Source organism: Staurois parvus, unplaced genomic scaffold (genome assembly GCF_062004578.1).
Source record: "Staurois parvus isolate SC_StPar_1 unplaced genomic scaffold, SC_StPar_1.0 ptg000387l, whole genome shotgun sequence".
NCBI lineage: Eukaryota > Metazoa > Chordata > Amphibia > Anura > Ranidae > Staurois > Staurois parvus.
Genome location: NW_028318183.1, coordinates 6315556 through 6459734, shown reverse-complemented (window position 1 = coordinate 6459734; position 144179 = coordinate 6315556). Strand labels below are relative to the sequence as shown.

The 144179-nt window shown below is 42.9% G+C and overlaps 1 protein-coding gene across 1 annotated transcript; it reads right to left on the bottom strand.

Moving 5' to 3' along the window:
* Nucleotides 1-33927: 33927 nt before the first annotated feature.
* Nucleotides 33928-125026, bottom strand: WASF3 (WASP family member 3). The gene is made up of 10 exons (XM_089685823.1): nucleotides 124896-125026; nucleotides 84376-84465; nucleotides 73387-73528; nucleotides 65422-65556; nucleotides 59895-60048; nucleotides 53909-54026; nucleotides 53213-53388; nucleotides 50621-50884; nucleotides 47206-47567; nucleotides 33928-41608 (listed from the first exon to the last, which is right to left on the bottom strand). Exons 3-10 carry the CDS (start codon nucleotides 73517-73519, stop codon nucleotides 41451-41453), a joined length of 1500 nt encoding a protein of 499 aa, XP_089541949.1. The 5' UTR covers nucleotides 73520-73528; nucleotides 84376-84465; nucleotides 124896-125026; the 3' UTR covers nucleotides 33928-41450.
* Nucleotides 125027-144179: the final 19153 nt, after the last annotated feature.

Here is a 144179-nt window from a genome sequence, read left to right as displayed (position 1 = left end):
CCCTCTGCACTAGAACTTTTGGGAACATTCTAGAAGCAGTGGGTGGAGGTAAGAAGTGGCTAGTCTGCACTCCCAAGGGATCCTGGCCAATCCCAAACAGGAGGTTTGGCAAGGGGCCAGGACAGCCCTTAAGCGTGACTGAACAGAGAATCCCTATGTCCTCCTTGGGAAAGGGAATATTGCTAAGTTGCTCAATTTCTCTAGACTTCAGAGGATTGTTCAAAGATGGGTAGCCATAAATTATGGGTATGACTACTCCTATGTTCCATACATCAACAAGAACTGTTCTTGTTGATGTATGGTTCATTTGTGGTTTTTCACTTATATTCACTATTTTATTCACATATGGGACATTGAGTGTCCTTTTTTTCTGGATTTACCAGGTGGCACCTATATATCAGTGGATATATTTTCACATCACCTGTCCATTTGTGTTATTGTCAGGGATCTCGGCAGCACACGGGTATGCGCATGCGCAAAATGCCGATGCGCATTAGCTGGCGAGCACTGGGGCTTGGGCAATCGCGGTGGCCGCGTATGCGCACTCGCGATCGCAGACACATGCCTGGCACCAATGAGAGCACAGGGCACACTATTTAAACCAGCCCTGTGCCTCTCCAAATTGCTGTATGGTCTCGTTCCTGTGTTCCTGATTGCTCCTGTATATTTGATTGCTTTGTTGCCCACCCAGTCTGATCCTGTTGTCCTCTCCTGCTCTGACCTTTGGCTTGTCCTGACTAATCTCTGCCTGATCCTGATTGTCTGACCTCCTGTTGCTGAACCCGGCCCATGAGCTGTTTATTCTTTTGCCTGCCGCTCTGTACTGTCTGCTCCGCTGTTACCAACCCGGCCTGTCTGACTACGTTAATACCTCTTCACATCTGGCTCTCACCTGCTACCCGCCATTGGCAGCTACCTCTACCACAGTTGGTTGTACTCGGGGGGTCGTGACCTGGTCTCAGGCTGCTTCAAGTCCATCCCCACCATCAGGGGCTCTGGTGAACCATCAGACTGAGGCTTAGACTCTGCGCCCTGAGGAATTCCAGCCTGTGGGTCGCTAGAGGCTACCGCCAGTCGGCTCCTGACAGTTATTTAGCACAACAGCGGGGAGATTTATTTAAGTGTCACTGTTCTATATGGTTCTATTAACGTTCTTTTCTGCTATATGAATTTATTAGTTCGGCACATAGCATTTGTCACTATTTTCTTTGTGTATATATAGCACAGTAAGGGGGAGGTGATTCCCATTTCCACCCTTGCATTTATTGTTTCACGGTTTCACATATGTTGTAAATGTAGTCACATATAAGTACACTTAGCTATTGTTTTTTTGGGGGGTTCATTATTTATTACTTGGGTAACCCTTTCTTTTATGTTGTATGCTTAAGAGCAGCACCACATTATTTACTTATTATTGTCCATTTTGGTATGTGGTAAGGTGTTAGCAGCTTCATTCATAGGTTCACCTGAGCGCAAGAGGATCATATAGTTTCCTATGTTCCAGCTGATCTGTTGGTGGTGAATGAGGAAAAGCATCAAAGTTGGTGTGACTGGGAACTCTGGAATTTTTTGAGTGTTTCAAAGCCCCATATTAATCCCAGCTCCTCCAAATTCAGGCAGAGGTTTTTGGATATCAGGAATGGGTGGAGTTTACGAAGATTTATTCACAAAGACATGTTGGTCATTCAGAAAGCTGGTAGCAGACCCCAGGTGAGAGCAATCAACTGTATGGGCTTGGCAGGAAAATGCTCATTGATGACTACCTTCACAACCTGCTGGCCATCTTTATCAAAAGAAAAAAAAAAGCTGAACTGTTGCCCAAAGTAGGGAGTGACTTGGCTGTCAATAAAAAGGTTGGGCCATATTATTTGGGCACTGTGACCTTTTCAGGGGGAGAAGTAACCAGTTGCAACTTGATGGATAAATGGTGTGAGAAATTTTCTGTTACAAGTTTCTTTCTACTTTTGGGCCTATTGAACTTTGGGGTTTGCAAAGCCCGGTCCCGTAGGTGCACTTGAGACTCTATGAAAATTCCAATGCATGACATACTAAGTCTCTAATTAGGGAATCAATACTGCTATGCAGAATGTAAATATGTTAGTAGATAGGATGTGTCTATGTTTCATTCCAGGGCTCTGGAAGAGAACAGCGAGTCAAGTCTGTTGCACCCAATGCTGACTATTTTGAAATAGGTCCTGTGTTTGCACTTAGGCCCAATAGTGGTACTTCTGTATTTTGGCCACTAGGTGGCAATACAAGATGAAGTTTGGCTATTGATCCTGCTGGAGGATTATGTCTGAGGAGATAATGCTCCAATCTTGTATTTTGTATAAATTGTGGATTAACTCTTTTTTGGACAGCAGCAAGCAAGACCTGTACTGAGTTAAAATCCCTATGCAATAACCATTTTTGTTTAGTCAGCAGTAGGGCTCTACCCAGTTAGGCTACATATAGCTTCGCTCTGTTAAGTGCTGTTTTTTCGCATTATGGTCCATGAGGACAAGGACAATTTCTTTTTTAGAGGGGGTGGATGTAATGCCCTCCCAGCTAGGCTGCTTTGATTTTTGGGCTTCTGATGTAAACAAGGGACTGTGTACTTTGGTCTGTTCAGGGCCTCGCAGGCTGGAGTTTAATTGCTTCCCCCTGCCTCTAGAAGAAGCTTCTAGAGTTTAGGGAGGGAGAATTCAAATACTCAGCCTGAATATTTAGTGGGGCCTGGCCAATCCCTGGGGAGATGTGCCCAGGTGGTGCCTGTTCCTGTTAAATAGTCTGGAGCTCTGGGTAAATGGTCTCTCTCTCCCCTGTGGGGATGGATCTGCATGCTGAAAGGCAGGGGGACTGCTTATACATAGACCCCCGTTTGAACTAGACTACTTTAATGCAGGCAGCACCTGGAGTGAGTATTGCTAGGATTTCATGAGTAGAGCCTCTCTATCTGCACTATAGCTGATTCATAGTCATCAGCAGTGAACTGTGGACTATTAAAGTCTGCCTATACTATTGTTACGGCTGCTTAGTGACAGTTGTCCTCTACTAGCAATCTATCTAATTTGCAGTATCCTACAACATTGTCACGTACCTGGACAGTGAGCCTGACATGAAGAGGCAGGCCTCCCGTACAACTCCAGCTCAAGGACTGCTGATGGTGAGACAGTGGTCCCAGGGGCTTTGTGGGGTATGAGTGCCTGTGATCAGTCCAGTAATAGCTGAAGAGCTGATGAGTTGTAGGCAGGGAGCAAGGTTCTGATGTAGCCATGCTGGATGGAAGGATACTCGAGAGCTGCGTGCTGAGGATGCAGGGTCAGAGGAGCTGGGTTCGGTATCAGTCAGGCAGATCAGGCTTAAGCGGCAGGAGGAAGAGTAGTTGGGTCACAGGCCAGGTCAGCAATGGAAGATCAATCAGACAGGAGCAGAGACAGAAGAATAATCCAAGACAAGCCAGAGGTCAGGGCAGGAAGCAATCAAGCGGCGATCAGGAACAGGCTGGTTCGGTATCAGGATAGAGAGAAAACAGGTGGCGCACACACCTAGTGCATTATCCAAGGTTTATTGTAGGAATGAAATAATAAAAACATACTCACAGACAAAGCATGTATCTAAAAAGCATAAAAAAATGACAATGGCCACAACGGCGGGCAAGGTGTTCTCACTGTCAGTGCGGTCAAATGGCTGACGCGTTTCAGGGAAGAATCCCTTTCCTCAGAGCTGATGACCAACCTCTGATGCTGATGTATGGACAGAAAGAGCCTCACTGTTGATGCGACACCTGTTTTCTCTCTATCCAGTGGCTGATTTCCCCATCTGAGGAGGGCTGCACCCCTGGAACATTTCCTTTGGTTGTCGCTGTCCTGGTACCCTTGGCTTCCCTTTTGGCTGTGCATATCCTGAGGCGCTGGAGAGTACATACGATATCTGGTTTGGTATCAGGAGCCAATCACAGGAATCAGGGAACACAAGCAAGGAAAAGACCATACGGCAATGAGACAACTACTGCAGCCAGTTTAAATAGCCCTTTCGGCGCCAGCATTAGTGATAGGCACACGCCCGTATGTGCGAGTGCGCATGCACGCCTATGTACAAGTGCCTGCACATCTGTTCGGCTCGCAAGGACTCTGCGCATGCGCATATTTGTGCGCTGTGGAACTTCACCTGCACTATGGGCAGGCCTTTCCTGGCAAACATACTAGATCCCCATCCTAAGTTCTGCTAGCAAATAAACTCCAAAGAAAGACACCCCCTGGACTCTCCATTGAGTCAGAGTAGATGGACTGTTTCTGTTTGCTTGGTTGCCTTGCACTGATTTGAAAACAACCTGTGAAATTCCACTGCGGCCCCTCCAGGGGTAGCACCAGAGGCATCCCTAGGGTTGGTGTCACATGGTGCAGTAACACTTGGTGACACCCCCTCTGACAATCCCCGCAGAATGGATTGGATCTGCGGATTTAGTATAATGGATCGGACTCTGATCCATTATTCTCAAGCTGCAGATTCAATCCATCCTGCGGGGATCGTCGGCTTTCTTTACAATTTACCTTTTTTTTTGGAGCGGGTCCGCTGTCACCCCATATAGGTTGCATGCAGACAATCCCCGCAGGATCGTCGGCATGCAACCTATACGGGGTGACACCGGACCCTCTTCAAGAAAATGTAAGTTGTAAAGAAAGCCAACGATCCCCGCAGGATGGATCCAATCCATCCTGCGGGGATTGTCAGCTTGCTTTACAACTTACCTTTTTGTAGAGTGGGTTTCGTGTGGCACCCCGTGCGATCGGTGTCACCCGGTGCGGACCGCACCTGCCTCGGAACGCCACTGGGTAGCACTACAAGTGATAGCTACTCACGTTTTTATGGTTGCAGATTTATTGATATACTAATGAATTGTTATGAATTTACTAATGAATTACTATGAATTTATCTCCATAACTTACTAAAGGCCCTTCTCCATATGGATAGTACAAGGTTATTCCCAGAGGTCAAGATAGTGAAAGGAAAAATTGTTTCCCAGATTATGGGCCATTACCTTAGGGCAGTGGTGGGCAACCTTTTTTTCAACTGAGCCAAATCTCGCCAAAACCACGATTGAAATTTATTTTGAGAGCCACATTTTTAAAACTGAAAATACATCCCCCATATAGTAATTCATCCCCCATAGTAATTCATCCCCGATATAGTAATTCATCCCCCATATAGTAATTCATTCCCCCATAGTAATTCATCCCCCATATAGTAATTCATCCCCCATAGTAATTCATCCCCCATATAGTAATTCATCCCCCATAGTAATTCATCCCCCATATAGTAATTCATCCCCCATAGTAATTCATCCCCCATATAGTAATTCATCCCCCATAGTAATTCATCCCCCATTTAGTAATTTATCCCCCATAGTAATTCATCCCCCATAGTAATTCATCCCCCATATAGTAATTCATCCCCCATAGTAATTCATCCCCCATATAGTAATTCATCCCCCATATAGTAATTCATCCCCCATAGTAATACATCCCCCATATAGTAATTCATCCCCCATAGTAATTCATCCCCCATATAGTAATTCATCCCCCATAGTAATTCATCCCCCATATAGTAATTCATCTCCCATAGTAATTCATCCCCCATATAGTAATTCATCCCAAATAGTAATTCATCCCCCATATAGTAATTCATCCCCCATAGTAATTCATCCCCCATATAGTAATTCATCCCCCATAGTAATTCATCCCCCATATAGTAATTCATCCCCCATATAGTAATTCATCCCCCATAGTAATTCATCCCCCATATAGTAATTCATCCCCCATATAGTAATTCATCCCCCATAGTAATACAACCCCCATATAGTAATTCATCCCCCATAGTAATTCATCCCCCATATAGTAATTCATCCCCCATAGTAATTCATCCCCCATATAGTAATTCATCCCCCATAGTAATTCATCCCCCATAGTAATTCATCCCCCATATAGTAATTCATCCCCCATAGTAATTAATCCCCCATATAGTAATTCATCCCCCATATAGTAATTCATCCCCCATAGTAATTAATCCCCCATATAGTAATTCATCCCCCATAGTAATTCATCCCCCCTATAGTAATTCATCCCCCCTATAGTAATTCATCCCCCCTATAGTAATTCATTCCCCATATTGTGTCAATTCACTTACCTTTGCTCCGCGCGTTCCTCTCGCCGTGTTCCCGCGCCGTTCTGGTCTTCAGGGCGGACTGTGAGAGGAGTTCGTCACGCTGCCCCGCCTACATCCTGGCTGCCCCGCCTACATCCTGACAGCCAATGTTTGCCACGCCCTGCGGGCCGGATTAAAAGGTCCGCCGAGCCGTAGTTTGCCCATTGCTGGGCTAGCTGCAGAGTCCTGACTTTTGGGGCGGCCGCCCGAGAGGAGGGAGGGGAGCGGGCGCCCGGCACACAGAAGAGCCGCATTGAAGTATGTAAAGAGCCGCATGTGGCTCGCGAGCCGCGGCTTGCCGACCACTGCCTTAGGGTAATGCTGCTGTCTCAACTTCATCTTAGGCTAGGTTCACACTTATGCAGTTTGCGTTTCTGCAGTGCATCAAAAATGCATCAAACGTGTCAAAAATGTACTACATGCATTTCTGCGGCATCTGCATTGAAGTCTATTGAACCAAAAATGCAACGTTTCTGCAAAACACAACAGAAAACGCATAGGTGTGAACAGGGGCGGACTGACCATTTGGAAACTCGGGGGCCCCATGAGATGCCCCTGGTACCTTTTTCATAGGCTTTTTTGAGTTTGGGCAAGGACACAGGGGCCCCATGATCCCCTATTGCCCGGGGGCCCCATGAGTTGTCAGTCCGCCCCTGGGTGTAAACCTAGACTTAAACTGTCTCACTGCTATGCATTGGCTATCTGCAAACCCTATGATAGTTAAGTCTATGTGATCAGAGAATCAATCATCTTTTATGACTTTGGCCTGTGTCTGCGGCTGGTCTGGCTTTGACCAATCCCCCCCCCCCCCCCCCAAATTCATGTGTTCCTTATCAGTTCCTTATTGGGGTGGGGAAGGATTCCTCATTTTATGATCTCCTTATAAATTTACACCAGGTTATGGGGGAACTCACAGACAGGGGGTACAGTGACAGGGCATTTTCCTGCGGGAAGTCCCAGACAGGGGGCACAGTCACAGGACATTTTCCTATATGGGTGCATTTTCTGCTGGAGTGCACAACAGCAGTTGAACACAGCAGTTTAACTAAAGCAGAAAGAGGATACAACAAAGACCTCTACTGCACTCTGGATGGACTGCAAGCAAAACACCCTGGGAAACATTTCCTACAAGTCTGATTCCCACTCCATCTACCTTTTTAATATGCCCCTCTACTCCTCCTTTTCATATTAGTATCCTCTGTTCTCAAAATCTCATTTCTTTACCCCTCTGCTAAACCCCAAAGCTTATACATCTCACCCTCACTTCTACCATCTCCCTACTACTGCTCTCATCACCTCCTGCTAATACATAACCCACCTGCTGACCCAAACACCAGGACAGGAAGATGTGCACTTTTATACATCCCACTTCTTTTTTATTATTATTATTATTATTATTATACAGGATTTATATAGCGCCAACAGTTTGCTCAGCGCTTTACAATATAATGGGAGACAATACAGCAACAATACAGTTCAATACAAGAGGGTTAGGAGGGCCCTGCTCCTTGGAGCTTACACTCCTATCTTACTTTCCTCACCCTCCTTCTTCTCCTCACCTCTGGGGATATCTCCCTGAACCCTGGTGCTCCAGTATTTCACCCCCACACCAGGCACCCTCCTTCCTCCAAGAATAGCCACAATCCACTCAATTTAATCTCAATCCCCCTGCTCCTAAAAACCACACTCCCTTTTTCATGTGCACTCTGGAATACCCACTCTGCCTGTAACAAGCTCCCCTCTGTCCATGACCTTTTTGTCTCCCACTCCCTTAACCTACTAATAATTACAGAAACCTGGCTTCAAGCACCAGATTCTGCTTCTCCTGCAGCTCTTTCCCATGAAGGCCTCCACTGGACTCACTCACCCAGACCTAGTGGTCGAAAAGGAGGTAGAGTTGGTTTGCTTCTATCCCCACTGTGCACCTTTCAAGTCCTCCCTACCCTTCCCTCGCTATGATTCTCTTCTTTCGAGACACTGTGTTCGACTGTTTTCTCCCATTTCTCTGAGGATTACAGTGATCTATCGGCCTCCTGGACTGGTGCTGTGCTTTCTTGATGACTTGTCTGCCTGGCTACCCTACTTTATCTCCTTCGAAATACCCACTATCATTCTTGGTGATTTTAACATCCCCATTAATGCTAACAACCCAGCTATATCCCAACTCTTCAACCTCACCTCATCTTTTGCCTTAACCCAATGGACACAGTCCTCCACTCACCCTGATGGGAATACATTAGACCTTATTTTCTCCCATCTTTGTACTCCCTACAACCTCGCAAACACCCCCTTTCCTCTGTCTGATCATTATCTCATAACCTTTACAGTGTCCTTGTCTTCAAACACCTATCCCTCAAAGCAGCAAACAATTACCCACAAAAAATCAAATGAAGCAAGGTATGATAAATGTCCCCAATATCAAAAACCATAAATAAGTGACAGTTTATATGATGAAAATATCGTGAAATATGACTTCAATCCAGTGGTGGTGCTCCCAGTGGTAAGGTAAGAATTACGCACTCACCAGAAGCATAATTAAATTACGCAGTGTGTATATCAACAGGAATCCCCTTCACAGGTATAGGTTCGGGCTGGAACGCAAGGATTCTCCCTCCAGGTAATAATGATATGAGCCCTCTAAGAATGTGAGTAGATCCAGCTGGCCAGAGGTCCCTTTAAGGGATAGGTGGGTAGAGATGCCTGCTTACAGGTGCTTCCCTCTCTGGATACGGTGGACCGGAAACTGGATTGCAGCAGGGCTCTATAAATAATACAGCTCCTCAAGGGAGATCAAGGAGAGTGCCCATAGTGTAGTAATTTATGCCAGAATTTATTAAATCACAAAGATTCAGTACAAAACAAGTAAGCAATTACAGCAGCGTCAGGTATGCAAACAGACTGGCTCCACGTGGCACCAGTGGTGTGACGTCACGACGTCCTAAGCTCCTGCTAATGCTTTTCGTGCGCACGCACTTCTTCAGAGGCGGAGACTAAGTGCACACAAAACGCATTAGGAGGAGCCTAGGATGTTGTGACGTCATGCTGCCCGTGACACGTGGAGGCCCGGTTGCCATCTTAGTTCCTATACAGGTCTCACTCTCTCTCTCTCTGTGGGACCGTACAAGAGTGAAAGAGGAAGGGAGAGGCTATCTGCTAGCCACCCCTGGATTTCATTGCCATGTCCTTCCTTTCTTTTGGGAAAGTTTGGGTTCCTGGAGAGATATAGGTGAAACTCGAAAAATTAGAATATCGTGCAAAAGTTCATTTATTTCAGTAATGCAACTTAAAAGGTGAAACTAATATATGAGATAGACTCATTACATGCAAAGCAAGATAGTTCAAGCCGTGATTTGTCATAATTGTGATGATTATGGCTTACAGCTCATGAAAACCCCAAATCCACAATCTCAGAAAATTAGAATATTGTGAAAAGGTGCAATATTCTAGGCTCAAAGTGTCCCACTCTAATCAGCTAATTAAGCCATAACACCTGCAAAGGGTTCCTGAGCCTTTAAATGGTCTCTCAGTCTGGTTCAGTAGGAATCACAATCATGGGAAAGACTGCTGACCTGACAATTGAGCAGAAAACCATCATTGACACCCTCCATAAGGAGGGAAAGCCTCAAAAGGTAATTGCAAAAGAAGTTGGATGTTCCCAAAGTGCTGTATCAAAGCACATTAATAGAAAATTATGTGGAAGGGAAAAGTGTGGAAGAAAAAGGTGCACAAGCAGCAGTGATGACCGCAGCCTGGAGAGGATTGTCAGGAAAAGGCCATTCAAAAGTGTTGGGGACTTTCACAAGGAGTGGACTGAGGCTGGAGTCAGTGCATCAAGAGCCACCACACACAGACTATCCTGGACATGGGCTTCAAATGTCGTATTCCTCTTGGCAAGCCGCTCCTGAAAAACAAACAACGTCAGAAGTGTCTTACCTGGGCTAAAGAAAAACAGACCTGGTCTGTTGCTCAGTGGTCCAAAGTCCTCTTTTCTGATGAGAGCAACTTTTGCATCTCATTTAGGAACCAAGGACCCAGAGTATGAAGGAAGAATGGAGAGGCACACACTGCAAGATGCTTGAAGTCCAGTGTGAAGTTTCCACAGTCTGTGTTGATTTGGGGAGCCATGTCATCTGTTGGTGTTGGTCCACTGTGCTTCATTAAATCCAGGGTCAACGCAGCCGTCTACCAGGAGATTTTGGAGCACTTCATGCTTCCTTCTGCAGACCAGCTTTATGGGATGCTGACTTCATTTTCCAGCAGGACTTGGCACCTGCCCACACTGCCAAAAGCACCAAAACCTGGTTCAATGACCATGGGATTACTGTGCTTGATTGACCAGCAAACTCACCTGACCTGAACCCCATAGAGAATATATGGGGCATTGCCAAGAGAAAGATGAGAGACATGAGACCGAACAATGCAGAAAAGCTGAAGGCCGCTATTGAAGCATCCTGGTCTTCCATAACACCTCAGCAGTGCCACAGGCTGATAGCTTCCATGCCACGCACATTGAAGCAGTAATTGCTGCAAAAGGGGCCCAAACCAGATACTGAGTACATATGCATGCTTAAACTTTCAGAGGTCCGATATTGTACCATCCTTTTTTTATTGATTGCATGTAACATTCTAATTTTCTGAGATTGTGGATTTGGGGTTTTCATGAGCTGTAAGCCATAATCATCACAATTATGACAAATCACGGCTTGAAGTATCTTGCTTTGCATGTAATGAGTCTATCTCATATAGTTTCATTAGTTTCACCTTTTTAGTTGCATTACTGAAATAAATGAACTTTTGCACGATATTCTAATTTTTCGAGTTTCACCTGTAATTCACCTGGATGTACAAAGTAGTTGTGATGGTATTTACCATTTTACACATCACATGTCAACGTTGCAAAATTGCGCTTAGGCATTTAGATTTGTTTTACCGTTAGGCGTGATTGGGATAAAGAATTGAGCTCTGTCATTTCAAAGCCATTGTTTCTAATTTTTAGGGACTCTTTAATGACTGGCATAGTTCCACTGGACTGGTGTAAGGCCAATGTGGTGCCAATATTTAAAAAGGGGTCAAAATCTTTACCAAGTAATTATAGATCTGTTAGTTTAACTTCTATAGTTGGGAAGATACTGGAGAGTTTAATAAAAGACCACATAGATGAGTTCTTGCTGGAAAAAATATTTTAAGCAATAGACAGCATGGATTCATGAAAGACAGAAGTTGTCAAACAAATCTGATTTCTTTTTATGAGGGGGTGAGCAAAACCTTGGACAGAGGGGTGGCGGTAGACGTGGTATACTTGGATTTTGCAAAATCAGAGAGTATTGGTTAATGATTCATACTCTGCATGGTCTAGGGTTGTTAGTGGTGTACCCCAAGGTTCAGTGTTGGGACCCTTACTTTTTAATATATTTATAAACAATATAGGGTCTGGGATTAAAAATCCCATTTCAGTCTTTGCAGACGACACCAAGCTGTGCAGTAGAATAACGTCCTTACAGGATGTCTCCAATTTACAAGCCAACCTCAATGCACTGTTTAATTGGGCAACTATGTGGTAAATGAGGTTTAATGTTGATAAATGTAAGGTTATGCACTTGGGGGCTAAAAATATGCATGCATCATACATACTAGGGCAGGGGTCTGCAACCTTTAAGACATAAAGAGCCACTTGGACCCGTTTCCGAGAGGGAAAAAAAGACTGGGAGCCGCAAAACCATTGCAACATTTAAAACAAATCCGACACTGCATATATTGCGAAAAGCGCTCTGGTCATGAAGGGGGTTTAAGGGCCCAGTAAGCAAAGGGTTAACCAGGGCCACAGTGTATCGTCATAATCACAATCATAGCCTTAGGTCAGTGGTGGGCAACCTTTTTTTTCAACTGAGCCAAATCTCGCCAAAACCACGATTGAAATTTATTTTGAGAGAAACATTTTTAAAACTGAAAATACATCCCCCATATAGTAATTCATCCCCCATAGTAATTCATCCCCGATATAGTAATTCATCCCCCATATAGTAATTCATTCCCCCATAGTAATTCATCCCCCATATAGTAATTCATCCCCCATATAGTAATTCATCCCCCCATAGTAATTCATCCCTCATATAGCAATTCATCCCCCCTATAGTAATTCATCCCCCATATAGTAATTCATCCCCCCTATAGTAATTCATCCCCCCTATAGTAATTCATCCCCCATATAGTAATTCATCCCCCATATAGTAATTCATCCCCCATATAGTAATTCATCCATCCCCCATAGTAATTCATCCCCCATATAGTAATACATCCCCCATAGTAATTCATCCCCCATATAGTAATTCATCCCCCATATAGTAATTCATCCCCCATATAGTAATTCATCCCCCCTATAGTAATTCATCCCCCATATAGTAATTCATCCCCCATATAGTAATACATCCCCCATATAGTAATTCATCCCCCATAGTAATTCATCCCCCCTATAGTAATTCATCCCCCCTGTGTCAATTCACTTACCTTTGCTCCGCGCGTTCCTCTAGCTGTGTTCCCGCGCCGTTCTGGTCTTCAGGGCGGACTGTGAGAGGAGAGGAGTTCGTCACGCTGCCCCGCCTACATCCTGACAGCCAATGTTTGGAGGAGGGAGGGGAGCGGGCGCCCGGCATATAGAAGAGCTGCACTAAAAGAGCCGCGGCTTGCCGACCCTATTGCCTGTCACCTGGTGGGCAGTGTGCTCCGGAGCCGCAGGAAAGGTGAAAAAGAGCCGCATGCGGCTCCGGAGCCGCGGGTTGCCGACACCCGTACTAGGGGGAGTACAACTGGGGGGATCAATGGTGGAGAAGGATCCGGGGGTTCTGGTAGAGCACAAGCTTAATAATGGCATGCAATGCCAAGCTGCAGTTTCTAAAGCGAGCAAAATCTTCTCTTGTATTAAAAGAGGTATAGACTCTAGAGAGAGAGATATCATATTACCCCGGTACAAATCATTAGTAATACCTCATCTGGAATATGTAGTTCAGTTTTGGGCACCAATTCACAAAAAGAACATTGGGGAACTGGAGAAAGTACAGAGAAGGGCAACCAAACTGATTTGAGGCATGGAGGAGCTCAGCTATGAGGAAAGATTAGAGGAACTGAATTTATTCTCTCTTGAGAAGAGGAGATTAAAGGGGATATGTTCAACATGTATAAATACATCAGTGGCTCATATGCTGAACTCAGTGTAGAGTTATTCATCCTGAGGTCATCACAGAGGACAAGGGGGCACTCTTTACTCTGGAGGAAAAGAAATTTAATCTCCAAACATGGAAAGTTTTCTTCACAGTGAGAGCTGTGAAAATGTGGAATAGACTCCCTCAAGAGTTGGTTCTGGCCAGCTCAGTGGATTGCTTTAAAAAAAGGCCTGGATTGTTTCTTAGATATACAGAATATAACTGGATACTAACATTTATAGGTAAAGTTGATCCAGAGAATATTCGATTTCCTCTCGGGGGATCAGGAAGGAATTTTTTTCCCTGCAGGAGCAAATTGGATCATGCTTTGCTGGGTTTTTTTGCCTTCCTCTGGATCAACTGTGGGTATAGGATTATAACTTTTTTTTTTTAATGATTGAACTGGATGGACTTTTGTCTTTTTCAGCCAGATTATCTATGTAACTATGTAAACCTGACATGAACCTGTGAACATCTACTGTATCAATTACCTGTGAAACTTGAGCTTCAATCTGCACCGCACATGTGTGAATCAGCCTTATGGTTGTTGGTGTCCATGCTGGACATATTGGTTATATTGCCTTTCCTTGTTACACATCAAAAATGCACAACATTGAAGGTGTGTCCTTTCTGTCTATATTGGTTGTTTTCCCTTAGCTGGTGGCACATCATTGACACACAACAGGTGTCTTCTCTGTCTGATATTTGATTAATTTATCTAGCTGCACTTCAGAAATACACAACACCGAGGCTTATAGTTGTGTTTTTTTTGTTTTTTCTATTTATAGCCATTTTGGTATTTTAAGGCACAGCAGAAATGCTGTTTCACACTAATTAGATTGCCCAACTAGCTGCACATCAGAAGCACACAACATGGAATTTAGAGTTGTCCTTTCTCTTTGTTGGCTTATCTTGCAGCACATGTGAAATGTACCACATGGGAGTTTGTGGGTTCTTTCTGTTCATGTAAGTATTTTTTCATGCGGCACACACCAGAAATACACAACATTGGAGTTGCTGTTTGTGTCCTTTCAGTGTAATTCTATTGTCTTTTGCTGTGCATCAAAAACGCACAATCTATGACCTATATTTATGTGATACTAATTATACATATTTTTTTCCTGTGCAGGGGCCAAGGAAGTCTGGCTGTGGAGACTTCAGATGCCAGTTCCTTACATTTAAGCATACCAGAGTCACTCTCTGGGCCTTAAAACTGATAGGGTTATAGAACATAATTTAAGTCATGATGTAGCAAGTTAATATGAATGTCCGGTTGCTGCTATGGACTTAATCTCCAGAAGCAGGGATCTGCTTAATTTAACATTCACTGGTACCAATAGGCACCCAATGGTGTTGGAATGGAATCAGGCTTCAGACATTAGGCAGGACACCTGGTATTTGTGGAATAGTTCCAATCATTATATACCAAGCTCCCTTCTGCCTAATTTATTGGCATTCTACTGCAGGTGTATAGGTAGTCGCTTAGTCCTTTAAGGGGTCCTAATAAGTGATTACAGTCAGGAAAGACCATGATTGCTATATGGTTTAGAAAGTGGACCTCTCTAACCTACAAAATTCACTTTCTTCTGATTCCATGAGCTTTAAGAGTAAGAGCACACTACTAGATCCAGCATCTGGGCAGAGAAGGCAAGACATCAGTGGAGCTGATTGGAAGATCAGCCATGTGATCCAGCCAAGATACCTTCATCAAATGTTTATATAGTGAAGGTACACTCAAAGCAGGACCTGGGGGAAGGTCCTGCAGGCAGTGGGTATACCTTAAGTTAGGCCTGTGGATTCTTGATTATACTCTCAGGTGTGCCATCCTGGAAGGTGAGAGGAGAAATACAACCGTTATTTACTGATAACAGTATTTCTATGAACCTTCCAAGACAGCAGGCCTACTTCCCACCCTTTTAAGGGGGAAAAAAAACTCCTAAAAGTAGTAAGTGGGGAGTACCTAGGTAGAATTATTCCCCTTGTGGACCGATTTCGGGAGTTGCTTTATTACAAACTGAGGATTACGGGGAAGGATGGGGGCTTTTAACAGCTATCAAATGATTGTGTTTCCTGTAGGGAGGAGCCTCTCATCTTTCAGGTGTGCTGTCCTTGAAGGTTCATAGAAATACTGTTATTGGTAAGTAATGGTTGTATTTCTCCTATCAGTTCATCCCCCACAGTACCTCTTATACCACCAACCCCTCCCTCTTAGATTGTAAGCTCCGAGGAGCAGGGCCCACCTAACCCTGTTGAACTGTATCGTTGCTGTATTGTCTCTGTTTATATTGTAAAGCGCCAAGCAAACTGTTGGTGCTAAATCCTGTATTATAATAATAATAACAATAATAATAATAAAAAAATAAAGTAGTGAGTTTAGGCAGGATCACCAATACCAGACTTTTCAGACTTTTTTTGCATGGACAGATGAGGAGTGCTCTGTGTTTTACTGCAACAGCATCCCCAGCCACTAGCCATGGGTTGAGTCCAATTCTCATTCTTGCTTTGTTTCCATGCATTTTTAAGTGTACTACTGCTTTTTTGGATTTGATAAATCTGTATTTATTTATGATACTATAGTTGGGTGTAAGGATGTGCCGATACTGTTTTTTTTACCAGTGAGTGCGAGTACAATTACTGATACCTTTGCAGTGTGATATGAGCCCATACAAAAAATGAAGTCATTATGACATGCCTGGGTTCACACAGGAGTGGTGCAGGAAACCATATGAGATTCAGACAGGAATCTCATGGCATTCCTGTTCAAATCGCACTGCAAAGGTATTGGTTTTAGGTAATGGGGGAATGGGCATGAGTACTTGTGCAAATGCTTGGTATTGGCACCGCTACTGATACTGGTTTTGGTATTGGTGCAACCCTAGTTGGCTGTGCTGCTCTCCAACCTTTGTTCTAACAGTTTGCTTGGAAACTATTGTGGCAGCCTGATCTTTATTACCTGTCCATGGACACAGCAGTACTCAGTTCAATCAGCCTTTACTAATCAAACTACTGACGGGTTTCTAGTGCCCGTGGTGACTAGCCGGTTCAGTCAATCCCTGGTATTGGGAGAACACATGGTGGTTGTTGGTCTGGCATCACATCATACACAGAGTTGGTTTTATGCAGTTCAGAGCACTGTCCCTAGAATGGTTGCTGCAGTAGCAGAGTTGGAAGCTGAACCATAGCAGTGAAATACCAAATTTGTGCTGATCCAGAGAAACAGTGAGAAAATCGGTTGCTAGAGAGACTACCCATTATCTGAGAATGCTTGATAAAAGAATCTTCCAATACTAAATCTAGATCCAAGAGAGCTGGACAGCCTGTCATCTCTGGACACTAAACTAAACTAAGTTCTTGATGCAAAGAGGGATAGTCACTAGAGGCCGCTGGCCCCTTTTTGTTTTGTATAGTGTCCCAACCTCCTCTAGGGAGTAGTATACCCACTTGTTGAAGAGACCCTTGAGTTGGTGTCAGTGAGAGTCAAAGTGTTACTGTTGGGTCCATTCCCATCAGTCAGGTCCATTGCAGTACATTATATCACCCCATAATGTGTCAAAGCAGTCCATTTGTTTGACCACACCAAACCAAAGCAAAATTAGACCAGCTGCATTTTTGTTAGTGCAGCCCACTGCTCTGCAACAAAGGTGCACCTGGGTGCAATTCACACTGAATAGCACTGCAAAGCATCAATTCAACTAACTTCTCTTATGGTAGTGGTGTAAATGGGCCCTTAAACTGGACTGAAGATCCCTCTGCATAACATTGCCACCTTAGTTTTACTGCAGGACGCTGGAACCCATTGTAGATAGGTGCCCCTAAGAGGGTGGGGGACCAGGACAATTGTCCAGTTTGAGCTCCTTAGTAATGCCAAGCTTGGCCCAAACAAGAAGTGAAGAAAAATCTCTGACTGATGAGGTTAGGAAACCTGTTATGGTAGTTACAGTGAAGGAAATAAGTATTTGATCCCATGCTAATTTACCCACTCACAAAGTTTGCCCACTCACAAAGAAATGATCAGTCTAAAAATTGAATGGTAGGTATATTGTACACTGAGAGACAGAATAGCAACCAAAAATTCAAAAGAAATGCATGTCTATCAAATTATGCGCTGATTTGCATGTTCATGAGGGAAATAAGTATTTGATCCCCTATCATTCAGCAGGATTTCTGGCTACAAGGTGTCTTTCATACAGGTAACAAGTGGAGATTAGAAGCAGTCTCTTAAAGGGAGTGCTGCTAATCTCATTTTGTTACCTGTATAAAAGACACCTGTCCACAGGAGCAATCAAACAATCAGATTCCAAACTCTCCACCATGACAAAGACCAAAGAGCTGTCCAAGTATGTCAGGGACAAGATTGTAGACCTACACAAGGTTGGACTGGGCTACCAAACTATCGCCAAGCAGCTTGGTGAGAAGGTGACAACGGTTGGTGCAATCATGCGCAAATGGAAAAAATCAAACATGTTGGTGGAAACATTCTGCTTTGGGGGTGTTTTTCTGCTAAGGGGACAGGACAACTGCACCGCATCAAAGGGACGATAGACGGTGCAATGCACAGTCAAATCTTGGGTGAGAACCTTCTTCCCTCAGCCAGGGCATTCAAAATGGGTCATGGATGGGTGTTCCAGCATGACAATGACCCAAAACACACGACCAAGGCAACAAAGGAGTGGCTTAAGAAGAAGCACATTAAGGTCCTGGAGTGGCCTAGCCAGTCTCCAGACCTTAATCCAATTGAAAATCTGTGGACAGAGCTGAAAGTTTGAGTTGCCAAATGTCAGCCAGCAAACCTTAATGACTTGGAGAGGATCTGCCAAGAGGAGTGGGCCAAAACCCTCCTAACATGTGTGCAAACCTGGTGGCCAACTACAGGAAACATTTGACTTCTGTGATTGCCAACAAGGGATTTGCCACCAAGTACTAAGTCATGCTTTGTGAAGGGGGATCAAATACCTATTTCCCTCATGAACATGCAAATCAGTGCATAACTTGTTATGCACTTGCCATTACAAAAAGGGTTCTGTTCAAGTTTGTAGTGATGCGTTCCAGACTCGCATGCATAGTTACATAGTTAGCCTGGCTGAAAAAAGACAAAAGTCCATCCAGTTCAACCATTAAAAAAAAAAAAAAGTTATAATCCTACACCCAGAGTTGATCCAGAGGAAGGCAAAAAAAAACAGCAAAGCCTGAACCAATTTACTCCTGCAGGGGAAAAAAATTCCTTCCTGATCCCCGAGAGGCAATCGGATTTTCCCTAGATCAACTTTACCTATAAATGTTAGTATCCAGTTATATTCTGTGTATCCAAGAAAGAATCCAGGCCTTTTTTAAAGCAATTCACTGAGCTGGCCAGAACCAGCTCTTGAGGGAGTCTATTCCACATTTTCACAGCTCTTACTGTGAAGAAACCTTCACATGTTTGGAGATTACATTTCTGTGGTTGGGACACTCAGGGTGAATAGCTCTACACTGAGTTCACTATATGAACCACTGATATATTTATACGTGTTGATCATATCCCCCCTTAATCTCCTCTTCTCAAGAGAGAATAAATTCAGTTCCTCTAATCTTTCCTCATAGCTGATCTCCTCCATGCCTCGTATCAGTTTGGTTGCCCTTCTCTGTACTTTCTCCAGTTCCCCAATGTTCTTTTTGTGAATTGATGCCAAAAACTGAACTGCATATTCCAGATGACGTCTTACTACAGGGGCGTACAGGGGTAAAAATGATCTCTCTCTCTGGAGTCTATACCTCTTTTAATACAAGAGAGGATTTTGCTCGCTTTAGAAACCACAGCTTGGCATTGCATGCCATTATTAAGTTTGTGATCTACTAGAACTCCCAGATCCTTCTCCACCATTGATTCCCCCAGTTGTACTCCCCCTAGTATGTATGATGCATGCATATTCTTAGTCCCCAAGTGCATCACCTTACATTTATCAACATTAAACCTTATTTGCCACATAGTTGCCCAATTAAACAGTGCATTGAGGTCGGCTTGTAAATTGGAGACATCCTGTAAGGACATTATTCCACTGCACAGCTTGGTGTCATCTGCAAAGACTGAAATGGGATTTTTAATCCCAGACCCTATATCGTTTATAAATATATTAAAAAGTAAGGGTCCCAACACTGAACCTTGGGGTACACCACTGACAACCCTAGACCATTCAGAGTATGAATCATTAACCACTACTCTCTGCATACGATCTTTTAGCCAGTTTTCTACCCATTTACATACAGATTTTTCCAAGCCTGTAGACTTTACCTTGCACATTAGCCGTGTGTGGGGAACTGTGTCAAACGCTTTTGCACAATCCAAGTATACCACGTCCACCGCCACCCCTCTGTCCAAGGTTTTGTTCACCCCCTCATAAAAAGAAATCAGATTTTTTTGACAACTTCTGTCTTTCATGAATCCATGCTGTCTGTTGCTTAAAATATTTTTTTCCAGCAAGAACTCATCTATGTGGTCTTTTATTAAACTCTCCAGTATCTTCCCAACTATAGAAGTTAAACTAACAGGTCTATAATTACTTGGTAAAGATTTTGACCCCTTTTTAAATATAGGCACCACATTGACCTTACGCCAATCTAGTGGTACTATGCCAGTCATTAAAGAGTCCCTAAAAATTAGAAACAATGGCTTTGAAATGACAGAGCTCAATCCTTTATCCCAATCCCAACTTTAAGGGCAGGATCCACCTGGATGCAGTTAGCATGTGGCTGAGAGCCTGAGACAGTAGCTTCTGCCACTTCCACAACCCAGAACTCCAGTGAGTGCTGGAGTGGCAGTGCAGAAAGTGGTGACTACTACTCTCTGAATACGATCTTTTAGCCAGTTTGAAATGACAGAAATGACAGAGCTCAATTCTTTAAGGACCCGTGGATGTATGACTTCCAGTCCAGGTGCTTTATTCACCTTTATTCTATCTAAATATTTTTGGATCATATCAATTGTGAGCCAATGTGAATCATCTGGAGCTGTGTCAATACCATGCCATTATGGACAAGAGCTCCCCCATGCTCCTTTGTATACACAGAGCTGAAGAGGGTATTTAATAAATTTGCCTTCTCTCTATCCCCAGTCACCCACTCTAGATTATTTTGTAAAGGGTCTACATGCTCGGATCGGACCTTTTTACCATTAATATATTTGAAGAATTTTTGGGGGTTGGTCCTGCTATCTTTTGCAATCTGTCGTTCATTTTCAATTTTTGCAGCCTTTATTTCCTTCTTGCCTATTCTGTTATATTCTTCGTATCGTTTCTAGGATGATATCGTTCCTTCATTTTTATATTTAATAAAAGCTCTTTTCTTATTATCTATAGCTTTTTAAACTTTGGCCGTAAGCCACATAGGTTTGATTTTTAGCCTTTTAAACTTGTTGCCCATGGGAAAATATATTTGCAGTGTGTTCACATACAGTCTTTTTGAAGAACTCCCATTTCTGTGTTGTGTTCATCGATGCCAATATTCCCTCCCAATCTAAGTCTTGGAGAATAGCTCTCAGCCTTGGAAAATTAGCTCTCTTGAAATTGAGCGTTTTTATTTTTTCCGTATGTGATCATTGTTTACAGCTAACAATACATGAAATCATGTTATGGTCACTGCTACCCAGATGTTCTTTTATATGGACATTCGTAATAAGCTCTGCATGGTTTGAGATTACCAGGTCCAGCAGAGCATCATTCCTAGTTAGGGCCTCTATGAACTGTACCATAAAATTGTCTTGTAGTAGGTATAAGTGTTCACATAGGATCGCTATTGACAGGAGTTTTTGCATTGAAGTCAATGGGAGGCAGTTGTGGAGAGGGAAAGCTGGCAAAATCACACTTGTACTGAAATTGCACAGAAATTGGAATGACATTGCGATTTCAGTACACTGTGTGAACCCAGGCTAAAGAAGCTACTTGCCTGCAGGGCTAAACACCTCCTGAGCACCTGGAACTGCATGTCCTGGGACTGGGACAATATATCCGACATATTGTGCATCCTTCCTCAGGTTCCATTGAAGACAATTAGCCTTACAGATCATGCCTAGATATCTGACCACCATCTAAAATCTATGGCTAGAGTTACATGTTGTGTGAAAAACAGATCTTTTGTTTTTATGTCTATGTATGTATATTGAACAAATGACATGCTATGCAGCTATCTATGCATTTCCACTCCACTGGAAAACCTTTTTTTTTTTTGTTACATTGTATTCCTGTGTATCTAAATTGACTGCTTTATCTATAACAATGCCCATTTTTTTTTCTACCACAATGTCTCTGCAGCTATTAATCCATATTTGTATCACTGCTAGTAAACAGTTCAGCAAGGTTTGGAGATGGATTAATATTATGAGCCACTAGATGTCACTGTAGACTAGCTCACTTGCTTAAAAAAAACACAAACCAAAAAACAAAAGATGCCAAAACAATATTCTTACCTGTACCCACATGTGGGGTACTGGGGGCCTTCAGGTTCTATTTATACACAAGGGGAGCCATTCAATAAAGCATTTGTAACACCTGGCTGCTGTTATGGCTGTATTAGAAAATCCTTTAACAGTTTTCTTGCTGATGTATGCAACAAATTCTGGCATTTCTTACATTCTTCCGCTATGGCTGTGACACATTCATAAAAGTAATACTGCCATATCAGAGATTAGAAAAGTGGAGGTAAATAAGACCTCTTCCATGTTGGTGTAATTATTATGTGGCAGACAACATTATGTCTCAGGAAATTCTGCAACAGATTCATATATCATACTTACTGGCTGAAAAAGTCCATCCAGTTCAACCATAGAAAAAAAAAAACTTCTAAATCCTATACCCACATATATACCTTACTGACAGTTGTAAGAATCTGTCCCAAGTTGCGCCGTTTGAACAGAAGACAGATTTCAAATGAGCGTCTCTAATACCTTGTGAATTCCAGGGTAGATGTCAGTATGGGCAACTGGTAAGGTTCCTACCTTTTACTGGGAAAAATCAACCAGTCTTTCATGTTAACATTGGTACTACAGTCAGGGCTTTTTTTTCAGCTGGTGTGCGAGGGAACGCAGTTCTGGCACCTCTAGCACTAAATGTATGTAATGGCAAGTGGTGCTGGAGGGTCTATTGATGCTAGCTGCTGGGGCATCTATTGTCACTGGAGGGGATCTATTTTTTGAGTGGGGTCTATTGTTGCTGCTGGGGAATCTATTTCTGCTGGAAGGGATTTACTCTTAAGGGACAGGTCTATTGATGATGGTTTCTGGGAGATCTGTTGTTGCTGCTGGGGGTCTAGTATTGCTGGGGCAGTATTTTGTTTTGGGGGGTCCATTGTTGCTGGGGGGGAGCTATTGTTGTAGAGTGGCTCCATTGTTGCTGGCTGAAGGGGTTCTACTTTTCTTGTTATTAACAAATTCCATACAAAGTGCTTGGCACCACAAAATGATACTAGGTTCTGTATTCTCCAAAAAGGGTGCTACAGGCAGGGTAGGGGGTGGATCCAAGGGACGGTGTTCAGAGGTGGGTAGAGGGCAGAGAGAAGTGGTGATTCAGAAATGGGGAGTTATTTCACCTATTCTCTGAGGAAAAAAAGCCCTGGGTACAGTGTTAATTTTCATGTCAAATTTTGATTTTTTTTGTCATAGTCTTGACTAAAATGCCATTTTAGTTTTAGTTGACAAAAATGTCCAGTACATTTTAGACAAATAAAATCTAATAGGTTTACATAAATTCTAATGCATAATTTAAGCTATTTTCTAGAATTTCCAAACTAATTATTACTCCTGGAATATAAATATAATAATAATGTTAACATCTATGGTATTAAGATTTGAACATGCACTACAGCAGCGGTTCTCAACCTGGGGGTCGCGACCCCTTTGGGAGTCGAACGACACTTTCCCAGGGGTCGCCTAAGACCATCGGAAAACACATATTTCCGATGGCCTTAGGAACCGAGACACCGCTCCTCTATCTGTCTCCAGGTGTGGGCGGGATGACATGCCGTCCCTGTCATCTGGGCACACCCCCGGGATCAATCTTACGAAGGTGATTGGCCACCGGAACTGTAGCTCAGGAGAGGCACACAGCGGCCAATCACCGGTGAGGAGGTGGAGCTTGGAGAGGAGGAGCCGAGCGGCACCGCGAAGATCGAGCGAGTGAAGAGGAGGAGAGCGGCCGGAGAAGGAAGACATCTGACCGGTAAGTATCTGTACCATGGGAGAGGGAGGGAGCAAGCGAGCCCAGGCTGGAGCAGGGGTCAGCAAGGTAAGTATCATTGGTGTCAGTGGAAGGAATAGTGCCCCATCATTGGTGTCACTAATACCAATGATGGGGCACTATTCCTCCCCCCACTGACACCAACGATGGGGCACTATTCCTCCCCCCACTGACACCAACGATGGGGCACTATTCCTCCCCCCACTGACACCAACGATGGGGCACTATTCCTCCCCCCACTGACACCAACGATGGGGCACTATTCCTCCCACTGACACCAATGATGGGGCACTATTCCTCCCACTGACACCAGTGATGGGGCACTATTCCTCCCACTGACACCAATGATGGGGCACTATTCCTCCCACTGACACCTATGATGGGGCACTATTCCTCCCACTGACACCAGTGATGGGGCACTATTCCTCCCACTGACACCAATGATGGGGCACTATTCCTCCCACTGACACCTATGATGGGGCACTATTCCTCCCACTGACACCAGTGATGGGGCACTATTCCTCCCACTGACACCAATGATGGGGCACTATTCCCCCCACTGACACCAATGATGGGGCACTATTCCTCCCACTGACACCAATGATGGGGCACTATTCCCCCCACTGACACCTATGATGGGGCACTATTCCTCCCACTGACACCAATGATGGGGCACTATTCCCCCCACTGACACCAATGATGGGGCACTATTCCTCCCACTGACACCAATGATGGGGCACTATTCCCCCCACTGACACCAATGATGGGGCACTATTCCTCCCACTGACACCAATGATGGGGCACTATTCCTCCCACTGACACCTATGATGGGGCACTATTCCTCCCACTGACACCAATGATGGGGCACTATTCCTCCCACTGATACCACTGATGGGGCACTATTCCTCCCACTGACACCAATGATGGGGCACTATTCCTACCACTGACACCAATGATGGGGTACTATTCCTCCCATTGACATCAGTGATGGGACACTATTCCTCCCACTGACACCAATGACGTGGCACTACTCCTCCCACTGCAAAATTACAGTTATGAAGTAGCAACGAAAATAATTTTATGGTTGGGGGTCACCACAACATGAGGAACTGTATTAAGGGGTCACGGCATTAGAAAGGTTGAGAACCACTGCACTACAGACACAGATTTAGGTTGCAAGTGGGGATGGGGAAGTAAATGGGGGTGAGGGAGTACACAGGGCAGGGTGCTTGATACTTTGTGGATGGGGAGGTGATCTGTAAGTGGTGATGGGGAAGTACATGGGAGTGAGGAGTGCACAGGGCAGAGAACAGGACAGTCTGGGGAGGCTGTTATTTTACACAGTGCTAAACACTGCTACCTTGCTGGGAGGGGAAACACTCACCACGTCACATCCAGACAGATATGAATCTGGTGGAGTAGTTCCTCTTTAGTGGTTTGCAGGGCATTGTTCCAGATCTCCCAGGCAGCAGGCAGACAGAGGAAGCCTGCATCTCTCAGCCAATACAGCTTGCTGATAAGAGTCAGGGGGCTGGGGCTTTAATAGACAGGCGAAGCTCCGAGCAAAGTGAAAGTTCAGGTGGGTGAAGGTCCCTCCCTCACATTTTCGTTCCATTTGTTGATGAAAACGGGAATTGATTTCCCTCATAGTTTTCATCAATTGATGAAAATTGAAATTGATTTTCATTTAAGTTTTGGCAATAAAAACATGCAGCTGATGAAAATAGATTTGTCAACGAAATTAACACATTGGTTACAGGTTCCCTTTTTAACATTCATGCAGATAAAATACTGGTCATATGGCAGCAGTGCTATGAATTGACTGTTATCACCATTAATATCACTTATGCTCCTTAGGGAGATACCTGGCTGGTTAATACAGTATGTTGAGCTGGGAATCTTTCTCTGTTGTTTGCAGCAAAGAGCATATGGAAGGGCAACACATGTCAAAGGCCAGTTATAGATTGGGGAAGTTGCCATTTGTTTGTACTGCTGATATACTGGTGAGGGGACACACTAGACACCTTGGCTGCCATTGTGCTATATACTGGATGTCCAGTGTGCCTCTGAGCCTTTTTCTGGAGGGATGGGCTCCCTCTAGGCTTACCTGCCCTCAGTCTATTATACATGTGCTTCTACCATGGAGCCTCTTAATATTTATAGAGTTATGAACTGCAGAATACGAGGGTGTTGTGAAGAGACTCTGCAGCTTACACATGTATTTGCAAATGTGTGTAAACTAAACCCCTGTTTTTAATGTAAACTGTTAGGACAATTCGATTGGTTGCAGGCTGGCTGGCAAGTCGAGCTGGGAATTTTTCTCTGTTGTTGTTTGACATGCGTCGCCCTACCATGTGCTCCCTGCTGCAAAGGCCAGATATAGACTGTGACAGTTGCCATTTGTTTGTACTTAGGGAGCTACCTGTTCTTCAACAAACTGCTTGAGCACCAAGACCTGCTGCTATTTTCAGCCAATGGTAACAGCATTGCAAAAGCAGGACGTTGATACTTTCCTCTTCAGATAATAGGATAGGGTACTTTTCCCAAGGAGGCTGTTCAACTAGATGTAAGATCTTCCTGTGTGACAATGGAATGGCCCAGCCACTAGGACAGAAACATCCCTCATTATGAGATTTGCTTGCAATTATTGGGTTATCACTTGTAAATGTCAGAACTACACGTGCTGTGTTACCTGATTTAGTCAGCAATCATGTGGTTCAGGTACTGCTTATGAATGCTGCCTGCGCCTGGTTTAAAAAAGATCCTAAAAGTGACAGTGAGGCAACCGATGCCTCTCCTGCTCCTTCTTTCAGGTATCAGAGGTTCATTGGTCATCACAAGTAATCCTGGCCAATGACAACTGTGCCAGAGGTTCTTATGCAACACCTCCTGAAACGATCACATTGTGGGCTTCCTCTGGGATGCTGGCAAGATCTCCCATTTTACACTTTATGGGCAATCTAATAGTGTGGCTATCCAATAAGGTTGCTTCACTTTGATGAACCAAATCCTGGGGTCCTTGTGCAGGCACTTTATTCTAATTAATTCACCACAAACTGCCTGCAAGAGAGGACCCTCAGACCTTGGTGTGACTGAGGACAATATTGTCCTCAACAATCTTGCCCCACCTGTGAACAACTCCCAGAATTTGGGAAGGGTGAAATATTCCCTTTGAAGCTTTCCCATTTCCTCCTCCTACTTACTGCCAGTACTCCAAACAACCTGCTCATATTCTTCCTCTGCCTCACAGGGATAAAGTCAGAAGGCAAATAATGCCGCTGGCCCTAAAAACAGCAGCAAATCCAACTCTTCCGCCTGTTGCTGTGCCTCCAGTGCATGGTCCAGGAGAAAACTGAGAAGGATTGCATTAGTAATATCTGTCTCGTAATGGCTCACCATTTTGGTCACCTCTTCAATAGGTGCAAAATGCTGCTGCATCCTGAATGATGAGTCAAATTCTATTTGAACTTCAGATCTCCAAGCCTGTCCTGTACCATAATCACATATACACTCATTGATGGTACGCTGCTGTTGGTGCAGCCTCTGTTGCATGGCCAACATTAGGCGCCTGCACCTGGGAGTGCCACAGATGAGGTGATTGGCATGCAACTAATGTGGGTGCCGCATTTCTGCCAAGGTAACATTGGTCAAGTATGACTGCCTAAAGTGGTCGCAATACCTCATGAAAGCCAGGGTACTTTATTATGAACTATTACCGCACTAGATTAAGGACATATGTCAATCAAGGTAATTGTGCCATTGTCACACATGACCTTACCTGGCTGAAGATGACATGGGGTAAGCCACTTCCTGGCCTAGATGAGGATAGCTGCCAGCATCTCTGACCCAGTGTGGCTCCTGTCTCCAAGGCATGTGGACTGTAGTGTTAAGCCTGGGATATTGCATATGCTCTGGGGTGCTTGGGGGAGGGGATACTGATTCTGGGAAGTCGGAGGATAAGGCCACCTTGGAAGAGTGGTCCATGTAGCTGTGCTGTCACCATCAATCAAAACAAATGGAAGCATCACCAGAATAGGCCATAAACTAAGGAAGGAGGCCAATTCCATCAGCTGAAAAGGGAACAGCTACAAAAGCAGTTTTGTCAAACTCAAATTACATGCTAGGCATTTGATGATGATTTGGGTACATTTCTTACTTTTGTTCCAGCAGCTAATGAAGAGTCCTCTGCTTTGGGAGGGATGCTGATGAAGATGGGGGGGATAGGTGTGGAATCTTGCAGAGGATCAAGCCTTCGCTTAACCCTTCTAAGCAGAATAAACATGTATACCAACAAGTCATTTGCCTTCATCTGATTTCCATAGGAGAAAAAAAAACAATTTCCCATAGTTTTGGGCCTGCAGCAGAACTGTTCCAGAGTGATGATGCTCCAATGTGGGACTGACACCAATGAGCAATAACCATAATACCATTAGTTTAAGCTGTCAACATACTATAAGTAATATAATTCAGATTCTCCTGAAGCTTACTATTAAAAGCATTTGGGATATAAATAACCTGGAATCATGTGAATGTACTGGTCATTTTTATCCTGATTGTTGTTTTCCTTTAATCCATTGCCTGCTGATTCCTAACAGCTCCAGTAGGAGGTCCTAAACCCATTTTGCCTTCTTTCTAGCTTTCAGTCAGCATAAACCATTTAATAACCAAAACGGATTTAGTCTGACCTTATTTGCACTACCAGTGTGTCGAAGACCTGTTTAAATCTCTCTGCTTTCATGAGGGTGTTATACCTTAAAGTAGTCTTTATACAAATCAAGTAAAGGTCACACATAGTTTAAATTATACGATTACAGAATAACTAATAATTCAGCTTTGCCTGGGAACAGTCATTTCATTTTATTCAGTAATGCAAAGAACATGCAAAGGCTTTAATAATTCCCAGCCAGCAGTAGGAATTTATGTTTATGGATTTGATTGCAGTAAACTGAAACTGTATTGATGATTGTTGGTTTTTGAGCTTTGCACCTTTTCGTGAGCTATTATTAATGGAATGAAGAGAGAAACTCTCTAGGAAAATAAAATGTGAACTTCAGGCAGATATATATATATATATATATATATATATATATAACCCACCAATTGAGATATTTAAAATGTATTTTTTTTAATGTAGCTAGTGTAAGCACCTAACTTTTGACTTGGTTTTAGTCTCCTGTAACTCTCTGCATAGTAGCACTGGGAAATGGTGGTGAAAATTAAGTTAAAGGGTTATTAAACCCAAAAGAAAACTTTTGATACAAATCCTGTATAATAATAATGCAGCTAACCAATAATAATAATGCAGCTTACCAATTTTTTTTAACCAAATTACTACTGGTTTCTCCATGTCTTTTAGTTATATTTAGCCTGCTTTAGTCACTGTAATTTATCAATCATTTGGAATTATGTAAATACGCTGGTCAAAAAAATTAAAGGAACACTTTTTAATCAGAGTATAGCATCAAGTCAATTAAACTCCTGGGATATTGATCTGGTCAGTTAAGTAGCAGAGGGGGTTGTTAATCTCATTAACACTAAAGCAGCTGAAACTGATTAACAACAGGTGCACTAGATGAGCAACAATGAAATGACCCCCAAAACAGAAATGGTTTTACAGATGGAGGCCACTGACATTTTTTTCCTACTCATCTTTTCTGACTGTTTTTAACTAGTTTTGCATTTGGCTAGCTTCAGTGTCACTACAGGCTAGACAAAGGCACCCTGACTGCCCTTAGGTATCGGGATGAAATCCTTGGACCCATTGTCAACACCTATGCTGGTGCAGTGGCTCCTGGGTTCTTCATGGTGACAATGCCCAGCCTCATGTGGTGAGAGTATACAGGGAGTTCCTGGAGGATGGAGAAATTGATACCATTAAATGGTCCCCACGCTCGCCTGACCTAAATCCAATAGAACACCTCTGGGATATCATGTTTCGGTCCATCCGACGACACCAGTTTGCACCTCAGACTGTCCAGGAGCTAAGTGATGCCCTGGTCCAGATCTGGGAGGAAATACCCCAGGACACCATCCGTGGTCTCATTAGGAGCATGCCCCGACGTAGGGATGACATCACTGTGTTGCTGCTACTTCAAGAGGAGCTAGTCTCCTATCCAAAATTGTGATTAAAGCATCCTTGTGATTCTTGTGACTTGCAGCATCTAATCTGGATATTCCTATACACATCCACGTAGAATGTGACTGTAAAATCTCTCATTAAATATCTCCTCTGAGTATTCTGTCAGTGACCATTGCAGATATGGTCATCTGAAGCCCGCTCCTTTGCATTTCCAGAATTTTGGTGCAGCTGGCTACCCAGCATGCACCTCCTTGCACATGCACAGTATGCAGCGTGCACTGTTGGTAACAGGGTGCCTGAAGACTCCTGACACTGGATCGATGACACTGGAATCCCTGGAGTCCATGGGATAGCCTAATGAAGTAATCGCTTTAGATGGCCAGAAATGGACATGAAAGTTTACAAATAAGGAATTTTGAATAATTAAAACAAAGCTTACAATATCCATTTATTCATGCCCTACAAATGGGCATTGTGATAGGGATAACTTTAAAAAAAAAATGGGGGAAGATCCACATTTACTGTCCAGTCACAGGCCGGGGAAAAACAAATGACCTAGTTGTAAGGTTTAAATGCAGCTTCAAAAAACTTGCCATGCCTCTTACCAAATACCTTGGACTGTCTACTTTCCACTGTCTACTTTCCAAAAAAGGCGTAATTTGGGGTGTATTTGTGCTGTCCTGGCATTTTTGGGCCTCAAGAAATTAGATAGTATAGCAAGACTGATTAATTATCAGATATATGTACCATAGTTTGTAGACTTTCAAACAGACTATATTATAAATATACACTGATTTGGGTTATTTTTACCAAATATAAAAAAATACAATTTGGTCTAAATGTATGAAGAAAAAATTATCTGCAAAATTTTATAACAACTAAGAATTTTTTTAAATTTTTAGTCTCCTTTTATATAGCAACAAATTACAATATATATACATATACACACATACATGCTGCTCAAAATAATTAAAGGAGCACTTTTTAATCAGAGTTTTGCATCAAGTCAGTTAAACTCCTGGAATATTGATCTGGTCAGTTAAGTGGCAGAGGGGGTTGTTAATCAGTTTCAGCTGCTTTGGTGTTAATGAAATTAACAACAGGTGCACTAGATGGGCAACAATGAGATGACCCCCAAAACAGGAATGGTTTTACAGGTGGAGGCCACAGACAATTTTTTCCCTACTCGTCTTTTGTGACTGTTTTAAACTAGATTTGCATTTGGCTAGGGTCAGTGTCACTACTGGTAGCATGATGCAATACCTGGACCCTACAAAGGTTGCACAGGTCGTCCAACTCTTCCAGGATAGCACATCAATATGTGCCATTGCCAGAAGGTTTGCTGTGTCTCCCAGCACAGGCTCAAAAGCATGGAGGAAATTCCAGAAGACAGGCATTTACTCTAGGAGAGCTGGACAGGGCCGCAGAAGGTCTTTAACCATCAGCAGGACCTGTGTCTGCTCCTTTGTCCAAGAAGGAACAGGATGAGCACTGCCAGAGCCCTACAAAATAACAACCAGCAGGCCACTGGTGTTAATGTCTCTGACCAATCAGGAACAGACTTCATAAGGGTGGCCTGAGGTCCCGACATCCTATACTGGGCCCTGTGCTCACTGCCCAGCACCATAGAGCTCGTTTGGCATTTGCCATTGAACATCAAAATTGGCAGGTCTGCCACTGGTGCCCTGTGCTTTTCACAGATGAGAGCAGGTTCAGCCTGAGCACATGTGACAGACGTGAAAGGATCTGGAGAAGCCATGGAGAACGTTATGCTGCCTGTAACACCATTCAACATGACTGTTTTGGTGGTGGGTCAGTGATGGGCTGGGGAGGAATATCCGTAGAGGGATGCACAGACCGCTACAGGCTAGACAATGGCACCCTGACTGCCATTAGATATCGGGATGAAATCCTTGGACCCATTGTCAGACCCTACACTGGTGTAGTGGGTCCTGGGTTCCTCCTGGTGCATGACAATGCCTGGCCACATGTGGCAAGAGTATACAGGCAGTTCCTGGAGGATGAAGGAATTGATACCACTGAATGGCCCCCACGCTCGCCTGACCTAAATCCAATAGAACACCTCTGGGATATCATGTTTCGGTCCATCCGACGACGCCAGGTTGCACCTCAGACTGTCCTCAGTGATGCCCAGGTCCAGATCTGTTAGGAAATACCCCAGGACACCATCCATCGTCTCATTAGGAGCATGCCCCGACGTTGTCAGGCATACATACACGCACATAGGGGCCATACAAACTACTGAGTACCATTCTGAGTTGCTGCAATGAAATTTCAGCAAAATGGACTAGCCTGCTGCATCATTTTTTCGCTTTAATTTTTGGGGTGTCTTTGAATTCAGTACTTTGTAGGTTGGTAATTTTCATTTCCAGCAAACAATGGGGCATCCTTACGTTCCTAACACATTACCCAGTCCATATCAGTATACATATCCAGCATGATATTTTTCCCCATTGAGATCTGATATGTTTTCAAAGTGTTCCTTTAATTTCTTTGAGCTGTGTGTTTGTTTGTGTGTGTGTGTATATATATATATATATATATATAGGGGAGAGAGAGGGGGGGGGGATACATGAGAGAGCGCTCCATCACAAATAGAAATGTAATTTCCTTTTTATACATCTATACAGTGAGGAACAGAAGTATCTGAACACCCTGCGATTTTGCAAGTTCTCCCACTTAGAGATCATGGAGGGGTCTGAAATTCACATTGTAGGTGCATTCCCACTCTGAGAGACAGAATTAAAAAAAAAATTCAGGAAATCACATTGTATGATTTTTAAAGAATTTATTTGTCTTGCACTGCTGAACATAAGTATTTGAATACCTGAGAAAAGCAGTGTTAATATTTGGTACAGAAGCCTTTGTTTGCAATTACAGAGGTCAAACGTTTCCTGTAGTTCTTGACCAGGTTTGCACACACTGCAACAGGGATTTTGGCCCACTCCTCCACACAGATCTCTAGATCTGTCAGGTTTCGGGGCTGTCACTGAGCAACACGGAGTTTCAGCTCCCTCCAAAGATGTTCTATTGGATTTAGGTCTGGAGACTGGCTAGGCCACTCCAGAACCTTGATATGCTTCTTATGGAGCCACTCCTTGGTTATCCTGGCTGTGTGCTTCGGGTCGTTGTCATGTTGGAAGACCCAGCCACGACCCATCTTCAATGCTCTGACTGAGGGAAGGAGGTTGTTGCTCAAAATCTCACAATAAATGGCCCCATTCATCCTCTCCTTAATACAGTGCAGTCGTCCTGTCCCCTTCGCAGAAAAGCACCCCCAAAGCATGATGTTACCACCTCCATGCTTCACAGTAGGGATGGTGTTCTTGGGATGCAACTCATCCTTCTTTTTCCTCCCAACACGACCAGTGAAGTTTAGACCAAAAAGTTTTACTTTGGTCTCATCTGACCACATGACTTTCTCCCATGCCTCCTCTGGATCATCCAGATGGTCATTGGCAAACTTCAGATGGGCATGGACATGTGATGACTTGAGCAGGGGAACCTTCCGTGCAATGCATGATTTGAAACCATGACGACGTAGTGTTCTACCGACAGTGACCTTTGAAACTGTGGTCCCAGCTCTCTTCATGTCATTGACCAGCTCCTCCCTTGTAGCTCTGGGCTGATTCCTCACCTTTCTTATCATCAGTGATACCCCACGAGGTGAGATCTTGCATGGAGCCCCAGTCCGAGGGAGACTGACAGTCGTCTTTAGCCTCTTCCATTTTCTAACAATTGCTCCAACAGTTGATCTATTTTCACCAAGCTGCTTGTCTCTGGTGTCTTTTGACAGCTCTTTGGTCTTGCCCATGGTAGTAGTTGGCGTCTGACTGACTGTGGGGTGGACAGGTGTCTTTAAAGAGCTCAGACAGGTGCTACTAAGTTAGATTAATGAATAGAGTAGAGGTGGACTTTTTAAAGGCACAGTAACAGGTCTTTGAGAGCCAGAATTCTTGCTGTTTCTTAGGTGTTCAAATACATATGTTCAGCAGTGCAAGACAAATAAATTCTTTCAAAATCATACAATGTGATTTCCTGAATTTCTTTTTAAATTCTGTCTCTCAAAGTGGGAATGCACCTACAATGTGAATTTCAGACCTCTCCATGATTTCTAAGTGGGAGAACTTGCAAAATTGCAGGGTGTTCAAATATTTCTGTTCCTCACTGTACAGACATGTCAACTTTATAAAAGGTTTAACACAACAGTAAAACTTAAAAAGTAATCTAAAAAAGACAAAACCTGTTTAACCAAAATTGTTTTTTATTTAAAAGGAATAGACTATCAATACAACAAATTAAATTAGTACAATACTAGTGGTGGTAAAAAGTAGCCCTTCTTGAACGATCTAGTAAAACAAATGGCAGGAATCAGGGGTGAATTTTCTCTGTATGTTGCGGTAAAATGGTATTTTAATTAAGACCTTAGGACATGCTCCATTAAAAACTGAAAACTCTATTTTGGATGTCACACAAAAAAAGAAAACATTAAGCCACAAAAGACATACATTGAAAGGTGGCCACAGAGGGTGGCTGATTGAGCAGGCCCAATCTAACTACTTGAAGGCATCAGCAGTTGCCAAAACATGTACACTTGACACACCAAACAGAAATTGTTTAAATGAATGAAATACGGAGGCAGAGCAATCAATCAATAATCTTAAATAAAAAACCATAAAAAAAAAAAAAGGTTCTCACATAGATCATCTTCAAAAACACCTATAGAGATGAGCTAGGGGCTGTGTAACATGTTTTAGAGCCAGACAGGAATATCCTAGATTTATAGTCAGTTTATATTTGGTATTAATAAGACCCCTGGAGGTGCCCCGATAACGTGCACACCGAGTTGCTCTCCCATGGTTGCTGTAGTAAGAACACCAGAAGTCAAGAATAATGCAGGTATTACTCCTGCTGTTTCTGCTCAGGCAATAGGCACTCATAAGAGGTCCTGCAGGGTAAAGCACGCCAGACAGATTTGCATATTATATAAAATTTTGCCAGACCTGGTAAAGCAGATATGCCAATTTGCTGGTATCAGTGCCAACTTAATGCCATTGTAGAGCCCATTACATTCTGTATCTGAAATCTCCCCAGATACCTTAACTTATAGGATTAAAATTCTGACATACCTAAACAATAAAAACAATTTATAAAAAAATTCAAAACAAGTACGTAGCTTGAAATTTGGTTTGATTTGAAATGTGGTTTTATTTGATTTGAAATGTGGTTTTATTCAAAACAGAGTTTCCAGTTTTGAGATCTCTTTAAATGTAGAAGTGATAGAAATGGACTCCTCCATTTTTTTTTTGTTATTTTATACTCTGCCACTGTGAGAAGTCCAAGTGAGTTTCTCTGCAACACCCTTTTCACTTACCTTAGGATTGTGAGTAAAATCACACATCACTATTACTAACCTTGGTGGCTCAGAATCTTCCACAAAAAATAGAAAAATTAAAATGCTGACAGATCAGCATGTTTCCCCACCAACGTCCACAATCAATGGCTCAGTGTGGAATTTATATGATGCACTTTTTGAATTAAAACAATGTATACTTATAAAGCTTTCCCTTCCTTTACCCATTTGTCTTAGTCCAGTAAGACCAGTGAGTTCATTGGGACAATTTGTGCATACAGGACCACATGAAAGCTGCAGATCAGATCTGAATAGGATGTTGGGACCACTAAAGTTATGTCTAATGCCTGGTACACACATTGTTTTTTTTTTCCGTTCAGCTTGTTGGGTCATCATACTAAGCAATATTGGTGTGGCGATTCAGAACACAATAATCAGCGCTTGCAGCCATGTTTCCCAGCATGGCCCTTCAACCAAAGCAGATTCTAAGAGCAGCTTCTTTTGGAAGGACAGCTGTACACACAGTCCAAATGTCAGTTTGTTCCTGCTGAACCAGCCGATATCTGTACCATGTGTACCCAGCTTAAAGCAATAGTGAAGACATCCATTTAAAACAAAAATGCTGGTTCCCCTGCAGGTTTAAAGGATAAGTTCACCTTTTGGACAAAAATAATAAATGCACATTTTTTTGCAGGGGAAAAAATGTGCTTTTATTATTTTTGCCCAAAAGGAGCCTATAAAGCATTGCACCAGCGATCAGTAGATCGCTGATGCCATGCAGGTCTCCTGCAGACCTGTCAGAATATCTGCCGTGCGGGATATATGGCCAAGCAGATATTCTGACAGGAAGCTTGAATGAACTACCACAGCGCTCCACAGGACCATGGTAGTTAATTGAAAACTACAAGCCCACAGCCACTAAGGCTGCCGGGACTTGCAAGCACTCATTCACAAAGCTCTGTGAATGAGTGACGCGGCCGTGTGGACGAAGCCATGCTGTTTTCAAATCTGACAGATATTACGGGGAGAAGTTTCCCTGTACTACCTGTCAGAGGGGGCGCAGCGGGCGATGCTGCGGATATGGGAACATGTTACGTGTTCCATCCCTGCAAACAGAACCCTCCAGCGCAGCGCTGTCACAGCTCCCCCGGAACTTCCATCTTCTTCCGGTGTTTCTTCCAGGTTTCGTATCTTCAGTGGCTTGAATGGCTGCACATCACTGTGGCACGCAGAGCAAACCGTAAATGCTTTCTGAGCTGCGCATGTGTGGCTCAGATCACATTCTCAGCTGACAGGCAGGGGGGACACTTATGACAAAAGAGACCACTAATTGACTTCACTACCATTTTAAGTTACTGTATAAAAATACATTGAGGCTGGGCTACCAACACTGTAAACTGATTAAAAAATAAACACAACTAATACAAACATGGAAATTCCATGGTAGTGTGTAACCCCACCATGAATGGAAAGGTCCTATCCTTACAGGGAGCTTTGATTGCTGTATTTTAACTGCAGTGTAATTGCTGGCACTGCGGGGAAACAATACACTCCAGCGATACTGGCCTTACAAAACTTTAGTATTCCAGGTCTAGATCTGCCCAGACCAAGCCTCACTCTAGCACGTTTCACCCAAAAAGGGCTTAATCATAGGGTTGAAACATGTCAAGAGTGAAGCTTGGTCTGAATGGATCTTCTGTGATCGAATCCTGGGATAATAAAGCTTTGTGAAAGCTGATTTCATTGCAGTGAAGCCAACTTATTTGTACACCTGAAAGCACAGAAGTGGGAAAATATAGGCTGTGAGCAATGATAAAGACTGAGAAGAGAGTCGTGCGGTTTACAAAGGGAGGTTAGGACCAGGACATCAGTGTGGGGACCAGGCAAGCATTGAATCTATTTTCCCCAAAAGCCCCCATAAACAGATGGCTAATTGGCTTTCAAATGAATTGGGCTTTAAAAAAAGTTACAAAAAACTATACTTTTAGCTGAAAACAGCTAAACACTGGTATTCAGACACTTCACAGGATATAACAGATGATAATATTCAAAAATCTAACACAGTGTCTTACAGTATTCACAGTATTTCAAAAGGTCAAACAACAGAACATCTATCACTTTCAGGCTGTTACCCTGATTTTAGATCCTACGGCAGTACAAAACCCAGCTGGACAATAAAATGTGCAGCAAAGCCAACATTAGAACACTAGTCATCTAAAAAAACATGTTATAAAACAACCCCGCTAAAAAAAAAGATTTCTTTTGGTGGAATCTTAAGCTTGTGTTTAGTGGCACTTATATACAACACAATAGGTGTATAAAATGAAAACACAGTGGGTATAGAAAATATTCACCCCCCTTTAAAATAATCACGTTTTGTTACTTTGCAGCCTGAAAATGAAGACAGGCACAGTTTTTGTTTTATCCAGCTGTATTTACTCACTTATAAAAATCCAAGTAAAAGATGTAACACCAACATGTCAGAAGAAAAAAAAACAGAAGTTGGAAAAAGGATCAGCCCTTTTTGTCAGTATTTTGTTGGACCACCTTTTGCTTTATATGACAGCCTTCAGTCCTTTGGGATATGTCCAGGGGTGGACTGACAACTCATGGGGCCCCCAGGCAATAGGGGATCATGGGGCCCGTGTCCTCACCCACACTCAAAAAAGCCTATGAAAAAGCCAATGAAATGTACCAGGGGCATCTCATGGGGCCCCCTACTTACCCCGGGCCCTCAGGAAGTGCCCGAATGGTCAGTCCGCCCCTGGATATGTCTCTACTAGCTTAGCACATCTAGACTTTGCAATATTCGCCCTCTCTTCTTTGCAGAACTGTTCAAGTTCAGTTACATTTGATGGTAACCGTTTGTAGACTGCAGTTTTCAAGTCATTCCACAGATTTTCAATGGAGTTTAAGTCTGGACTGTGACTAGGCCATGCAAGGACACTCACCTTTTTCTCCTTCAATCACAGTGTGACCATTTTTGCTGTGTGCTTTGGGTCATTGTCATGTTGGGAAGTAAACATTCTTCCCACTGACAACTTTCTGACAGAGGGTAGCAGATTTTCCTCAAGAATCTACTAGCATTTTGCACCAATAATTTTTCCTTCTATCCTGACAAGTACTCCAGCCATTGCTGCACCCCCATAACAGGATATTACCTCCATGCTTTACTGTAGGAATGGTGTTATTTGGATGGTGAGCTGTATTGGATTTCCGCCAGACATATCGTTTACTATTGAGGCCAAATAATTCAATTTTAGTCTCATCTTACCATAACACCTTATTCCATGTGGCCTCAGAATCTTCAAGGTGTGTTTTGGCAAAGCTCAGTGGTGACTGCATGTGGCCTTTCTTGAGGAGTGGCTTTTTTCTTACAACCCTCCCATATAAGCTGGATTTGTGGAGAATTTGTGATATTGTTGTCACATGCACACAATGACCTCTCTTTGTCATACATTCCTGCAACTGCTTCAGAGTTGCTGTAGGCCTTTTGGTAGCCTCTCTGACCTGTTTTCTCCTAGCTCTTTCATCCAGGGTGAAGGGTCTGTGTTATACCAAATACCTTCCACTTCTTATCAATAGACTCCACTGCGCTTCTAGGCATTGATAAAGCCTTTCAAATTTTTTTCTATCCATCTCCTGACTTGTACCTGTCCGGAATAAAGTTGTGGAAATCTTTTTACAGTGCCTTGCCACCCATAGTGGATTGTCTGCTTCAGTTGCACTACTAGGGACTGAAATGCTCCAGGAAAGCTCTTGCTGAGCTATTCAAAATGACCTCAGCTGAAAGTCAAATGGCTTTGTGTGCCATTGCGAAGGTGATTAGCTACACCTGTTGAGTTTACAAGTCATTTTTAGGAGGGTGGGTTATCCTTTTCCAACTCAGTGATTCTGTTTTTGAAATGTTGGTGTTATATCTTTCACTTGGATGTTATAATTTGTACTGAGTAAATACTGCTGCACAAAAAAAACAATGTGCGTCTTCATCTCAGGCTGCAAAGCAACAAAATGTGATTATTTTATAGGGGCAATTCTTTTCTATATCCACTGTATTTTCTCTGCTAATAACAGATTCAGTTTTGTTTTGTCTACAGACTGTGATCACAGCCACGGTCTACATTAAGACAAATGGCCAGAAAATTGTCAAGTACTCCAGGAACTTACTTGTGCTTAAAAGAAATCAATGACGATGTTTGTACAGCTTTTAATGGGCAAGCGCACCTTTAAAATAGAATCCTCATCCCCTCCAACACTAAATTTGTAAATTGAAGCACACAGCTCAGAAGTGGATTATATTAGGCTTAACACTTCCCAGGACCAGTATAGCATTTCCTGCCCCTGGCTCTTCCAGCTGACTGAGCATCTAAACACAGTGCTGAGTCTGTTCATAGAGAATTTGCTGGACCTAGCATGTGCTCTGAGCTACAGCCATGGTTGGCCATCATTCTCTATGGCCTTACCCAGTGATTACTTATGATTTCAATAGCTTCTGGAAGCACCAGGGGAGAAAAACACTGCACTGGCAATGTAAGCTTCACCATGCCCGTAATGATGGTAAATGGATACATTTCAGAATTGCTGAAGTGGATGTAAATATCTGGATGAAGCTATAAAAGGTGCACTTCTCCTTTAAAAGTGTCGGTTACCAAAAAATAATAAATGATCAGCACTTTAAAAGGAGCTTTTCAGGATAGAAATGCAGGAGCTGTTACCGCCAGCTTGTCTTGGAAGATTTATGCTCTTGGGCAAAGTATGTGCTTTTTTGTCGTCAGACATGCTTGTTTACAGGTCCATGAATCACTAAGTAGATAAAGTGTAGGATGATTATCCATCTTCAAAAACAAGTCCAAAATGTCACCTCCAATGTTTCTGATTGGTACCTTGGAGGTTAAATCATGCCCTACGTATCAGAGAAGCTGAGGAAGCTATTTGTATGAGTGGTGAAATGTCTTCAACACTTCTTAACAGGTCCAGATGAAAGTGACTACTAGCTATATACCAAGATCTGGATGAGTTAAAACCTTCACAGACATGGGGTTGTAGAAGAATATGCAGTGCCCACAGCACATAGATTATTCCTTTTTACACTCACATAGTGTACAGAAGGAAAGGAATCTGACTGATTGCTATGGTCAATACAGAACATCACAATAGACCAACTGTGCTAATACTGCAGCTTTACAACCATACTATTTTTCCAGGCAGTGTGCGTCTCTGATGCATGTGTCCAATGGCTGGTCATAAGTGTACAATTTACAGGCATTTCTAGCAAATTACAATCTAAAGTCTACTGACAGTCAGAAACCTGCAGCATTAATGTCATAAGTATAGCTACACCAAGGCCCTATGGTACTGCGTGCCACTAGGAAGTGGCCTGCATAATGCATCTGTGACAAGTCTGCATCCAACGTAAGTCAAGGGTCCTAAAAAGGGCAGGTGCCACAAAAGTATAAAAAGCAAGTGAAGCTTTGGTGAACATGTACTAGAGTGCAAATATACAGGATTCTACTGTGGTTGGGGTGATGAGATGCATGGAGGTCTCTGTTCTGGGAAAAGGAGGGACATTTGCATATATTGCTGCCTCACTGCCTTCCTGAGACCCATGCTATGGACAGGGGGTGAAAAAAAGAAAATGCCATACACAGAACTAATGCAGGCTTACAAATCTGATGCACCATGACCTCACTGTGACCCATGCACGTCTCTTTAGCCCATGTATAATACGCCATCATTTCTCATTAGGTAAAAGCATACTTTAAAATACATATCCTAGAGTGCGCTGTTCATCCGCAAAGATATCTGTAGGTGACCACCCAAGCTTGACCTCAAGACATTCCCGATTCCTCTCAGTCCATGAATACAGGATCATTCCATGAAATGGCTTCTGTCACAATGCATAAACTGTTGTATATCTTCATATACATATTCAGTGGAATACATTTATGGAATATAGCTTACACACATTAAAGGACTATCATTAATGTTATACGCTATTAACTATTCCAAGTACTATCACCTTCATTTCCCTGAGTTTCCATTAAATTCTATACTGTGGGAGTGTTAGTCTGATAAAATTGTGGCTACAAAATCTTGTAATGCCCATTAGAATTGCAATTTAGATCTCAGTGTTTATCTTCTACATTAGCTAAATTATACCTGTCATGCGTTTTACTTAACCTATGGCTGAAGCATGCAAATTACATGCTTGCCAGCACAGGCCATCCTGGGACCTTTTATCATGGAGTTTCCCCCTCTGCATACATGCCACCCTCTCTAGGGAGACACAGAAGGGGCTGAGCAAGTTCCTATCATTACAGAGGACCTGATAACTCGGCTGCTGTGCTACTACTGGCAGATCCTGACAGGTACTCCTAAAGTTTCTTCTCAATGACAACTTTTTTCATATTCTGTTTTCAGTCAGACCAGTCATTCTCATCAAATTCTGAATCCTCTTCAGAATCGCTGTATTCAACAGCAATCCGCCTGGAAAGGATGGTTGCTACATCATTTCCAACTGGCTCCCGCTTGGCTTCCTGTTCACGCTGTTCTTGTACTTTTTTCAGCTGAATTCCTGTACAAATTAATTAAAATGGTGTTATGGCAAAATAACAGATTACCTTCTAATATTATATTTATTCATGTCAACAATATCATTAAGTGTATTTCCATATGAGTGTGTCACTGCATGAACCATCCCTGCACACCCAGTGATAGTTGTTATGTGTATATATAGCTACAACGTTGTTTCTTGGCTTTGTATAGGGCGTGGAAGGGTTAAAACCTCTGAAGTTTTAATTATCTCGCCGACATAGAATACGGAAATGGTATACAATAGTTGCTGCTAAACAATAGGAAATAGATTATTCACACAGCAACAGTAGTAAATGGACCATACCTCACCAATAAAAAATATCCCAGGAATGATACCGTCCTATTTGAAAAGCTAAAACTTGTCCCTGTGTTCATCTGTGTATCATTGGAAGTATGGATCAGTGAATAGTGGCTTTATGCAAAGAAGCAGTAAGTATATGAATACCCCACATGTGTCTGTCATCCTCCATCAACATATTTCTGGAGTAAATCAACTACATTTCAGCTACCAGGGACATTATATAATATTTAAGGGACTAAGAGTCACACAGGTTATGAGTTTTGAATTCCCTTGTACAGTAAATTGTATGGCGTTTTATGCTGCGGTTTGATACACAGGTTTGGGAATATGCCTATTTGAGGCTTACTTTTATGACAAAGGCTAAGTTCACCTTTACTGAAACTGTGCATTGATAACTTTTCTACAGAAGCCTGGAAAACATTACATCCATGATTAGTAGATCACTGGTGCAATGTGGGCTTCGGCAGACATGTTCTCCAGCTTTCAGCCTGTACCTGTCTGCAAGCTGGAAAGCAGTAAAAACCCAACAAAGAATCTAATCCTTCCCCACTCTATTCAAAACTATTTTTTTGCTTGACATACACTTTAAGGGGATCTGACGACAAACTAATAGGTGCCCACAGACAGGATATTCACTCTGCCTGCATAGCTGGATCTGAGAAGAATTGCATGCCTGGATGCACTCTCCAGGATCTCCTCGGGAGCCAATGGATGTTCCCAGCAAGTCACTATTTTGTGCCCCCAACAGAATTTGGTGCCTGATCAATCCCCCCTCCCTCCTGCATAGCAGAAAACATTCATGTGTGCTCCAAGCCACTATGTATTGTATGTTTATACAAAAAACAATTCTTGAGCACAATCAGTTTCAGTGAAAGTAATGGACTGAGGTCTGGTTTCCACTGAACTGCAATAAACACTGGATGTTAACATACATGGTGGTTACTCCAACACCTTCTGCTCAAGACTGGCATCTGCAAAGTCATAAACATCTACCTGTTAGAACTTCATGAACATGAAGAGAAGGCCATGTAGCAGCCTTAAAAACTTGACCAACAGAAACCTGATGGTGCATAGTCCAGGAGCACTGACACTTCTGGTAAAATGGGCCTTGACCAGGAAAAGAGGAATTTAGCCCTGGACACCTTAGGCTTGAGAAATGAGCTGACGAATTCACTTAGAAATGCAGCATGCCTTCATTTTCCTCCTTGTTAGCTGATGTGTGCCGCAGCTGTGACATCGTCTGACTGCAGCCTGGTGGGGAGTTGGATAAACTAGTGCAGGAGATCCAGCCGGATCACCCAAAGTTCCAGAGTGCGGATTGGCAATTTCTGCTCCTCTAACCCTGACCCAGGAGGTTCTCCAGCACCAGCCCTGCCCAACTGGCTGGCATCCATCATCAAGACCTATCAAGAGCTGACCTGGTCTTTGGAGTCTGATGCTTTGGCAGATCCAGGGATTCCTGACCTATGTCCTATAGAAACAGGATATTCAGCTGCAGAGCACTGGAGTGGAAATGGGCAAAGGCGGCTACCATATTTCCCAGAACCTTGCATGCATGCCTGAATCGAGGGATAGTTCAATGACCTCAGGGATTCTACCAGGAATCAAAGAGACTGGCATTCTCCTGCAGAAGAAGTACCTTCACATGTGCCATGTTAAGTACTAAGCTTACATAGTCCAGACCTTATGTCCAAAGCAAGGCTGAATACTGAAGGTTCAGTACCCAGGAAAACCTCCAATATTTATACCATATGCTGGATTGGATGTCAGTTGCTGATGGTTTGCTCCCTGAGAAGCAGGTCGTCCAGGTATCCACAAATTGGGGATACCGTAGGTCCTCAACAACCCCTGAATTAAAGTCAACACCGTGGTAAACACTCTGAAAATGGTAGTGGTGATCCTCCACTGTGAACTTCGAAAACTGTTGGTGAGGCCAGAAAAAGAGGAATTTTGGCTTGTATTTGTATTTCATATCTCTGAGTACAATACAGGACATAGGCTAAGCATTCACAGACTCTGGCTAGACAACAGACTGGGTAGCTCAAGAGAAGAAGGAGCATACTTGTTCCAGATCAACATGTTGTGTTGGAGAGGTCTCAAAAAAAATTGGGTGAATTGAACAGCTTCAAAAAGGAGGCTACCACGAGGCCTAGAACTCTCATGGAAAAAACTCACCAAGGGATGTCTCTCTGACCTCCACTCCCAAGCATGAGCTCTAAGAGAAAGCATGCAGAGCGCTGTGGAAATATACTAAGTCACGGAAGACTTCATAGTAAAGTGTTTAAGGCGGTCAGAGTATTGGCTTTCCTAGCCTCAATGTGTGTCGCACGGTCGCACCAAAGGAAAAGGAAATTGCATCCCTATAAGAAGGAAAAATACTGAAAATTGCAAGTCATACCAACAACAGTCACAAGGTGGCAGCATAATTCAAACTAATTCATTACAAAACAGTGTAGGCTGTATACTCAAATGCAAGTGCATTCCCATATACTGCTGGAGGCAGCAACATTCCCCAAGTCTCAGAGAGGCAACTGACCTTGTGTGCGAAATTTTGAAGGAATTTTAGGTCCAAAATATGATTTATAATCCCGCTGGGCTTTGGCACCATGCACATATTTGATTAGAATTCTTTGAACCTGTCTTGTGGGGGGGAATGGTACAACTACTCCCTGGCACAAGAGATGGTTCAAGGCATTATGCAAATGTGACCGCCTTTGGGCAGATTTTGTTTGATTTCAGAAAAGAAATCAGCTACGGAGTAGAGTTTTGAACTCTATTTTGTACCCCTTTACATCACAGGCATCCCAGACCCGTGGATTCAATTGGTGGTTTCAAAGAGAGGCAAACTGTAATAGATGTTCCCCTATTCATGGGAGTGAGTGTGCCCCTTCATTGGGAAAAGGGCTTTGGGGAAGAGTTGGTGGGCTTAGTGGGCTGAGTCTTACAGCGAAAGGAAAGGCCGAACTTAGGTTTTGAAGATGAAGCCTGGGTAAAGCAATTAGGTGTTCTGAAAAGGCAGAGGCTCCTGAGGAGGTAGGGTTTGAATTTTCTGCTATGGAAATAAGACCTTTTCTCCTGTGTCATCGTTAGCGAATTTCTCAAGGGCCTCATCAAAAAGACCTTTCCTTCAAAGGACAAATGTTTGAGGCATCTTCCAGACTTTCCGATTCTGCGCATGTGAAAGGAGATTAGATCCGTTCTGGAAGTTTGTGTCATTACTTGTTCTAGGGCATCCACACAAAACCACAAGACAAAAAGGTAATTACTGTAGTTGCTCAACGAAGGTGTTGGAACACAAGATTGTGTTGGTTGTTCATTGCCCCAGTCTAATTAGCTGCAGTTTGACAGGCAGAAATCGCAGCCATAGCTGGTTGCAAAACTGGTCTTGCAAGTGTAAAGAGCCTTTGCTAACAACTCAAACTTCCTAACTGCAAAATCTTTGAATGAAGGAACATCTTCGATTGGTACAGTGAGATACTCAAGACTGAGATGGTAGGATCAACTACCAGAACAAGCCACATATATGTTAACTCTTTTTCCACTGGATAGAGCTTGGCAACAGTTTTCAGAGGAGTGAAAAGGTTTCTGCATTGACCCAATAGCCATAAACTGCCCATTCTATTTGCTCATGAATGGGGAATGATCTTTTTAGATTTAGCAGGCCTCTTTGTACCCACAAACGCATGGGGAGACAGAGGAAAATCATGTGCAACAATGCCGAGGGTTTTGTGCACAGAAGTGATCATGTTGGCAAGCATACTGCTTGAAGCTGTGACTTCAGGTGAGAAATCTTTTTCATCTTCCTATAACACTGCCTCCATTTGTCTTCATTCCCATCTACAGTAGGTGTACATCTTCTAGGCTGGGAAAATTGGGGTCTGACTCAGGTACAGATGATAAAGATAATGTCAGGTTGACTGCTTGTTGCATTCCTGAAATAGAACTAGAGACAGATGTAGAGACCGGTGTTAAAAATGGGACCTTCTCTGATGCAAGGGAAGCATCACCACTCTGAGGTTGTGTGCTGTGCAAGCCTTCTGCAGAGCAAATGTGGCAAGTTTCCCCCAGTAGGCAAGTGTTTGAAACCTTGCTGTGCCTGGTGCCGAAGTAGTGGCAACTGCGCTGAGTCAGAGTCATTTCCCATGCGGGGCAACCAGTCCTGGACCAGGAGATCAGAATGTACTAACACCAACATCAGAGGCACTCATCAGGCTGGCTGCAGGGTCAGCAGGCCCAATCTTCACCTGTCACAGCAGATGACCTCCAGAAGGATCAGTGTCCTGAATCTGTATAGTAACCCTGTCAGTGAGGTCACTTTTGCACTGTAACTATTGTGAACTGTCCCAATTAACCTTCATGAGAGTGGATGGGGGTTAGGAGCTGTAGGTTACCAGGTATTTTCATTTTTACTTCTTACTAGCAAAAGTATAATATGTTTTGTTATAAATGTGGCTTATTTATATAACATTATTTAAAGTGTTACTAAACCCAGGACCCTGCATTCACTATATCTGGTCTCCGACAGTACACATAACATGGAAATGCTATTATTTTAGAAAATATAAACTGCTAAATACCTTTTCTCATCAAAAATTAGAACAGTCTTTGTGACTTCTATCAGTGTCCAGCCCAGCACTAGCTAGAGCTTGTAGAAGGAGTTTATTTCTGCTTTAGGAGGATACAAATCCCCTGACCTCTTTCTGGACAGTGCTGATTGGCCCTGTGCTGATCACATGCACTCTCCCAAGAAAAAGTAAAAAAACAAAAAACCTCTCTAGCAATACATATCAAACTGAGCATGTGCATGCCTACAGTTCAGTCTGGAGATAAGTGGTGGTCGCTTGAAAAAGGGGAGGAACAGAGAAGAAAGGATCAAACAGCCTTTTTACACAATGCAGAGGATTAACCCCTTAGGCTCCACAGTGAGTATAACAAGCACGTTTTACTGCATATACAGACTGATTTTACTGTTGTGGGTTTAGTAACACTTTAAAGTAATACTGACATTAATGATGTACAGCCACATACAACAATTTCAGCTTTGTCACAGAAATGCTTTATGAATGCATTTTACTCATTTAATAGTTTCCACACTAAAACAACAGCAGTAAATTCAAAACAGTAGTAAATCAGTGAAGGTTCTTCTTTATCCATGTCATTGTATGACTAATAGTAGTCAGGTCACACTCAGCTAAACTTGTTCTGTAATGTTGATAGTAAGCTACTCATCTGAGTACCAATCTCAGTTCTGAGGCTACCCAGTACATTTTACTCACCCATGCGGATAGCAGACAACAAGTCGCTTCGGGCATCGCTGGTTAGGCCAAGCATATGCGCACCATCATGCCGCTTTGCTTCTAGTACTTTGGCAAAGTGCATCGGAGATGAAGCGTGAGATAGGGTAGGTGCAGGAGGTCCCGGTGGTGGAGGGGGAGGTCCAGGTGAGGCCGAAACACTGACTCCAGGAGGAGGAGGAGATGGTGCGTATGAAGACCCAGATAACTGTCCCCCTGGTGATCCTGGAACTGGGTGCTGAAGGGGACTAACAAAAGCAGTCTGAGCTGAAGGAATGACAGGTGGAGGCGGGGGTGGGGATCCCGTAGGGTAATACTCCATCATCTGAGGAGGTAGCACTCTCCTTTAAAAGACAAATAAAGTTTTCTAGTTTAATACAGAACTTTACCAAAAGCTAGGAAAAAAATAAAGTTACTGCAGGGTCCCAATGAAGGTTCAAATGCTGTGATCATGCATCTTACTACAATTTACCCAGTTCACACAGGCATCTGTCATTACTTCCCACATACCTGAAGAAAGTGGAAATGTGGGAAAGTCCCTAGATAAATAATGTACATGGAAGGAAGACAGTCTGTTTTAGTAGGTGAGTTCACAGCACTGCACAGCCACTGCAACTTTAAGTAATGCATGCCCCACATTTAATCAAAATTTGACTGGATAGGAACATGGGAGCTGCTTCTGCTGACTTGTTTTTGAAAGTTCATTATGTAAAGAGACTCCACAGCAGAGTCGCCATGTTTGAAGCCCTCTTTCTGATTACACCCAATACCGAGCTGTCTAATCAGAGATAAGTCACTGCCCTATACACTCAATGGGCTTGAATTACTAAAGGCACATAGATTGTTCATGATGAAAGAGAATTTTCCCCAGAGCTTAGTGAATGAGGTGCAGCTCATCCAATCAGGTGCAAGCAAAAAAAAAAATATACATCTTGCATGTGATTGAGTATTCTTTGCAAAATGAAATGTTACAACATTCTCTAAGCCCAAGGGAAAATTTTGTTGCAAACTGAAACTTTCCTTGCAAAGTGAACAGCCTATTTTGCATCTAGAAAATTAGCCCCAACAGCTTTTTTTTTTCCAGCACAGCTGAAAATAAATATCTGAGTGAATAAAAATGTGACTAGAGCTGCATCTACAGGCTGGATAAAAAACTATACAGTATTACTATGCTAAATTCATATTTATCCAATACAAAAATAAATACTGTGTTTGTACAAAAATCTTATTTTAATTTCTGACTAAAATAAAGAAAATATGTACACACACACACACATATACACCACACACACACACATATACACCACACACACACACATATACACCACACACACATATACACCACACACACATATACACCACACGCACACACACCTAGCAGCATTCCTACAACCAAACATCCTTATGGGAAGTATGACAAAATGCAACAATCCTTTTCTTTCTAAGGAATCAGTTATTTTCTATGGGATTGCTTACTTGGTAATTCTAAAAGTTTTTTGCAGCTCAGTCAGAGGTCACGTTTGTGCAGTGTTTCATGTCAGGGAGGAGCTCGCCAGCAACACTCACTCTGCATTCAACTCTATGGCTTCACTGAACAGTAACTTGTGGCAGTAAACAAGCTAAATACAGCATAGGTTGGAGCTGTAGCTGCAAAAATCGCTTCTCAGCAAAAAAAATTGCCAGAAACTATAGTAATTATGTTGCTGGCTAAAGAGATTTGTAGATGTCAGAGTAACTTCTTAAAACAGAAGGTATCTACATGTCTCAAATAATTCCTTACTTGACCTTAGTGCCAACTGTACTTTCAAAAAATAATGTTTTTGTTCCCGTTAGCCTACCTCTTTGCTTTATAAAGTCTTTGTCAAATCAGAGGCCCTGTTCCACAGAGGGTATCATTTCTACACACTACACGTATTATGGTCAACAAGCCTTAAACGGCTGTATGCAGTTTAGAATAAAATTCACTATGTTACTCTGTACCTGTAATAAAAACCAGCCTTTCTACATGTACAGTAGGCCCCAGAGACAAATAAAGAATGATTTACATGTACAGTATATGCCCACTTTTCTGGACTAAAATGTTATGGAAGTGAGCAAGCAAGCCTGTTTTCAAAGGTCTCTGCTGTGCTCCCCAATTGTTACATGGGAAAAGGGGGGGCTTTTTGGTTCCTTAGCACCTGTTACTGCAATGCAATGGTTTATTAACACACATTTTCACCCTGGCTTTTTCACTTTTTCAGAGCATAGGTTAGCTTAAGGAGGCTAAAATGGAAACGGAATACTTCACTTTAAATGTAGTAACAGTAGGACTGCGTGCTCTGGGAAACCACTCCACCAGTATTGTCACTCATAAAGAATGAGAGTGCAGCGCTAACCCAAATAGCGATTAAACATATGATAGACCACATATGATAGTGGATCAGTAAAATGCCAGTGTAAGTTCATCAGATGTGCTGAAAGTGCATACAGTCTCCAATATGTAAAGAACCAAAAGTAGTGACTTTCAGAAATGATAATAGCCAAATAATGCACTAACCAGATAGCGCATATTAAAGCGCATGGAGCATTTAAGACCTGCCCCTGGTGCTCAGCCACTGTATCACTGGAGCCAGGAGATGTCATCTATAGGGTGACCACTAGATGTCATCTATCCGGATGGAAGCTGAGTCCAGCCACTGTATTAGAGGATCAGGCGGATGTCATCTATAGGGCGACCACTAGATGTCATCCGTTCCAGGAGGAGCTGTGTCATGGATCCAGGGATGTCACTTGCAGATGTGTCCTTTGCTAAGCACAGCCCCAGGACCTTCAGAATTACAGGCTCCCCAGAAATAAAGAGCCCGTGGAAAAAGGCCTCAAATAGTGTGACCTTTTTTCACGGGCTCTTTATTGACATCCGCCTGATCCTCTAATACAGTGGCTGGACTCAGCTTCCATCCGGATAGATGACATCTAGTGGTCACCCTATAGATGACATCTCCTGGCTCCAGTGATACAGTGGCTGAGCACCAGGGGCAGGTCTTAAATGCTCCATGCACTTTAATATGCGCTATCTGGTTAGTGCATTATTTGGCTATTATCATTTCTGAAAGTCACTACTTTTGGTTCTTTACATATTGGAGACTGTATGCACTTTCAGCACATCTGATGAACTTACACTGACATTTTACTGATCCACTATCATATGTGGTCTATCATATGTTTAATCGCTATTTGGGTTAGCGCTGCACTCTCATTCTTTATCAATTACTTTGGAGGTTCCCGAGGTGCCTTTTTGTGCAAGCAGCTACCGTACTTACACCTATACACTGCGCTCGATTTTATATATAGATTTTATATATAAGTTTATAGTATTGTCACTCAGCCCTATTTCTTTAAAAACTGATATTTAGGTTACCTGCACTCCGAAGATACTAATGGAGGTGGGTGCAGTCCATCTACAGATGGTGGAGGCGGTGGTGGTGGCTGCTGCGGTCTGTTTAAAGTGCCATGTCTTAGTGTTCCAGTTGAGGAGCGGTAGTCGTGTTCGTGAACCTGATTAGCACCTACATGATGCAGCGAATCTCCAGACCCAACATATGTTGGTGTCATGGGATGCTGGTGCATGGAGTGGTTTGGTGTTGCAGGATAGGAGTATTCTGTAAGATCTGATACATGTGACCTGTGACAAAAAAAAAAGGAGAAAAAAAAAACCACAATAAATACCAACACCATTTACTTTTACTAAGGTTGCAAACTTTTAGTGAAAATGCGAACACATGCATTTCCATGAACATATCACTTAAAGTATCAAAGTATCTCTAGAGCCTAAACATTTTGATTTTGAACAGAGTAGGGAGTGTCAGGTTTTGGGCTTTAGATACACTTTGATAACTATTATACAGATATTATTGTGTTAAGGTTAGAGGGAAAGCTGTAAAAATAAGTAGTTTCTTTTTATACCACACACAATACAGAACAAATTTGCATAGTATTATGCCAAGGAATTAATTCAGTCCTCCTTTCTAATTAAAGTCAATACAAAAATCAGTGGTATAAAACAGAATGCTGTATTTGTATTAGGAAGAAAATACATTAGTTACCGTATTTTTTGCCGTATAAGACGCACTTTTTCTTCCCCAAAACTGGGGGGGAAATGTCAGTGCGTCTTATGGAGCGAATATGGAGCGGCCGGTCCGGTATTTCCACCGCGGCCGTGTCAGAATACCGGGTCGGCCGCTCAGCTCTGCAGCGGGACCTTACCTGTTCCTCTATCCAGCGGCGTGCTGTCTTCCCGGCTTCTGTAGTGTGGGCACTGGGCATGACAGCCGGGTGCCAAGTGCGCATGCGCAAGAAGCGGTGCTATTTGTGAATGGTAAGGCGGTACCTGGGACACATGACAGATCCCAGAAGCCGCCGGACCAATCACAAAGCGCAAGTGCTTCTCGCTCATGCGCACTGGACACCCGGCTGTCATGCCGAGCGCCATTACAGAAGCCGTGAAGACAGCGCGCGGCTGGATCGAGGAACAGGTAAGATCAAACAAAAACTCTGCGGAAGTAAGAGCGGGTACCTGTCAAATTCAGGTACCCGCTCCCCACCTCCCCAAAGGTCAGCAGTCATCTGTACTGTCCGCAGTCTCTGGTCATCCCTGTGCTGTCCGCAGTCTCTGGTCATCCCTGTGCTGTCCGCAGTCTCTGGTCATCCCTGTGCTGTCCGCAGTCTCTGGTCATCCCTGTACTGTCCGCAGTCTCTGGTCATCCCTGTACTGTCCGCAGTCTCTGGTCATCCCTGTGCTGTCCGCAGTCTCTGGTCATCCCTGTGCTGTCCGCAGTCTCTGGTCATCCCTGTGCTGTCCGCACTCTCTGGTCATCCCTGTGCTGTCCGCACTCTCTGGTCATCCCTGTGCTGTCCGCAGTCTCTGGTCATCTCCTGTACTGTGTCTGCAGTCCACTAGTTCAGAATTTTTTTTTTCCTGTTTTCTGCCTCTAAAACCTAGGTGCGTCTTATGGTCAGGTGCGTCTTATACGGCGAAAAATACGGTACACTTAAATTGTGTATTGTGTTTCTGCATTTAATAAAAAAAACAAAAAAAAAAACACATGCAATTATCCCACGCTGTGACACTTCAGAAATGATAGACATGCCACAGCATTTCCAGTTAAACAAAATGTAACTAACCCTTCTATAATTTTTATCTTCTGTAATCTGGACACGTCCTGTATATCTGTAATAACTTCATACATTATTTGCAACAAACTTATAAATTCGGATTTCGGTTTAAAAAAAATAGAAAAAAAAAAATTTGCACTTGATTAATTCTCTAAACTCAAAAGCCACTAGCTTTCAACCACACAGGTCACATGATTCGTCTAAAACATGTTACAGAACAGAATGCGTAGTCCTCCAAGGACACAGTAGTATATAACATGCAGCTGGAGCCAGGAAGAACTTTCACTACTGCACATTGCTACCTCTTGGTTGAAGAGAATTTTGCTACACGTTGAAACTTTACTTCAATACTTCCTCAGGGAATTAAGACGTACTGTATATGATTTTTGCTTTAAAAAGGGTAGTACGGATAAGTTCACCTTCGGAACATGTTACGTGTTGCACCCATTGTTAAGGCGGAACATGCAACATGTTTAAGCTACAGCACCAGTGACATATCAAAGCTAGGTTACTTAATTTTCCATAAAACAAATGAAATTCATAAAGAGATTAGAAGCTGTTGCAAGAGGGTAAAGCTGGGAATGTAACCAAAGTCTTATCACCAGAAGATACATGAAGCCTCTGGGTGATTTAAAACAAAAAAACATTGGATTTAGGTGGCTGAAGCCTTTGCATACAAGCTCTTCCACGTTTTACTAATACATACAATAAAAAAGACATTTTAAAGCAACCAAGCATTTTTCACTGGCAATCTTTCTCTGTTGTAGCCAACTCTTTGAAACTGCACAACTTCACACAAAGATTCTGCTGGGAGGACCTAACAGATGGACACACAGACCTAGTGTCGGGTGACATGGATCCCTCAGAAGAGGCTCCTTGGTAAATATTAGGGGATAGCCTGTTGTCTGGTCTAAGTTCTTTGTCGTAGGCCATTATGTTCCATTCTTGCCGTCTATTCCTGGCTTTTCTGACCTTCTTCACCTCACGGGTTGTACCATCCACACGCTTTTGCTCCTTAGGAAAACACACAATAAAAATTGGTAAATAAAAGAATAAAGTGAAATAAGAGTGATATGCATACTTCCAAGTCAATTACCATGAAAATAAATGTGATTGGGTCACCCTAACAGCCAAGGAAGACTACACTTTTGGGGAAGAAGGGTAGAGTTCAATATCTGTATCCTGACTTGTTACAGGATACATTATTGATGTGTAGGTCTAGGTTAGCTGGAGGAACCAGACAGCTGCAGAGGACTCAGACGCACAGCTGAAAATAAATATCTGAGTGAAGCCTTTTTTGGGATCTTTCACTAGTAACAAATGCATTTTGAACACCTACAAAAGACATTAGAGAAGGCTCTCACACCAAACAGGTAACGCTAAAACACAAAACTACAGGACATAAAGAATTAGTAAGATTGTGAGGTGGAGAAATTTCATGAGATGGTAAAGACAGCCACAGTGAGAAAGTGATCAGTGGTCCTATCGGATTTTCTATTCTTTTACAGCAACCGGTATGAGATATAACCATTACCTTCTGTCTTCTTTTCTCTTTTCTTTTATCTTCAGTGTCTTGCAGCATTTTTTCCTTCCAAAGGTCAAAGAAATATGATGGATCCGTGTAAAATTTCAAGCCATCTTTCCTGTCATCTCTAAGAAGAAAGTTAGCAGAAACAACTTTTATTTAGATCTTTGATCCTTACAAACAAGCTGTAGTCATGTCACTTGCATTCTAATTTCTATGGCACAGGTAAGCAAACACCTTTAGCATGGTTATCTGAACCCTAGAGGAGGCATGGCTGTAATAGGCACTTCAGTTCTGGATACAAGCTGAAAGAACCAGTCCTTCAAGCGCACATGGATTTTACAGGGATCTGAAGCTGGTTAAATAGCCAATACCCCTGGATAACTAAGTAGAACACCAGCAAAGACCCCCTGCCTGTGATTGGACAGCTATCTTCTTTCTTTCGCAGCAGGAAGTATTTTGTGCACTGCTACAGAGACTGATTGGCTCCAAGTGCTGTCACTTTACATAGAAGTGCTGCTGTACTGGAGATTACAGATGAACATATTTGGAGATTACAATATAGATATATAACCAGCTGTATGCAAAATACATGTAATGATTGGTATTCACACTTTTATGTCTACAATTTATAGATAGGCAAATAAAAATGTGGCATAATGCTGGGGATACTTTTAAAAATGTCTTTGAGCGCTAGCTAGTTTTCCGATCATGTGATCACTATGTCAGCTTCAAGAGTGATCACAAGCAGGCAGAAGGCTACATCTGTTGTTCACAATTACTGAATTAAAAAAATAATGCAATTCAAAAACAATATTAATACCAGGTTATTTTTTTAATCTTTATATTTTTGTGAATTTTATTTTATTAAAATCAATGTGCCAAATAAAACCTTAAAAGCCCTTATAAAATATATAAAAACTAGTTAGGTAGAAAATTGGTCAGTTAACAAAATAGAATTTGTTGTTTTTCACTTTAAATTAATAAAAGTCTATAGAAAGTTGAAATGGTATATTCAATAAAAGTTGGTGTGCCATTCAGCAGAACTTTTGTGTTCAAGTTACAGTCAGCTAAAAACAAACACAGTACAATGTGCAGTGTAGATGTATTGGATTTTTAACAGGGAAGCTAATTAATTAAAGTGGTTGTAAAGCCTACACATTTTTTACTTGAATGCATTCCATTTTTTCGGTTAAGCTATCATCCCCTCACTTTCCCGAGAGCAGCGGAATCCATTGATTCCCACTGCTGTCAGTCAAATCCTGTGATGAGGGAGCGGGACCAAGCCTCGCTGTCTGTCAATGGATACAGGGAGCGTGGCTCGGGATTGAGCATGCAGGTGTGCCATGATAGGAAGCGGCTTTCTATGGTGGCACACCAAGAAACTTAAGACTTTAAAATCACTTTAAAAGAGAAGTATGGAATTTATAAGAATAAAAAAACCTCATATACTCACCTAGGTCTGATGATACATCTGTCCCCCACCAGCTCTGCAATGAGAACTCTGCGATCAAAGACCGCTGATTGCTTAGTTGTCCGAGAAGAGAGCCATGACTGTCAGTCACTGGCTGTCTGCTCTGTCCCTCCAGCGCTCACTGGAATGCCAGGCTGGGTAGGGGATGGAGCGGCTGGCCCAGTCTCCCAGGGGCACAGCTGAGAGGCTGAGCCAGCTGCTGTCTAGGCTTCTGTGTGGAGGCACACCATATGGTCGGGATCTATAGAGACTGGACCAGCTCTGTGACATCATCCAAGAGCAAGCTTTAGCTGCAAACAGGTCACAGGAGTGGTGAACAAACTGCGTTCCTGTGATCCATTGGAAAAATACAGTCAAAAAAGCTTTAGCTATGCTTCTCCTTCAGGTCTGACAACTGCATTCTGACATGCAGATAACTTACAGGAAATTACAAACTGAGGAAAGATCCTCCTTCATGTTGTCTCATTAGGAATAGTTCTGAAGATCACATGGCACTTCATAATTACACATCCTCAATGCCCTGACAGAGAGGAAAATATACTACCACGCCAAAGCATTCAACTTCTATAGCTCCTCAAATCTACTGTCTTGAAGATATAAATGCCTCAGAATAAAGAAATTCACAAGCTATGAGTAACTCTCAGACCTTCAATATAGCAAAGAGAATATGCAATACCCCTCAAAGAAAAAGATTTTAATAATCTGAATGCTACAGACAGGTTAACTCTGGTTTACTTGTTTAATACACAACTGCAGGGAAAGTGACAGGGCTGCTTGGAATTCAGAAGCAAGTGTGACCTCTTCTATTGTTGCTCCTAAGAGCAACAGATTTTTTTTCCTCTAAACTGGAATGGTGGATACTTCCTTAAGTATAAACGTAGGTCTTGGGTACAAGACTACTTTGTGAAGAACCAGGAATGGCTCTGTACATGAAAGAACTACCAGTTCAGAAACAGAACATCCTGATGAGTTCAAATGGTGGTTTCTGCAGGGCAAAGAGAACCAAATTAAAATTAAATTACGTTTCCAATGAAGCACAAAGTGCTGTAAGAGTGGTCTAATCTGAAAAACACCTTGTGTAAAAGTTTTTGTTTTTTTAAATTAAAATGAAACATGTTCCTTCAGAGTACTTAAGACCAAATTCTGGTCAAATCCCTATTGTAGAAAGGCCACAATGTAAGCCAAAAAAAAAAAAAATATCGCCGGGACTGAAGTGCCTCACACCAGGAAAAAAGAATTTCCGTGTACAACAGTACATTTGTTTGGAAGTGGCTTTTATGTCTTTGAACAATGTGAGAATAGAGTCAGAAATGCCTCTGTCCCTCAAGAGCTAGGCTTTAATGGCCATGCCATAAAGTCAGTGACCTAGAAGTGAGACAGAACAGGGAGCTCTGAAACAGTTGGTTTGGTCTATTTGGAAGAGGCCAGGGACTGTCTCCTAGAAGTCAGAGCATGGCTGTGTAGCAGGTTCTTCTGGGCCAATTCACGCTGGTATCTTTTCTTGCTTTAGTTTGGAGCAATTGAGGCATAATTAACACTGGAGGAAAGGCATATATATAAACTGGAACAAAGTCTAGGGAACAATCAGAACATTCAATGCATTGGATGAGTCCTTGTTGAGGTGAAAGTCCAAAGCCACCTTGGGGCAGAAGGAGGATTTAGGCCTCAACAGTACTTTGACTCTGTGTAAGACAAAAAAGGGTTCTTTACAGGACAAGGCCACCAGCTTTGACACAAGCCCCGCAAAAGTAACAGTTGCAAGAAACACAATCTTGTGAATGAGAGTAGAAAGAGGCCCCAATAGGTTCAAAAGAATGTTTTAGTTCCAAGAGAGCCAAATTGAAATTCCACAGAGTCACGGGTGAGCACACAGGGGGAGCCACATAAGCGCACCCTTTACAAAAGTCTTAATCCAGGAATGAGAAGCTAGCAGTCTTAACCAAATAGTCAAAAGTTGGTCATTTCTGGAACAAGACTTCTGGTTCCTCCCTGATGGTTGATGGACACGAGTGCTGTGGCATTGTCCAACTTAATCCTGATCATCTGACTCTCCAATTGGGGTGTCCAACATCACAAGGACAGCCAAAAGCATCTGAAGGTCCTGAATATTGAATGGGAGAAAAAATTCCTCCAATGTCCAATTCTGCTGCAATGACACTGGGATTGAGTTACTAAAGCCAAATAGACTTGCAGTTGCAAGGTGCAGTTGCTCCAGAGCTTTTAAATGAGGGAAAGCTCTGCTGACGTCCATCATCCAATCATGTGCAAGCACACATGCTGTCATTTTTAAGTTTCCTTGCATGTGCTTGCAACTGCACTTGCAAAGTGTACAGTCTATTTGTCTTTCTTAAATCAACCTCAATGTGCCCAGGATCCCTTCCCCAGCCCAACAAGCTGGTATTGATCAAGAGTACTGAAAGAAAGGACTTCCTCAACTCCGGAGCAGGATTACTGAGCCACCAAGCAAGGAACAGGCTGGTCTTTGCAGCCAGGTGAAATCACTCTCTATAAGGACTACCACCTTGTGCCAAAGTGGCAAAAAAGTTCAAAGGGTATGGAGAGGAACTTGGCAAACAGGACTCCCTCAAAGAAAGATACCATTTGTCTGTTAACTAATGTCAAAGCAAGTCACTTGACTCCTGGGCTAAGAGTCCAAGGCTGGGAGTGGAGAGTTGGATGTTTCCCTTGGGGGGAGGAGGGATGGAGGACTCAGGACCCAGACTTCCAGGTGATGAATGGGTATAGGCTTCTGAGGTTTCATGGTCCAAGTGTTCCCAAGGTTTGAAATACCCATGCCACACGCTGTTTGGAAAGAATTGTGTTCCTTCAACAGGAGGGGGTCCATCAAGGCAAGCACAGGGGCAAACACCTTGATGAACACTTAACGAGTGAATGATAGGCCGAATGGCAGGGCCACAAACTGGAAATCCTGAGGACCCACAGCAAAGCAACTGCTTATGGAAAATTGGGACATTCAAGTAGGCATCCTTGATGTCTACAGAGGCCATAAAGTCTCTCTGACGAAGAGGAGCTATTGAGAGACTTGGTGGATTCCACGTGGAATTTCTGTGGACCTCAAAAGGACTGCACAAATGAAAGCAGAGGAAAAAAATTCCAAGCTGTCAGTGTTGGGCCCTGCAGCTGGTGCACTGTAGGCAGCACCAGAACCATTAAGAATTGTGAGTCTGGGTAGCAGGTACTGGAACCATTAGTGGATTGTGAGCCTGGGCAGCAGGCACTGGAACCATTAGTGGATTGCGAGCCTAGACAGCAGGACTAGTGCCCATGTGTCTGGGTTCTGGCATGTTGCAGCATAAGGCAGGGGAAAGAAAGATCAAGGTACAAACCTTGAATACTCACCACCTGCTGCCAGAAGGAAAGGTTCTGGCAGCTGAAGGTGATTATGTCCCTGTACACGGGCAGTAGAGGCAATCCAAGGTAAAATCCATGTGTTGCTTACAGTCAAGAGCAGTGGCAGGGAGGAACTTTCGATTCAGTGACTGGCAGAAAAGAGCGCAGCACATGCTTGACACTCCACCCAGCAGATGGTGCCTGTGCTCAGTCCCTCAGCGTGAACTTCTGCTGCAGTAAACGGAAGAAAAGTGGGAATTTTAAATGTCGTCCAGTGGCCCTAGTAACAAATTAGCTCCTTGAAATACACTGACATGGTCTACTCACAAAGTGAGTCTTCAGAGATGGGTCACACCTGTGACTGTGCATTTGCTCTGGACTTGGAAAGTGCTCCATGGCTAAAACACACAGGGTTTGATTTACTAAAGGCAAATCGTCTGTGCATTGCAAGTGCATCCACAAGTGCTGTTGCTCTACATCTGAGGGGAAGTTCTGAAATGAAGGGAAGTTCTGTTGATTTCTATCATCCAATCATGTGCAAGCAAAAATGCTGTGTTTTTTTTTATTTTCCTTGCATGTGACTGGGTATTGTTTGCAAAGTGAAGCTTTACCTCATTTAAGAAGTTCTGGAGCAACTGTACTTGCAAGTGCACAGTATATTTGCCTTTCGTAAATCAATTCCACAGTAGGCTTAGGTTTGGAAAGTGCCACAATGGGGAACCCAATGCCTGAAGGTCACACGCCAGGCAAGCCCTGCAACATCCTGTCCAGTGGGATCAGCATTTGGCCTCCGAAGCTAGTACTAAGGAGCAGGCAGACCAAGCAACTGCATATATAGATCGGCTCAGCAGCTTGTAGAGGAAACCTAGCTGAAGAAAAAAAATAGCTAGCAAAAGAAGTTGGACTTCTCAGCAATGTAGAGGAAAAGGCATCTATGCTCTTAGGACACTTGCAAAAAAACTAAAGCATGCTGGGAGTAGGAGGAGTTATACCAGGATAGCCACTATCTTTTGCATGCCAGTGCCAAAATAACTTCACTTGTGTCCCTCAACGAAAGAGAAACAAAGATTCATATTTAGTCCAACAGAAATATGAAATAATGGAAATATGAAAAAATATACATTCCTTAAAAAAAACAGACAAAAAAAAAACATGCAGTAATTCACTAACCTGTACGGAGTGAGTATGTTAAGGGGAGGAGGTTTATCACAGGTATTATAGATCTCTGTCACCGGGTTAGGGATGCTGTCTTTAGAAACCACTTGCTGGTCCTGGGTGGTGGAACTTTTGAAAGCTTTTCTCATGTTGATGTCTTGGAGTGAAACTATAAAACAGAAAAAAAACTATTTAGTAACAGATATTGCCCAGAAATATACAAATTAAAGCACCTCTGAATTCTTCCATGAGTTGCCCATGCCAACATCTCCATTATTGGCACTAAACCCTTCCCTGACCACTACACTTAAGAGAGGGGACAACTACTTAGACTTTGATATGGACAATTTTCCTGTTGCTGGTTACAAAAATGCAGATATATTTATGTAATTGACAGCCTAGGGCATGCAACAATCATGATTTCTCCTCTCAACTACTTTGTCTCCTCCCCCCAATACAAATCATAAAACACAGAAGAGTTTAAAGAAAAGGCAGAAAAAGCAACTGCACATGGGGATATACAGGAGGCAGAATGGCAACTGTTTGTTGAGTAGAGGGCATAAAGGAAACAGTATAGAATCTGAGGGTGGACGAAAGCAAATGCCAACAGAAATGCAAATATTGGGAAAGGCAGAAAAAGCCTGATAAGAGATGAAAAGGATAAGAGATAAAGAATAAGCTGATCATGTAGCTATGGAAAAGACAATAAATAGATCATAAATGGATGGTGTTTCAGATAATATGTAGACCATGGGCTGATCAGGACAGGGAACGTGAAAGAGTAGAGGTAGTAAGGAGATAATCATGGACCAGGGAAAGAGACAGGAGGAAGAGGGAACTGATCATGGACAAAGGTTTAGAGGAGGCCAAGGGTGATCTCACTATAGACCATCTGAGAGAATAGGCAGATTGAGGCACAGTATAGCTGGGGGGGGGGGGTACAGTATAAGACTGTGCCTGGAAGAAAAAGGTAGAGTGGAAGCTAAAATTGGATAGGGGAGAAAGGCAGCATTGCGGGAGCTGAAAGTTGCCGATGGGTGGTGGGGGAGCAATAGCTGATTGTGTTCCACTAGGAAATGATGCTAAGGAGCAAGTGGTCATGGATTGGGAAGTTGGGGGGAAAAGAAAAAAGAGGAGCTAATCCTGTGGAGGATCTTGTATGAAGTGTCATTTTTCCATAAAAGAATATGACACAGACAAGGAATTTAGTCAGCATGGATGGAAAAGTGCAAGACGGTGTGGCAAAAGCTGCCAGAACGTGTAGCATGAATAGGGAAGGGGGAGTGGGTGTCAGAATGTGGTGCAGACAGTGGGACTAGAGCTTCCAAAGAATCTACAGTATACACTGAGATTTTAGACACAAACTAAACATAATAAAAACACAAGTGTCGCCATTTCTTAGAAAACAATGTTTGGTGGGGGCACAAACACTGATGATAAAAGTATGTTTCCACAAGGGCATGGCCACTAAAGGCTAAAATGCGTGTGCTAGGGCTCTAACTGGATGCAGCCACTGTTAGGCCGACCAGTAGCCCAAGCCAAATTGTTGTATCATACACAATTTTTTAGGGAAAAACAATTTAGGAACCAATTTTAAAGAAAAAAAACTACACATTTTCAAAATATGAGTTTTTATACAAAGGTCCATAACGAAAAGCCCGTACTGAAATTCCATTTCAGATATACCTAACCTGCATGCAATGATTATTCTCTACCATTATCAGCAAAGCTTTTCCCCACATGCTATAATTTTCTTCTATCCATCCTCCCCCAGCTTCCTGCCTCTGATTTGGCTTTTATACTTGGTGAATAAGCCAGACGTGCTGGTGGGGTGTCTTTCACCTTCTAATTTCATTTCACAGCTTGAAGATGCTCCAAAAGCTTCCCTACCTACCTCTCCACAGATGTGACTACACCCTGCTGCTAATCTAGTCTTTGCATGTATGAATGGCATCAAAGATTTTAAAACCAATACATTTTATATAAAACTGTTCTTTATCATCAGCCACTGATGTAAAGAAAAGGCTCCTAAGACATTTTTCAACACAGATCATCTTCTCTTAGTAGTCCTTTAAAATAACTAAGAGGACATCAGCAGTTTGATTGAAAATATTGTTTTTTATGGTCAGGACTTTATTTCAAACATATACTACTGTAACAGACAGAAGGTGAGTATAGCACCCTGAGCTGCTTTTTTATTTTTACTGGATGCTGAGGTCTGAATTTTTACAATTTCAACACACGCTGGGGTTTAAAGCTCTAGTTTAATCTGCTTATATATGGTCTTCCTAAGTTCCTGCCTTTCCCCCTCAACACGCTAATACATTTTGTAAATTACATCAGTTACCATTTTAAACTTTTAGACCCAGTGAAATCATCATTGAGTCTCAGTGCAATGCAATAAGTTGATGGCTGCAGGCAGGGTCTGGTAGGGTGCTGTACATAGCTTCCTAAAAACAAACACCATAGCACCCTGCCTCTGTACTCCACTCAAGAGGCTTTGTGTAGGTCATTGTTTTTTAAACCAGATCTGTGGTTCAATCCAGTGTGAAACTTCATCGCTGTGGAGAAGCTTCCTATAATAATGACTCGTCATTACTATTCTTCTTTGTGCAAGGTGACTACTCTGGTCTCCACCCTCCCTTGTACTTTTCTACAGGCTAACTATATTGGGAGGGATCTGATGGGTCAATTCCACAGGTCTGGATTTGAAAAGTCATTTGGTGCACACAAACACACACACACATGCACGTATATATATATATATATATATATATATTATATATATATAGCGCAGAGAGGCCACTCCAGGTGAAAACATGTGAACAGTTAATCATGAGCTCACCACTGCTGCCTTATTAATCATTTGCATGATGAAGAGAACTGAACAAAATAGGCGCTGTGGAAAATGCTCTCAGTCAAGCACCTTAATGAAGGTGCATCTTTATTGGGTGAGACAAAGTAGCAAATATAATAAAATATGACCAGCCTGAAGTGAACAGTGTGACTCCAACGTATGGCCCGTCTGCTCTGGGATCGGAGAACGCTCATGTTGGCTTCAAATCACGTGGTGTCAGCGTACCGGCGTCCCGGACACTGCCTTTGCTTGCCCTGGTGACACCACCCGGGACGCCGATACGCTGACACCACGTGATTGGAAGCCAACAGGAGCGTTTTCCACAGCGCCTATTTTGTTCAGTTCTCTTCATCACACATAAACGGACAGCTGCTACAAGGTAAAAAGCAGCATTGTACTGTGCAGCAGCTGTCCATTCCAACTACTGTGAGCCGGCGGTAGGGAACAGTGTGGTGCCTGATCCAGCACATCACACAGCTCCCTTTTTCTGTACAAACATTATTTGAAGTGCACAAAATGGACAGTGCATTCATTGTCACTGTACAACAGCGTAGTGTGCTGTGCTGCTGTACAGTGATATGCAAACCTGTCCAGTTCGCTACAATGAAGTGCAGCATGTCTGCTTTTTACTACAGATCACTGCAACACAATTCCAGGCTGCACTTCAGTGTGAACAGGACACACAGAAACAAATTGTTTTCTGTGTGTCCTTAAGGAATATTTTTAAATGCAATTTTTTAAGCTGAACTCCAAGCACCAAAAAATCAGCTTACCTCTTTTTTCCTGTTCTGGAAATTCCAGCCCTGTAAAATCCTACTAGTTCTCTTTGTTTTTAAGGGGGCTGGGCAGCTGCGTTAACCATAACTAACCCTGTCTGTACTGTGCTGTCAGATCTCATTATAAATGTAAACTAGATTTGGACATTTGTCATAACAAATGTTTAAAAGTTTAGTAGCATGGCTTCGTGTATGGTATTTATATATATATGAGAGGAGACTCAGCCTGTCCTTAGTACCGTGTTTCCCCGAAAATAAGACAGTGTCTCATATTAATTTTAGGTTAAAAAAATGCACTAGGGTTTATTTTTGCGTACGTCTTATTTTTATTGACTTTTATTTATTTTCATTCACTTGGTGACACCCCCTCCGACGATCTCCGCAGGATGGATGGGATCTGCGAATTAAACATAATGGATCGGAGTCCGATCTATTATCCTCCCCAATCCGCAGATCCGATCCATCCTGTGGGTATCGTCGGCTTGCAACCTAACGGATCTCTCCATCAGCTCCACAAAAAGGTATATTTTAAAGCAAGCCCCCCCCCCCTCTCTGCCCTCTTCCCTCCCCTCTCTCCCCCCTACCTACTACATTAATCTGCAGTGCGGTCACCAGGGTCGGGGGATTACATACTTACCTGCTGCATATTCTGCCCAACCCCCCAGCACTCCGACTTCAGCACCCGTGGCAGGGATGTGGACCCGCCCCTCTGCTGAAACTCTGAGGAGGAGAGGTGTCCGAAGTGCCTGCCTCACTGTCCATCACCTCAATGCCTGCTTATTTCAGAAGCGGCACATACAGGGATGGACTGAACCTCTCATGGGGCCCTGTAGTGACCCCGGGTCCTCGGACAGTGCCCGAATGGTCAGTCCGCCCCTGGTGGAGGTAGGTCTTATTTTCAGGGGACGTCAAAAAGTCTTACTTTCGGGGAAACACGGTAGTATCAGATTCACTCTGATACTGTTCAAAAATTCCTGAAGTCAGCCATGTGGCCTTCTAAAAACAAATTAAAAATACTGCATATGAAAAGACATTTTGGTGTTCTGTGTGACAGGGAACACATATAGTGGTGTATTCTCAAATTTGAATGCAAAAGTGGAAATACATTTTTAGTCTATCAAGGACTATAAAGGTGACCTCTACACCTAACTTTCTTTAACGGCCAGCCTACCATGACCATTACATGGAAATTACTTGAAGTAGTCTTTACATACAATATTGATTACAGACTAGGGCAGTGAGATTCCCTTGTCTGCAGCAAAAGGAGTGAGAATTTATGAGCAGGACAAAAAAATGCTGCTGAAGTTTCAAAGATAAAAGGCCAGTGGTTGATTCAGCCTACTAGCATCAAGTCTTAACAGCAAGATCCATTTTAGTTAGACCAACCCCTAAAATACAGGAGGGGCAAAGTTGCCAGTTCTGTTCAAATTTAGTCTGTTTCAAGGACAATTTATAAAATCACATACACAAAATTATAAAGAAAAACATTAAAAGACTAAAATGCAAATAAAAAAAAGTGAGGTAAAAGGTCTCCAGTAAAACACATGCAGCTTTCACAGCTTGGGACCAGCCGTTTCAGATACAAGATAAGCGCTTAATTTTCTCAAGCCAGGACAATTACACATTGCTATAATGCTTCCAAATGTAATTATAAACCATAAAGTCTCATTATACAAATGTGTGTAGGCGAGAACTTGGCCGTTTCTGAATCAGCCAGAACAAGTTTTCATACAAATTATGGAGAGAGGGTAAGCCGCAATATGTTGCTAGCCAATTAATACTTGAGATAGCAACAGCACGCTCAGAGGGACAGTGGTGATCTCCTGCTAGGAGCCAGCCGTTGCCAGGTAATTAATAGTGTCTGTACGTGTCACACTTCTAATAGAGCGGCTTCTGTGCAGTCACCCACCCTCTTCCACTGTTGAATCCAGCTGGGTGACTTTGACAGCAAGCCGATCAATTCTGTCTTGAAGAGAATTTGCTCTGATGTAGAAAGTGTTCGCCTCATTAAACAACTCGCCAAATATGTCTTCAGCATGCTTGCCTGCCAAACAAAGAAAAATATGTCAAAACACACACACACACAAACTCTGCTCATATGACAGCCACATAGTTCATACAACCAATGGCAATAATGCTTTTTCTTGTTGCCAATTTGCTATTCATATTGCTGTATTCTACAGCCAGTTGAAGTAACAGAAATATACAGGAGGTTTATTGTAGGAGGTACAAGATAATGCCTACAAGCAAACTAAACTGAGGCCTTTCCCCTGCAATGTCCCCTAGTGTCCAAATGAATATGTCTCTTGTATGAGAACTGCATTGAGATGTAGTGTTACTTGAATGGTATTCCAGGATTTGCTTGTCTTCAGCTGAGAGAACTTGCAATAATTTAAGACTTTACATAAAGTTTCAGAAATCTTTCATTACAGTCTCCATGTTATATAGTTTGAATACCATGTCACAGGTATATTACTTATCACTGTATAAGAACATATTCCACCGTTTTGTTTTTTTTTAATTTTTCCAAATAAAACAGCTTTAAAAAACAAACCAAAAAATACCCAATGTTTCTATGTTTTTCCCAGGTCTTCCAACCTCTACTTTCATGGTCTTCCCTTCACTTTTTTATTTTATTTGTACAGCAATTGTGCAGGATATCTAAATATGATAATGCAGTATAATAGGCACCAGAGATAGATACAGCGCACCTGGCAATCAGAAATCAGTAACAATACTGGCCTGCACACCTCTCTCTTCCTTTACAACATGTTAAACTGAGGTATGGGGCTGCCACTCAACTATGCCAGCATGCAGCAGTGGAGTGGAATAGTAGCACAAGTATTTGGGGCAGTTTCAAGCAAAAATCAATTATAAATCATAACATGCAGGGGCACAGGACTATAAAACGGAAAGAAAAATGTATGCAACTTCAATAGGGCTTTAGGAACATTGGTCTGTTTTTTTACATGCTAGGGTTTTATTTTTAACAAAATAATGTTACTTTTCACAGGCTATAAGTTCCAGTTACTACTGTGGAACTCCAGCTTTAGCAAGACTTTCTTTAGCTCTCATTTATTGGTATAATTCCAGAGGATTTCCAGTTTAATTGTTAACACATGCCAAATAATCTATTCTTCCATACTACAGCACAGCACGTCCATGTTATTTACAGTTTCTAGTTCAGTTTATATAGGTTTGCATGGGCGCTAAGGCCCATATACCGTGATTTTGTTGCAGTTTGTTTATGCAGTTGGAGCTGTCAAGTGCTGCATGCAGTCATCGGCTGCACGGATACAGCCGCGTATCCCAATTTGACAGGCATTGGGGTGCAGGGCTCTGTAAGTAAGTAGTGTGCACTTTGGGCCATACTACATCACTGTCAAATTAGGACCTGCTGTCCAGGCAGCCGCTGTGTCCCCATAGACTAAAGCTGGGGATACATGAAACAGATCCCCGCATCTCTACACTGCTCTATTTTATCCTGACAGTGGATTCACTGGTAGTAAGCAGCTTTAATAGGTTTGTTGATTTTTTTACTAAGCAACTCTATTGTTAGTTAGCATAGTGGGTATTATGCATACCTCTCTGACTGTCCATTTGACACTTCCGGGTCTGATGTCTGTTTGTTCCTGTATGCACTAAGGTTCCATCCTCTGGTCCCTACATCACAGCTGTGTCCTGTAGTCAAGTAGGGATTGGAAATGGAACCACAGTGTGCGACGGGGACACGTAGGCACCAGACACTCCATGAAAGGTCAAATGCTGAAGAGTGACAGAGGCTGCAGAGCTTCCACGGAATGAAGATAGAGGACATGGCCCTTCTAAAATGGATATTAAAAATCTCTCTTGCAGGGGCCGTGGCCAAGATGGCGACCTGAGCAGCTGCACTTTTCGGAGCTCTGCTGGACTTAACCTGTATTTATCTGGCTTTCCTGCATAGACTCACCTATTTATCCTCCTGATGCGCCGCCGACCATCTTGGACACCTGCCAGTAGGGGGAAGAAGCTCCGTTTTCTGCTGCTCGAGGAGGCTGACACCCCGACTCCTGGTGGCCACGTGGCACTGAGCGCTCGGCTCTGCCACAACATGGCATCGCAAACTTTACCACCTCATCGTTGGTCGTGGGCCATGGGAGTACTCTACTGCTCTCCATCATGGTGTCTCCCTGCGGATGGGCCGCTGCTGCCAGATGTGGGGTGCCTCCATTATTTTGCTACGATTTGTACTTCTTCGCTTATTTTTGCACCTGTTGTGTCTGATTCCTGTTGGAACTGTAACTTAAGGATGTGCCCCTGATTTTCCAGGTGAACTTTGCTATGTTTTATTTTTTATTTTTAATTTTGCACTATATGACTCAGTGTGTAGGCACTGACTGTTCAGCTGTTCTGCTATCTACTGATATACCTCACTCTATGTCTTGCTGCTACATCCCCATGCTGGTTGCTCTAGCCTGCTACGATGGGAAGGTTCCTGGATCTTCCCTTATGTCATCGGCCTCCATTGGCTGTGGTTGGGCCGTCAGTTCCGTCTGTCCTGTGTGCCACCTTATGTTTGTGCCAGGCCTGTGTCAACTCCTCTCCATTCTTCATGCAGAAGGGGATTCTCTCCGTAATCTTCGGAAAGCTGACAAGTCTTCTGATTTTCCTCCATATGACTATTCCGGCATCTACTGTGTTTCTCCAGTACCTTTTTTCCTTGAGCCAGTCCCTCTGGCTCACTTCTCCTTTCTTAGTGTTTTTGTCTTTTTTGGTTGTTGTTGTTGGGGGCTGAGGCATCACTGTGTTGGGGTTGGTGGTGGGGCATAGGTCATATACATGGTATATGTGTTTACGTTCTCTCTCCAGCCTGTTTCTCTGACCATTGTTTTTCCTTTGTACAGTCTGCTATCCGGGTCCAGCGACGTGGAAGTGTGGATCTCACCTTGGTTTACTCCTGCCTATTACTACTCCTGGCCTTATAGATGTCTCAAGTGAGGATTGTCTCCTGGAATGTCAGGGGTCTCAACTCCGCCATTAAGAGGTCCTTAGTTTTTAGGTTTCTCCAGAAGTTTAGCCCCCATGTCTGTATCTTGCAAGAAACCCACCTATTGGGGTCTAAAATTATGAGTCTCCGGATACCTTGGGTGAGTGCCCACTATCATATTCTAGATTGTAAGCTCGAAAGAGCAGGGCCCTCGATCCCCTCATGTTTTGCATTGTATTGGTATTGTTCTGTCACATGTTCTGTCCCCCTTTGTAATGTACAGCGCTGAGTGAACTATCGGCGCTTTATAAATACTGTATAATAATAATAATAATAATATCTTGCCACCTACTCTAATTATGCTCATGGGGTGAGTATCCTCATTCGTAAATCTCTTCCGTTTCAGGTCCATGGCGTTCGCACTAACCCGGATGGCAGGTTTGTTATTGTGCATGCTGATCTATGACAGGGAGCTGGTGTTGGTCGGACTGTATTTACCCCCTCCAGCCTCTGTTCAGGTTTTGAATACTATTATGCAATTGGCTGTAACTTATAACATGAATAATATGCTGCTGTTGGGTTATTTTAACATGGTCCCTTGCCCGGATCTGGATAGGATACACACAACGACTCGGACTTCTCCTAATTTACTATGCTGGGCCTCTATGAATCCTTTCCCCTTATGAAAGTTTGGCAACATCTTTACCCTTCGGGGCAGGAGTATACTTGTCACTCTGCTACGTACAGGACCCTTTCTAGGATAGATCTGGCGTTTGTATCTCCATCGGTCCTGTACTATGTTGGAGCAGCTAAGATATTACCTTGCGGGATGTCTGATCATGCTTCCCTATCCTTGACCTTGTCATTTTCCTCACCGCCGGGATGCAGGGTGTGGAGCCTTTCCAGATTCTGGGCAATGAATGAACGCTTGCAGGAACCTCTTGCTGCATATATCTGTAATTATTGTGTTCTGAATGGAGAGTCTGCTTCTCCCTTGGTGCTATGGGATTCTTTTAAGGCCTGGAATAGAGGGGAATATCTTTCCAGCATTTCTGCTCTCCAAAAGGAGGCGGCCCTTTGGAGGCTCTGGAGGAGGAGGTATCTGGTCTGGAGGCGGCATATGTTGCTGCCCCTGACCGGACCTGCTATGCGGCCTGGTGGCAGGCCTTGCGCCAGTTGGCTACCTATATGTCAAGGTCCTACCTTTTCCCTGAGGTTATGTTACTCCATGTGCTGGCGTCCATCTTGGATTTCTGCTGTGCATGGTGGGAATCCTTTTATGCCTTCAGGTCTCTGGGGTCCATCCCCCAGAGGGGTGTGGCTGATGACATATAAGCCTGTGGTCCGCACATGCTCTTTGCACTTGTGTCTTGTGTCTTTGTGTTGCTATTACTCTGTTCTGACTCTCGTGACTCTCCTGGTATCTGATTCGGCTTGTGACTCGACTATTCTTTGCGTTCTCCTTTGATCTGACCCTCTGTTGCTGAACCTGGCTCGTGACCTGTGATTCTCGTCTGCTGTCCTGTACTGTTTTTTCCTGTTGTTGTTGACCTGGCCTGTCTGACTACTCTTTTGTCTCTTCCACCAGCTACACGCCATTGGCGGCGGCCATTACCGCAGCTGAGGTGTCTCGGGGGCCGCGACCTGGTTCCTGGCTGCGTCAAGTCCATCCCCACCATCAGGGGCCCTGGTGAAGGGCAGCCTGGGACTTAGACTCCGCGCCCTGAGGGACTTCGGTCTGTGGGTGGTGGTTGTCGTCAGCCAGGGCGTTACATTGTTAGGCCTGCCTGTCCATTCCTCGGCCCCTGCCCTGACACTATAGAATTGCACAAACCAAAAAGGCTCTGCTTTCTTCTGCCTAGCACGTGTTTGAATACGGTGACAAAAATGGGAGGCTGCTTGCGTGGTTGGCTAGGGACAGGTCCCCAATGTTGCCCATTGGTTCTATTCGGGCTGCTTTTCGCGCTGAACTCTATTAACGCTCGCTTTTTGGATTTCTATAGGTACCTTTATTCCTCTCGTGTGTCCTTTTCTTCCTCTGAACTGCCTGCCTTCCTGGACTCCATTTCTCTTCCCTGTTTGGCTGCGTCGGGTAGGGAGGCTTTGGAAGTGGATATTTCACTTGAGGAGGTGCAGGAAGAGAATGGGCAGTTGCGGGGTGGTAGGACCCCTGGGGCAGATGTACTTCCCATAGAGTTCTACTACCAATTTTCGGAACTGTTGGCCCCTCAATTGTTAGCTCTGTTTTCTGAATTTTCGTCCCTTGAGTCATTCCCTGTATCTATGGAAGAGGCCCTCAATGTTTTGATTCCTAAGCCTGGTAAGGACCTGCAGCATTGCGCTTCTTATCGTCCTATTTCCCTATTAAATGTGGACGCAAACATTTTTGCGAAGATCTTTGCTACACTTCTATCCAAGGTAATTGAAGACCTAGTTAATGTGGATCAGATGGGGTTCATGCTGGGCAAGGGAATGGACATCAATATTAGACACCTTATCTTGAATCTTTCTATATCCCATGCGGATTGTGTTTCCAAGGTTGTTGCATCTAAAAAAATGTTTGACTAGGTGGAGTGGACCTACCTTTGGGAAGTCCTTACTTAGGTGCTTCGGTTTTGGCCCCAAATTTTAGCATTGGCTTCAACTGTTGTATAGATCACCCAGGGCGCGAGTCCATACCAATGACAGACTGTCAGAATCCTTTCTGCTTCATCAGGGCACGCGTCAGGGCTGTCCATTATCTCCTAGCCTGTTTGCCCTGGCTTTGGAGCCCTTGGCAGTGTTGATTAAGGAGTCCTCGGAGGTTCGGGGGTTGCGGATTTGGCCCTTGATGCGGACGATGCTCTGTTATATCTTAATGATGCTGGCCAGTCTCTTTTGGTAGTGCTTCATATATTTGATCTCTATGAGTCCTTCTCTGGTATCCGGATCAATTGGTCTAAATCGCTTCTTTTCCTTGTTGATGCCCATGCCTCTGTATCTGCGTGTCCCTCACCATTATGTTGGGTTGATGAATTTCGGTACCTTGGCATCCAGGTGGCCAGGGATCTCTCTGCGTATCTGGCCCGTAACCTTCATCCTCTTCTTTTGTCCCCCAAAGCACAGTGCTCTGCTTGGATAGACCTTCCCTTGAGTTTACTTGGCCGTATTAACCTCATCAAAATGATCTATCTGCCTAAATTTAATTACATCTTTCAGAATTGCCCTGTTTGGATCCCCCCATCCTTTTTTACTGACCTCGATATATGTGTTTGTTCGTTTATTTGGCATGGCTCTCTTCCTTGGCTGGCGAAGTCCACTCTTTGGCTTCCTCCCCGGCTGGGGGGCTGGCACTGCCCAATTTTTGAGTGTATTTTTGGGCAGCGGTATTAGTCTCCGTTTATTGGTGGTGCATGGGTTCTAGATCAAATGCGGCGGTGTGTTTGGAGGCAGCCTCCCAGGGCTCCCTAGCAAACCTACGTAATTTCATGTATAGGGGACCGAGGGCATATGAAGGGATGCTGGAACCTATGCGTACTACTGGAGGGTGTGGGTGGCTGCCCGGTGTCACTTTTTTTTGCCCGGTCAATGGTCTCTAGCTCAACCACTTTGGGGTAACCCTTCTCTTCCGATGTGTGGGACCGATGGCGGGCTGATATTCTGACCTTGGACAAGGAGGATTGGGAGGATTATTTGGAAAGGGGTCCTAAGCTGGTCGTCTCTTCTAGAGATAAAATGATTCAGGTCAAATTCCTTCATAGAGTGTATTATACCCCTCAGAGTCTTCACACAATTTACCCTGCCTGGGACCCTGTTTGTCCCCAGTGTCATGTGCAACTGGGGTCCTTTTTTCATATGTTTTGGTCATGCCTCATGATTCTGGCCTAATGGTATGAGATTTTCACTGAGATCAATCTCAGGTTGCGTTTGTCATTACCTCTCTTGCCGGAGTTGGCCCTGCTGGGTATTCATGAGGATGACCAGCGGTCCCACCATGATAAACGTCTTATATCTTACCTACTGTTTTATGCTAAAAAAGAGATCTTGTTTAAATGGACTTCTCCGGCCCCTTCGAAGTTATCAGCCTGGGAGGCGCGGGTGGACGCCACTCTCCCCATGTATAAACTCACGTACATTAATCGGGGTTGTCCTTGGAAGTATGACAAAGTGTGGGCTCCATGGTTATCTGAGTAGTGTCTTTTTTCCTTTGCTCCCCCTGTGTCTCCCCTCCCCTGTCCTTCAACCCTCCCTTCCTCTTTTCCTTTTCTTCTGGGTCTGATATTGCTCGTGGTTGCTGTATGTGTTTTATACTATGCTCAAGTGTGTTATCTCTATTCGATTTTGTCATTCCTTATTTCGGTGTTGTACTATATGGATGAACAGTGCCTGTCTATTGTTTTCTTTGTTTCATTCTGCTGCAGATTGTGTATCACATTGTACCTTTTGTTTCTGTACCAATGGTGTATTGTTTGGTCAATAAAGCACTCCGTTTGATATTTAAAACAAAAAAAATCTCTCTAGCAGTGACATGCTTTTTAGTTTTTTGGGGGGTTTTTTGGTTAGGCAATCACTTCAACAGCTGGTTGAAAGTGGTTGATTTTGTCATAAAAATTGCCTAGTGTAAAACAGGGTAAACACAGACAGCTGAAGTGTTGAACTGGCCAGCTTTCGGTCATGTGTGTGCAGTGTGTACCGCTGACAGTTCAGCTGAAGTCAGTGTCGCTTCATTTGTGTAGATTCGGGGATCTGTCAGCTTTTTTTTAGTTTAACCCTCAGGTTAAACGAAAAAAAAAAAAAAAAAGAATGTGTATACCCCAAATAACATCCATGTGTTGGATTGGAGAAAGTAAATACCTATCCTGTACTATTTGTGCTAAAAAAATATTCATCTGCATTGGTTTATATAAGAAGGAAATAAAGGGTGCTTACTCAGGCTGCTAAGCTGTCGGATGATCGCTGCTAGTGTATTATTGGTTACACATTCCAGTTCACTGGTGATCCCGTCTGGCACAGTTCCCCGGCACACATGCCTGGGCTCTATGTTCCTCTTGACCAGTGGCATGGCTCATAGCTGTATTGAGGAGAGAAAAAAATTGTTATACTCATCAACATACCCAAATAAGCAATCAATGACATGTTTGCTGTAATCTACTGTCTGTTAGAGAAACGCCCCCCCCCCAATAGGATAGAATTACCTTCCTTTAGATTTCAGCTTATAGAGCTCTGCTAAATCAGATTTTTATCAAGAAGCCGTTTATAGGACAAACTGATGAATCGGCTTCATCAATACCAATACAGCAGGGCAACGAAAGAATCAATAACAAACAAAACCAAAAAGGAAGTACACTGAAGCCAGTGTACAGTCAGCAAGAGGATACATATACCATGAAAGATAAAAATATTATATTTATATTTTTCACCCCCCACAAAGGGACAAGTTGTATTAATTAAAAACAATGAAAAACTAATTGAGTATTCACTACATGCCCCTCCACAGCCATAGCTTAGGGTAGTTGCAGGGCAGAATGATACCAGAACAGAGTAGAAGAGGGATGGGGGGTGGGGTGGATTCCATAGCCTATTAAAACTTGCTGGGATGTCAGTGTGGCAAAAGAAAAGGCATAATGGTAAAAATGTATTGAACTGCCTGATTACCTGCATTTGTATCTGTCTGTGCATATCTGACACAACTATGTTTGTACTTTGTTATATTGCAATAAAACAACTTTTTGGTGATTTTGGTGTGTATCATCACTTGGGTGACCCTAGGTTTAGTAGTCATGATATAGAGCAGGGGCCTCCAAACTTTCTAAGCAAAGGGCCAGTTTACTGTCCTTCAGGCTTTAGGGGGGCCGGACTGTGTCCAGTGGGAGTAAACAATGCCCCACATTTGTTTCTATTGGGAAGAATAGTACCCCATCAATGGTGTCAGTGGGAGGAATAGTGTCCTAAGGGTCAGATAAAGGCAAGCAAAGGGCCACATCCACCCCACCAGGCCACAGTTTGGAGACCACTGATATAGAGCATATATATTTTCCAGGACCTGGCAAAAAGTTTGCTTTGCTTTTGTTGTAACTTGTAGTAAGAGCTTAAAGTGACTTCTGTTCAGTCCCTGGTTATTGTTATTTAGCAAGGCAATATGAGTGCCCTGTTGGAGGGCAACATCAAACAAGCGAGAAAGTAGCTTGAGATCTTCCAAATCCTAACAGAAAGGTCCACCAAGTATGTATGTGCTGGATTCTCCACAGCCCTGAAAACAAGAGGATGGGGACCCATGATGAACTTTGCTACTCTGGTAAGAAAAAGGTAACATCTAGACCAGGGGCGGACTGACAACTCATGGGGCCCCCGGGCAATAGGGGATCATGGGGCCCCAGTGTCCTTGCCCAAACTCAAAAATGCCTATGAAAAAGGTACCAGGGGCATCTCATGGGGCCCCCTACTGACCCCGGCCCCTCGGGCAGTGCCAGAGTTTCCAAATGGTCAGTCCGCCCCTGATCTAGACAGTACCTTGTAAGTCATATCCAATTAAATTTCTGATCAATCTTTCTTCTCCAGAAAAAGGTTCAACTTCATTGTCCACCACCAAACTTAGGCAGGAGGGATGTTTGTTGAACCAGATAACAGTCCTATAAAGTTGTGTGCTCGCCCCCACGCATATGGTTCGGTGTAGCATAATTTCTCAAAAATGGTACAATATTTGAAGTCTGTTGTGGTTGATATTTGATCCAGGTTGAAGTGTCTAATCTGCAGATAGGAAAAAATTTCAGCACTTGCAAGCTGATCGTGTTCCTGTAGAAATGCAATGGACTAAATGCCCCTGATAGTGGTAAGGTGATGTAACCACATTAAATTTAATTGGGACCAAAACTGAAACGTGGCCGGTGAAACAAATGCATGGTAGAAAGTCGGGTTGCAAAGGATCATGTAATGTTTACAGGACAGAGAGGAAAGGCAATTGGCCATTCCCTAGTCCGCCCAAAGCAAAAAAAAAGTTTGGCTTTATACTGGACAAGAGTACGGAATTCACCATAATAATAATTACTTTCTGTTCAATTAAAGGGTACATTTGTGTTTGTAAGCTCCAATTCAAATGCACTATTGCCCCCTTTCCTTAAAGGCATTATTAACCTTCCAATCTGCACCTTGCATTTTTCACCTGCATAAGATGTTCATTGATCATGGAGTTTCATTGTGTCATTTGTTGCCCTGTACACACAGTCTAGAGTAAATCTTCACATTCCTGTCAGCAGTTTGTGAGGCATGCCACATAGCACAGCACACATAATAAATGATCTCTGTCCTGTAGTTTAAGAACTGACAAATCCTGTGTTGAAACTACATATCCCACATTTCCTGGGTCCCTCAACCTAGTGTTCTACAGGTGAGAGCTAAACCGTAATTAGATCGGACATAAACAAACTGGCAGAACAAACAGAGAGCTTACCATGCAATCTTTCTCCACATTAACATTGCTACATTTGTAATGCAACACAGAGGAATTGGTGAGGCATGGATTGGACACTGTGTGACCCAGAAAAAAGTTGCCTGTCCCTTTAGCAAAAAGCTAGGTGAATGAATACATGGACAAGGGGGAATCCATAAACCATGAAGCAACAAACTGCAGCCACAACATGTGAGCCAATCATTACAGGGTACGGTAAACAAATTACACAGGGAATATAACTGCACTAATACCTAGTTAAAACAAAACCATTTGAAAGTGTACAATGCCTCTTTGCTGGTTTTTCCTAGATACTGCCCTTTTCTGTTTTCTGATTGCCTGTCACGGAGGTTGTTTTTCCTCCCTTAAACAATTTTGTACCTAATTCCAGTCCAGAGATGAAATATGTCTGGGACCATTATTTCTAATCTACATTCAGGAAGTTGTAACATATTAATAACTGACCTTGATGTGCTATATGATAGACTTTGTGGCTTTCTATTTACAATGTTATATTAAGCATAGCAAAATGATTATGTACTATCCTGTTCCACTGTTCCTTTACTTACTATGTAAATTGTTGAAAACAGAATAAAATAAAAAAAACAACTGAAACAGAAAGTGTGCAATGCCTTTAAAGAGGAACTTCACTCGTTCAATCAACATTGACTATTTTTAATCCTTATGCTGCTAGCATTAGAAAATTGAAAGGAACATATATAATATTTAGTTGTTCTAAACTTTTTTTTATATTTCTTCAGTTACTCTCTGGTTTCCAGGCCTAGGCAAATGATGTCATACATCCCAGGAGTCTTTAGGAGGTGAAGGTTTTTTTCAGCTAAGCATGCCCTCCCATCTGCCTGAGCTAAGGGCAGATGGATTCCAAGAAGTAAATGCTACATGAATCATCTGCCCTTACTCAAGATGGCCAGAGATGCTAGGGTGTTTATGTAGGTGATTTATCAGCAAAATAAAGCATGGAGACATGGATGTATGTTTGAATTTGCTTTCAATATTAAAAATTAAATAAATAGCGTTTTGGGTTTGAGGTGGTCAGATACAGTGTAGTTCTGCTTTAAGTACCCAGTAAACACACTCATCTAATCACGGTGAACTGTCTGAATCATTTCTACAATAATTTTCTACAAGTGTCCAAAAGCAGCTGCAAATTTCAAGCTCTGTCAAGGGAATTGTATTCCACGTGCCCAGATTGAAAATTAGCTTGTTTAGTCATGGCTGCTAAACCAGATACTTTAACATGAACATAATTACACTGGCAAACTGAACTGAATTGCTTCTGAACATTTTATTATTTATATACTGTATGTTATATCAGCAAAAGTGAGCTGCATGTGTTGCAATTTAGGCTCCATGCACACTGGGCGTTTTAAGAACGCTGGTAACATTAGCTCTGTAAAGTCACGTTAAAAACGTGAGTTTTTCAGCATTTTTAGCTGTTTTTGCATTAGTTTTTAGCTGCGTTTTGCCACTTCATCGCATTTGCAAATTTTACAGGTTTTTTTGACCCCCAAAAATTGTTTTTGGGTCTAAAAAGTCCAAAAACGCTGGTTTGCCGCAATTTACTAAGTTTTTCAGCATCAGCTCGTTTTCACAGCTAAAAAACTCCTCTAGAAACCCACTAGTTCTGGGGGGTTTTTCCAGCCAAAAAACGTTGCTTACACTCTATGTGTGCATGAATACATAGGATAGCATGCTGGGGAGTTTACTGGCTGTAGAATAAAATGTCAAAAGCCAAAAACAGCCGCTGTAAAAACGTCCTGTGTGCATGAGGACTTCGTATTCATGCTTCAGCATCCATCAGACTCCCACATACTGCTCTGTATAATTCAACAAATAAAGGTGATGGAGCACTGGTCTTACGTCTTCTTTTTATTCAAAATTCCCTGTTACAGTTCTCGGTTCTACGTAACATGAAATTTTGAAAACATTTTGAAAAAAGAAGCAGAAAGACTCCCATCATCTTTATTTGTTGGATTATATACACAACAAGAACATTTACAAGTTACCGTATTTTTCACTCTATAAGACGCACTTTTTTCCCCCCAAAAAAGGGGGGAAAATGTCAGTGCGTCTTATGGAGCGAATGTAAAGCGGCCGGTCCGGTATTTCTGCCGCCACCATGTCAGAATATCGGGTCAGCCGCTTAGCTCTTCTCTCCTGCAGGACCTTACCTGTTCCTCGCTCCAGCGCTGTAGTCTTCTCACGGCGGCTTCTGTGACAGCCGGGTGCCCACTGCGCATGTGCGAGAAGCGCTGCGCTTTGTGAATGGTCCCGAGTCTTCTGTTACACCTGACAGGTCACAGAAGGCTCCAGGCCATTCACAAAGCGCAGAGCTTCTCACACATGCACAGTGGGCACTCGGCTGTCACAGAAGCCACCGCGGGAAGAAGGAAGGACAACTCCGCGGAAGTGGGAGCGGGTACTTGTCAAATTCAGGTACCCGTTCCCCCTCCCTCCCCAAAGGTCCACAGTCTCTGGTAATCTCCTTTACTGTCTGCAGTCTCTGGTTATCCCCTGCACTGTCTGCAGTCTCTGGTCATCTGTACTATGTCCACAGTCTCTGGTCATTCCCTGTACTGTGTCCGCAGTCTCTGGTCATCCCCTGTACTGTGTCCGCAGTCTCTGGTCATCCCCTGTACTGTGTCCGCAGTCTCTGGTCATCCCCTGTACTGTGTCCGCAGTCTCTGGTCATCCCCTGTACTGTGTCCGCAGTCTCTGGTCATCCCCTGTACTGTGTCCGCAGTCTCTGGTCATCTCCTGTACTGTGTCTGCAGTCCATTGGTTCAGAATATTTTTTTTCTTGTTTTTCTCCTCTAAAACCTTGGCGCGTCTTATGGTCAGGTGTGTCTTATGGAGCGAAAATATGGTACATTTGTCCCAACTCAACACAAGCTTACAATGTAATGTTCCTTCTGCAGTCATACACCATACTATTCCCAATACATATGTTCCTGAAAAGTGGTTGTAAGTGCAGATGCGTGCTGCAGCATCTGTTGGCTGGAACTGAAGGTAATCAGAGCAAAAGAATGTCACCAGCACACCACAGAACTCCAGAATGGGTCCAAAGCTTTATTCAGCAATTACATCATTGTAAGAGAAGCAACACTTCGGAGCCATGCAGGACCCCTTCATCAGGCATGTGACAACACATGCCTGATGAAGGGTTCCTGTGCGGCTTCAAAATGTTGCTTGTTACAAGGATGTGATTGCTGAATAAAGCTTTGGGCCCATTCTGGAGATCAGTGGTGTGCTGGTGACATTCTTTCGTTCTGTAGTTATACATACGCACATACTGGTAACAATTTGTATGGAGACCTGCTAACCTGTCCGTGTGTTTTTGAATTGTTGGAGGAAACTGCAAACAAGGTAGCCTGCATTCCTAGTAGGAACTGAATCTAGGACAAATGGTTAACCACTAAGTTGCTAAGCAACTCTTTGGTGTCTAACTAAAACATGTCTGCTTCTGTTGGGAATTAGATTCTAGCTGTCATATTTTCAAGTGTTTGGTGTACACAGCACCCATCCCTTGAACTATACCACATGGGTTGTTTGTATGTAATATCTGTTCCAAAGCTGTTCTAATGTGGAAAGACATAACTGATCCAAAAGCTTCAAGTTTATACTTTAGGTCAGGGTTTCTCAACCAGTTTTCCATGGAACTCTAGGATTCCCCCAGAGCTTTATAGGGGTTCCTTGAGCAACAAGCAATTTCTGCCTCTCAGATAAGTTCCCACTGACAGCATTGATTTTTTGGGCTATCTGTAAGGGGGTAATTCTTCCCAATGACCGCAAGTGTAAGAAACATTCTTCCCACTGACTATCACACTAATGTATCATGAGTCGTAGGTATAGCAATTTTTAGCAAGGTTTGCCTGGGACTGAAAAGTTATTTCAAGGGTTTCTTTGTGCTGAAAAGGTTTAGAAAAGCAGTTTAAGGTTAATGCACATAATTCCACCCACCAAAAGGAGGCAACTTTCAGAGTAATTACTCCTAGAGACCAGACATTAGAAATATGTTAAAAACATTTTAATTAAAGCTGTCTATAAACCAAACAGACCACACCTATTACAAGTCAATTTGTTGAGACAAAAATCCAGCATAAAATTATACTGAACCCAACTCACATATAGAATAGATCAATTTATTTTGACCTGTTCTGTGGGTTAAAATATATAAGGGCTGCTTGTTGACTTGTTCTCTTCCTCAACCACCTAGCTTAAAGTATTAGTAAAAGAAGATGCTGACATGTTAATCCTCTTCTTATGGAGTTGTCTGCATCTTGGAGAGTTCAGTGTGAGCATTCATCTAAGAGAGAGGTCCCTGGAAAAAGAATTTAGAACACAACAGGATCTACACTCTACATGAACTGTTTTACAGTTAGGTCCATATATATTTGGACACAGGTACAACTTTAGTTTTTTCATGTATATACCAAAACATATTTAAGCTATAGTTATATAATTGATATGGACTGAACGTGCACACTCTCAGGTTTAATTTGAGGGTATGTACATTCAAATAGGAGGAAGGGTTTAGGAATTACAGCTCTTAAGAGTAGCCATCCCCCATTTTTCAAGGGACCAAAAATAATTGGACAAATTAATATAATCATAAATAAAATGTTCATCTTTAATATTTTGTTGATAATCCTTTACTGGCAATGACTGCCTGAAGTCTGGAACCCATGGACATTACCAAAACTGAGTATCCTCCTTTTGGATGCTTTGCCAGGCTATAACTGCAGCTGTCTTCAGTTGTTCTTTATTTGTGGGTTTTTCAGCCTATAGTTTTGCCTTCAGCAAGTGAAATGCATGTTCAATTGGGCTGAGATCAGGTGATTACCTTGGCCATTGCAGAATATTTTATTTCTTTTCCTTCAAAAGCTCCTGGGTTGTTTTTGCAGTGTGTTTTGGATCATTGTCCATCTGTACTGTGAAGCGCTGCCCAATCAACTTTGCTGCATTTGGCTGAATCTGGGCTGACAGTATATCTCTAAACACTGCAGAATTCATCCGGCTGCTTCTGTCTTCTGTCACATCATCAATATACACCACTGACCCAGTGCCACTGGAAGCCATGCATGCCCATCCATCACACTACCTCCACTATGTTTTACAGATGAAATGTGCTTTGGATCATGAGCTGTTCCAAGCTTTCTCCACACTTTTTTCTTCCCATCATTCTGGTACAGATTAATCTTAGTTTCATCCGTCCAAAGAATGCTTTTCCAGAACTGGTCAGGCTTTTTAGATGTTTTTTGGCAAAGTCTAATCTGGCTTTTCTATTTTTTAGGCTTATGATTCGTTTGCACCTTGTGGTGAACCCTCTGTATATGCTCTTGTGAAGTCTTCTCTTGATTGTAGACTTTTGACAATGATACGCCCACCTCCTGGAGAGTGTCCTTCACTTGTCTAGATGTTGTGAATGGGTTTTTCTTTACCATAGAGAGCATCCTGCGATCATCCAAAACTGTTGTCTTCTATGGACGTCCATGCCTTTTTATGTTGCTGAGCTCACCAGTGTGTTCTTCTTTCCTCAGAATGTACCAAACTGTTGATTTAGCTACTCCTAATGTTGCTGCTATATCTCTGATGGATTTGTTTAATTTTTGAAGCCTTACAATGGCCTGTTTCACTTACATGGACAGCTCCTTTGAACGCATGATGTACGTTTACAGCAATTATTATTATTATTATTATACAGTATTTATAAAGCGCCAATAGTTCGCTCAGCGCTGTACATTACAAAGGGGGACAGAACATGTGACAGAACAATACCAATACAATGCAAAACATGAGGGGATTGAGGGCCCTGCTCTTTCAAGCTTACAATCTAGGAATAGATTCCAAATGCAAATACCACAGTTAGAATCAACTCCAGACCTTTTACCTGCTTAATTGATGAATAAATAACGAAGGAGTAGCCCACACCTGGCCATGAAACAGCTTTTGATTCAATTGTCCAATTACTTTTGCTCCCTTGAAAAAGTGGGGATGGCTACTCTTAAAAGCTGTAATTCCTAAACCCTTCCTCCAATTTGGATGTACATGCCCTCAAATTAAACCTGAGAGTGTACACTTTCAGCCCATATCCATTATATAACTATAGCTTTAATATGTTTTGGCAAATACCTGAAAAAACTAAAATTGTGCCTGTGTCCAAATATATATGGACCTAACTGTATTTGTGCTGGAAGTTGTACTTTGTTTTTTGGTACACCTGTAGTTTCAGTTGAAGCGAACCACTAATGTTTCAATGGAAATGTTTGATGCTAGCAAGGACCATCATCTTCTTTGGTCCCTTTTTATATACAGTTTTGCTTTCTCTACTCTGTTTTAGATCTCTCCTAGTGGAAAAAGGCAATTCCAGCCTATTTCAGTTGGTTAAATCATGCAAGTTAAAGTGGAGCCACAACCCCTCCCTACCTGCCACCTCACAGATCCTAATTGGAAGATGTAAGTTTTCCCCATGTTTGGAATGGGGAGGGGACTTACTGGGTTCAAAAGGCAAATAAAACTCTACTTCTCTTGTGTTTGTAAAACAGTTAATTCAATGAAAACTTGTACAGTCTTTGCATATCATTGACTGCAAGATAATAAGAAAAGATAGGTTTCCATGTATGACATCTAACAGACACATGGGAACTGGACAATCCAAATTATACTATAACCACTCAAAGTAAAACTTCTCTTTCACATCTAGCACTAGTAAACCACTAAATATATAGAAGAAACACATGTATAAAAAATATTTGCAAAAGGATTTAGACTTCTTAAGGCAAGTCATGCAATTCCCTCTTCCTTTAACTTCCCTGCACACTACATGGCAGCTCAGCAATACAGTTCGGCCTAGGACCTAACTAGCGAATATCTGACAATCAAGGAGCAGCAACACATTAAAAAAGGTTATAACTCTACTTTTTGCTCTCGTCAGGCAGCTTTCAGTGTTACATCGGCAGCAACAGAGCCCTGCTAAAAATGCACAAGAGGTCTGACAATTTCCTAAAAACCCCAAAACATATCATCTCTCTCAGGCTTTCAGAAAATCATGTTATGAAAGCCTGAGGACCTATAGAATAAAAATATGATTTTGGTATCTACTGTAACATATTTTTTCGAAGTTTGTTGAGGGAAACAGGAATTCAGAAACTGGATATACTGCCACCTGAACAGGTTGGGAAACTGGCAAACAGAAAAATCGTAAGCCAGCACCTGTATAACCCCTTCGCTACCCAGCATGCTTCATTTTTGTGAGAACGCAGTAGCCAGAGTAAATACAGGACTTGTCCCTCATGGGACTCCAAGAAAAAAATGTATTTTAAGTAGAAACATTTTATTTGCTTTCTCTTGCATTGAAGGATACAGGAATTTAGAAACAGTCAAAATGTCCAATAGTACAAAATGTGGAAAACAGTCACTGAAAGACCCAAGATATTGGAGCCACCTGGAACATAAAGTTACCTGAAGGACCAATGTCAGAATCTAAAGCAGAGAAAAACCCTAGCAAGAAAGGTGAACAGCCATGAACAAGGGTAAGCCCCCAAAGAGTCAACCTGGTGTTCCAAACCAAGACAGACAAGCCATTGTCAAGGGGTAGCCACCAGCAATCCACTAAAACAAGTGGAACAATCTTAAAAAATGTTAACTGGACTAAACAACAAGGTGTGGTCAAAAGAAAAAAAAAAATAAAACGCTAGGATAAGTTCCAGAATAACAGCTCCCAAAAGAGAAACTTGGGCAAAACAAAAAAACAGGTCCAACTGAAAAGACCAGAAAATTTACACTAGAAAGCCCAAGCTTTCTAAGCCTAACCCTTAGGATTCAAGAAAAGGAGGTTCCATCATAAGGTCCAGTTTACTGTCCTTTAGACTTTGGGGGGGCCAGACTGTGGCCAGAGGGAGTAGGAAATGCCCCAACATCAGTGGGAGTAAACAGTGCCTCAGGCTTGGTGGTAAGTGGGAATAAAACAATTACATAGCACCTGTGGTAAGGAAGCAGAAAAGTGCCCCATCAGTGGTATTAATTAGAGGAATAGTGCCCCATTGTTGGTGTCAGTGGAAGAAATGGTCACTCATCATTTGTGTCAGTGGGAGGAATAATGCCCCATCGTTGGTGTCAGTGGGAGGAATTATGCCCCACTGTTTGTGTCAGTGAAAGGAATGGCGCCTCATTGTTAGTATCTGTAGGAGGAATAGTGCCTCAATTTCATGTGACGAACAGTCCCCCAAGGCCGCATTTGGCTCACAGGCTACAGGTTGGAGACCACTGCTCTAGTGGATTCCACCACAAACACAAAAATTAAAATCACTATAGAAAGACAAAACAGGAGCTTCAGCTCTCAGTATGGTAAGTGTTCAACTACTCCTGTGAATGTAGTGCTATGAAAATTGTACTTGGTAGCATTCCTGAATCAAGCTCACAGGTTCTAAAAATTTCTCTATATTTCTACTTACAAGTTTTACATCAAAAAAATCCTTCAGAGGAAGCCAAACATTGGTCCTTGGTGCCTGTTACCGATCAGACAACTTCCAGTGGAGCAAATTCTAAAAGAGGGGAAAAAAAAAGAATTAGAAGATTAAAAAAAATCATCACATGGGTATTTTGCACATTTCTGCTACCCCATTCACCCTCCCTCTTGGATTCTGCACATGTGCAGATGTGCCGCAGAGTTTCAGGCCTTCACAGGCCCGCAGCTTTGTATCCTGACCCATTCCTCTCACTTATCCCGTCAGGAGGAGGATGGATAACTCATTTATACTTGCTTTGACTTCAAAACACATTAACCACATAACCACATCAACATGCTATTTGAAGTGTTTATGAAGCTTCGTGATGCTTTTCAATTTGTTTTGACAGGGCAAATACAGCCCCAGCTCAGTAGTAGCCCTGTTCAGCAGATCCCCAGCTTACTAGTACCCTCGTTCAGCAGATCCCTTGCTCAGTAGTATCCCCAGCTCTGCTGATGCCCCACTTAGTATTAACCTCCACCTCTGCTGATCCCCCCTCAGTAGTGACCCCCAGCTTTGCTGATCCTCAATTACTTTTTTGTACACCACATGTGCCCTCTGCTACTTGCTCGGCTCCAGTCTGGACCCTGCTCACCTTCCTGCTGCTCCACGCTGCACAAAAGATGTGACATCTGCACCAGACACTCACAGAATATACAGTGAAGGAAATAAGTATTTGATCCCCTGCTGATTCTGAATGTTTGCCCACTCACAAAGAAATGATCAGTCTAAAAATTGAAAGGTAGATGTATTGTAACACAGAGACAGAATAGCAACAAACAAATTCAAAAGAAATGCATGTTTAGCAAATTATGCACTGACTTGCATGTTCATGAGAGAAATAAGCATTTGATCCCCTTCACAAAACATGACTTAGTACTTGGTGGCAAATCCCTTGTTGGTCAGACGTTTCCTGTAGTTGACCACCCGATTTGCACACATCTCAGGAGGGATTTTGTCCCACTCCTCTTGGCAGATCCTCTCCAAGTCATTAAGGTTTGGTGGCTGACGTTTGGTAACTCAGACTTTCAGCTTCCTCCACAGATTTTCAATCGGATTAAGGTCTGGAGACTGGCTAGGCTACTCCAGGACCTTAATGTGCTTCTTCTTGAGCCACTCCTTTGTTGCCTTGGTCATGTGTTTTGGGTCATTTTCATGCTGGAACACCCATCCATGACCCATTTGCAATGCCCTGGCTGAGGGAAGAAGGTTCTCACCCAAGATTTGACGGTACATTGCTCCATCCATTGTCCCTTTGATGAAGTGCAGTTGTCCTGTCCCCTTAGAAGAAAAACACCCCCAAAGCAGAATGTTTCCACCACTGTGTTTGACAGTTGAGATGGTGTTCTTGGGGTCATAGGCAGCATTCCTCCTCCTCCAAACACGGCCAGGTGAGTTGATGCCAAAGAGCTGGATTTTGGTCTCATCTGACCACAACACTTTCAACCAGTCCTCCTCTGCATCATACAGATGTTCAGTGGAAAACTTCAGACAGGCCTGGACATGTTCTTTCTTGAGCAGAAGGACCATGCGGGCACAGCAGGATTTCAATCCTTGTCAACGTAGTATGTTGCCAATTGTTTTCTTGGCGACTGTGGTCACAGCTGCCTGAGATCATTGACAAGATCCTCACGTGTAGTTCTGGGATGACTCCTGACTGTTCTTATGATCATTGACACTCCACGAGGTGAGATCTTGCATAGTGACTGACAGTTGTTTTGTGTTTCTTCCATTTGCGAATGATTGCACTAACTGTTGTCACCTTCTCACCAAGCTGCTTGGCGATAGTTTAGTAGTCCAGTCCAGCCATGTGTAGGTCTACAATCTTGTCCCTGACATCCTTGGACAGCTCTTTGGTCTTTGCCATGGTGGAGAGTTTGGAATCTGATTATTTGATTGCGCCTGTGGACAGGTGTCTTTTATACAGGTAACAAAATGAGATTAGCAGCACTCCCTTTAAGAGACTGCTTCTAATCTCAGCTTGTTACCTGTATGAAAGACAGCTGGTAGCCAGAAATCCTGCTGAATGATAGGGGATCAAATACTTATTTCCCTCATGAACATGCAAATCAGTGCATCATTTGTTAGACATGCATTTCTTTTGAATTTTTTGTTGCTATTCTGTCTCTCAGTGTCACAATACACCTACCATTCGATTTTAAACTAATCATTTCTTTGTGAGTGGGCAAACATTCAAAATCAACAGGGGATCAAATACTTATTTTCTTCACTGTATACACATGAACCGGACATGACGGCTGATGACATCTTTCTGGTTCACTTGTTGGTTTTTCAGTGCATCACAGGATACCGCATACCTGCAATACCAACAAAACAAAGCAAAGCTAAAGCTGAATAAAAGCCCCTCAAAGTTGCGGGTGCTGTAAGCAAGTTTTGTCATCGACATCTATGGAGGCTTTGAAGCACCAAAAAGTGACATGAGGTATCATTTTTGAAGTGAAGCAACCATAACATGTAAACAGGACTGTAAGCGTACCGTTTTATTTAGTGTCAGGTGCTTTGATTGGCATTCAAAGTGCTTTAAAAAAAGCGTGTCCAATGCCACATTTTAAAGCAAGTGTAAATGAGACCTAAGTAAAAACAGAACCCCCTTTAAACTAGCACACTGTAAGAAACCTCATAGCTGTAACACAATGAAGAGTTCTAACAAAGTGCTTTGTAACATAGATGGGGAACATTGCACACAGGTGCACACAAGATGCACTGATGACTAGCAGTCACCATGGCGACGGCAGAAAGGGCTCTAGAAATCATCACTTTGATTCATTGGCACACATCTGTTTATGAAATAGACAACATGGTAACACTTCACAATCACTTTCGTTTACACATAACTGAACAGGCCAATAAATGACACACATCTGCTAGGCATGCCAAATACAGCAAATCTCTAGAGAAAAAGAACCTCTACAGGAACACTGCAGACTAATGCACAGTTTTGTGCATGAATAATGCAAAGAAACCACTTCACAAGAAAAGTCAACAAGCGCTAGATGAAAGTGGCATATGTCTTCGAGGAGTAAGAATGTCGTCATGGGACAGCCCACCGATATTTAGAGGAATATAATCACAACTTTTGTCAACTAAGTTGCTGTTCAAATCTTTCAAGGTTAAATGTTCTGCTAAGCTACACACTACTGGCAACAATATCTTCAATTGCACGTTAAAAGGAAGACTTAAAGAATATTTATGATGTGTACCATTAAAAAAAAAAAAAAAGGTACTTAAAGAGACCCTGAAGTGAAAAAAGGACCTCAAAGTCTCCAGGTGCTTCTGCAATTCAGTTCTCCAATTTACAGCCAGATATGTTCCCAAGGCCCTGGGTGTATGGAGTGCAAAAACACAGACTCTTTTGTCCAAGTCGAACCCTTCCTCCTCCTAGGGCTCTGAGGAAGAGGAGAGACCTCAAAAACGCATCAGCCAGTTGGAGGTCCAAGAGTCCCATTGCAGTTACTATCCAGTGAGATTGGACCTTGCTGTACTTTATATGATGTGCCCTTGACTTTTTATCTTTTGTGAGTATATTACCACTTCTTTTACATAATAAATTCATTTTAAAAAGGTAATGCACTAGGCCTGTGTGCCCTCTGTTTTGTTCCTTTGCATGCAGTACACTTGGATTTCCCTGGTCCATTGAGGGCAGCAAGGTGTACATCTTCTAGGCATCCTACATGTGGTTCTAGCCTATATGGAGTCCATCTTCCAGCGCGGGAGTATATGCATATGCTACTTTTCTTCCTCCTCCTAAGCCTGACTGATGATTAATCTCACTGGCCAATAGCAAGGCTTAGAAACGAATATCAAAAGCTAATCCAAAAAGGCACAAATGCAGTAAGCATAACTGTTCTCTGCCCATCAAAGCATGATGTCAAACATATTGAAAACCAGATGTCCGGTTTACATACACTTTAATACAAAAACAGTAGAATTTTTTTTTTTAGTTTAAAAAACATACTGGATTCTAGTGCACTTGTATATGTGTCAATAACATTACTAGGTCTTCCTCCTGGCAAAGCTAAGGAGTCATACTGTACAAGATTGATTGCCTTCTAACTCCACCAGGTATCCAGAGTCCTCCGTATACAAAGATAAAAACAGAAATACATTTGTATTACCACTTTATGAAACTACAACCAACTGGCTATTAATCTTACACTTGTTAAATATTTTTTCTTTAATAAAACTAGTATATCAAAACTGTATCCCATCAAAATCTCCTTAGTGGTGTCTCATGGTGTCATTTTACCCTTATTAAAATGTGGTCACCCTTTATACATCTCTTGACTTTAAAAATATCCTACATTAAGGTTTCTAAGAACCATAAACTATACAAACTGCAATCTTTGTTAGCAGTAGCAAATGTAATGGTTGGTCCCACAGTTCTGGACAGTATTATTATTATTATACAGGATTTATATAGCGCCAACAGTTAGTTAGTGGTGCACCGAAATGAAAATTCTGGAGCCGAAACCGAAAATTCAAAATGCACTTAGCCAAAAACTGAAACACGCAGTTTTTAAAAATAAATATATATTTTTTATTAAAAAAATACACTTTGATAAAAAAAAAAAAACCACAATATATACCCCATTTTTAAAAAAAATATAACAGAGGATGTTACAGCGACTAAATAGATACCCAACATGTCACGCTTTAAAATTGTGCATGCTCGCTCGTGGTATGGCATCAAACTGAAGTACTTAAAAGTCTCCATGGGTCTATAGGTTAGCAGTATAACATTACAGAGGAGGTCTAGTGCTAGACTTATTGCTCTTGCGCCACCATTTGTGGCGATACCTCCCCTGTGTGGTTTGAACACAGTTTACATATGTGGGCGTGGCCTACGTTTGTGTTCACTACTTCCTACAGGGGCATGTTAAGCTTTTTTTTTTTTATTTAATTTTTTTTTTTTTTTTGCACTGTCCCTTTAAAAATATGTTAATCACTTTTACTCTTATCACAAGGAATGCATGCATCCCCTGTGATAGAAATAATAAGTGACAGGTCCTCTTTATGGAGAGATATGGGGTCAATAAGACCTCACATCTCTCCTCTACAATGTAAAGCATTAGATCAAAAAAAGCACTGATCTAGTGCTATACAAATAAAAAAAATGTCTCCCTTATATTGTAAAGTGCTGAGCAAACTGTTGGCGCTATATAAATCCTGTATAAAAATAATAATGTGCGTGTCAAGGCAGGCGTCCCATTACTTTTGGCAATATAGTGTATGTATATATACACTGCTCAAAAAAATTAAAGGAACACTTTGAAAGCACATCAGATCTCAAAGAGGAAAAATATCATGCTGGATATCTACACTGATATGGACTGGGTAATGTGTTAGGAACATAAGAATGCCCCATCAATTGATGGAAATGAAAATTATCAACATACAGAGGACTGAATTCAAAAACACCCCAAAAATCAAAGTGAGAAAATGATGCAGCAGGCTAGTCCATTTTGCTGAAATTTCATTGCAGCAACTCAATAATGGTACTCAGTAGTTTGTATGGCCTCCATGTGCTTGTATGCATGCCTGACAACAATCGGGGCATGCTCCTAATGAGACGACGGATGGTGTCCTGGGGTATTTCCTCCCAAATCTCGGACAGGACATCACTGAGCTCCTGGACAGTCTGAGGTGCAACCTGGCACCTCCCAGAGGTGCTCTATTGGATTTAGGTCAGGCGAGTGTGGGGGCCATTAAATGGTATCAATTCCTTCATCCTCCAGGAACTGCCTGCATACTCTCGCCACATGAGGCCGGTCATTGTTATGCACCAGAAGGAACCCAGGACCCACTGCACCAGCGAAGGGTCTGACAATGGGTCCAAGGATTTCATCCCGATACCTAATGGCAGTCAGGGTGCCATTGTTTAGCCTGTAGAGGTCTGTAAGTCCCTCCATGGATTTGCCTCCCCAGACCATCACTGACCCATCACCAAAACAGTCATGCTGAACAATTTTGGAATGCAAATATTTCTGAGAATTTTGAGAAGGTGCCAATAATTTTGTCCAGTCCATTTTTGGAGTTTTGTGTGGAATGTGTCAGATTTGGATTTTTGTTTCTTAACTTTTTTGTATCAGACCAATATAAACAAATGAAACAAACATGAGAATGCCTAAACATTTGTAATTGCAACAAAACATATAAAGAGGGGAAAACATATAAAGAAGTGCAGAAAATGATAGGCTGCTCAGCTAAAATGATTGCAAATGCTTTAAAATGGCAACCAAAACCTCAAAGATGTGGAAGAAAGCGAAAAACTACCATTCGAATGGATAGAAGAATAGCCAAAATGACAAGGACTCAGCCAACAATCAGCTCCAGGAAGATCAAAGAAGGTCTAAAGTTACCTGTGAGCACTGTTACAATTAGAAGACGCCTATGTGAAGCCAAGCTATCTGCAAGAAGCCCCCGCAAAGTCCCACTGTTGAAAAAAAGACATGTGCTGAAGAGGTTACAATTTGCCAAAGAGCACACTGACTGGCCTAAAGAGAAATGGCGCAACATTTTGTGGACTGATGAAAGTAAGATTGTTCTTTTTGGGTCTAGTGGCCGGAGACAGTTTGTCAGACAACCCCCAAACATTGAATTCAAGCCACAGTACACTGTGAAGACAGTGAAGCATGGTTGTGAAAGCATCATGATATGGGGATGTTTCTCATCCTACGGTGTTGGGCCTATTTATCGCATACCAGGGATCATGGATCAGTTTGAATACATCAGAATACTTGAAGAGGTCATGCTGCCTTATGCTGAAGAGGAAATGCCCTTGAAATGGATGTTCCAACAAGACAACGACCCCAAACACACCAGTAAACTTGCAACATCTTGGTTCCAGACCAACAAGATTGACGTTACGGAGTGGCCAGCCCAATCCTCGGATCTTAATCCAATAGAAAACTTGTGGGGTGACATCAAAAATGCAGTTTCTGAGGCAAAACCAAGAAATAGAGAAGAACTGTGGAATGTAGTCCAATCATCCTGGGCTGGAATACCTGTTCACAGGTGCCAGAAGTTGGTTGACTCCATGCAACACAGATGTACAGCAGTTCTCAGAAACAGTGCTTATACAACTAAATATTCATTAAGTGATTCAAAGGAAAGCAAAATCTTCAAACATTTTTCAGTTTATATAGTGAATGTTTGAGTTTGTAAAGAAGAATACAAACACTGCTATTTTTTTGAATAGTCTAATATTCACTTTTCTTGAAATTGTTTAGAGGAACAACACAAATTTGATATATTTTTCTTCATGTTTTGATTTGGAATAGAATGTGTAGTGTTCCCAATGCATTTGTGTGTATGGAAATAAAAGCTATAAGAAGGATTTTGAGCTTTATTCACTTTTTTCAACACACTGATATTATTTTGAACACAACTGTACCTTTGCATTTGGAGCAAGTTTCAATTCTTCTCATCTCTTTGCTTAGACTTATAGTCTTCCTCTATCACCTCAACACAGTCAAGCACTGTCTGGGTTACTCTACATCCCCAAAAATTATTTCTTCATGAGTTGTAGACTATACAGATTGCCTACACGAATGAAGGTCTACCTCCTCAAGAGGAAATAAAGACACTAAACCAAAGCAGTGGCAGCATGGTCTAAGGTTTCGGCATACATAACCTGTAATGTAGCAAGCTAGTTTTTTCCAATACTTCCACCAATTTAAACTCGATGTGGCTTCAGGTCCAAGACAGATTATTCAATACTAACTTGAGCTTTGACACAGCATTAAAAGAGTTTTGAACAGCATTTGTGTGTCTGGTGGCATTTACTCTTCCTTGCCTAGTTACGCTGTGGCTAGTTACATCCCATGTGTGCTCACATGATGCAAAGTCAGGAAAACAGAAACTTGTCTTCATATACTTACCTTCATTTTCCTTTCCTGCTTTTATCTCCTGTCACCATGAACCCACCCTGTTACATCACAAGTACAGTTATGGAACATTTCTGCAAGGAGGCCTCTTCAATTTATCAAAAAGCTGAAATTGTCCTAGAAGAGTCGAGGGGAGGAGCTGATCCATTCTGTGCGGATATCAGGAAAGGACACTTACAGCAACTTTATGAAAACTATTTCCGGTTATATTTACCCTATAACCGTTGAGCGAAATTAGATGAGGGTACGTCCGTGGTTTTACGGGTTTACTGGTTTACCAATAACATCATATGGGAGCCACAGCATGAGCTGCAGCCTTGCAAACCTGAGCCATAGACGTCTGATGCCAGATAAACCAAGAGGCCCCCCACATTCCTAGTACAGTGAGCCTTTCCTTGAAAAGCCGGAGCCTTCCCTTACAAGCCATAAGCTTGGGCAATAAGCTATCGGATCCACCATAAAATGGTGAACTTCGTAGTCACCTGACCTTTTCTCGGACCATCCAGAGGGAGGAATAATGAATCCAACCGCCTGACTGCCGCAGATATCTTGCACCACATCCAAATTTTGCAGTGCCTTGTCTGCAGACAACTGTGGCCTGGGAAAAAAAAAATGAAGGAAAACCTATTTCTTGATTCAGATGAAAACTCAAAGCCACCTTTGACAAGAATGGCAAATGAGGACAGTACCATCTTGTCATGATGGAAATTTAAAAACAGCTCCTTACAGGAAGAACCACCAATTCCTACACTACCAGTAACAAGAATTAACAGAATCTCCTGAATTGGTTCAGAAGGCAGTTTGAACAAAACAGACAAAACCAAATTCAAATCCAATGGACAGGAGGAGCCATGTGGGTTACCCCCTGAGCAAAAGTACGCATCAATGAATGAGAAGCAATTGGTCTCTGGGAAAAAAAGATGCCAATGCCGATATATGGCCTTGAAATGCACTTATGGCCAAATTCAATTCCATTCATGATTGGAGAAAAACCAAAATGCGACCAAACATGGAGGAAAATCCAGAGCCTGCATATAAAATCTCAAACTAGCAGCAGCAAAAGGGAGCCCAGCAACCACTACTGCCCCTGGTGGACGAGAGTGGAAAGACACCTTAGGCAGCCCAGCAATTTAAAGGGCCCTCCATACTGCAGGGGCAATCACCATTTCTCGCTGCAGGATCCCCCTGACAAGCCAAGGACCCAATCTTCATCCATCATGGGTGGCTATGTCCCTGGACCCTCAGGAACTCAATTCTCCTATCTATCAGGGTCCAGTACCCTGGACCATTACAGCACCCTACTGGGAAACCCTTGGCCAGTTGAGACCACACAGAGTTCTGTAAGCGCAGGGTCCAGCGCTGAACGGACACATTACAGGCAATCCCTGCCTGCACATCTAATCCTGTCTTAGCCTCGCAGCCACTGGAATGGATCCGGATGAATAATCTCCTGATCCCTACTGGAATCACCTGAGACACTGGTACTACTATGCAGAGAGCTGCACTTCAGTGACCATCACCTTTCAGACACTGTCGAAAAAATATTGAGGCGCTTCCTGAGTAGGAGGAATTATATAGAGGAACTTCTATGTGTTCCGTGATGTACAAAAAAGAAAACTATGTATATGAAGAGAGACTTGATAAAGAAAAAATGTTTTGACATATAATATATTAAAGTGACCAGTCTATTCAAAATGTTAATAGACTCTTTTCAAATGAAGGATCCCAAATCTCATGAAATGATGCTCCAGCATTGTGCATGATTAGGGATGGCAGAAGAAGACCCTATGTAAGCCTGCCAAATGCTATGCAGTACATGCATATCTCCCATATTGGATCCTTTTAAAACCCTGTTGTACCCTGCAAGTGCATAACTAATACCTACTACAGCTTGTTCACACTTGACTAAATTCCTAACTCTCACCAAAGGCTCCTAGTATAGGTGTTAAACCGGTGTTAACCCCTTCACGCCAAAGTCACACAAATATGCGGCATCACAGAACTGGGCTTTTTTCTGTGGGGCCGCATATTTGCGTACCTGTCTTTCTGATGGGAGCATGCTGCATGGCGCACTCCCAGCACAAAGACCGGGGTGTCACTGAGAGCCCCGGGTCCTGTTCTAACGATTGGGACCCAGGACTCCCAATTCTGGGTCACATGATCGCTGTGATAGCCACTGATTGGCTATCACAGTGATCAGTCACTGTACAGCCCAGCCCCCTTGGGGTTTTTTTTCCTCTCTATGAATGGAGGAGAGATACATTGTATCTTTCTAACTCCTGGCATAGAGGGGAAAAAAATGTTTGTAAAAAAAAATATATTATATATAAATATTAAAAAATAAAATAAAAATATTTAGATCAAGGTTTGATCTAGTTCAGTGCCGGGGAATTTGGGTCAAGGTCAGGGTCAAAAATCAAAAGGTCAGGATTAAAAAAAATTTGGTGTCAGTTAGTGTTTTAGGTTAAAAAAAAAACAAAAAAAACAAAATGCGCACTATTGTTTCTGGACTGTACTGTGAGTACAAACAACAAATAACATACACATATATGGTATCGCTGCGATCGTCAAGAACTGGAAAATTTATTTTGGGTTGTTCTTTGGTGGTAGGTTATGGTAGGAACAAGAACCACACAGCTAAATAAAAAAAAATTACTTTTTTTTTTTTACTATTTTGGGCCAGTTTTCCTTTGATAATTAAAAATAAAAATCAGACGATATCCATTACCATTTACCACCAAATGAAAGCCCAATTTGTCATGAAAAAAAACAAGGTATAATTCACCTTTTTATAAGTGTTAAAAGTGCTCCCCCCAAACGCCCTATGTGCAGTTTTGAAGCGTTTTATAAGCGTTTGACAAGCGTTAAAAACACAAACTAAATAAACTGTAATGTTATTGATGTGCCGCAACTGCACCACAAATGCCTGCCGGCGCGTTTGAGCAGCGTCACCATAGACTTGAATGGGAGGCATTGAAAGGCTTCAAACTCCTCCTAACTCAACATGAGCCTTCAATTTTGAAGCGATGCAATGTTAATGCTTCATTTTTTGATAATGTGAACAGCACTGTGTGCTGCCCATAATATCATTTGCATAGGCATATGAAAAGCATAAAAAACACCCCTCACCCACCTGCTTTCAATGCCAGTGTGAACTAGGCCTTAATATGCTAGAAATGCACTCAACTGTTAACTGCATCAAGTCTGGACATTTTCAGCCCCTTCCAGTCCAGGCCAATTTTCAGCTTTCAGTACTGTCAAAATTTGAGTGACAATTACTCACTCATGCAACGCTGTACCCATCGGAAATTTTTATCATTTTTTTACAAATACAATACAAATAATTTTTATCACAGATAGAGCTTTCTTTTGGTGGTATTTGATCACCACTTGTTTTTTTAGTTTTTGCTATATAAATGAAAAAAAAAGATTGAAAATTTTGAAAAAAATTTAAATAAAAAATGATTTTTGCTTAGTTTTTATTATAACATTTTGCAAACAAATAATTTTTCTTCATAAATTTAAGCCAAATTTTATTCTGCTACATTTTTGGGGTACAAATAACCCATAACAGTGTATATTATTAAGTCTGTGTGAAAGCTATAGAGACTACAAACCATGGGAAATACATTTAAAAAATGATCAGTTGAGACCCTAAAATGCCGGACACTGATGTGGTGTATGCCAGTGATCAGGGCGCTGGTATGGCGTATGCCAGTGATCAGGGCGCTGGTATGGCGTACGCAAGTGATCAGGGCGCTGGTGTGGCGTACGCAAGTGATCAGGGCGCTGGTGTGGCGTATGCAAGTGATCAGGGCGCTGGTGTGGCGTACGCCAGTGATCAGGGCGCTGGTGTGGCGTACGCCAGTGATCAGGGCGCTGGTGTGGCGTACGCCAGTGATCAAGGCGCTGGTGTGGCGTACGCCAGTGATCAGGGCGCTGGTGTGGCGTACGCCAGTGATCAGGGCGCTGGTGTGACATGTGCCAGTGATCAGGGCGCTGGTGTGGCATGTGCCAGTGATCAGGGCGCTGGTGTGGCATGTGCCAGTGATCAGGGCGCTGGTGTGGCATGTGCCAGTGACCAGGGAGCTGGTGTGGCATATGCCAGTGATCAGGGCGCTGGTGTGGCATGTGCCAGTGATCAGGGCGCTGGTGTGGTGTATGCCAGTGATCAGGGCGCTGGTGTGGTGTATGCCAGTGATCAGGGCGCTGGTGTGGTGTATGCCAGTGATCAGGGCATTGGTTTGGGGTATAGCGGTAATTGGGACGCTGGTATAGTGGCTAGGACATTGGTATGGTCTATGGTGTGTTTCCTTGCGCACAGACAGTTGACGGGCTCGCTGCTTTATTATGAATATACTGGAGCACTGATCAGAATACAGGGGCACGGACACTGTGGCTGGCTCAGCACTCTGAGTGTACAAATAGCATGACAGGCTGCTGTACACTAACAGGTTGCAGGATCGCTTCTCTGCGCTCTCACCATGTGATCACCTGGACACAGTGGTAATGTGATCCGCTGAGTCCAGGCGATATACCGATTGCTGGGCTCCCGGGCGCGCTCTGTGAGCCATCTATAGACTATGGGCGGATGGAAAGAGGTTAACCCCAGTTGAAGGCTAACACACAGCATTTTGGTGAACTGAGTGGAGTCAACCCTGCCCAAGGTCCTAAAGTACTTTTTCTCTTTTGATAATACAGAAAGTGTGAAGAGGACACATGACCGCTCTGAATTTCTGACAAGATTAAACGTTTCTTCCCCCATTTATTAAACAAATAGATATAACAAACGGTTTCCAAATGGTCTAATACAATTAAATTTTTTTTCTCCTAAAATAATAAACATGTTATACTTACCTGCTCTGTGCAATGGTATTGCGCAGAGCAGCCCCAAACCGCCTCTTCTGGGGTCCCCAGTCAGCACACTTTGCTCCTCCTCTTCTGCAAGTGCCCCCAGTTACCACCATAGCAGGTGGATGCTATGGGGGCACTTATGTGGGTGCCCTCCCGAGCTGGGCTGTGTGTGTCCATAGATACACACAGTGTGGCATAGCACTCAATTGAGTGAGGACTCAGGTAAGCATTTAGGGTGATGTGGGGACAACAACTGGGCCATTTTTTACCTTAAACCAGGGAATGCAAGCAGGGCAGGTAAAACAGGTTTAGAATTTAGAGTCACTGTACTTGTTAGGGTTTACATATACATTAAATGAACATAATGGAAACATTAAAGTGCCGGTTCACACATACAGTGAGGAACAGAAGTATTTGAACACCCTGCGATTTTGCAAGTTCTCCGACTTAGAAATCATGGAGGGGTCTGAAATTCACATTGTAGGTGCATTCCCACTGAGAGACAGAATTTTAAAAAAATTCAGGAAATCACATTGTATGATTTTTAAAGAATTTATTTGTCTTGCACTGCTGAACATAAGTATTTGAACACCTAAGAAACAGCAAGAATTCTGGCTCTCAAAGACCTGTTACTGTGCGTTTAAAAAGTCCACCTCTACTCCACTCATTAATCTAACTTAGTAGCACCTGTATGAGCTCTTTAAAGACACCTGTCCAGCCCACAGTCAGTCAGACGCCAACTACTACCATGGGCAAGACCAAAGAGCTGTCAAAAGACACCATAGACAAAATTGTGGACCTCCACAAGGCTGGAAAGGGCTACGGGGCAATTGCCAAGCAGCTTGGTGAAAATAGATCAACTGTTGGAGCAATTGTTAGAAAATGGAAGAGGCTAAAGACGACTGTCAGTCTCCCTCGGACTGGGGCTCTATGCAAGATCTCACCTCGTGGGGTATCACGGATGATAAGAAAGGTGAGGAATCAGCCCAGAACTACAAGGGAGGAGCTGGTCAATTTCATGAAGAGAGCTGGGACCACAGTTTCAAAGGTCACTGTCGGTAGAACACTACGCCGTCATGGTTTCAAATCATGCATTGCACGGAAGGTTCCCCTGCTCAAGTCATCACATGTCCAGGCCCGTCTGAAGTTTGCCAGTGACCATCTGGATGATCCAGAAGAGGCATGGGAGAAAGTCATGTGGTCAGATGAGACCAAAGTAAAACCTTTTGGTCTAAACTTCACTTGTCGTGTTTGGAGGAAAAAGAAGGATGAGTTGCATGCCAAGAACACCATCCCTACTGTGAAGCATGGGGGTGGTAACATCATGCTTTGGGGGTGCTTTTCTGCGAAGGGGACAGGACGACTGCACTGTATTAAGGAGAGGATGAATGGGGCCATTTATTGTGAGATTTTGAGGAACAACCTCCTTCCCTCAGTCAGAGCATTGAAGATGGGATGGGTCGTGGCTGGGTCTTCCAACATGACAACGACCCAAAGCACACAGCCAGGATAACCAAGGAGTGGCTCCGTAAGAAGCATATCAAGTTTCTGGAGTGGCCTAGCCAGTGTCCAGACCTAAATCCAATAGAACATCTTTGGAGGGAGCTGAAACTCTGTGTTGTCCAGCAACAGCCCCGAAACCTGACAGATCTAGAGGAGATCTGTGTGGAGGAGTGGGCCAAAATCTCTGTTGCAGTGTGTGCAAACCTGGTCAAGAACTACAGGAAACGTTTGACCTCTGTAAGTGCAAACAAAGGCTTCTGTACCAAATATTAACACTGATTTTCTCAGGTGTTCAAATACTTATGTTCAGCAGTGCAAGACAAATACATTCTTTCAAAATCATACAATGTGATTTCCTGAATTTTGTTTTTTTTAATTCGGTCTCTCAGAGTGGGAATGCACCTACAATGTGAATTTCAGACCCCTCCATGATTTCTAAGTGGGAGAACTTGCAAAATAGCAGGGTGTTCAAATACTTCTGTTCCTCACTGTATGCGGATATGCGTACGGCATTCAATACACGTAACATGTGAAATAACATTGCTTCCTATGGTGCCGGGTAACATATGTCCAGTGCACTGGCAGTGCTGATTGAAAAAGAGTGCTGTCTAATTTCTGAGCAGTGCAGCTCGGTTCAGGTGCAGATTATAAGCTTTTGACTTCTGTGGGAACCATTGCTAAACCACACGTGTGAACAAGATAAAATCCTGATGTAAACCTGACATGAACAGCTGAATAACTACTGTGTCAATAAGCTGTGAAACCTGAGCTTCAATCAGCACTGCGCATGTGCCTCATTCACACCATACATGCAGAAAATGTGATGGAAACTGGCACGCAGATTTCACGTGCAGAGACATCAGTTTATATGCACGCTTCAGTGACTTTTAAACACATTGCAGATTCCAGCGCAGAAAAAAATCTGCACAAGATACCACTGTTGTGAACAGGGCACATAGAGAACAATTCATTTTGTTGTACCCTTGCAGAACGCGTGTAGAAATACTGACGTCTCTGCACCATGGTGTGAACGAGGCTTAAAAGCACAATGGATAGATAGATGAATAATGACTGGAAGTTTTATTATTTCTCAGCACTGACTTACAATATAAGAACTGTCACAAGGAGAAGATTCCACACATTGAGTCATTTACAAAAAAAGGCTTAGTACAAATACTGAAGAAATTCAGCCATACTGTATAGTGAGTATAATCTAAAGATTCTCCAAGATAAAAGTACAGCAATCCATTAATGGAACAGGACTGAATGATATGAAATAGGAACATTTTAGCAAAGCTCTGCTATTGTTTAACAGCCGGACCAGGGACAGTGTAATTATAGCTAGACATCCAGCACAATGAGACAACCACATGGTACGTGGAAATAAGAAGTAAAAGCTGACAGCCCAAGTCTCAACCTAATTGGTGCATGACAGAGATACACGCTGAGCTCTGCGGCATCCAGCAGATGAATGGTGACACTTCCGAATTAAAGCCAGCAACTCATTTATTCCACATTTTACTATTATACAATGTCACATGCTTATCCAAAAGCTGCCCAAGCACATTAGCATCTGATCACATGATTCTCTCTAATCCAACCATATCTAATGCTTGGCATTATCAAGCACAGGAACAATACAGAGAAAATACGATCAGACAAAATTCCTAAGAGCTCGTTTAGACTAGCTGTAGCCCTCTGAAGACTAATCTGCGGTGGATCACTTTTCATAGGGAGTTTGACAGGCCGTGAGGTGGTGTTCCATTATGTCACCTGTTTTAGGCCTGTACCAGCAATGCAACACAGCCCCATTTGCTTGAATCGGTTGTGTTCAGAACTTCCTGCTGATCGCGTCTGCGGTACAAAGCACTGACACCGCGGCATGTGAATATTCCTGTACAGCTGCATTTGCAGCTTAGGAAAGGTGGTAAAAACAAGGCTCAGCCTTCTGTCTTTACTGCCCAGGTAGTAGCAGGTTTAATGGGCAGGTAGGTTTTTTTTTACATTTAGCCCTGCTGCAGGCAAGCAGCCACTTTAGCATGGGTGCTGAAATCACAATGCTTCTTTGTAAGTACCTTTCCTGTGTGATTTCAATACAGGCGTGATTTTGAAGGCTCTCTTTCCACAACTGCCTCCCATTGGCTACAATGCCAAAACGCCTCCCATTGACTACAATGCCAAAATGCCTCCCATTGACTACAATGCCAAAACGCCTCCCATTGACTTCAATGCCAAAACGCCTCCCATTGACTACAATGCCAAAACGCCTCCCATTGACTACAATGCCAAAACTCCTGTCAATAGCAATCCTATGTGAACCCTTATTTATTTATTTCAGGTACTTATATAGTGCTATCAATTTACACAGCGCTTTACATATATATTGTACATTCACATCAGTCCATAACCCTCAGGGGGTGTACAATCTAAGGTCCCTAACTTACATTCATACATACACATACTAGGGCCAATTTAGATAGGACATAATTAACCTGGGCAGCACAGTGGCTAAATGGTTAGCACTTCTGCCTGGCAGTACTCGGGTCGTTGGTTCGAATCCCAGCCATGGCACCTCCTGCCTGGAGTTTGCATGTTCTCCCTGTGCCTGCGTGGGTTTCCTCTGGGTACTCTGGTTTCCTCCCACGCTCCAAAGACATGCTGGTAGGTTAATTGGATCCTGTCTAAATTGGCCTTTGTATATGAATGTGAGTTAGGGGCCTTAGATTGTACGCCCCTTGAGGGTTAGGGACTGATGCGAATGTACAATATATATGTAAAGCGCTATATATATTGACAGTGCTATATAAGTACCTGAAATAAATAAATAAACCTACCAGCAGGTCTTTGGAGTGTGGAAGGAAACCGGAGTACCCTGAGGAAACCCACGCAGGCACAGGGAGAACATGCAAACTCCAGGCAGTTGGTGCCATGGTTGGGATCTTATCTATGCATACCACTCTACTCAATCACTTGTGAGTCTGGAACACACTGCTACAAACTCAGATAGAACCATTTTCATAATAGCGTGTGTATCACATCTGTGTAAAATAACTCAATAGGAACACATATCATGTGAATCCGTGCGTTTGAAAACGGATACCAGAATCGCATATGTGTGAACCAGGGATGCTCTATTCACGTTTTGGGATCACCACATAATCACTGCGATTCTGCCTGCGATTGCAAAATGCAGGTTCAGGTGCCATTATTTTCAATCACACCAAAAACATGGTGCGGTTTTGCCACGACTGTCGTGACACAAATCGCATTGCATGAAGTGTTACTCAAAAGAAGCTCCTGCTCCTTTTTTGAGCGACAGTAAATCGCACGACAATCACGGGAAATCGCATTGCGTGAAGCTTATCACCCAAAAGAAGTTCCTGCTCCTTTTTGGGCAACTAGCTTCATACGATACAATTTGGAGTAGGTTGCGTGACAATCGTGGCAAAACCATGTTTTACATGCCAATACTGCAAATAATGACACCCGAACCTACCTTTTGCGATTGTAGTATGTTTTGAGATTGCAGGCAAAAATCTCAGCAATTCTGACAACTCCAAAACTCCCAGGTGTGAACGGAGTCCAATGAAACGGACATCAGAGCTTGATTTAGCTGCTCAGCATGTGCTAGAACGGAGCACCCAAATGTTTCCATGTGCGGGAGTAACCTGAAGAAATAAAGGGGTTTTTCCCCTCTCTCATTGGGGCCAGTACCTTATTTACTCGCTCAGCGGATGCGCTTGTGCTGAGCGTTAAAAGAGCCCGATACTCTCCCTCCCTGACAAGCACCCAATCGGTGCTCATTACATTGCAAGGTCTCTCCCCTCCCTGCTAGTCCCCGGGTGCTGCGCTGGAGACAGGCAGGGAGGTGAGTAGGAGATAAAATTTTAATGTTTTTACCATTGCGCTTTTTAAGTCGCTATAAAGCCTCAGACAATCCTAAAAGCACCTCTGCCTAGTAAAAAAAAAAAAAAATCAACCCTTCATATTTATTTTTTTTTTAGGGATGCACTAAAATTTCGGTAGCCAAGATGGTTCGGACGCATATACCCCTTTAGACAGTCGGCCAAAATGAAAAAAAGCAACGATACAGGTGCCGAAAACCTGCCCCTCGCTGCCACCACCGGCCACCACTCGGTATTTCAGCCTTACCTGAGAAACCATCGATCCTGGCGCTGGGCATAGAGATGAGTGAAGGAAAGATGGCCGCCATCTTCCTCAAAGGGGACCGGAGCAATGTCACTGATTTTGATTTTTTTTTTTTAAGCACTAGATCAATGCTTTTTTTTTGAGCCAATGCTTTACATTGCAGAGGAGAGATGTGGGATCTTATTGACCCCATATCTCTCCATAAACAGGACCTGTCACTAATTATTTCTATCACAAGGGATGCATGCATTTCTTGTGATAAGAATAAAAGTGATTAAAATTATTTAAAGGAACAGTGCAAAATATAAAATTTTTGTTTAAAAGTTTAAAGTGCCCCCATCCCCCCCCCCCCCCCCGTGCTCACACATAGTGGTAAATGCATACGTAGGCCATGCCCACATATGTAAACGGTGTTCAAACCACACACGTGAGGTATCGCCACGAATGTCAGAGCAAGAGCAATAATTCTCACACTAGACCTCCTCTGTAACTTTACACTGCTAACTTGTAATTTTTAAAGCATAAACCATGGAGATTTTTAGGTAACGCAGTTTCACGCCATTCCAGGAGCATGCACAATTTTAAAGCGTGACATGTTTGGTATCTATTTACTCACCGTAACCAATTCCATTGCACAGAGCAGGTACGTATACCATGTTCCTTATTTTAAATTAAAAAAAAAATTGACTTTACAAACACTTTAAATTATTAACTTGTCGATCGGGAAAGGAGACACACTGACCGAAATTTGGCTGTTACCTACTTGACTGGTGGAATTTTGATCACTGTATAGCCAGCTTTGCAATGTACATTCATAGCAATCACAAGGTATGGGGCTACAGTAGAGGATGATCTGTATCAGACATTTGGAAACAGAGCCAAGTACAGCAATTCTGGATTATGCCTGAGCAACAATTATGCTACCAATCTGGAGAGAAAAGCAGATGAAGACAATGTCATAGGTAGTACTGTGATCTGTGTGAGAGGTCACGTGGTTGTTCCAAGCCATCAACTCACTGGGTAGTAAAGCCAGTATCAGGATGACCACCCGGGAGCATGCACTTTTTTAAAAATTCAGCAACATCAGCCTGCTTTTTTTCTTTCAACACAATTTCCTTTAAAAAATTGGCCAAGCCACCTGCAGCAAGCCAAGTAAGGTTTAATACGAGCTCACAACCATCCATATACTAAAAAGATCAGCACAAACCACATGCACATCTAAGGCTTCATGCATACTGGGCATTTACCCCCGATACATAGGACGCCAGTGTTTATCTGCGACTAGAGAGGGGCTGGGTGGTGCACCTAGCGGTATGTACACTGCTGCCTAGCATGCCGCCTAGCCCTATGCAGCCACAACAGCTATCAGACTCTCTGAGTTTCACAGGCAGCGGGGCTAGATTGTCTTCCTGTACCCTTCATCTACAGCAGTGGTTCTCAACCTGTGGGTCGCGACCCCTTTTGGGGTCGAATGACCTTTTCACAGGGGTCGCCTAAGACTGTCGGAAAACACATATTTCCGATCTGTAAAGAGCAGCTACTGTGTAGAAAGCAGCTGCTGTGTTGAAAGCAGCTACTCTGTTAAAAGCAGCTACTATGTTGAAAGAAGCAGTATTGGAGATAAAAACGACACTTCATGAATTATAATTACTGGGTAAATAATTTTATGGTTGGGGGTCACCACAACATGAGGAACTGTGTTAAAGGGTCGCGGCATTAGGAAGGTTGAGAACCACTGATCTACAGCTAAATTTCAGAGCATCATGCACCAGGGCTAAATGTTCAATGTGCATGAGGCCTGAAGAGGAAACTGGAAAAGGATGATTTTTTTTTTTTTTTACTACAATGAAGCAAATTAATTACAATATAGCAAAGGCAGAATCCCTAAAAATGCCTAGCAATGACCAATCTACAGCATAAAGGCAGATAAAGATATAACATGAAAAAAACTAAAACCAATATAATGTACATGGGTGACCTGAAATGGGATTTTTTTTCCTCAAAGCAACAAAACTAAAAGGTTCACTTTAATCATTACTTCAAGGGAGCACATTGTAAGAGTTTGAAGTACTGAAATTGCTAGGAACACTGAATTATTTACAGCCACGGTGAAAAATAATTCATGAGCCATCCGGAAGTCTTACATTCTAAAATCAATCACAGCTTTTTTCGGAAAAGGGAGGAACTTACTGGTTTGCCACAAACAGCTGAGACTCTCACACTGTCAGTATCTGGAAAACTATCCTACATCCTTCCATGCAAAACAAATAGGGTATGAATTGTTCTTTAATGACACCCTGCTGAGTAAAACCTTGAAATAATAAACAGTTAATTGTGTGCCATCCACAGCCTCAATGGTATATGGAAAAAACAAACATTACCAGATACAAAAAACATATGTTCCCAGTACAATAAAAGCAAACATGCCCTTTCAAGTTTCTATTAATTTCCAGATACAGATGGCATTTATAAAGTCATACTTACATTTTATTTCCATTAAATATATATATATATATATATAGATATATATATCTATATATATATAGATATATATATTGTATATACACACACAGTTAGGTCCATAGGTACAATTTTCATACTTTTGGCTCTGTATGCCACCAAAATAAATTAAAATGAAACAATCCAAATAAATTTGAAGTGCAGACTTTCAGCTTTAATTCAAGGGGTTTAACATAAATATCAAGCACAAATTTTATGAACTGCAACCATTTTTATACACAGTCCATTTTCAGAGGCTGAAATGTAATTTGACAAACTAACAGAATCATAAATGTTCATTTTTAATATTTTGTTGAGAATCCTTTACTGGCAATGACTGCCTGTAGTCTGGAACCCATGGACATTACCAAAGACTGGGTTTCCTCCTTTCTGATGCTTTGCCAGGCTCTAACTGCAGCTGTCTTCCGTTGTTCTTTGTTTGTCGGTCTTTCTGCCTTTAGTTTTGTCTTCAGCAAGTGAAATGCATGCTCAATTGGGTTGAGATCAGGTAATTGACTCGGCCATTGCAGAATATTCTATTTCTTTTCCTTCAAAAGCTCCTGGGTTGCTTTTGCAATGTGTTTTGGATCATTGTCCATCTGTTCTGTGAAGTGCCGTCCAATCAACTTTGCTGCATTTGGCTGACAGTATATCTCTAAACACTGCAGAATTCATCTGGCTGCTTCTGTCTTCTGTCACATCATCAATAAACACCAATGACCCAGTGCCACTGGAAGCATGCATTTCCATGCCATAACTTTGCCTCCTACATGTTTTATAGATGCCGTTGTGTGCTTTGGATCATGAGCTGTTCCAAGCCTTCTCTACACTATTTTCTTCCCATCATTGTGGTACACATTAATCTTAGTTTCATCCATCCAAAGAATGCTTTTCCATGAACTGGTCCGGTTTTTTAGATGTTTTTTGGCAAAGTCTAATCTGGCTTCTCTATTCTTCAGGCTTATGAATGGTTTGCACCTTGTGGTGAACCCTCTGTATTTGCTCTCTTGAAGTCTTCTCTTAATAGAAGACTTTGACAATGATACGCCCACCTCCTGGAGAGTGTCCTTTACTTGTCTGGATGTTGTGAATGGGTTTTCCTTTACCATAGAGAGGATCCTGCGATCATCCACCACTGTTGTCTTCCGTGGACGTCTACGCCTTTTTATGTTGCTGAGCTCGCCAGTGCGTTCTTTCCTCAGAATGTACCAAACTGTTGATTTGGCCACTCCTAATGTTGCTGCTATTTCTCTGATGGATTTGTTTCGTTTTTGAAGACTTACAATGGCCTGTTTTACTTGCATGGACAGCTCCTTTGAACGCATGATGTAGGTTCATAGCAATATATTACAAATATAACACTTATAATAAACTCCAGACCTTTTACCTGCTTAATTAATGAAGAAATAAACAAAGGAGTTGCCCACACCTGGCCATGAAACAGCTTTGGATTCATTTGTCCAATTACTTTTGGTTCCCTGAAAAAGGAGGGATGGCTACTCTTAAGAGCTATAATTCCTAAACCCTTCCTCCAATTTGGATGTACATAACCTCAAATTAAACCTGAGAGTGTGCAATTTCAGCCCATATCCATAATATAACTCTAGCTTGAATATATATGGACCTAACTGTATATATACATATATACACACATACATACACACACACACTCTATATTGCCAAAAGTATTGGGACATCCCTTCAAATCATTGGATTTAGGTGTTCCAATCACCTCCATGGCCACAGGTGTATAAAATCAAGCACCTAGGCATGCAGACTATTTCTACAAACATTTGTGAAAGAATGGGTCGCTCTCAGGAGCTCAGTGAATTCAAGTGTGGTACTGTGATAAGTTGCCACGTGTGCAATAAGTCCATCCGTGAAATTTCCTTGCTACTAAATATTCCACGGTCAACTGTTAGTGGTATTGTAACAACGTGGAAGCAACTGGGAACAACAGCAACTCAGCCACGAAGTGGTAGGCCACGTAAAATGACAAAGCGGGGTCAGCGCATGCTGAAGTGCAAAGTGCGCAGAAGTTGTCAACTGTCTGCTGAGTCAATAGCTAAAGACCTCCAAATTTCATGTGGCCTTCAGATTAGCACAACAACAGTGTGTAGAGAGCTTCATGGAATTGGTTTCTATGGCCGAGCAGCTGCATACAAGCCTTAGATCACCAAGTGCAATGCAAAGCATTGGGATGCAGTGGTGTAAAGCAGCCGCCACTGGACTCTAGGACAGTGGAGACATGTTCTCTGGAGTGACCAATCACGCCGCTCTGTTTGGCAATCCGATGGAAGTGTCTGGGTTTGGTGATTGCCACAAGAACAGTACTTACCTGACTGTATTGTGCCAAGTGTAAAGTTTGGTGGAGGGGGGATTATGGTGTGGGGTTGTTTTTCAGGGGTTGGGCTTGGCCCCTTAGTTTCAGTAAAAGGAACTCTTAATGCATCAGCATACCAAGACATTTTGGACAATTTCATGCTCTCTACTTTGTGGCAACAATTTGGAGATGGCCCGTTACTGTTCCAACATGACTGAGCACCAGTGCACAAAGAATGATCCATAAAGTTATGGATGAGAGAAATTGGGGTGGAAGAACTTGACTGGCCTGCACAGTCCTCACCTTTGGGATGAATTATAGCAGAGACTGCAACCCAGGCCTTCTCATCTGACATCAGTGCCTGACCTCACAAATGCGCTTCTGGAAGAATGGTCAAACATTCCCATAGACACACTACTAAACCTTGTGGACAGCCTTCCCAGAGGAGTTGAAGCTGTTATAGCTGCATAGGGTGGGCTAACGCAATATTGAACCCTATTTACTAAGTCTTTCTCTCTCTATATTTATTTGATTTTTTTCAAATTGATTAATTTTCACATATTCTCTCTCCCCTCCCCCCCCAAGACCATTTCTGCATTGTGATTAACAAATGGTTAGGTAAATAAGCAAAATGATTATCATATATAGTCAGGTCCATAAATATTGGGACATTGACACAATTCTAACATTTTTGGCTCTATACACTACCACAATGAATTTGAAATGAAATGAACAAGATGTGCTTTAACTGCAGACTGTCAGCTTTAATATGAGGGTATTTACATACAAATCAGGTGAACGGTGTAGGAATTACAACAGTTTGCTAAACCAATCAATTGATTGGCACCTCTGCCATTCACAAACACTTGTTTTTCCAGTAAAAACAAGGCATTTTCTGATTGGATGAGGTGGACATTGTGATATCACCATCCCTATTTCACCTCCATCTGATCAGAGAGCATCATGTTCCTAACAAACAAAGATTTTAAACAAATGAGGCAGAGGTTTGAACTAGTTGTTCCTAACCACACACTTAGAAGATTCTCGACTTAGAAGTCAGGGTTAAGCAAGTGTAAACCAGGATAAAAATAAAACAAAAAAAACAAACAAAAAACAGTTCTGCTCCCACAATGCAATTGGATTTTCCTATGTTTTCTGTATGCAATAGGTGTTCTCAGTCAGTTTTTTTTTATATTAGCATCAACTGCTCTTCCACTGAAACAAAGGGGAAGCAATGACTGGATGTACTGGAGATTTCAGCAGGTTCCCATTATGGTTCTTTAACCAGTGATACAAACATAAACAGGGATGTTAGATTCCTATCGCGAGACGCCCAGGACATGTAGTTTCTTTCTACCTATAGCCTTGTTGCGGGTAAGCAGCAGGGCCCACCTGTCAGGTGAAGCAATCGGCGGCAGTGTGAGGTCTCCTGGACTCCGCTTGCCCATCTGCGGGCCTGGCTTGCCATCAGCTAGAGGGGAGGGAGAAGAGCAGACAAGTCCGCTCCCCTTCTTGTGCTGACACGGAAGTGACGTTACAATGTCACTTCTGGGTCCCCGCTGAGAGATTGTAATGCAATCCCCGGGAAAGAATGCAATATGGTGCGATGTGCACCACATTACATTCAGTTCAGCAGAGGGGAGTCATCCACAGTCTTTTAGACCTTGGAAGTCTCAAAGAGAACCTGTCACCAAAAATCATCACATAGGAGACTTTGTCCCCTATGTGAATAATAAAGTTAAAAAATTTTTTTTTTTTTTTTTTTTTTTTTAATTGTAAAAAAATGAAAGTTACACCCAAGCACATACCATCCCCTCCCAAAAAAATATTGACACCCCCATTCCCACATATACGCAAACAAACATAAAAGCACACGCTGGGGTGCTTACGCATGAAACATCCGATTGCAATACACGTTACATATTGCCACGCACACCAAAATGAGAGCAATAATTCTACCACCAGACCAGGCTTTAAAAGTGTCGACCTATAGAAAATATAGGGTACTGAAGTTCGTCGCCTTTTTATGAGACTGCACAAATTTAAGGTTTGGCAAGTTGGATATCTATTTACTCGCTGCAACCTCATGTTTATATTTTACAAAAAAATAAGGCAATTTATTGCTTTTTTGTGTCCTAAAATTAACTTACTTGTATTTTTTACTGAAACTTTGCGGTAATATCATGCGACATATAAAATTGGAATTACCACTATGTTATTCTCTAGGGTCTCTGCTTTCAGAAAATATATCATGTTAGGGGGTTTTATGTAATCTTCAGGCCTAAAATGATTTTTTTAAACGTGTGCAAAAAACACAAAAACGGCTCTGGCAGCGAAAACACAAAAACAGCTCTGGCAGCGAAAGGGATAAAGCATAAGCCCTGACCCACCCTTTCCTAACGAGCAGCCAATCTGTGCTCATTACACTGCAAGGTCTCTCTCCTCCCGGCTAGTCCCCAGTTGCGGTGCTGGAGAAAGGCAGGGGAGATAAACAGCGCAATGTTAAAAATATTACACATTTATGTCGCCATAAAACCCCTTTTGTTTTTAAAAACCCCAGACATTCCTAAAAGCACCTCAGATATTAATATGGTTTTGTTTTTTTTTCGTCTGGACAAGTAGATTGACATGAGGGGCAAGTAGATTGGGGCCTCGATTTAGTCCCTGGACAAGTAGTTTTTTTTTCAAAAATTTCCACACCCCTGCTTAAGAAGGCAACAAATAAGCCCATAACTACAAAATAACCTCAGTCCAATAACTCTGCAAGAATCCAGCAAAACACTAGATTTCCAGGGGAGTGGAAACACGTTAACAGTTTCCACATTTACAGGATATTTAAACCTGCAGTACAGGTGTACTCATCAGCACTTTGTGGTTCTGTTTGTTTTGATCAGCACATTGTGGTTCTGTTTGTTTTGATCAGCACATTGTGGTTCTGTTTATTTTGATCAGTACCAAAAACACATGTTGCAGTGTTAAAAACCCCCCGCTGCATGCACACTTTTTGTCCTGTCTGATGCGTTAGTCACAATACACGTTAGTGCAACACACCAGAAGATAGACCTGTGCTGCTCAAAGATCTGGCCTGACTGCACAGATCGCAAGATTAGCTGAACAGAATTACAAACCTTTTGTTGAACAAAACAGTTCCCAAATACAGTATAGGTTTTAAATGTGTCACCATCATTATGCCTGAAGTTCAGCTTTAAGCCCTGGTTCACACCTACGCAGTTTCCCCCACGGCCGCATTTGCTTGGGCGCAGTTAGTACCCAATGAAAACACAAGGTCCCTGCACTTTTTCAGGAAACGCAGCCACAAGGAAACTGAATAGTGCAGTGCGGTTCTTAGTGCGTGGGGGCGCCGTTAGGTTTAAGGGTACCCCCACATATCTCCTGAACTGCACTTCGTTTTTTCTGCAGGTGAGGGAAGGCGTACGATTGTACATCTTCCCGCAGTCCGCACCAGTGTGAACCTAGCCTTATAAGAGATTCTGAAAATCTGCAGAAAAACTATTACAACAAAGAATCCTCCAGGACATCAGGATTCAAACAAAAACGCAGGAGCTCTACAATATCTACCCAGTAAACAAAAATAAAAGCAAAAAAAAAAAAAAAAAGTAATAATTCATAAAGCTAGACTCCAAAAAAACCCCCAAGAAGCTGAAATTTTAAAATAGCTATAATAAGTTCCAGACTTTTGTCAAGCAACGGTACTTTGATCTGGTCAATGTGCGGCATTTTTTAGCGTTTCAATACAGCTGCGAAGGATTTTTGCAGTTTAGCCATACAATTACCATTTCAGTCAAATATGAAAATGCTGCATTTAAACCGACTCTGGGGACAGGGCTTTGAGGATAAAATACGGTCACTTTCATCTTGGTACTCATCTCACCCACCGGTCTGCCCAATACAGCCGAGCTCAAAATCTGACCGTGAGAGGGAGGCTGCACAGATTAGCAGCGCACAGTCTCCGCAACGAGCAAAGAAAGGAGTCTTGTGAAAGTAGGACTAAGGGCAAAACTTCCCCCCCCCCCATGCTGGAGTAAGGGGGGTATGGGGGGGGTTATATCCTTGTCTGGATTTTTTGCCACATGTACCATATCCCTTCACTTCCTGTCTCATAGCCAAAACAGGAAGTGACAGGAAATCCCTCCCAAGTGAGGGAATCCCTGGTTGTCATTCAGGGTCACCAGAACGAATGTCCCCATTGGAAGATGCTGCCTCTATTACTGTTCTGAGGGCAATTCAAGATTTGTCATGTTTACAAATATCAAAAATAACAATCCTAATCCCTCTTCACGCCACACTTTTTTTTTTCTAAATTGAGCGATCATTCATTTAAATTAATATTCTGGCCAATGAAATGAATGAATGCCCTAAAAGCGCCTAAACGCTTTTGAAAAACACGGCTTTAGGCACATTTTTAATGCCGATTTTCTCCTGTCTGTAGAAAGATGTTCAGAAGAGCCGAAAGTTTTTTTGGCCATGCATCCCTCGTGGGTAACAGTGCACTTACTTTTGACCCACAATCAGCTGTCGGCGAGCTAAAGCCCACTGTCGGTTGATGTCACAGAGCCCCTCCAAGCTCTGGAAGGTTCTCAACAATGTCAGGATCCACTCAGATACCTGATCGGCAGCTGGTTCAGCCTCTCAGTGTGCCGCAAAGAGCCTGAGCCAGCTACTCCTGACCCCTCTCTAGTAAGCGCTGAAGGGGCAGAGGAAAGAGCAGTGACTGACAGTCACTGCTCTCTGCTCACACAGCCCGAGAACTGACTGATCAGTGGTCATGTGATTGCTCAGTTCTCAGGCTTAGAGCCAGCAGGGGACAGCTGCAACGTCACAGAGAGGCTGCAGCTCTAGAGGGATAAATAGATGTTTATTTTTTTTCCAAATCACACATTTCTCCTTTAAAACAAACCTACACTGAGGAAGTATGGTGCATACCACTACTGGCCTCCCAAGCTGAATATACTTTTACCTTGGTTGACTTGGTCACGCAATATCTCAGTACCAGAACAGGCATGCAGACTGGACCTCTTACTTTCCTCATTGACATGCTTGCAGCAGATCAGTGACTTATTGAAGCTTTCCTAATCACAGTACCTCATGACAGCCAAGCAGTTAGACCAGCCTTTCATGAGCAGGATGCTGTGAAGTCCTGAGGATCCTCCAGAGGTTGCCAAGGGTTCTTTGAAGAGAGCAGTGTCTTGCTTTCATACACTATTCAATCTGATTGTACAATCTTCTATACATAATAATGTGGGGGACCTGTCTGAATTGATACAAATTGACTGGGTACTTCATATTACATAGAATTGGTAAGTTAAAGTGAATTATAAAAAGACTGTACAGCCAAATTGTATAGTAACCCCAAGGTTTCACTACTTACTACACCTACTTACCTTTCTTAAAGTGTTACTAAACCCAGGACCCTGCATTCACTATATCTGGTCTCCCACACTACACAGAACATGGAAATGCAGTTAATATAGTAAATATAAACTTGTGACTTCTATCAGTGTCCAGCAGAGCACATGTTAAAGCTTGTAGGGGGAGTTTTCAATTTGCTCTAGGAGGATGCAGAATCCCTGACCTCTGTCTGGACAATGCTGATTGGCCTTATGCTGATCACATGCACTCTCCCAAGAAAAAAGAAAAAAAATACAAGCAATAGCAATACAATACACACCAAACTGAGCATGTGCAGAGAGACTCCACACAAAATGCCATATTAGGAGAGGGGGACACTGGAAGAAGGGGAGGATCAGAGAAGACAGGATCAAAAAGCCTTTTGACACAATACAGAGGATTATCCCCTTAGGTTCCACAGTAAGTAGAGCAAGCATGATTTACTGCATCTACAGGCTGATTTTACTGTTGTGGGTTTAGTAACAGTCATGTGATCCCCAGTGTCAGTGACCGGAGGCTGCAGGGGAGAGGAGGGAGTGTTTGACAATGACTAGGAATTTTGGGAGCTGTGATGATACCCACAAGCTCCCATATTCCAGCTGTTATCAGCACTCCCAGCCTGCCCTGCAGCTGCTGCTTGCTGATACAGGGTAGCCAACAGATGGTATGACTGGACCAGTGCACACTAGAAATAGGTACATGCACATCTTTTTTTGCACAGTTTAGACCAGTGGTTCTTAACCTGGGTTCGATCGAACCCCAGGGGTTCGGTGAGTCAGTCTCGCGGGTTCGACGGAGGTGAAGACCCACACCCGACTCATATGATTCGTGATGACATGCCCCGCTTGTCCATCATTGGCTGCAGGTGGTCACGCAACATCGCTTAGCCCAGTGGTCGGCAAGCCGCGGCTCGCGAGCCACATGCGGCTCTTTACACGCTTTAATGCGGCTCTTGTGTGCCGGGCGCCCGCTCCCCTCCCTCCTCTCGGGCGGCAGGGACTCTGCAGCGTGATCCAAAAAAAAAAACAGCCAGGGCAGCGCGCTCAAATGCAATGATTGGCCAGTCTCGCTGCCACTCACATCCTGATAGCCATATAGTGATTACTATATGGGGGATGAATTACTATGGGGGATGAATTACTATGGGGGATGAATTACTATATGGGGGATGAATTACTATGGGGGATGAATTACTATATGGGGGATGTATTACTATGGGGGATGAATTACTATATGGGGGATGAATTGCTATGGGGGATGAATTACTATATGGGGGATGAATTACTATATGGGGGATGAATTACTATATGGGGGATGAATTACTATGGGGGATGAATTACTATATGGGGGATGAATTACTATGAGGGATGAATTACTATGGGGGATGAATTACTATATGGGGGATGAATTACTATATGGGGGATGAATTACTATGGGGGATGAATTACTATATGGGGGATGAATTACTATGGGGGATGAATTACTATGGGGGGATGAATTACTATATGGGGGATGAATTACTCTAGGGGGGATGAATTACTATGGGGGATGAATTACTATATGGGGGATGAATTACTATGGGGGATGAATTACTATATGGGGGATGAATTACTATATGGGGGATGAATTACTATAGGGGGGATGAATTACTATGGGGGATGAATTACTATATGGGGGATGAATTACTATATGGGGGATGAATTACTATGGGGGATGAATTACTATAAAACAGTGGTTCTTAACCTGGGTTCGATCGAACCCCAGGGGTTCAGTGAGTCAGTGTCGCGGGTTCGGCAGAGGTGAAGACCCACACCCGACTCATATGATTCGTGCAGTAAATATTCATTATTATGTTTTTGTGTGAAAATCATGTTTTAATGGTTTTGTTCTTTGTTCTTAACGGTTTTGTTCATTTTGTGCACCTATGTATAAATATATACCTATGTTTTGAATTTTAAAAATCATATTTTATTTTTCCAATTAAGAGGGTTCGGTGAATGCGCATATGAAACTGGTGGGGTTCAGTACCTCCAACAAGGTTAAGAACCACTGGTTTAGACAATATAGGTAGCAGGAAGGGGGAAGTAACATTTTTTAAATGTAGCATTAGGTTGAAATTCTATTTTAAGTGTAAGGGGCCACTCCACATCAGTGTGCAATGCACATGATTGCAGCTCAGTGGTGCAGCATTTACCAAGCCTGTCAAACATTTCTGAAAAGTGATCCACTGCAGATCGCTTCTCAGAGGGGCCACCGCACACATGAAACAGACCTAAAAGCTACTGAGCACACAAATGTACCATGAGCTGCAGACATTCTTATTGGGGCTCCCTGAGACCTGAAAACTTTAACAAGGGCTCCTTCATGGTAAAAAGTTTAAGAAACTCTGAGCTAGACTTTTCAGAGGGAGATCATTTTCAGCGGTTTCTTTCTTGAATGGAGTCTGATGTGAGAAGGCCGCTTTCACCAGCCCTGAGTCGTTTCTATCATTCAGACGTTTCTTTGGTCTATATTTTGCATGGGCCATGCGATGATCAATCTCTTCCAACTTTAACATCTACATAATAAACAATCTGTTGTTACTTCTTTACACCAGGCACTTAGGCGCACAGATGTAATGGTTTTACGTTGAAATATTTATGGCGTGCGCTGATTTCTGCATCGTGACAAGTCGCAAATTGGCAGATTTATCTGTAGTGCTCAGTTCTCAATTCCCCAGACTTCTGAGGCTACGGCGGCAATGATACTCTGTGGGAGGGATCATTGCCTAAACCGCACAGTGCACCTGCTCCACCACAGCCATACACTTAAAAGGATTTCAGCTTGCCTCGCAATTTGCCTACATACATGAAGTGATGCAGAACCCTTTCTATGCCAGACTTCCCACAATCCCATGCTTGCTGCCCTGTCTAGCCTCCATAACACCCCCGCTACCCCCCCCTTGCATTAACTGTCCATCTGCCGGACAAATGTGACGCCAGATGACAAAGGAACGCAGCCTGGCATTGGCCTCCTGCTCCATTACAAATAAGTCACGTGGACGACATGCATCCAGGACTCAGCGTGTCATCAGGCACAGACCTCTAGGACAGCTGGTCAACTAGCAGGAGCTACTCGCTCTAAACATGGCCAGTGCCTGGAAGCATGGGGGGGGTACAGGAATTCCTGAGGACACACTGGGGAAACATGAACCCCAGCCAGCTGGATCTATCCGAATCTTAGCACACAGTCATCACACCTCATTAGACTGAACAAGTGTAACAATGCCCTCCTGAGTCCTAGTCTCTGCACATGCCTCTATAACACCCCGCCATTCATTTATTAACACTGAAGAGCCGTGGGGCTTATTTCATAACATGATACAAAGAGAAAAGACATTCCATTCCACAACCGTGAGCTGACAAAAACTAGGTTTCTAAGAAGATGTAAGACTTTAGTGCAACATGTGAATAAGCCCCACCGCCTGCAATTGTAACCCATGCATTGTCAGCAAACTGGATTCCGGCATTTCAATCACAGTTGAAAATGTGAAACTGAATCGAATATAGTTGGCCAAAGTATTATAGATCATAATTTGCCACATTAAAAAAATAAACTACTGGTGTCACTGTCAGGCAGCTTTTGTTGCATCTCAGTGCTGCTGATCCCATGTTGCATCTACTTTATATCTATAAGCAGTCCAGGGACCCTGATGAAGTCACGTGATATTTGTGACGCAACGCGTTGGTACGCCCTGACGACATTTCCGGTACGCGGTGACGTCACTTCTGACGTACGCGCCATATTGGGACTCCAGATATACCCACAGCATAAGGATACCATGAAGATGTATATTATGCGATAAATCATCTGTGGAAATGTGAGTGGGCATTTTTAAATACTTTTTCTTCAATAAACATTACTGTATTACGCTATGGGAGATCTCTGTTTGTGTCTCTGAGCATCATCTGGTGGTAAGGAATCACCATCAAACAGCGGCTGGAGGTGTTCTTTTGGATGACAGCGTTCTGATGTGGTATCAAGTGTGGCCCTGTAGACCGGTTGGCTCCTGAGGGATACATCCTATATAAAACAAGGCATATTGGCCCTTGTGGTCAGTGCGGGGAGGTGAGCAGGCACTCAGACCATTATAGGATTGTGGCACCAGTGGCACTCTCACGGTTTTCAAAGGCTCACAGTTTTTTGCTTGAAGTGGACTGCATATTGTTATTCACTAATATCACTTATTTTAGTGTGTTATATCTGCACGATCTTGTGTGTAACCACTATACAAGTATTAAGTCACGTGTTGTCTTCCCTTTATGGGGATGCACAAGGGGATTGTATTTATGCATGTTCATCTGTGTGCTGTTTGAGAGTATATCTATATATATATACAGTTGTGGCCAAAATTATTCAACCCCCACTGAAATTGAGTGTTTTGGCCAGTTTGACATTGCTTTTGATCATTCAGTCATCTTGCTTACATTTACATTAAAGAGGCACTTGTAGGTCAGACAAATATAACATAACAGTTATAATGAAATAACCACAAATGTCTTTTCTGTGCTCACAGCATTATCAGTTTTATTCAACCCCCAAGTGACATTCAATCTTAGTACTTAGTACAGCATCCTTTTACAGTTATAACAGCTTTTAAACGTGAAGCATAGCTTGACACAAGTGTCTTGCAGCGATCTACGGGTATCTTCGCCCATTCTTCATGGGCAAAGGCCTCCAGTTCAGTCACATTCTTAGGCTTGCGCACTGCAACTGCTTTCTTTAAGTCCCACCAGAGGTTCTCAATCGGATTTAAGTCTGGTGACTGCGATGGCCACTCCAAAATGTTCCAGCCTTTCCTCTGCAACCATGCTCTAGTGGACTTGGAGGTATGCTTGGGATCATTGTCCTGTTGAAAGGTCCAACGTCTCCCAAGCCTCAGGTGTGTGACGGACTGCATCACGTTTCCATCCAATATCTCCTGGTACTGAAGAGAATTCATGGTACCTTGCACACGCTGAAGCTTCCCTGTACCTGCAGAAGCAAAACAGCCCCAAAGCATGATTGACCCTCCACCATGCTTCACAGTAGGCAAGGTGTTCTTTTCATCATAGGCCTTGTTCTTCCTCCTCCAAACATAGCGTTGATCCATGGGCCCAAACAGTTCTAATTTTGTTTCATCAGTCCACAGAACACTATCCCACAACTTTTGTGGTTTGTCCACATGGCTTTTGGCATACTGCAGTCGACTCTTCTTATTCTTTGGAGACAGCAAGGGGGTACGCCTGGGAGTTCTGGCACGGAGGCCTTCATTACGCAGTGTGCGTCTTATTGTCTGGGCTGAAACTTCTGTACCCACATCTGACAAATCTTTTCTCAGTTCCTCAGCAGTCACACGGGGACTTCTCTCCACTCTACGCTTCAGGTAGCGCACAGCAGTCGAAGTCAGCATCTTCTTTCTGCCACGACCAGGTAGCGTTTCAACAGTGCCCTTTGCCTTGAATTTGCGAATGATGCTTCCTAAGGTGTCTCTTGGTATGTTTAACATCTTTGCAATCTTCTTATAGCCATTGCCCTTCCTGTGAAGAGAAATCACCTCTTCTCTTGTCTTCCTGGACCATTCTCTTGCCTTCACCATGTTTGTAACCACACCAGTAAATGTCTAGAAGGAGCTGAGTATCACAGTCATTTTAAAGCTGCCTAATTGGTGCTTATTATGCTTGATTGCTGCTCGGTGACATCCACAGGTGTTTTCAATACCTGATGGAAAGCACCTGTATGAACCTCTGTTCTTCAGAGTGGTAGTCTTTAAGGGGTTGAATAATTGTGGCAATGAAGAAACCACATAAGAACCATTTACTACTGTATTACATAAACAATTGATGTCATTTTAGTTGCATTTGGGTAGTTACAACGTCCTTGTAGGATTTGATTCTGAATACAATTCCAAATGTACACTATAGTCCCTAAACCCCTTTACAGCATTGGGGGTTGAATAATTTTGGCCACAACTGTATATATCTCTATTTATAGGTTATTTATACCTAATGTTTAGGTTCCATATATGCACATTTATTTATGTATAGTGGAATTTTTTAGCGCTACACCATTTTATATATATTTTTCTCTTTATGCACTTTTTGGTAAAAAGGAGGGTGTTGGCAGCTTGAGGTTTTTTATCCATCTGAAGCGCAGGAGGTTTTAATATATTTTGTAGTCCAGGGATAGTGACAACTAGTGATGCACTCGGGCATGTTCAGCCCAGGATCCGAACCCATGTGTGCAAGCCGTGCAGGGAGTCACCTGTGCAGTCCAATGTTCTGTGGCTGGGGCATACCCTGCCCTGTGGCTGCACACATACAAAGAGGAAGTATATGTACGGCTGCTGTCAGGAAGTGTCCCGCCCACAAATGCTTGGCCTGTACAGGTGACAGCTTCCTGGCGGGATCACATACATGGGATTGGATCCTGTTCTGAACATACCTGAGCGCATCACTAGTGACAATGTCAGGCCATGCCTGTGAAATGTGTGTCACCTCCAGTGGTGTATTTAGGTTTTGTGCTGCCCTAGGCAACACAAAAATCGTCCGCCCCCACAGACACCAACCAACACCATCACCCCCGCCCCTCTTGTGGAGAAAGTCTGACATTGACCAACAACACCCCTGCCCCCCACCTTGGAGAGCCTTCCACTACCCCCCCCTCCCAGCCACAGAGAGAGAGAAAAGACACTCCTCTTCATCTCCGGACATCCCCGGGAATGAGAATCAAGCTCTACATACACCATTAAGCAGCCCGCAGCCTCTCTTGGATCCCACTTGGTTCCTTCTTTCATCCTCTCTTCTGGGGGGAGGTGCTGCCCCCCTGAAAAATGCCGCCCTAGGCAAGTGCCTTGTTTGCCTTGTGGTAAATACGCCCCTGGTCACCCCAATGGCTTCCAGCTTCCACCAAGGGTATGTGTGACAACACAGGTGCACAACAGCTGTCACCCGATAACAACAAGGACCATCATGGCAGGATCACCCGGTACTCTCTAATGAAAGCTGCAGATTTAAAAGGATTGTTAATTTTTGAAATTGTATTAACATGTTAAAGTATATCTAAAGCTAAAACTAGCCTTTTAAATAGAGTATGGATGGGTAAAAACTGCTCTCAGGCTTTCTTTTTGTGCATTTAAGATTTCCTTTCACTACTGTCCAGTAGACCCAATGGGAAGTAAGAGGATATCTTTCCAGTTTGAGGGAAATCTCTGATTTGTTTTCACTGGAACACATGACCTATAATGAAAGATTTTCTTTCTATTCCTGTTCCGGTGACAACTCTTAGGCTCTGTTTTGATATTACCTTGGGGGTACAAGCGTTCCTGCTTGTGATTTTAAGGCTGGGTTCACACTACAGCACACAGCTGCTGGAGCGCATTACATTTCTGGCAGCTGACTGTGCTAGAAGGCAGTGTGGTGCATGATTCAGATCTAGAGGGCAGTGTGGTGCGTGATCCAGCACTAGGGGGTAGTGTGGTGCGTGATTCAGCACTAAGGGGCAGTGTGGTGCGTGATTCAGATCTAGCGGGCAGTGTGGTGCGTGATCCAGCGCTAGGGGGTAGTGTGGTGCGTAATTCAGCACTAGGGGGCAGTGTGGTGCGTGATTCAGATCTAGCGGGCAGTGTGGTGCGTGATCCAGCGCTAGGGGGCAGTGTGGTGTGCTATTCAGCTCTAGGGGGCAGTGTGGTGCGCGATTCAGCGCTAGGGGGCAGTGTGGTGCGCGATTCAGTGCTAGGGGGTAGTGTGGTGCATGATTCAGCGCTAGGGGGTAGTGTGGTGCGTGATTCAGATCTAGCGGGCAGTGTGGTGCGTGATCCAGCGCTAGGGGGCAGTGTGGTGTGCGATTCAGCTCTAGGGGGCAGTGTGGTGCGCGATTCAGCTCTAGGGGGCAGTGTGGTGCGCGATTCAGCGCTAGGGAGCAGTGTGGTGCGCGATTCAGCGCTAGGGGGCAGTGTGGTGCGCGATTCAGCGCTAGGGGGCAGTGTGGTGCGCGATTCAGCGCTAGGGGGCAGTGTGGTGCGCGATTCAGCGCTAGGGGGCAGTGTGGTGCGCGATTCAGGGCTAGGAGGCAGTGTGGTGCGCGATTCAGCGCTAGGGGGCAGTGTGGTGTGTGATTCAGCTCTAGGGGGCAGTGTGGTGCGCGATTCAGCGCTAGGGGGCAGTGTGGTGCGCGATTCAGCGCTAGGGGGCAGTGTGGTGCGTGATTCAGCGCTAGGGGGCAGTGTGGTGCGCGATTCAGCGCTAGGGGGGCAGTGTGGTGCGCGATTCAGCACTAGGGGGCAGTGTGGTGCGCGATTCAGCCCTAGGGGGCAGTGTGGTGCGCGATTCAGCGCTAGGGGGCAGTGTGGTGTGCGATTCAGCGCTAGGGGGCAGTGTGGTGCGCGATTCAGCGCTAGGGGGGCAGTGTGGTGCGCGATTCAGCACTAGGGGGCAGTGTGGTGCGCGATTCAGCCCTAGGGGGCAGTGTGGTGCGCGATTCAGCACATCACATGGCTCCCCTATTTTTCCTATTTGTGGACAAACTTTATTTGAAGCTTACAAAATGTACACTTCATTTATGGTGCTGTACAGCAGCGCGATACACTGAGCTGCTGTACAGTGCTATGCAATTCTGTACAGTGCACTGCAATAAAGTGCAGCTTGTCTGCATTTTTACGCAGCTCTGGCCAGTGTGAATCTGTATTCAATGCAGAATTTGTGATTTGGCCCTAAAAACGCAATTTACACGGCTTTCTGCGTGAGACTGAATCACCCTAATGAGCACACAAACTGCAAAAAAAACCTCACCACTCCAAATCTAAAAAGAGTGTTTTGCCTCCAGCATTTATAAGGTAGTGATTTGGGTTAAATCTACTTTAAAGAGTAAATTCACCTTTTTCAGAAAAAAAAAAAAATTAAAAGGCCTGTAGATCCTCTCCTAGTCCCGGCTGCATTTACCTGCCAGGGAGTTAGTCCTGGTTCACACTGATGCAATGCAAGGAAATGCAGCAAATCCTGTGCGTTTCCCGCACTGCAATCACACGCGTCCATGCGATCTGCTGTGGGTGTCAACGTTAAATTAACAACACTCCAAAACAGATCACAAAATGTCTGAACACCCATGCAATGTGATTCAGGTGTGGAAAAAGGGGCCCCGCACTATTTTGGTGCAGATGCAATGCGATCTGAGTCATATAAAATGCACGGCTCAAATTGAATCGCATGTGATGTGCACAGGAATGTGGTGAGATTTCTGTGCAAAACACATTCTGTTTTCCACACTGCACAAGTGTGAACCCAGTCTCAAAATCCCCACTCTACTTCCACTTCTTTCTGTAGGGCTTTTGGGACAGATCAGAGTGATTCCATTTGGTCAGTGTGCTCACACTGACCAATTAGAATCATTCTTATCCATCCCAGAAGTCCTACAGAAAGAAAGGTAGAAAGAGAAGGGAGTTCAATCTCCTGAGCTGCTACACCAACAGCTTGGGCAGTGACAGCTCATCGCCCACAAAGGTACATTTGGTTTTAAAAAAGTGAACTAATCCTTCAACAACATAAAGGGATATGATAGTGATGCACCGCAATTTCGGCAAATGAAACATATTGCCGATAGGAAAATTTTAGCCGATACAGGTGCTGATAGGGAGAGCTCCAAGAAGGAGCTGTCATCCACCCAGCCACTAAAGGAAACAAAGGGGCGGGGTTACCGCGTAATGTCACTGGTGACCCCACCCCTTTATTTTCTTTAGCGGCGGGGAGAATGACAGCTCCTTCTGGGAGCTATAGTGAAGGGAAAAAAAGCCAGTAATTGCATTTAAAAACAATGTTGGTTTTTAAATGTAATTACCGCCTTTTATTCCCTTCACTATAGATCCAAGAAGGAGCTGTCATTCTCCACGCGTGCTAAAGGAAACTAAGAGGCGGGGACACCCAGTGACATTACCCGGTGACCCCACCCCTCAGCTTCCTTTAGCGGCACGGAGAATGACAGCTCCTTCTTGGAGCTATAGTGAAGGGGGAAAAGGTCGGCAATTACATTTAAAAATCGTCAGTGACATATAGGGGCAGGCAGTGAGGGAGCCTGAGTGTATACACTGCTCCCTCACTGTATGCACTGCTCCTCCCCTGCCCCCCCCATCCCCTACAAAGAGGACCTGTCACTCATATGCCATCACACAGGAGACTATTGGTCCCCTAGGTGATAGCAAAAAAATCATAAGCTAAAAAAATAAATAAAAATACACATTAAAGTTAAAAAAAATAAATACATAAGTAGAAATCTGAGCCTCCCCACCCCCACATACCCAGACATTTCGATTTTTGGCCACATGCATTCTTGATTTTTGGTATCGGTTTTGGCACCAGAATTTTCATTTTGGTGCACCACTAGGATATGGTGTACAGTAACTTTGATAACCACAAACTGTCCAAAACTTGATTTTTCATTGGTTGTCAGGGTTGAAAGTTGTACAAAAATCAAAAGTGACCTATGAAGCGGTCTGTCACCATTTCCTTCAACAGATCAAACTGTGCAAAGTGACAGGGCGGAGACAAACCATTCACCACTGACGGGGGGGGTGGGGCTTACAATGATCAGCATTCACACCCCGGTCACAGTGGGTGCAACTTGCCATGCGAGTTGCAAATCGTATGGCCAATTACATCCTATTGACCACAATAAAAGGTGGCCATATCGGTGTGATTCTGAATTGGTGGGAGCACCGATTTCTGCAGTAGTACATGCACTACTCTGGGTGCACCTTGCATACACATCTCTGTCTTGTAAGCCGCAAATTTCTTGCAAGTTGCACCTCAAGTTGAAATGACATCTGACTTTGGAATGGTATGACTTCACTGGAAATCGCACAACTCCAAAGTCAGATCGCTGTGACCAGGGTGTTAGTCAAGTATGTAAAACCTTTATCCCAAAAGGGAAAAAAAACCTGTTTGCTGTAACCGATTCTAAAGTGTGAGCTGGAGTTCGGCTTCAATTGGTTGGCCAAGTCCATCTGACTTTACACTGGGGTGTCTCCATTGCTCCTCCAGAGATAGAGGAGACACTTACACAGGAGGTGTGTTACTGGCCGGATCACCTGGTGAAAACAGAAGGAAATAAAGAAAACTAAGGCAGCCACCACATCTAAGGACTGATCAGCTGCAATATATTACATTTCTGCTTTGGGGGTTTAACGCCAATTTAGGTGAAATAGAAATAAGGGAACTGTCTGGTTTCTGTAGGAGATGCACATCATTGCAATGAATTCCTGCACTGAGATGACACCATGAACAAAGGAAAGAAGCAGAGCGGTGTCAGTCTGGGGCATTACACTGACCATACACTACACAATCTGATTGGACAATCTCCTTTAGATTTAGCAGAATGATGTGATCCTAAACCTTCCATACAGTGTGTATCCAGGCTGGACGGGCCTGACTCCACAGATGATGGTAGATCTGCTGTACAATCAGATCGGAGAGTGTATGGTGCCCATTGGAGGACATTCTGCCAGTACAGGCTGGCTGGTTGCCATGGACAATAGTTCCAGATTTCGAAGAAGAAATAGTACCGGCTCGGCCGCCAGAACACAACTAATCAGCAACTGAGATCATTCCACTAGGAACACAATGGAAGTGAACGGGAAGTGATGAGGAGACGATGGATGGGATGGTGGGAACATGGACTGCATGCAGATTGGCCGGTGGGAGCCATCACCCCCATCCCCCCCCCCCCCCAAGTCCATGTAGATTAATAGAGGGGCCCCTGCCCAGACACTCCGGGGACCCCGGTGCTCCCAATGAAGGAGAAGACATAACACACACCGTGCCGGCTCGTCGCTCCTCCGTCTCCCGGGAAGGTCAGCGCTCCGTGTGTCTGCAGCCTGTGCTCTCCCCCCCAATAATCCCCGTCTCCATCACTCTTCTCCGCACGGCTCACTGACCACACACACAAGGATGCCGGGGCGGAGCTACCACTACATCCGTGACGCCGCCTGCATGCCAGCCAGTGAGAAAGCGAGGAGGACCACACAGAGACACGCCCGCTCGCTGAGATTGATTGACGTTTGTGGGAGCCGATGGAGAGAGGGGAGGAACACCTATCAGCCAATAGGATCATAGGATAGAAGAGACGTAGACTCAATACTATGTATGAGTGGGATTAGCGGTTTTGGTCCATTTCTGCTGAGGGATGCGAGTGAATGTAGGAGTATGAATGATTGGGGGTAAATGCTGGAGTGTGAATGATGGAGAGGGAATATTGGAGCAATAATAAGGGGGTGGGGAGGGGGGTAAATACCAGAGTAAATGTTCACACTCCACCATTAACACCTCATCATTTGTGACCTATCCTTCATATTCCTTTATTCCCTCCATCATTCACACCTCACCATTCACACTCCAACATTCACACCTCACCATTCACCCTTCATCTTTCACATGCCAACATTCACACTTTATCATTCACACTCCAACATTCACACCTCACCATTCACACTCCAAACGGGCGGACTGACCATTTGGAAACCTGGGCACTGCCCGAGGGCCCGGGGTCAGTAGGGGGCCCCATGAGATGCCCCTGGTACCTTTTTCATAGGCCTTTTTGAGTTTGAGCAAGGACACAGGGGCCCCATGATCCCCTATTGCCTGGGGGCCCCATGAGTTGTCCGTTCGCCCCTGACTCCAACATTCACACTTTATCATTCACACTCCAACATTCACACCTCATTCACACTCCAACATTCACACCTCATCATTCATTCACACTCCAACATTCACACCTCATCATTCACACTTCAACATTCACACCTCATCATTCACACTCCATCATTCACACTTCGTCTTTCACACTCCAACAGGCCCAGACTCCATCCTTCCCACCTTCTCTCTTTCGATACACCTCTCTTTCTTTCTTTCTCTCTCTCTCTCTCTCTCTCATGTTTCTCTCCTTTCTTTATTTCTTTCTTACTCTTCTATATGTCTCTTTTTCTTTCTCTCTCTGTATCTTTCCTTCTTTCTTTTCCTCTTTCCTGTTTTCTATCTATATGCCTCTCTTTCTATCTCTCTCCTGTTTCTCTCCTTTTTTCTTTCTTTCTTTCTCTCTTTCTTTCTTTCTCTTTCTTTCTTTCTTTCTTTTTTTTTCTCTCTCTCTTTCTTCTTTCTCTCCTTCTTTCTTTCTATACGCCTCTCTCTCTTTCTTTCTTTCTCACTCTCTGTCTCCTGTTTCTCTTTCTTTGTTTTCTCTCTCTCTTTCTCTCTGTCTTTCCCTCCTTCCTTCCTTCCTTCCTTCCTTCTTTCTTTCCCTCTTTCTTTCTTTTTTGCCCCCAAAAAATGTAAAAAATAAAATAAAATTGTGAAAAATGTAATAAAAACAAAAACCTACTGACACCAGTGGCAGAATTACCAGGGTCACAAAGGTCGCTTTTGTGAATGGCCCCTGGAGTTCAGCCACCGGTCTCTGAGGAAAAGGTCCCCGGGCTTTGGGCTGCTCAGTCCAAAGTGCCCAGGTCTATTTTTTGTCCCAGTTCGAGCTTACACTCCAACATTCACATCTCATCATTTATGACCCATCATTCATCCTCAGTTATTCCCCCCCCCACCCCCCATCATTCACACTTCATCTTTCACACCTTACCATTCACACTTCATCATTCACACTCCAACATTTACACCCCATCTTTCACACTCCAACATTCACATCTCAACATTTATGACCAATCATTCATATTTCATTATCTCCCCCATCATTCACAGTTCATCATTCAGACCCCACCATTCACAGTTCATCATTCACACTCCAACATTCACACCTCATCATTCAATCTCTAACTTTCACACCTCATCTTTCACGCTCCAACATTCTTACCCCATTATTCATACTCTATCACTGACACCACATCATCCTTATTCCATCATTCACACCCCATTATTCATACCTTATCATTCACACCCTATCATAATACTCCATTATTCACACCCCAGCATGTACACTCCATCATCCACACTCTGGCATTCACAGCCCACCATTCGTACCCAAGAATTCATAACCCAGTAACTGCACTCCATCATTCTTACCCAATTATTCAAACCCCATCATTCACAATCTGGCATTCATACTCTATCATTTACACTCTCTCATTCACATTCTATCATTCACACCCCATCATTCACACTCCAGAATTTACACTACATCAATCATATGCCATTACTCACACCCCATCTTTCATATTCCATCATCCACACTCCATCATCCATACCCCATCATCCACACTCCGTCATCCACATCACATGATTCACACTCCAGCATTCACACTCTATCATACACACTCCATCATCCACACCCCATCATTCACACTCCATCATCCACACCTCATCATTCACACTCCATCATCCACACCTCATCATTCACACTTCATCATCCACGCTCCATCATACACACTCCATCCACACCCCAACATTCACATTCTGTCATCCACATCACATCATTCACACTCCATCATCCACACCTCATCATTCACACTTCATCATCCACACTCCAGCATTCATGTTCCATCATTCACACATCATGCTGTGTAATTGTTGGTGCTGTAATAAAAGAAGTACTTTAGCAGCAGAGTTTGCAGGTCTTGCCTTTCTGAGCCCCTCTCCAAGGTGGCCACCTCTTCTGTTTGCCCCTCAGCCTGGCCCTGCACCTAACCTTCTGAGATGAGATAGAAAGACACAGTGTTTTTCAGCAGGAATGGGGGGAAAGCAGTACCGGCACCTCCAGCACTGAATGTATATATAATGGCAAGGGGTGTGGGGTGTGCTGAAGGATCTATTGATGCTGCTGGGGGATGTATTGTCACTGGTGGGGGTCTGTTTTTGTGTGAGAGTCTATTGTTGCTGGTGGGGGATCTATTGTTTCGGGGGGGGGTCTTATGTTGCTGGTAGGGGTCTAATGTTGAGGGAGAGGTTGCTGGCTGCTGGAAAATCTGTTTTTACTGCTGGGGGGTTGGGGGGTCGTGATGCTGGGGTAGGTCTTTCGCTGCTGGGGGTAAAGTTTTGTTGTGGGTGGTACATTGTTGTTGTGTGAGGGGATCTATTGTGCTGGTGTGGGGTTTATTGTTGCTAGAGTGGGCTCTATTCTTGGTATCATTAAGAAATTCCATACAAATTATTTAGTACCAGAAAATGATAGTTGGCTCTGTACACTCTAAAAAGGGTGTAACTGGGAAGTAGGTAGGGGGTGGAACCAAGGGATAGTCCTCAGAGGAGGGTAGGGGGTGGAGACAAGTGGGGACTCAGAAAGGGGGAGTTCCTGCACCTATTTTTTGAGAAAAAAAGACCTGGAAAGACACACTGGAATTGATTTACTAAAGGCAGATGGGATTATTACTTTGCAAGGGAATTATTCCCAAAGCTTAGTGACTTTGGTGAAAATTCTCTTTGCAAAGAGTACCCAATCATGTGCAAGGAAAATAGAAAAACTTTTTTTTGCCAGAGCATGACTGAATGATAGAAGTCAGCAGAGCACCATCTCATAAGCTAAGGGAAATTCCCTTCCATTGAGAAAATGACCTAAAGATTTCAATGAGGGAAGAACTGTCCCTCCAAATTCAGAAGCTGTGATTGGGTGATTGTGCCAATCTGTATAATGTCCTCCACAATGCAGTGCAATCCCATCACATAATATGACAGTCTTTAAAGTGTTACTAAACCCAGGAGCCTGCATTCACACTATCTCTGGTCGTACATAGTTCACAGAACATGGAAATGCAATTATTTTAGTAAATAGAAACTGCTAAATACCTTTTCTCATCAGCGGTTAGAGCAGTCTTGTAACTTCTATCAGTGTACTGGTTAAAGCTTGTAGGAGGAGTTTTCATTCTCCTCTGACTGTCCTATGAGGCTGCATAATCCCTGACCATCTGTTTGGACAGTGCTGATTGGCCCTGTGCTAATCACATGCACCCTCCGAAAGAAAATAAATACTCTCTAGCAATACACACCAAACTGAGCATGCTCCTTTCTAGAATGGCACCACAATAGTAACAATTTATTAAAAGCTCCTAAAATCAACTCTTACATTTAAAAGGAACCCACAGTGCTTGAACCCTGCTCCTTACCACTCTGCAACTGACCAACTCTAAATAGTTACTATGCAGAGAGCACTATTGTGGACCCAGTCTATTTTTGCATGTGATGTACCCATGGTGAGGAATACTGAGCAGGAAAAAACAAAAGGAATAGCTGATGCCACATATGCTCAAGGTGGGGCAACAAGTGTATTATGACCTTGATCTGTATTGAGGTGCATTGCACAAGGTGAGCGCAGGTTATCACTGGGTATCTGCATGTGTCACAGAGCTTGAGAAAAGAGGAAGGAATAGATAAATCACATCACAGTAGTGGAAGAATACAGCTTTATTGGATATTGAAGGACCATTATATTGTTTTGAATTAAGGACTATGACCAGGGGCGGACTGACAACTCATGGGGCCCCCGGGCAATGGGGGATCATGGGGCCCCTGTGTCCTTGCCTACACTCAAAAAAGCCTATAAAAAAGGTACCAGGGGCATTTCATGGGGCCCCCTACTGACCCCAGGCCCTCGGGCAGTGCCCGAGTGCTCGAATGGTCAGTCCGCCCCTGACTATGACATTATTTGATGGGATTGCCCTGCATTGTGGAGGACATTATACATTATGTTGAAGTGTGGTGAAAAGCACTAATTAATGTGTCAGCAGCAATCACTTTTCATTGTATTTTTCATACGTTTATTTTTTATTTTTCATGTGTTTATGGACTTTTATTATTAACTGCACAGATTTTGTCAATATGGCTCTTTTCAAATTGCGACAATTTACTGTATATTAGGGTACATTTACATTAAAGCATTCGATGAGCAAGCATTTGGCATTTTGCCCAGTAGAGTAGAGACTGGCCACTTTGACACTGTTGGCCAGCTGGCACATATATTGCAATATATGTGATCCAAGAATATTTTTTTTTACAGTCCAATGCTGGAATTCAATTGTTGCGTCTTGTACATGTATACAAGTAGAGCTGATTCACACATGTGCAGTGCGGATTGAAGCTCAGGTTTCACAATTCGCTAATTGATGCAGTAGTTGTTCACAGGTTCATGTCCGGTTTACATCAGGTATAGGACAGGAGTAGCTCAGGAGTTTATTTTTTTTTTAATTTCAGGTACTTATATAGCGCCCTCAATTTACGCAGCGCTTTACACATATATATTTAGATTCACATCAGTCCCTAACCCTCAAGGGGTGTACAATCTAAGGTCCCTAGCTTACATTCATACACATATTCAGGCCAATTTAGATAGGATCCAATTAACCTACCAGCATGGATTTTAACCTGTTCACACATATGTGGTTTAGAAACGGTTCCCATAGAAGTGGATATCCTGTAATCCGCACCTGAACCTGAAGGCACTGCTCAGAAATCATACATTACTCTTTTTCGAACCTCATTGAATCCGCACCGCCAGTGAACCAGACATACAGTTGTGTTCAAATAATAGCAGTGTGTTGAAAAAAGTGAATAAAGCTCAAAATCCTTCTAATAGCTTTTATTTCCATACACACAAATGCATTGGGAACACTACACATTCTATTGCAAATCAAAACATGAAGAAAAATTTGTGTTGTTCCTCTAAAAAAATTGAAGAAAAGTGAATATTAGACTGTTCAGAAAAAAATAGCAGTGTTTGTATTCTTCTTTACAAACTCAAACATTCACTATATAAACTGAAAAATGTTTGAAGATTTTGCTTTCCTTTGAATCACTTAATGAATATTTAGTTGTATAAGCACTGTTTCTGAGAACTGCTGTACATCTGTGTTGCATGGAGTCAACCAACTTCTGGCACCTGTGAACAGGTATTCCAGCCCAGGATGATTGGACTACATTCCACAGTTCTTCTCTATTTCTTGGTTTTGCCTCAGAAACTGCATTTTTGATGTCACCCCACAAGTTTTCTATTGGATTAAGATCCGGGGATTGGGCTGGCCACTCCATAACGTCAATCTTGTTGGTCTGGAACCAAGATGTTGCACGTTTACTGGTGTGTTTGGGGTCGTTGTCTTGTTGGAACACCCATTTCAAGGGCATTTCCTCTTCAGCATAAGGCAGCATGACCTCTTCAAGTATTCTGATGTATTCAAACTGATCCATGATCCCTGGTATGCGATAAATAGGCCCAACACCGAAGTATGAGAAACATCCCCATATCATGATGCTTGCGCAACCATGCTTCACTGTCTTCACTGTGTACTGTGGCTTGAATTCAGTGTTTGGGGGTCGTCTGACAAACTGTCTCCGGCCACTAGACCCAAAAAGAACAATTTTACTTTCATCAGTCCACAAAATGTTGCGCCATTTCTCTTTAGGCCAGTCAATGTGCTCTTTGGCAAATTGTAACCTCTTCAGCACGTCTTTTTTTCAACAGTGGGACTTTGCGGGGGCTTCTTGCAGATAGCTTGGCTTCACATAGGCGTCTTCTAATGGTAACAGTACTCACAGGTAACTTTAGACCTTCTTTGATCTTCCTGGAGCTGATTGTTGGCTGAGTCCTTGCCATTTTGGCTATTCTTCTATCCATTCGAATGGTAGTTTTTTGCTTTCTTCCACGTCTTTCAGGTTTTGGTTGCCATTTGAAAGCATTTGCAATCATTTTAGCTGAGCAGCCTATCATTTTCTGCACTTCTTTATATGTTTTCCCCTCTCCAATCAACTTTTTAATCAAGGTACGTTGTTCTGCTGAACAATGTCTGGAATGACCCATTTTCCTCAGAATTTCAGAGAGAAATGCACTGTAACCAGCATGTACAACATTTGCTGCCTTCTTTCCTTAAATAAAGGCAATAATTGCTACCTGTTTTTCAAAGAATGAATGACCTCACTAATAAAACTCCACACTGCTATTATTTTGAACATGCCCGTTTCAATTAGTGATTCAATTACACAGAATCAGCAGCATGCATGTCATGATTGTTGGGTCTGTTGGATTTCTATTACTCTACTACACCTGTTAGTAAATTATTTGCTATACATTTGTGAGTGGGTGCCTTGGCACATGGAAAAAATCTTTTGAATATTCAATAATCTGTTATAGGATGTGGAACCTCTTTAACTTAAGCCCCAATATGCTCTTACAGTGACTTGAAAAGGTATTCATACCTCTTGAAATTTTCCACATTTTGTCATGTTATTTGCTTTCATTCGCATTAGACTCACTTACTCCTCTAACAACACGAAGCATCAGGCCACGACCGTTACAACCTTGGCAGACTGACCACACCAGAAATCTTAAACGACATAGTCGTGCGCTGGAGCAATTGTGGAGTAAAACCAAATCCCGCCAAGCATTCACCCGATATAAATCTGCTTTCGTAACATACAATTCCTCCCTTCATGCTGCCAAACAAGCCTACTTTGTCACTCTTATTAATACCTTGTCATCCAGTCCTCGTCGTCTCTTCTCTGCTTTTAACTCTCTACTTTCTCCACCTCCACCCAGTACCTTACTCACTGCTCACGAGATTGCAAATCATTTCAAAAACAAGATTGACGCAATTCATACTGACATCGCCACTGCACAGGCATCCATCCCACTTAGCATACCTTATACTAAACCTTTCTCAGAAGCCCGTCTCACTACCTGCCCCTGGATCCTGTCCCCTCACAACTACTACGGTCACCCTCTTCTTCCATCCTATGCTCCCTCACTCACATCTTCAATCTTTCCATCTCTACTGGTGCTGTCAGGAATGGACTTGCCAATAGTGGTGGGACTCACCTGCCTTGTGGGCTGCAGTACCAGGGCTGGCCAGCGGGTGCTTTCAACAACCAGAGGTTCACTTCGGCAATTAGCCATCACCAGGGGCTGATTGCAGGTGGTGTATTTAAGGGATGGCCAGACCTGCAGTCTGTGCCTTGGTGTGTGTTTTTCCATGGGCCTCTGTATCTTGTAACCTGCATTCCTGTTCCTGTTTCTGCCTGACTTGTTGCTGACCCTGCCTGATCCTGACCTCTGCTGACTTCTCCTGTTTGATCCCTGGCTTGTGACCCTGACCATTCTCTGCCTGACCCCCTGTACCTACCTGTCCGTTAGTTGCTGTACCCGGCTCGTGACCTGACTACTCTCCGCCTGCTCCTCCTGTACCTACCTGCCCGATAGTTATCGACCCGGCCTGCCTGACTACGTTGTGCTCTATGTGTATGTACCTGTGTATCTATATCAGTTTAGGTTTGTGTTTGTTTCACCTTGTTGTATGTATTTGTGTTAGCTTGGGGTTTGGTGCACTGCGTTTATATTTGTATTGTTAGTCTTAATAAATTGTCTTATTTATACCATATCTGAGGCCTGCGTTTCCCTGTGTCAGTACACACATCTCTGGTCACACCCGCATCCCTGACAGGTGCCTTCCCCTCCCCTCTAAAGCGTGCACACATCACTCCCATACTTAAAAAGCCCTCCCTAGATTCCACCAACCTGAACAAATTAAGACCCATCTCCCTACTGTCATTTACCTCTAAACTCCTAGAACACTTAGTCTACAATCGCCTGAGCTCCCACCTCACCGACAACAACCTTCTTGACCCTTTACAGTCTGGCTTTCGCTCTCTACACTCCACTGAAACTGCCCTACTAAAACTCACTAATGATCTACTAACTGCTAAAACCAATGGCCACTCCTACGTACTCTTACTACTTGACCTCTCTGCGGCTTTTGATACGGTTGACCATCCCTTCCTCCTCAAAAAACTCCACTCTCTTGGCCTCAGAGACTCTGCTCTCTCCTGGTTCTCCTCCTACCTATCGCAATGCTCCTTCAGTGTTACCTATAACACTGCCTCCTCCTCTTCACTCACTCTTTCTGTAGGGGTCCCTCAAGTTTTTGTCCTTGGACCCCTTCTCTTCTCCATCTACACCTCCTCCCTTGGTCACTTGATAAACTCCCGCGGCTTTAAGTACCATCTCTATGCTGATGACACACAAATCTATCTCTCTACCCCTCACCTCACCCCCTCAGTCTCCACTCGTATCACTAGCCTACTAAGTGACATATCAGATTGGATGTCACTCCACTTCCTCAAACTCAACCTTTCCAAAACTGAGCTTCTAGTATTCCCCCCAGCTCGTGCCCCCCCGACTTCTCCATCAAGATCAACAACACAATCATCAGTCCCTCCCCTCATGCCAGGGTACTAGATGTAATCCTAGACTCCAATCTGTCCTTTCAGCCCCAGGTCCAATCGCTGACAAACTTGTGTAGACTTCACCTCCGCAACATCTCCAAGATACGGCCGTTCCTAACCTCGGAAACCACTAAACAACTTATTCACTCCCTTGTTATATCTTGCCTTGACTATTGTAACTCCCTCCTCATTGGCCTACCTCATCGCAGGCTATCCCCTCTTCAGTCTATCATGAATGCTGCTGCCAGACTCATCCACCTTACTAACCATTCTGTATCTGCCACCCCTCTCTGCCAATCCCTCCACTGGCTTCCCGTTGCCCAACGGATAAAATTCAAAACACTAACAATAACGTATAAAGCCATTTATAACTCTGCCCCAAATTACATCAACGATCTTGTCTCTAAATATCACCCAAACTGTACTCTCCGCTCCTCACAAGACCTCCTACTCTCTAGCTCTCTTGTCTCCTCCTCCCATGCTCGTCTCCAGGACTTCTCCAAAGCTTCCCCCATCCTCTGGAACTCTCTACTCCAATTTATCAGACTATCACCTACTCTGCTCACTTTTAGGCGATCTCTGAAAATCTCTTCAGGGAAGCCTATCCTGCCCTCAGCTAATACTGGAATCTTCTACTCTTCCAACCAGTCCATCCCCCACAGTTACTACCTTTTGTACCACTAGCCCCTCCCTCCTAGATTGTAAGCTCTAAGGAGCAGGACCCTCCTTTCCCTCTTGTATTGAACTGTATTGTTACTGTATCGTCTCCCGTTATATTGTAAAGCGCTGAGCAAACTGTTGGCGCTATATAAATCCTGTATAATAATAATAATAATGTTACAACCAAAAACGTAAATGTATTTTATTGGGATTTTATGTGATAGACCAACACAAAGTGGCACATAATTGTGAAGCAAAAAACATATTACAAGTATGTATAACCAACACATATAAAACACATTAGAGCCCAATACATACCACATAGGGTCATGTCTAGGACATCATTTCATTATGATACATGCAAAGAAATAAGGATGCCTGAATATTAAAACTACTGGGACTATACTGTCTACCGGAAGGACGCCAGGGCCATCCAATATATGGCAGGGAGAGAGCCACAAGACTATATATACAGTATGTTGCTTCTAGTATCTAAAAAACATATAATAACATAATCAGGGGTGGACTAACCATTTGGAAACTCGGGCACTACCCGAGGGCCCGGGGTCAGTAGGGGGCCCCATGAGATGCCCCTGGTACCTTTTTCATAGGCTTTTGGAGTTTGGGCAAGGACACAGGGGGCCCATGATCCCCTATTGCCCAGGTGCCCCATGAGTTGTCAGTCCGCCCCTGAACATAATACATCTGTAGATGGTAACTCAAAATGTTCAGCTAGACTAGAAATATCACTCCAACAGTATTAGAGAACTATATATATAAAATATACTGTAGATATGCACAATTCATAATGGGGCCACCTCACATATGTTTGGCAATAAATGTTGCTCCATCACTTCATATAGATACAGTATATAAGGCCACTATAAATGCCACCAACCAAGGTAATACAGATTATCACACTTTGTATGTGTAATCTTCTGTGGTCACGTGATTTTGCAGTTCTGGCTCCTCTGTGTCATTGAGCCCTTGAGAACAGTTGGGAAGCCATGATATCACCCGTAAGCTCCCATGAACCAGCCATTGTGGACACTCTCCCCTGCAGCAGCCACTCACTCAGAGCAGCCAGAGCTGCAGGATCATATGACCGTACTGGAGTGAACTAAAAAAAATGATGGCATGAGGAGCAAAGCCCTGCCTTTACCAAGATGGATGCCTCCACGTTGAGACTCAGGCAGAACAAAACTTGGTATGTCTGTCACTGTTGACTAATCCTTAGCCTGACTTCTTTGGGCATAGCTTTGAGAGTTCAATTTCTCACTGAAAAAGCTGAGTGTAGTAGTGCCGTTTCCTGAATGGTATTAAATTTTATTGGTTGATTTTTTTTTTTGTTTCCTGGAATATCTCTTTAAACCTTTTTTAGTTTTGTGTATATGTTTCATAGTTAGTCTGGCTAAAAAAAGACAAAAGCACATCCAGTTCAACCATAGAAAAAAAAAAGTTATAATCCTATACCCACAGTTGATTCAGAGGAGGGCAAAAAAAACCCCAGTAAAGCATGACCCAATTTGCTCCTTCTGGGACAAAAATTCCTTCCTGATCCCCCGAGAGGAAATCGGATATTCCCTGGATCAACTTTACCTATAAATGTTAGTCTCCAGTTATATTCTGTGTATCTAAGAAAGAATCCAGGCCTTTTTTGAAGCAATCCACTGAGCTGGCCAGAACCAACTCTTGAGGGAGTCTATTCCACATTTTCACAGCTCTCACTGTGAAGAAACCTTTCCATGTTTGGAGATTAAATTTCTTTTCCTCCAGATGTAAAGAGTGCCCCCCTGTCCTCTGTGTTGACCTCAGGGTGAATAGCTCTACATCGAGTTCACTATATGAACCACTGATGTATTTATACATATTGCTCATATCCCCCCTTAATCTCCTCTTCTCAAGAGAGAATCAATTCATTTCCTCTAATCTTTCCTCATAGCTGATCTCCTCCATGCCTCTTATCAGTTTAGTTGCCCTTCTCTGCACTTTCTCCAGTTCCCCAATGCTTTTTTTGTGAATTGGTGCCCAAAACTGAACTGCATATTCCAGATGTTGTGTATGTTAAATATGATGTGTTGAAACTTCAGCCTGTTTTTTATATAAATTCTTTAGTTATATAAAAATGAGAAAGAAACAGACTAGATCCACAAATATGACGTTATATCCTGGATGTTCTTGGGATAAAAATGTTAAGACAGTCATGTGGTTTTGTCTTATGATAAATAAGTATTCAAAAAGATATTTCCAGAAGGGGCTTGTCTTGATTGCATCCAATCCATCTTTTTTGCTATGAAACATCAAATGGAGTAAATACAAAGAGTGGGATTTGTAGAGATTGAAGATGCATAGTTAGTTTATACAATTTATCAGAAGTAAGGGAAACTCTCTCTGCAGTCTTTGACTGAGAGTGTAATCTAGCCAAGGATGTGGGTGAGAGGTACAGGAAAAGGGGGATGCAGGGAGGAAAAGAGGAGGACATGGACAGAAGAAAGCTTTAGTGGGAGGCAGCATATGAAGAAAAAAGAAAACCCAGGAGGTGGGGGGAAGGGGTTGAAGTGCCATTAATCTTCCTGAGCCATTCAGAAGGACTTTGCTTTAGGAGGGTCTACATTCGTTCCAGTAGAACCAGGTGCCACAAGAAGTAATTTTTTTAAATGCCATTTGCATTGGCTTGGTGTTTTGGGATCACCACAAGGCAAGGATTCAGGATGGGACTGCTTTCACTAAATGGATGAGAAGAGAATATTTAACTTTTTATGGGGAATAGTGTTATGGTAGAGCAGAAAAAGGCTGGGCCCTTAATGTCCAACTCTAGGCATAGTAATGTTTTATTTAAAGCCTTAAAATATTCAGTAACACTGGTGCATAGTATAAATGATTTCTTACTAGAAAAGTTATAGCTTAGCATACTGATCATAAAGTACGATTGGAGCAGAACAGAGTTTGTGAATGGTATGCCTCCTCCTCCTCTTCCCTCTGTTCCTTTGCCATTCTCAAAGCAGCCTGTGCAGGATTTGTAGGAGAGAAGTATCTTCCATTTTGCTTGAGGTGATTATAGCCGTATTAGTGCACTTGCGACAGAAACTGTCTGTGATACTTTTTTTATTTGCACTAACATACAATTTTGAGGACAAGCTTTCGGGGAGTGTCCGCTTCTTCAAGGTCCAAGCAGTACTCACTTGGTACTCACTCACTTGAGTACTGCTTGGAGCTTGAAGAAGGGGACACTCCCCGAAAGCTTGTCCTCAAAACTGTATGTTAGTGCAAATAAAAAAAATATCACGGACAGTACTGAATTGTTTCTCTAGGAGAGAAGTAGTATTTTTTCTTCCTGGTCACTTGTAAATAATGGGGTTGATTTACTAAAGGCAAATAGTCTGTGCACTTCAAGTGCACTGCAAGTACAGTTGCTTTATATCTAAGGGGAAGCTCTGAAATTAGGCAAAACTCTGCTGATTTCTTTCATCCAATCATGTGCAAGCAAAAATGCACTTTTTTTTTTTTCCTTGCATGTTCCCCTCAGATCTAGAACAACTGCACTTGCAGTGCACAGCTTATTTGCCTTTAGTAAATCAACCCCAATGTCTTAAAATCTTGTTTCTATCTTTTAAGAAAACATACAGTATGTCATCAGTTGGGTATGAGTATTATGACTCAACAAGGTTTCTCTCAATGGCTGTAAAAATTGTGTTCTATGTGAAAAATAACTTAAAAAGTCATCATATGTGTGAGCATAAAAGAAAAGTTTGGATTGGTGCAAGGGAAGCTAAGTAACTATAAATACCTTAACTCTATAACAGACTAAGGAATTGGCCAAATGACCAGAGAGTAAAAGTAATTTGCTGTTTTCTAAACAGGTGCAATGTTATAATCAGTCACGTAAATTAGGGTTAGGATAGCAAAGAGCATGCATACACTGCAGAATAATACAAAATAGGTCAGTGAAGCTGCAAATGGATTCTCCACAGCAATGTCTCTGTGGCTCAATCAGGGTAACATATGGTTGCATAGTAGGGATGAAATTGGGTTTGGTCCAAACCCATGTTCAGCTGAACCTGGCAGCAGGTTGTCTGCACCAGCCCAATCAGCTGTGGACAGGTCATTTCCAGCCTTGCAGTTGCACGTACATCAGAGGCTTTGGATGCTCATGACATCGTTGAGCTAATATGGTCGCATTGGCTTATTAGGTCAGTGACATTGGCTTAATATGGCTATGTGGCTATATTAGGTCAGCCAGATCATTCCTTGCACCACAGCTGCACCTACAAAAACAGCCAATCTCAGCTCAAATGTAAATTCAAACTTTTAGGATATAAAAAACTGACAGGTGGTTTGAAGTAAAATTAAAATTTTTTTCTAAGTATTATAAGTATTGTTTATGTATTAGTATTATAAGTATTGTTAAGTATTGCTTATTGTTTTACAGCACACAATGAGCACACACAGGGGCAAGGACAAACAGCAAAAATGTGAGTATACACGAACAATAAAGACAAATCACACCTAGCATAGTTTTCTGTGACCAATTCTAAAACTATCAGAGCACAGCTAAATAATGTACCACGAACATCATATAAGAAGTCAAAAACTAACAAAACAATGAACAAAGGTAAAAAGAAAAAGGGGGGGAAATATGTAAGGATGGGAGGACTCAGCCAAGGAGTGAGGGGCTCATCCCCCACAGACTCTGACCAAAGACTCCAATGACAAATGATCATATGCTCAGGCTAGTATGGTTAAGGGATGGCTTGGTGTAATTGAGCCAGGGTTCCCAGATTCTTAAAATGTTTCACTGGGAGTCAGTACGGATACTAAACATTTTCCAGCATTTTCATATGAACCTTGACTTCCTGGAACTGGACTGAAGGTTTCTTCCAGGCCCTGGCTATCATTTGTTTTGCAGTCAAAAACTAGGCATGCTGCTAATTTCTGTTGGAGGCGATAAAGGCCAGGAAGTGGCATATGTAGAAGGGCCAGTTATGTTTGTAGTTTATATACATATATACTTTTGTACTCTTTGGCTTGAGTGTTAGTATATACTTTTTCCTTTCTTCCTAACTGGCTGGTCTAGACCTTTGGGGTTCTGAACTGTCGGCCATTACTGCCCCCCCTCAAATCTGGCTTTCTGGATGGCACTGCCCCTTATAATTTGGAAGGTTTTACCGCTGCATGGTGCATATTCATATTATATGTAAGTTATATTATATTGTTGTATGACCCTTTTTGTACATGATGTAATTTGGTATATTCAACATATGTATATCATTTCTAGATTTTACTACTAAGCCCCTGAAGAAGCGATTGTTGTTGCGAAACATGTTGGGCCATTCTTCCAGCAGCTTAATGTCTCTCACCCCCCCCCCCCATAGGACCTTCCTGGTGGTTACTGTATGCTATATCACTAGTTTTGTTCCATGTAATATGGTGGGTTGTGGGACATTGTCTGCGGGGACATTGTACAATGATTTCTTTTAAACTAAAAGATGTTTTTTCATGACTTATTGTCATAATAAAGTGCAAATGATTTTACTAATATGTGTTTAGAGTTTCTGTGCCTTTAAAGTCCATTTGCATTCCTTTCCCCCTTCTTGTTCCCCTTTTTTTGACAGGACTAGCTAGAAGACTGTAGGATAAAAAGGTACATATATACTGTGTTATAAAAACTAAAGCAGGCCATAGACTTCCGATAAAGTTGCCGAATTATCGGCCGATAAAAAAATCTGCCGATATTCGGATCCTTAGTGGGGAAATCAGTCGGCCGTTTTTCATAATTTTAAGACATTTAGAAAATCGGCCCTGCTGGAAAATCGTCGGACGAGTTGGTCGGTAACTATGGTCAAATCGGACGTTCTTTTTGCAGATTTTCAAATAAATTTAATATGAAGAAAAAGAAGAAATAGAATATCAAGAAGAATAAATAGATTTTGCAGAAGAAGAAGAAATAGATTTTGCAGGAGAAGAAGAAATAGATTTTGCAGGAGAAGAAGAAATAGGTTCTGCAGAAGAAGAAGAAGAAGAAGAAAAAGTTGCAACATTGTATCTATTTGTATCCATTTCAGAGACAGATGTTTCTATTCAAGTACAAATAGATCCAATGTTGTTTCTTCTTCTTATGCATAATCTATTTCTTCTGTCAAATATAATAGCGAGGCTCTATGCAGGCACACCGCTATTACATTAATTGTCGGCCGTAGATGGGACAAAAACCAGCCGACTTTTTTTTACAATGGTAGTAACGTCAGCCGAATGACCGACCGATTTTACGATTTTCTAAAAAAAAAACTGGACGGTTTTCTCCAAGTCTATGGCCTGCTTTAAATGCAGGAGAAGGAGGTTAGGGAGGGGGTGGGTGGGCTTTTTATTTGTTCAGGGGCTGACCTTTTACCTTTTATCAAGGCAGCAGTATATAAAGCACGCAGCAGAAGAGTACAGTCAGTATTATGATGAGCATGGCATTGGTATCACATGAAAAAATAGTTTGTTACAGCAGTTGTTAAGTACTGTGTACATGCATGCAATATCAAAAGTAACAGTGGATTAAGGTAGGTAACAACATATTGCGTTTTGGAAGTGATTCCTTTAAGACAAATGGAGATGGTTTTATAGCTCTCAATCTCCCAATCTTTGTCAGACTTTGGTTTGGCGACGGCTTGACTCTGATAGTTCTGTCCTCGCATCCCATTAGAGCATGGTATAAATGCAAAATGTTGCAATTATAGTATTGCGGGGTCCTTATGTACCCTTTCCAGGTACCAAGTTGTTAGATGAAAGCAATATTGTTTCTCAGGAGCACACAGCATCACTCATGAAATCAGAAAATCTATTCCTGAGGATCCTAGAAGCATAAATAAATAGTACGTGATTGCAGTTGTGAAATACTCAGAGGATAAAAACTTTGCTTTCATTCTATCTATTTTTGAACTGTCTCAGGACCGTTGAGATGACTCGGGAAATTTCAGACAATAAAAACTTGATTGGAGAGGAAGAGATCCAATCATTCTTCACTTGTTGACATTTAGCTTGGGCACCATTTAGGTAGCAGAGTTAAATTTAGACATCTAATTGAAGATTCTAGTATTGCTGGTAATTAGACTCACTTGCCAGCTGTTTGCACATACACAGCAGAGTGATTAAGAATTGATGAATTCATGCAGAGGGCACATTTAGTGGGCTATTTCCTTTAATTTCTTTTTTGAAAGACTCCAAACATTATACATGCAACTCTTCCTCTCTGGCACCAGTAAATATAATTTGAAATGAAATGAGTTATATCATTAGCTCCAGAGGAAGACATGTTCCTAAAAGTGGAATGTTCCATTAAAGCAAACATATAATCTGATGTCATGGAATGCTTTATTTTTGAGCCAGGGAGCTTTTGCTAATGTAAATCTAGTTGCTCATATGTGATATAACACATATGGACAATTTTAAGGTATTACTGAAGAGGTGCCTGCTAGCTATATTGTATGTTATAAAATTGTTCATATCCTAAAATGGAACTAGAGATAAAAAGTTCAAAACTGCAAACAGACAGGCTTTTTGTTGCAAAAGAGACATGCAACGTCTCTTCTGCAATAAAAGACACTTACCTGCCTGTTCTCAATCCCCTGTAAAATGTATACTAAACTGCGCAAGTGCACTTGCTGCGTGCCAGGATGACTGCATTCCTGTGCATGAGTTGGAGCGACTTCATCCTGCTCTGGCCAATCACTATGGCTGAAGGCTGGCAGCCAGAAAAAGCCAGGGAGAAGATACTGGCTCCGGCAAGGGACCTTAGGACAGAGGTAAGTATCTGTTACACTTTACCAGCCAAAAAAACAGGTAATGCACTACAGACCTCCAGACAATCAGTTGAAATACAATGGAAATACATTTATGTGAGCTGTCTTAACTATTTAAAAAAATTGTAATTTATTTAGGTCAATTGTTTTACCCAGCCACCCCATGAGAAATCATCCAGTGCAGTTAAGCAGTACAGACTCACAATCAGATAATTCAGCTGCCATAGCACTGATGAACCACCTTTTCAGTTTGCTGTCTTTTTTAAGTAACTTTCTATTATTTTCACAAAATTCAGTACCAAAATACAGGTGGAGGTGCATTCCATCAGGAGAGATAGTGTTCACCGAGATTCATGGTATAACCCATGGTGGCATGTGATAAAGCAAGGGAAGTGTGCTGTATATCACAGTTGTTTTTAATATAGTTTACAACAGGTTTTTTCTTTAAACAACAAGTTTATGACAGTTTTAAAAGTATGCTGTCCACTCATAGCCACATATACTTCAAGATCAGTAGCATACTGTACAATCAGTGTCTTATGTCTATGAGCAGACTATAGAAATGATCTGATCTAGGTGATACAAACAAGAGACAGCCTCAAGCTTTTCAAGCCTGAGTGAAACTCATTAGGCACGGACTTGCATGAAAACTGTAAAAAGAATTAAAAAGAGAACAAGAATAATGCAATGAAAAGTAGGAAGGGGAAATAGAGAAGGAGAGAAAAAAAAGGAGACAAAAGAGATCTCAGCCCTGCCTCTCTCTGGTATTGGGTGTGCATCACTAGTATTACAACCAAGAACCTCCAGGTGCAAAAACCAACATCATGGTGGATCCTCTCCAAGTAGCCATAGCTCCAAAACCTCATCAAATTTCTCTATAATGCCCTGAAGCCATCTGTGTGGTTCTCCATAATTTTAACCTCTCTAATTCTATCATGTAAAAGGCTAGTAGAAATGGGGGTTCCATTTTTTCCATTTCAGGGCTACCAAACGTCTAGCTACTGTGAGAATGTGTGATAGTAATTTCTTGTGGGGAGTAGAAAAGGTTGGCAGAGGTAGAACCAACAGGAAAAATTTAGAACTAAAGAGGAACCATAAGTCAAATATTCAATGGATCAGGGCATGAACCATTTCCCAGTAGAGTTTAATAGGTGAGCATTGCCAAAATATGTTGTGGAGGGAGTCCAGTTCCCTTTTATCTCCACCATCTGTTATCGGTCAATGGGTAGATTGTGTGGAGGAGCTCTGGAGTGTGGTACCAATGATAAAGTATCTTATACAGACTTTCTTTATAAAAGGTACAGATAGAGCTTTTGGCTGCTTTACACCAGATTATCGGCCATGTGTCCAGAGGCAGCTTCCTGCCTCATGCAAAATCCTCAACCATTTGCACATGTAAGAATGTCTATTTATGTTTTGAAATGAGATTATATTCAAAATTTGATAGATATCACAT

Excerpts from the sequence above, each read along its gene's own strand:
- WASF3 (XM_089685823.1), bottom strand. The coding sequence starts at position 73,519 with ATGCCACTGGTCAAGAGGAACATAGAGCCCAGGCATGTGTGCCGGGGA. Across the intron at positions 50,885-53,212 it reads TCCATGTCACCCGACACTAG|GTCACATGTATCAGATCTTA; the intron begins GTCTGTGTGTCC and ends TTTTTGTCACAG. Across the intron at positions 41,609-47,205 it reads GTTGTCTGCTATCCGCATGG|GAATTCAGCTGAAAAAAGTA; the intron begins GTGAGTAAAATG and ends TAATTTGTACAG.